General features: G+C 36.5%; 2 protein-coding genes and 1 long non-coding RNA gene across 4 annotated transcripts; all 3 read right to left on the reverse strand.

Annotated features, from left to right (window-relative positions):
* Positions 1–8,546: 8,546 nt before the first annotated feature.
* On the reverse strand, positions 8,547–17,866 carry LOC109123351 (uncharacterized). Its single transcript, XR_002031086.2, has 2 exons — positions 15,148–17,866; positions 8,547–15,021 (listed from the first exon to the last, which is right to left on the reverse strand). It is a non-coding gene; the product is annotated as an uncharacterized LOC109123351 (long non-coding RNA).
* A 263-nt stretch (positions 17,867–18,129) lies between these two features.
* On the reverse strand, positions 18,130–32,295 carry LOC100256936 (uncharacterized). Its single transcript, XM_059740566.1, has 6 exons — positions 32,286–32,295; positions 30,926–31,107; positions 30,236–30,466; positions 29,897–30,109; positions 28,789–28,896; positions 18,130–26,704 (listed from the first exon to the last, which is right to left on the reverse strand). The coding sequence occupies exons 1-6, from the start codon at positions 32,293–32,295 to the stop codon at positions 26,642–26,644; spliced, it is 807 nt and encodes a 268-aa protein (XP_059596549.1). The 3' UTR covers positions 18,130–26,641.
* A 2,193-nt stretch (positions 32,296–34,488) lies between these two features.
* Positions 34,489–121,410, reverse strand: LOC100262033 (cleavage stimulation factor subunit 77). Of its 2 annotated transcripts, XM_002265157.5 has the most exons (22): positions 121,173–121,410; positions 121,031–121,093; positions 117,103–117,212; positions 93,312–93,412; positions 76,047–76,108; positions 75,807–75,947; positions 74,548–74,676; positions 67,982–68,028; positions 56,058–56,121; positions 55,135–55,255; positions 54,922–54,980; positions 54,773–54,841; positions 53,510–53,650; positions 53,048–53,112; positions 52,552–52,648; positions 50,842–50,901; positions 49,134–49,286; positions 47,755–47,821; positions 47,569–47,670; positions 46,073–46,246; positions 35,276–35,485; positions 34,489–34,813 (listed from the first exon to the last, which is right to left on the reverse strand). In XM_002265157.5, the coding sequence occupies exons 1-22, from the start codon at positions 121,281–121,283 to the stop codon at positions 34,650–34,652; spliced, it is 2,310 nt and encodes a 769-aa protein (XP_002265193.1). In that variant the 5' UTR covers positions 121,284–121,410; the 3' UTR covers positions 34,489–34,649. The 2 variants fall into 2 exon arrangements, with proteins under 2 accessions (XP_002265193.1, XP_010656716.1); XM_010658414.3 differs by lacking the exon at positions 117,103–117,212 and having other exon boundaries at positions 121,173–121,388.
* Between the last annotated feature and the right edge of the window lie 486 nt (positions 121,411–121,896).

The following is a 121,896-nucleotide window of genomic DNA, read 5'->3' on the forward strand; positions in this document are numbered from 1 at the left end:
ACCATAGAATAGCATAAAATTCCCTACCTTACACCGACTTCTTTTTTGTGTTTCTTCTACGTAGGCGATCTTTGCCTATTACGAGGAACTGAAATGAAACAACATAATTTAGGTTTCCTAACCATGAAAATTTATATAGTTTATTGCTGCAAATTTTTAATTCTCACATTCTCTAATCTATATCCTACATGTTTTCAGATCAAATTTGAATTGAATTAAACAATATTTACAATGCATATTAATTTCCCTAATTAATTACCAAACACTAATTCTTTTGATTTTCTTAAAGCCTAACCTATTAACAAATCCCAAGTGTCCAAATAACTCAATTCATCACATGTTTACTAATCTATTTTTCAATCAAACCAAATTAAACAAAGATTTATGTTGATCTTACCATTAATAAAATACTTAACTTAAAATACTTTAATCTTTAATTAATTGTGATTTTTAACTAAAACAGGTTTATAGCTAATTATACTCAACTTTTACACAATTTTTACCGTTAATTCTATTCAACATACCATTAGGAACCAAAATAAATGAAAATTACAAAATTAAACAACTTGCTTACCTCAAATCTACACTTTCTCTCTCTAGATTCTCTCTCTAACCCAAGTTGCTGCAGGTGAAATGGTGCAAAACGAGCTGCAGCCCCCTTAGAAAGGGGTCTCCAAGCACCCAAGCACGAGGTGGCAGCCCACATGGCTGCCACCAATCCACCCAAGTAGGAGGTGGCATTCCACTAACTCAAATTTCCCAATTTTGCACTTTAGTCCTTCAAGTTATCAAAAATAAAACCCATAATTGCCCATTAGTCCTTTAGGTTTTCATAACCCTAATTAGTCCCTAAGAACCTAATAAGCATGCTTAGGTCATTAACTAATCCCACTTAACCATAATCAAAGTTTAATTCATAATTAAATATGATTAGCACTAAACTAGTTTTAACATCTAATTAAGCAAGCTTAAAGTTAAGTACTAAAATAATCATTATTGCCTATTTAATTCATTAGTACCAGGTGTTACAAATACATCCTCAATCATTCCCCCGAATCCCACTTTAGCTTGGTCACCTTGGTGCACACCATCCTCTTCTCTTTGCTTTTATTTTTCCTTGTGATCTTACATGTCTTGAATCAGGTTTTTCAAAAAATTCCATTCAAATAATCTCAGTTTATTTATTTATTTATTTAAATTCCACCCTTAGGAGATTTTAGAAAATAAAAGCCTGATTTTTAATAAACACTTCAGCCATTTTCCTTCTAGTATGCATTTTCACTATTTTCCCTATTTTTCAAAACTATTTTCTTGATTTTCTCAATTTTCAACAAGGATGAACAAATTTCATGGTTCCAAATGATGGGACTCATTGAACCAATTCATGCAAAAGTAATTTGGACCTTAGTGGGGGATCCAACATTTTTAATTTCTTTTTTCGATATTGATTCTAATGAGATGTTTGTTTAATATTTGGTTGATTTCGATTCCTCTCTATGATATATATGAGTTTGTTTTATACTTATTATTGAGCTAACCTTGTTTTCCATAGAGGCGCTGATGCTTGCTAACTAGGTACGCTCTCTTTATCCTCCAATTTCGAAATTCCACGAACATATATGTTATTGAGGACTATATCTATGTTTGATTCCATCTTTGCATGCTTTGACGTTTGTTTGATCTACTTTGATAAAAACCATGTTGTGTGTCATATTTCTAAGCTAACTTTGATGTCTTATGATAGCGTTTAAAAAGCAATCCAAGTACACACTCTAACTCTTCTTTATGATTGTGATTGACTTTCTTCCTTGGCATGCTGATTTTGGAATCACCTTAGCCTATTTAGGTATTCATAATTAACTGATTAATTGTCGTATTCCCCTTGACTTAGCCAATAGAGACCTCTTTAAGGCTTATAAGGGTGCTACTTCTTTAAGGTACCTTCCCAATGGTTAACCTGATCCCCGGACCTAGACTCGAGCTTTTCGAAGATATGCTTTTACAACACTTTGGAGTTACTTTTTTAGGGTTTTCTATCTTGTTTTATTTTCCCTTTTTTAAAAATAAAATAAAATAAGCGGCGACTCTGAATTTTCCAAAACTAATTTCTCACCAACAAAAAGCGTATGAGATATTATCATTGAGATTATTAAGCATGGTTTCCCTTCATTTCTTCACCTTATTACCCTAGCCTTGTCTTAAGACCACCCTAAGGCCATGACATCACACATTGTGTTTGATAGATCTCACATGGGTGATACTTGAGAATGGTCGAAGAGCATTATGATTGTGATGGACCAAGAGTTGTGGTATGACCCTACACTGGGGCATAGCCACCTCTGAGAGTTTTTATCGAGGATGTAGCCATTCTGCTTGATACATCGCATTGTGGTACACCTCTCTCAGTCAAGGGTTGATTTTTTAGATGACCATTACATAGGGGCATACCATTTTTAGTTAATGATGGATTTTTGGATTATAGTTGTTCCTTGGAGGTGTTTATTTTGCATTGGTGTGTGAGATGTGGTTGGGTGATTTTGTTTGATGTGTTGACATTGGGGCATACCCCTCATAGTTAACGATGGATTTTTAGGACATGGTCATTCTCTCAGAGTTGATTAGATTTTCCTTTCGCATTAGAGTATGAGATATGGTTGGGCGATTTGAGTTGATGTGTATATATGGGAGCATAGCCCTCTCATCGATGTTGATAAATTTTTAAGATGATTGAATCACGTCATAAACACTTGTGAGAACTATAGTGGCTTTTGAACATTTAAGAGATTATCCTGTACTAGGACATTGCCCTCCCATCAGTGATTGATCTTAGAGACACCAGATTACATTATGACATGACCATGTCAAAGAACCTTTTTGGTTGGGACATACCACTTTGCTTGATTTTCTACCGAGAGTTGCTCATTCCTTGGAGATCAAATACTCTCTTCATGTTACCACAATGATTTTGAGGAATGGAGATTCATTTTGATCACAGTGATGTAGGATGAGTTATACTCTTGCCATTGGTGCTTGATTTGAGATGCTTGCACTAAGCCATAGCCCACTCATCAATGGTTGATTGTGAGATAAGGTTTACACCAAATGCATATTTTCCAAAGGTTAGAGTATGGTCGTTTTGTATTTTCCGTCTTGAGTCATGTTTTTCTCATTAGGGATTGATCCTGGAGATGTTTTTCCTATTCAAGGTTTGCCCATTTTGAGAGAATGTATTCATATTGGGGCATAGCCACTTTGTTGATTTTGACATTGAGACTCGACCTTTTGTTTATGATTGCTACATTGTTTTTTAGGAATTATAGAGATGATGACACCTTGGATTCCAATTCCCCATCCTACTTAGTTTGATTTGGATAGTCATTTGCTTTTGTTGCACACCCAACCATTTCACCTTCGACACCATTACACCTACATCCATCGAGTTAGAGCCTAACCAATATTAAGCCTACTTATTTCGTTATCCTGCACAACCTTATTAAAGACCCTCCATTTAGTCCTCTTAGCACATGTCTTAGGTTTCTTTCAGTACTCTATAGCAATTCTTTGGTGGCCCATTGCTACTCATACAACCTACCTTTTTTAGCCACCTTGGAGACTGGTTGAAGGATTTATTTGGCCCCTCATTGTGACCATTGGCAGCCCCAAATTAGACTTAGGATTTTCCTTCTTTTTTTTTCAAGAATAGCTCTTTTAGGTACACCTTTAGGATAGCATACTTAGGCATGTTTAGGTCACTTAGACACCATTTAAGTTGCCTAGCCCATTAGGCACCACCTAGGCCCATTTAGATTCATTAGGCCTACCTAGGTCACTTAGGCCCACTTAAGCACACTTGGCCCATTAAGCACCACCTTAGGCCCATCTAGGTTCACTTAGGCTCATTTAGGTTACTTAGACCCATTTGGATACCCTTAGGCCCCTTAAAACTCATTAGGCCCATCTAGGTCACTTAGGCCCACTTAAGCCCACTTAGGCACACTTGGCCCATTAAACATTTTTAGCGTGACTTGCATGGTTGCATGGCTCAGTTTTTATTTATTTATTTATTTTTATTTTTATTTGTTATCTTCCTTTTTATATTATTTTTCTTATTTTTTAATTAACTTATTTATTTATTTATTATTGTTTTATCGTTTTCTAATTTATTTACTTATTTATTTATTCATTCAATTATTTAATTTAATAAATGTCATGCTTTTGCAAGGAAACTTACCATTGGATGAGGAAAGTGAGACTCTCCTTGGAAGACATTTTTTGGGAGTTTGAAATTCTAAGGATTTGTTTTGGTGAGGAAGATACGGAGATGGCATTGGAGTTTAAGGAATGTGGGACTCTCCTTGGAAGACGTTTTGAGGGAGTTTGAAATTTTGAGGATTTGTTTTGGTGAGGAAGATATGGAGATGACATTGGAGTTTAAGGAAAGTGGGACTCTCCTTGGAAGACGTTTTGGGAGAGTTTGAAATTTTGAGGATTTTTTTTTGGTGCGGAAGATATGGAGATGGCATGGGAGTCTTAAGGAAAGTGAGACTCTCCTTGAAAGGCGTTTTTGGGGAGTTTGAAATTCTAAGGATTTGTTTTGGTAAGGAAGATATGGATATTGGGAGTTTAAGGAAAATTGGACTCCTTGAGAATAATTAAGAGTCCACAACTACATGTATTTTTTAATATAAAAAGGAGAATTTGAACTGAAATGGGACTTTGGATGGGAAGATTGGAGAAAGAAGGAAAAACGGGAGACTATTATTGGAGAATGGATTCATGGATGAGGGGAATTCTTTTAGAGATCATATCATTAATGGAATTATGTGGGCTGCCATATAGGGGGGAACGACCATTGGAAAGATGGGATCTGCCACTTAAAATACACACGCACCAGAAATTCTTGAGGGTGGAATAGACACACACCAGAAATCTTTTTTTTTTCAAGGATATACACACACCAGTTTTTTGTTTTTTTTTTTTTTTTTTAGGGAGATACAGGAGCCAGAATTTTTTTTTAGAGGAGATGCACCAAATTTTTTTTTCAGAGAAGATACATGCACCAAAATGTTTATTTGAGAGATTCATGGCTTTAAGAAGTAGCCAGCATGCACCAAAATATCTAGAAGAGGTTGCCGCTTTGATACATTAGACACCAAATTTTGAAGTGGAGAAAGAGGCCATTTTGACAAGGGAATCATGCACTCACGGATAGCTAAGTTTTAGATGAAATTTTAATTTTTTTTTAGTTTGATAGATCTTATGTTATTTCGTTACATTTTGAAATTATGAAATATTAGTCTTAATGATTTTTTTTTTTTTTAAATTTATGTGTCTTAGAAATATTAATTTTCAATTTGATAGACTATGTTATTTAGTTTTGTTTTGAAATTGTGAAATATTAGTTTTGATTGATCTTTGATGATATTTACTTCTTTGATTCTTAGGTTCTTAATGTTATTGATCCCAAGTTGATATTCTTTAAAAATCTTAAGTGATAGTTTTGATTGATCTTGAAAGTTGTATGTATTTACTTCTTTGATGATATTTACTTCTTTGATTTTTAGGTTCTTAATGTTATTGATCCCAAGTTAATAATCTTTAAAAAACCCTAGATGATATTTTTGATGGGTTAGTATTCTTTTAAATCTTAGATGATGATTTCAATTGATCTTGATAATTGATATTTAGTTCTTTGATTGTTTAGTTCTTAATGCTATTGATCCCAAGTTGGTACTCTTTAAAAATCTTAGATGATAGTATTGATTGATCTTGAAAGCTGTCATTTATCTCTTTGATTCTTTAGTTCTTAATGCTATAGATCCCAAGTTGATACTCTTTAAAAATCTTGAGTGATAGTTTTGATTGATCTTGAAAATTGTTATGTATCTCTTTGATTCTTTAGTTCTTAATGTTATAGATCCCAAGTTAGTACTCTTTAAAAATCTTAGGTGATAGTTTTGATTGGCCTTGATGATTGTTATTTATTTCTTTGATACTTTTGTTCTTAATGCTATTGATCCCTAGTTAGGATTTTTTTTTTTTTTTTTTTTTGTAAAAAAAAAACCTTAGATGATAATTTGGATTGGTTAGTATTCTTTAAAACCTTAGATGATAATTCTGATTGATTTGATAGTTGATTATTATTTCTTTGATTCTTTAGTTCTTAATGTTATTGATCCCAAATTAATATACTTTAAAAAACCTTTGATAATAACTTTTTGATTTTATCATAGTTCATGTGTTCTTTAGAATTCTAATTATGAGTTCTTGATTGATATCATGTTAGTTTGTTTGATTTAAAAATCATTAATTCGTTGTTTGGGTAGTCTTTTACTAAGTTTAATTTTCAGAGGTCATAGGAAGATAATGAAGATTGGCCACTACTCTCACCATATGAGTTTTCTTGGATGTCGAAAATTTTACTTTGTGATTTTGTTTTCTTTTGTTTTGCTTGGTATTTTGTTTCTTATATTTTTTTATTTTTAAATTAGTTTCTTTCATTTGAAAAGAAAATACTTTTCTCCAAAGATCCCTTTGAAAATCTATTTTAAAAATTCATCTAGAATCCTTAGGATCAAATATTTAAGAGGATGATAAATCTAAACTATCACTCAAAGATAGATGTGTGCTAGGAACACTTGTTGTGCATGCAATAATGCACTCTTTGAAGGGGTTGAGTTAAGATAGACGAGAGCTAGAACCACTTTTTTTAACATTAGGCAACAACATTGTGTTAAAATCTCATATAATAGTATATGCAAGTAAATAGAAAAAAAAAAAAAAACCTAAGAAAAAAGAAAAAAAATGTGAACAAAAAAAAACCATTAGAGATTGTCTTTAAACAAATCAAATCAAAATATTGATTTCAAGCTTAAAGTCATGTGATTAAGGGTTCTTCACAATGCAGAAAAGAGGAGACCAAGTTGAAAACAGATGATCTAACCATAGTTTTCACGCACATGAAAAAATTGGTGGAAACTGAAAAGAAAAATCTAGTTAAAATGGTCAAATCATCATATGCCTTGGCCTTCACATTTACAGTATAAATCAGGGAAGCTACTAGCAGAAATATGTCTTTAGTAAGCATGAAATTTAAAAGTTCAAGGCAAGTACTAGAAGCAATCCCCAAAAGTTCAAGACAATAAACCTAGGATTTAAGATCCCTATCCATAAAAATAAATAAATAAAAAAGATCCAAAAGAAATGTTAAGCAAAAAAACATATAACAAACCTAATAAACTTCAAAATAAAAGAATCAACAAACAAAATAATGATACATCATTAGATTATTTCAAGATAACAGTTTTTTTTTTTTTTTTGTAATAACGACTTGATTCTCTCTTTAGAAATCAATTATTTGGCTAAGAAAAAAACATTCACTCTTAGGCAGTTTTATCTTCTTGAATTCAAAGTAGGAAGATTAATTGTTTGATGTTTTTAAAAAGGAAAATTTCAAGAACGCTTCAAAAAGCTAATAAAAATATAGTACCTACTTAAAAAATTCAAAGAAAATTGGAGTACAAAAAGAAATTTAATGATTTAATATAAGAAAACATATAATACCTCCACATTCTTTTAATAAACAAAACACTTTTGTGCCAACAATTTAGATACTCTGGAAATTGGATTGATCCATATCCCATCCTTCATAGCCCAACCTCCAAAAAAACTTCAGAGTAAAAAAATGTTCAAAAACTAAAAATAAAGTTTAGTAAAAAGAAAATATTTTGTACTGATTAAAAAAAAATAGAACCCAAATTTATAGAAAAAGAACATATAATACCTCCATTCAAGTAAAAAATAACCATTAGAAGAAGATTCTACAAACAAAACAGAGCTTATGTTAGGTTTTTTTTGAAAATAATTTTTTTTTGGTACTAATAACCCAATACCAAGGGCATGGTTTGGCAGGTTGAGATACTCAATGAAGGAGTATGGTTTCAAACAAGCGAAGCTAGATCACACTTTGTTCTATAAGAGAGATGGTGATGATATTGCTTTGTTTATTGTTTATGTTGATGGCATGATTGTTATATGTAGTAACTTCACAAAAATAGAGAAGCTTCAGAACTATCTAGCAAAGAAATTTGAAATGAAGGACTTGAGTACTCTAAAATACTTCTTTGGAATTGTGGTGTCTCGGTCCAAGCAAAGACTCTTCCTCTCACAACGAAAGTATACATTAGATCTATTAGCTAAACATTGAGGGAGAATTGAGAGCCATGATTGTGGGCTCTCTTCTACTGTAATTCAAAACCATTGAATGACTAGGAAGGAAGGTAATTAGGGAGATAACTATGCTTATTATCCCATATAGGAGAAAGCTATACAATATGAGAAATAGATTTAGATGCGTTAAAATGATGGATATGGTGAAACTAAATTAGAGGACGGGTTCCATTGAAACATTTTGCAATTTGGTAGAGTTTCAAAGAATGAAAGCAAATCATTCATAAAGAATAATTAGACGGAGGGAATGGGAGTATAACTTAACGGTAAACGACAATGTGTTTGCATGAGAAACAAGGTTAGCTTAGATCAACAGGTATAAAATAAGATCATATGTATCACAGAATATATCAAAGTTGATCAAAAATCAAAGAATTAGTATTACAATGGGAATCAATAAACAAAGGAGAAAATCATGTATGTCGGGTCCCACCACTGCCCAAATTTATTTAAATGAACTAATTCCATAAATTCCAGCTCTCTAATGATTATAGAGGAATCATAGGAATTTGGAAGGGATTCCCTTATTTTTAGAATTATAGAATTTATTCATTTTTATTAAAATCGAGAAAATTGAGAAAAAATGTTAAAAACCAAAGAAAATAAGAAAATACATATTGGAAGGGAATTTGGCAGCAAAAAGTTTATTAAAATTGAGTTTTTATTTTCTAAGGATGAAATTTAAAGAAAACTGAAATTATTTTAATGAAAATTGAAAACCCGATTCAAAACGTGTAAGATCACAAGGAAATGAAAAGCATTAGAAGGATGATAGTGTGCACCAAGGTGTCCATGCAGAAGGTTTGGCTTTGGCTGTAAATCTAACGCTGGCTTGGGAATGGCTCCATCGGTTTGAATTATTGAAACAGGGGATTGGTCTGAACACCACTGGTAAGCATTTGCAAGCTCCCCTCCATATCAGTTTCAGTGATCTCAGGTAGTCTCACTGAGACGACAATCCTCGCATGGGCTGTGGTAGAATTGGGCATTGTGATTGATGGGGGTTCAGTACAGATGTGATCGCATGTGCTGTTGCACTTTTTGATTAAATGTAGTAACTTGATGGATGCACGGCTCTGATCAAGACCACAATTCCTCTTGAAGAAAAGGCGTCAACTTGATGAGTAGGGAGAGATCCTAATACAGTCTTTGTAGGAAAAAATCCTAGAAACCAGTCTGTGTGTATGATTAATATAGGATAGAATCCTGTCCCCTAAGCCCCTTCCAACAATAGCTTCAGGGGTCACAAAAGGAATGGCAACATCCTAGTCTGCTTCATTTAAGAATTATCTCAACCGCACCAGCTTCTCTGATTAGTGTACTCTTTGCCAGCTTTGGATCTGTTGGACTCTCAGCATGTTGGCATACCAAAATCTTCCCTCCGGCCTTAGTATTTTTCATAGAACTCTTCAAACAATAGCTGGATTGATAGGGAATGAAATATCCTGCATAGCCTTCGGATGCAGAGATGATGCTTGTGGGGGAATCGTTTCAATCAGATTCCAACTTTCACCCATGAAATTAGCACCATCCCTTAATTTGATAACATATGTAAAATCTTTATCTGTTGAACTAACAGCTACAGTGACCATCCATGGAAAAAGGTTTGTTGTTGAACCTGATGCTGAGCGACTTGTGTCTATACTGCTAGCTTCTCCTGGATGAGATGTACTGTCAAATTGGTCACTAGAGGAAGACCCAATGCTCCTGGTGAATGTACTGTCAGATACATATGATTTGTTTTCTAGACCATCAAACTCAGTAGATGAATCTTCCATATATGAATTTTCCAGAGATGCACTCAAGCTGCCTTCTTGAGGAGCTCAACCACAACAGCTTTGTATTTAGTTGGATATTACCCATAATGACCATTCGGCCATCATCCACGTGAACATGTGCTTCGCATGATCCTTCAATAATCAAAAGAACCTTGTGCATGCAAGCTTTTGGACCATCAGAAAAGTTTGAGCAGGTTCAAGACTAAAGCCCTACCTAGAGATCAGGTTTACCCTATACGTGAAACAGGCTCAATCTTGTTTTCTTTCTAATCCATGTATACATAAAACACCATGCATGGACACCAATGAAGTTCCCAGATTCTAATTCTTTTCCAAATAGTTGTTTCATATCTTCATCCTTTCCCCACTCTCGATCTTATCAGTGACTGCATCATCAGATGGACTGTTGGGCTTGCACCATCCTGACTGTGACTGTATGCACCAGTTGCTCTTCCAGGAATTTGATCCAGGGTCGGCCAAAGCTCACTCTATGGCGTCAAGAGATTGAGCATTTCCCGCTGCAGTTGGCCAGAGTGGCAGTGCACCTGAAACTTCAACTGAGCATAGATCAAGCCATTTTCTCCATCAGTTTCATCCCAATCCTTCTGACTGGCCATGCATGCCAAAATTATAGACTGCCAATACTGAAGAACTGATTATAGAGGAAGCTGTAACTTCCCACCATTAATCTGATACCGATCCTGAACTTTGTCGAGCAAGGCAAGCCAAGAATCAAACTCGATTTTTTTATCAGAATGCCAAAACAATAATAGGTTCCAATTGAACGGAGAGAGAGAATTTTGAGTCATTTTCTCGTAATATCAAGATTCTGTTAAGCATGAATTGCAACCCTAAAAGAGCCTTAGAAAAGGGGTGCTTGAAGGAATAACCAGTTGCATTTCTATAACATCCAAGATTTTCTGGAGAGCAGGATGATCTTCCCAGTTTCATTTTTGTCAACAGCTGTGGATGATTTTTGACCCGTTTGAGAGAGAACTGATCCTGTAGAAAATTTTCTTTTTCTGTCTTTTGAACTCTCACTCTCAGGAATTTTTAAGACCAAACCCTGCTGAATGTACATCTCCAAAAGCAGCAACATTTAAGTCAGCATTCTCTGCAAGGTCTTCATTGTTCACTGGTAATTCATAGGTAGGATCTGTAGAAGCAGAGCCACTGAACCTCACAGATGAGAAATCAAGAACTTCACCAGCTGGAGGGCAAGAATTGAGTCATCGTCTATGCATTGAGTTTCAGATGGAAGCAAATGAGCAGAGAGCTTCATATCTAACATCTGGGCATTGGGAATCTGAATCTAACTCATTCTCCACAGGCTCAGTTGAGTATCTTTGGTCATTGATAACTTAACAGATATGTTCAAATTTCTGAACTTAGGAGTCAGTGTGCCCCTCTTGCACTGGGTTGGCCACATCACCGTAACCAGTGGCAGAATTACAATCTTACTACTGATCATATCCTGGAATTGGCTGAGGTTGACCATAGGCAAGTTGAGGAGCAGGTGCATGATACCCATCACCATAGTAGTCCTGAGGAAGACCTTGTCCTTGTTGAAAAAAGAAAGCTGATTTCCTTCAGCCTATTTCTTCAACAGCATTACCAGGAAAAGGTAGCAGAAAATTTGGAGGCCCTGAAGAGGAATTCAAGCTGACATTCAATGATGGTCCGACCAATAATTCATTCCCCCCCTTTTTGGGAATTTTGATCATTTAACTCTTGTGGGGCCAAAAAAGGAGTTTCCAAATTCTTCTTAGATGACTATGTGGAAGGAAGCAAACTGGAAGGAACATTGTGGAATTCAACACCAGATGGATGTCACTAAGTTGGTATATTTGTCCAGATGAGCTGTCCAAATACATAGTCTTTACCTGCAGGAGTACCGTTAGCTTTAGCAGTAGTGTTGGTTTTCATCCTCTATGCAGATTGTTTCACATCTAAGGTGATAGGTTACATCAGACATTAACTCAAGTGGTTTCTGCAACATTAAGGACTCCCAATGTTCAAATTCTTCCTCACCAAGCAATCCTTTCAACAAAACAGGTGGAACCATGCCCTTGCATTTTGTTTCTGGACAAAAAAGCTAACTTACAGCGCCTTCCATCACATGCATCTCAGAATAAGCTTTCATGCATTTCCAGCAGAAGAAGTTTCAGAATTTACATTCATTGTATCGACTGCAGTTTCAATGCCATCTTTTGAAACAGAGTCATTCTCTACCAAAATCACAATCTAGGCAATCATTGAGCATTATGTCAGAATTTCCATCACAAATGAATTTCTTGTTAGCATCATTGGTAATCCCCAGCAATCAAGCTCACTGAACCATCTCCTTCACCTGTGGAGCATTGAGATTTATAGACATTAACTGCAATATCACAGCAAGAGAATTCACTTTTACCTAGTGTTGACATGCAAGGTAAAGAATTGCTTGTTTCACCATGAAAAACAGCAGGCGACACAATATCTCTCTCCCTTGCTTTGAGAAATACTAGCATTTCATTCCCTTTAGCAACTTCATAATACAGTGTCAGACAGAGGATGGTGGCCTTTCCAATAATCAAGCTTCCTTTGAAATAAGATCTACAGGGCTTAACTGAGCTCAGTTTAATTTAATGTGGCACCCATTGACAGCAGACCCATCCCAATTTGCAACTTAGCTTTGATCACTAAGGGTTCTCTTCTTCTACCTTCATTGTTGATCACAATCGATGCATGTTCATTAGAAAGAGCACTTGGAGCAGAGGACAAAGTATTGGATGTTGAGCTCTCCACAAAAACAGCATCAGAGGCAACATTAAATTGCTTGCTTGCCTGTGGTAATAATGTGGGCGTTGGGGATTCAAGATCAGTTTTTTGGTTGTTGTAGAGAGGTTTCTGAATTGATCTAAGTATTCCCTGACAGATGAAATGAGCTAGTTCTTCTTTTAAGTGAGCAGGGACACTCGGAGTTGAATGCTGAACTAAAGGAGACTGTTTTGCGTGATGAAACCATATGCTGCCTGGCATCACGTTTGTGTTTGTACACAACCTGATATGCTGAGGACCTAAAAAATACACATGTGGCATAGTGATCAAGAGGCTCAAAATGCACAGATCTTGCTTTCAGCTGTACAATAGATGGCAGAGGTGTTCTAGGTGGGAATTTCATCAGCCTTCTTTCAGATTGGTATGATTATCACTTGAATTGGGGCAATTTTTGTAGGGAGGCATCAAACCAGCATCATCTCCAGGGGTCATGATGATGTCACCAATAAAACAGATACTGATTGCCCATGACGTCTGCCGAGCGATATGCATACTGCAGGGAGCATTAATCCGATCCAGCCAGTCTATGCAATTGGTCCTGAGCACCCCCTTTTGGAGCATTGATGGCTTTAGAATCCTGATCCTTCTTTGACAATATAATATCAGGTTTCATATTCAAGCGTGACATTTCCTGGTGCCAACATAATGTCATGAACGCCTTGTAGTGGAGGTGAGTTTGACCCCCCATCCAGGGATAGAAAAATCTGACTTGCTTGAAAAATCCAAATACCAATGCAGTTGTCCAAACCGTATTCTGGAGGTGATTTCGTATTCCTCAAGTTAAGAATTCATTCAAGATGAACATAGTTTCATAAAGGACCTGCCTTGCCTGTGTTTAAAATAAAAAAATATAACATCCCAATTCTATGTATAGCAGCAATGGTGAAGCTAGAAGCATCATGATCGCTGGCATCAAAATTACGAGGGATGAACTGCTGCAGCAATGCAATCTTGCTGATCTGCTTCCCTTAATATCTGACCACCCTCTATAACAAACACCTTGGATAAATTAAAATGCTGCTTTGGAAGCCGAGATCACAATTTTCCATTTCTCCTGATTAGTGCGTTTGCACAGCAGAGGAAGGAGATATACTGGTTTGAATTTCAACTGATCCAACATCAGTTAGATGGATTATGAGGAACAGGAATCTGGTAGCTCTAGAACCTTATATGATCACCACCTTTTCACAATTAGATTTCTGCTGCTGCTTTGTGTCTTCATGGATTTTGACAGTTTGGTCCACAAGTTCAACTGAGCTTTCAACCAATTGTGTTGTGTAGTCTGAGCATTCTGGAAAGAGGAACCACCTTCTCTGCAGAAATAGTATTCAACCTCTGTTTTGATCTTGTTTATGTTGGCCTTTTAAGCTCTTCTGTTAAACCATCAAGAAACTTCAGTTTTGCTATTGCTGGGTTTCAAGAACAGCCAAAATATATCCCGTAATTATTAGAAGCAAAGCATCTTGAAAAGAGAGTAGGCCTTCAGAGGGCTCCATCTTTCCATTCATCTGTCCATGTGGTCCCACTAAAACACTCTTATTTGATAAGATCACCAATCGAAGCTGCAAGACTCTAGCTCGTGCCCCCAACACTTATGCCTAATATCTTCTCAGCACTGGTAAATGCATCCCATCTAGAAGAATGTAATTCATCAAGAGTGAAAAGTGTGGTGGCTGCTAACTGAATAATTCCTTTGTTTCAGGGGTCAACCTTGCCACATCAGGAATTTTAAGTGATTTTTCCAATGCACAAACTTTCTGCGTGTTGTTATTGGGTTTTCAGAATAGAATGGGAGATGTCCAACAAGCATCTCATACATAACTGCACCTAATGACCACCAATCACATCCCATGCCATATCCTTTCTTCAGTAATACTTCTGGAGCAATAGAGCTCGACGTGTCTTCCATGTAGAATGCCAACGTCCTGTTTTTCTGCCAATGCCGACATTGTTTAAGGGAATTTTCCAATGTTTCAGATGCTCATAATGACGACAACTAGTCTGAGCTCCATAATTTCCAGAAACCTGTGATGGATCAGATTTCCATGTTACATTCTGAAATGTGCCAGAACCCATGTTGTTGCTTTCATTGGCACCAAACTGATCAACCTCACCATTGGCAAAGCTGCTGCCACCATCAGCATTGACAGTAGAGTTCTTCAAAAGCCCTCCATGAACCTTTGTCAAGCTGGTCCTGTGATTTCACAAGAAAAGCATCACAAACTGAACCTGGCAAGTTGAAGACCCGGTTTCCCCCAAATTCAGAGCACACATTGCCGAGGTCACTATTAATTAAATCAAAAGTAGAGGGAGGTTTTACCTCTAAATCACCAGCTTCAAACAGGTTTCAGGTGAGCAATTCTTTTGGTTAACGCAAATCATCAATCTCAGAGCAGTTCCCAGCATAAGGCAAGTTATCTTCAAGAAGCTTTCTTCCTATTTTTGACCCATCCTCAGCATTAAATTCAATGTCTTTTACATTTCTGCTTTTCTCAGTATACTGCACCTTCCTTTTTAGATCTTGCACAGTTATTTAAAGGTTGATCAATTTCTAGTTGTTTTGCAAGATTATAGTCTTTCTTTGCAACCTATATCACTGAAGCAGCAAAACCAAAGTATACAGAAGCTGGAACCATCGTAGACCAGCTTGGTTTCACATTTGCAGACATGAATAACCAGTAACCAGGAGTTCTAAGCGAGCATTCTTTGACCCCATCATCCTGTTCATGCTCTGAAAGAATTCCCAAGCATCTTCTGGAACTTCTCATAGTCAGATAACTTTTCCCATGCACAAAGACCCAAGGTGGAATTTATTTCAGCATCAGTGCCTTGTCCATCATATTTTCTCTCCCCACTTTCCTTAATGGCAGAAGGCTCACAACAAATGCAACCCATTGTGTCTCAAATCAATCACATCAAAAATACAGGAAACAGAGAGAAAAGCACAAAACAGTTAACAGAAACAAACAATCCAACAAATGAATCCTTCAAACCAAGCACCATTTCATAAGTTATCCATGTGCTTATAAATGGTGGGGAAGGAAACTAAATTAGATTCAGAAAAATGAGAATAAGAATATAATCTCCCAAGGCACCCTATAAAACCAAAACAAATTCAGATTACTTCCTAGCCAAAACCAAAGAAACAAAGGTGAATCAACAACACACCCATGAACAGTTCATAAATCCAATAAATTTAAACGTATAACCTAATATCCATGCTCAATTAAACAATCCAAAAAAAGCCAAGGAAAGAGGAAAAATCATATGGTAATGAGAATAAAGAATTCACAATAGACATACTTGAGAAACTCCTCTCAATTGAAGCTCACCCAGCTTCCCACCTAGCTCCCCTTCTTCTTCCTCCTCTCGATTCTTGCCCTCCAAAATCAGTAAAACCTCCTATGCCCGAATGAGAATCTCCCCCTCCTATCCTCTTTGAAACAGCCAGCAAAAAATCATGTCTCCTAATGGTGCCCCCTAAAAGTATCCTCTCTCTAAAACATATTCTCTACCAAAAATCCCCAAAAAAACGTCCTACTCAGTAGCCCACTCAAATGCCACTTGTTCTCTTCGCTGCCGAAAAAAAAACCCACAGCTGGACAAGAAAATGTCTTCAAAAAAGTGTGAAAAATGAGAGTCCCCCCATAGCCCAAAATGGGGGTCTACAGTACCATGGACTTTCACTGCCTCCCATGCTTTTATGATTTTGTGCACAAACTGGATTAATGCAGAGAGAATTCATCATCGGTTTTCTAGAGAGAATTTATTTGTTGAGAAAACAGAGTAAATTTATAAGAAAAGTGAGTGAAATTAAACAAAACTAGAGGTTTTGAACTTACCTCTGAGGAAGCTTTTAGAGAGAGAGACTGAGAATGAGAGTTGAGAGTTGTGTTCTTGAACTAGTTTTACATTGATGTTGCTAGCTCAACATACTCTCACTTTTTAAGTTGTTTAGCCCACACATGCAATAAGTTTTATTGAATTATTTGAATATATAAAACCCCCTTACAAACAACCTTTTTAGAAGTTAAAAAAAGAAAAAAAGAAAAAAAGAAAAAAAAGGAAGAATGAAAGACTAGTCCATATAGAAGCCTAATATTTAAGAGGATGATAAACTTGAAATATCGCTCAATGATAGATGTGTACCAAGAACACTTGTTGTGCATGCAATAATGCACTCTTTGAAGGGGTTGAGTTAAGATCGACGAGAGCTGGAACCACTTTTTTTAACATTAGGCTATAACATTGTGTTAAAATCTTCCAATCAAAAAAACATTGTGTTAAAATCTCCTATCATAGTATATGCAAGTAAATAGAAAAAAAAAATTAAGAAAAAGAGAAAAAATTGTGAAGAAAAAAAACCGTATCATTGATCTCAAGCCAAATGCAGAGACTCTCTTTAAACAAATCAAATCAAAATATTGATTTCAAACATAAAGTCATTTGATTAAGGGTTCTTCCCAATGCAAAAATGAGGAGACTAAGTTGCAAATGGATGATCCAATCATAGTTTTCATGCCTGTGATAAAATTGGTGGAATCTGAAAAGAAAAATCTAGTTAAAATGATCAAACCATCATATGCCTTAGCCTTCACATTTGTAGCATAAAACAAAGAAGCTACTAGCAGAAATATGTCTCTATTAAGCAAGAAATTTAAAAGTTCAAGGCAGGTAGTAGAAGCAATCCCCAAAAGTTCAAGGCAATAAACCTGAAATTTAAGATCCTTATCCATAAAAAATAAATAAATAAATAAAAAGATCCAAAAGAAATGTTAAACAAAAAAAATATATAATAAGTCTAACAAATTCCAAGATAAAAGAATCAACAAACAAAATAATGATACATCATTAGATTCTTTCAAGATAACAAAAGACTATTTGTATTAACGACTTGATTCTCTCTTAAAAAATCAATTATTTGGCTGAGAAAAGAACATTCACTCTTACCTAGTTTTATCTTCTTTAATTCAAAGTATGAAGATTAATTGTTTGATGTTTTGAAAAAGGAAAATTTCAAGAACTCTTCAAAAAGTTAATAAAAATATTGTACCTACTCAAAAAATTCAAATAAAATTCAAGAACAAAAAGAAATTTAATGATTAATATAAGAAAACATATAATACCTCCACATTCTTTCAATAAACAATTGTGCCAACAATTTAGATGCTTTGGAAATTGGATTGATCTATACCCCATCCTTTATAGCCCAACTTCCAAAAAAACTTCAGAATAAAAAAATGTTCAACAATTGAAAATAAAGTTTGTAAAAAGAAAATATTTTGTACTGATTACAAAAAAAAAAAAAAAAAAAAAAAAAAAAAAAAAAAAAACCAAATTTATAGAAAAAGAACATATAATACCTCCATTCAAGTAAAAAACAACCACAAGAAGAAGATTCTACAAACAAAACAAAGCTTGTATTAGGTTCTTTTAGAAAATAAATATTTTTGGTACTAACAACCCAATTCTCAATAGTTTGAGTAACCCATTAATTATGCCCTATATGGCTCATTGAAATTCACAAGGAAAAACTATATAACAAAAGATATGTTAACAAAAATACAATACCTAAGCTTTAAGAAAAAAAAAATTGAGATCCAAAAAATATTTAAAGAAAAAACATATAATAATTTCAATGAATTCCAAGATAAAAAAAATCAGCAAAAAAAAACAATAATATTTCATTGAGATTCAATTGAGAAAACAAAAGCAAAAGACATAAACAACTTGATTTTATCTTTAGAAATCACTTATTTGGTTGATAAAAAAAAACCCGCTCACTATCAACTACTTCTATCTTCTTGAATCCAAATTAGAAGGTTTAATAGTTTGACGTTTCTAAAAAAAAAATTTTAAGAACTCGTGACAAAGTCATAATAAAAATATAGTACTATGCACCCACATTTTTCACGTGTGTTTCCACTTAATGGAGTGATTCGCTTTTTTATTTGTGAAAAATTGATTTTGGATTCGCTACTTATTTTTGTTTTATTTTTAAAGGAAAAACAAAATAAGAAAAAATTAACCTTAAGTATGACTCCTACAAAGAAAAAGCAGGTTTGTGAAAAACAGAGTCTAGGTCCAAGGGTCACATTACCTATTAGGAAGGTACGGTAATAAATCGTAGCATCCCTCTAAGCCCTAAAATCAGGTCTCTACTAATAAAGCTAAGGCAAGTATAGCAATCGATTAGGGAACCAATAGATACCAAGAAATGAGTCATACAATGAAAGCAAATCACGCATAACAAATAAATAAACAGGGCAGGGATGAGAGCGTACCTTAGTAACAATGATGCTACTCCTAAGCATTTAGAATCTTTTTCCAGCAATTTGGTAACACAAACATGGGTTGTTCATGAGCTAGTTTCCTTTAGAGTCTTGGTAGAACGACCCAATTGCTCAGTTGATTTCAGATTCTGACTAGCTATGACATCAAAGCCATGGATTTTACATGTTTGCACCTAGATGGTAGTTTCTTGCTCTTAACTGTTATTCTCTTGCTCACTTGTCATAGAAACAACTTTAGTCTCCAATAAATACCCAAATTTATCATGCAGCTTCCCAATTATCTAACTTGCAGTAGATATACTTCTCCTTATAAGCCAATACTTCATAATTCACCTCTGCCTTTTCCATTCTAGTTTGGACAGCATCCCCACTCTGTAATGAATTAGAGATTGCACTTTCTGAGTCCCCATTATTGCTTGTCCTACTCATATAACATGTTTGGAATGCAATTCTTTTGCATCCTCCAAGGACTCTATGGGAAGAGCTTTAGAAACATCTGAGTTGAGACATTTTGACTTTGTGAAGTTTCATGAAGGGATTTGTCAAAGTCTACCAGCCTGTCCCATGAATAGGATCTTTTGCATCCGAGATTGTCAGACCACAGTGTTCTAGTGCAAGAACAATAAGCAAGTAAGCATAAGCATCTCCATCTTTCAAACCTCGCGTCCAAGTTCCAACATAGCAACCATCAATTGGTAACTGCTTCTCAAAGGAGCAATAGGCATAGTCAACCTTTTTAGCAACATCTCCACCAATCATCAACGCATAACCTAACCCAGATTTCTAGCCAGCTCTCTAGCAGCCATTGTCTTTCCTGTTACAAGAGGGCATGGAAGAGCACGTTCCGAAATGGAGCTTGATGGGATCATCTTTCTCTGTTTCAGGGATTTATGTATGGAGAGTGTCCAGTTAAATCGTTTCCACTAACAATATGTTCCATTTCGATTTTGATTCAAGTATCAGCCATATCAGCATATCTTTGGCAACTTGCAGACACAAGTGCATGTTGAGTCATAGAAGATACTCTCGTCTCTGAGGTAGTTAATAGTTCTGCAACTCTAGCCTTTGAGCAACGGCAAAACCCCAAAACCCATTATGAAACCCATTCGGGCTAGCCATTACCAGCGTTGAATGCTCCACAGTCATTTCTGTTGCTCATTACTAATGGAAGATTTCTTGTCATGAATCACAAAAGCTGGTCCATGAGAAACCCATGAAGACAATAGTATGAACATAACCCTACTACTGGTCCTACTGAACTATTTCATAATAGCTTGTTGTTGCTTTGCAACTTGCTCCTTAGACCCACTAGCTTGTTTTCTCAAAACACCCATACTTGCTCTAGTATTCTTTAGCTTGTGGAAAAGAGCACTCAAATGGTGTCCAAATCACAAATAAGAACGCAAAAAAAAAAAAAAAATCAATAAATAAATAAAAAAAGGTCTTCAAAATCCCATATCATGCTTTCTCAACGAGCTTAAGGGAAACCGGTGGAGAACCCAAAGAATGGGGTTATAATTGAGGCAAGGAAGCAAACAAATGAACCTAGATGTATGCATATTCACACACAAAACCATATAAACAATAGACAAAACTGAATATCCATACATAAATCAGAAGGCAACATTTAATAAAATGATAATAAAACAAAAATGAAGAACGATATGATAAATGAAGATGAAAAGGGAATTCAAACTATCCATTAATGGAAAGCTCCCCTTTGCTTCTCTTCTCTTGCAGCTATCCTTCTCCCTTGCTCTCCTTCTCCTCTGCCCAAAACCAAAAAGCACCAGAAGAAGGATATCCTCCGTCCTCTCTAATGTCTCCTCTTTATATCCTTTGTTTCTCTCTTCCTCATTTTCTGCTGGTTTTTTTTCATCTCCTCCTTTTTCAACAAACCTCACCAACCGAAAAAAAAAAAAATGCTCTCTCTGCTTGTTTTTCCCTCCCAATAGAGAACCCCGCTGAACTTCCTTTATGACCCTAAAAAAATCAACTAAAAAAAAAATGAGAATCTCCTTTGCTCATGGTTCTCTCAAAACCTCCCACCTCAGAAAACCTCATGCAAGAAAACTACCCCATAGCTTCCTAAAAAAGTCTCTCATCTCCTCTTTTCTCTCTAAAACCCACCAACTATTCTACTACTCTCTCTCAAACCACTCTCTCTTAAAGTGCACCTAAATGGAATGAATTAAATATGCATTTAAATGAATTATCCTAAAGTGCACCTAGGGTCACAATTAAGATCTATAAAAATCCCTCAACAATGAGTCTCTAAAGGTGGCTCAAAAATAGTATTAATTGAGTGATAATGGACCACCATGGGATGACTACAAGACTAAGAGATGAAAGAAAACACAAGGAATAACATGTGCTACTAAGACAAAATGGAGAGTCTACACTCACTTTGTTATGGATTGTATGGAAAGAGAGGAAAGTTAGGATTTTTTAAGATACTTGGAAGACGCCTGAGATGATGAGGGCTTGCTTTATTTCCATGTTTCTTTTTTAGCCTATTGTATTGATGTTTTAAAACCATTTCTATTAAGTGGAATCAACTTAATTATCTTTCAGTATTTACACCCTAGAGGTGGGCTTACATGGTGAGATCCCTAGTTGAGTTTCATGAGTTATTATACTTGTATTTTGGTTCCTTTTGTATAGTTCTCCTTGTAAAGCAAAGGTTTCTTTGGGTTTTTAAATCAAGCAGTAATTATAATATCATCAACATAGACAATGAACAAAGTCATTTCACCTTCCTTAGAGTGCTTTATAAACAGTGTGTGATCTGCTTGACATTGGATGAACCCATGTTTTTTCACAACTCTAGTCAGTCGATCAAACCAGGCCCTAGGTGACTATTTCAGACCGTATAGGGACTTTCTCAGTTTACACACTTTTCCTGAATTTTCTGGAGTTTCCATACTAGGTGGAATCTTCATGTAGACTTCCTCTTCTAGTTCTCCATTGAGAAATGCATTTTTGACATCAAGTTGGTGCAGATTCCAGTCCAAATTTACTGCAACTGACAATAACACTCTGATGGAGTTGAGCTTTGCTACTGGTGCAAATGTCTCTTCATAATCAATGCCATAGGATTGAGTAAATCCTTTAGCTACTAGTCGAGCCTTGAACCTGTTTATACTTCCATCCGGATTGTGCTTCACGGTAAATATCCACTTGCATCCAACAGGCCTCTTACCCTCTGGTAATTCTGAGATTTCCCATGTCCCATTTTTCTCCAATGCTTGTATTTCTTCCTGAACAGCAGTCTTCCATTCAGGTTGTTGAAGTGCTTCTTGGATGTTGGATGGGATACGATCATCTTCAAGAGAAGTGATGAACGCTTGGAAATTCTGTGAGCTTTCCATAGGACACATGATTACTGATTGGATGCTGAGTGCAGGATCTTACACCTTTCCTTAAAGCAATGGGTTGATCAAGATCATCAAGGTCATTACTGGAATTTAGATCATAAATTGTGTTATCTAGTTGTGAGTTTGGGATCGTGCAACCTCCATCAAATGTCTATTTTTCCTTTCTACAACTCCATTTTGCTGTGGAGTATCAATGCACGAGCTTTGATGTACGATGCCATTCTCCAGAAGATATGACCCAAGAATGTTGTGATAGTATTCTCGAGCATTATCTGTCCGAAGGACTTGAATTTTTGCCTGAAACTGCGTTTGAACCATGTTGTTGAAGTTTTCAAATATTTCCCTCACTTCTGATTTCTTCTTCATAAGGAATACCCAAGTCACTCGAGTGTGGTCATCAACAAAGGTGACAAACCATCTAGAACCTGTAATGTTGTTGATGCTAGAGGCCCCCCAAACATCACTGTGAATCAAGGAAAAAGGATGAGATGGTTTGTATGGTTGAATGGAATAGGAGTTGCGAGTATGTTTGGACAATTGACATATTTTGCATTGAAAATTTTTGGAATTTTTATTGAATAATGATGGATATAGTTTTTCAAGATAGGAAAATTTTGGGTGACCTAATCGGTAGTGCCATAACATAACAACACTATCCGTCTTGGTACTAGGGTTGGAAACTACACAAGTAGTCTTCATTGGTAGCCTTTGAATTTCCTCAGCTCTCAGAAGGTAAAGTCCAGCACACACCTCAGCATTGCAATCCTCTTCCCAAAGTTCAAGGCCTGAAATTCACACACGTGAGGAAGGAATTTAGTAACACAATTAAGATCCTGTGTTAGTCCACTTATAGACAATAGGTTGCAATCCAATTTTGGAACATAGAGCACGAAGTGAAGAGTAATATCCTTGGAAATAATAACTGAACCTGTGCTGAATACCCTAGAAAGGGTTCCATCGGCAATTCGAATAGAGGAATTGTTATGGCAAGGAGTATATTCATGAAAAACCATGAGATTCCTAGTCATGTGATCTGAAGCTCTTGAGTCCACTATCCATGTAGTGTGATTTTCCTGTCTAACATTTAGGGCATGGGAAAAAATACCTTTCTGGGCTACAGATGCCGTACCAATAGTTGTTCCAGTTGATTGAAGAGTCTGTTGGAACATTTTCTATAGTGCCTCCAATTGCCTTTTGCTAAACGGTCCAGGATTTGAGTTAGTGCCAGATGTGTCTTCTTCGGCTGTAGCGGTGTAACCTTGGCCTTCTCTGTTTTGCTGTGGTCGAGAAGGTTTCCAATCAGCAGGTTTACCGTGTAGATGCCAGCAAGTCTCTTTCATGTGTCCAGGTTTTCTACAATGGTCGCACCATGGACGATTCTTCTTCGTTTGGTGGTTGTTGTTGTTGGATTGGGTTCCTCGTGCAACTAGGGCTGAGTTCTCAAGATTTTTGGAGGAATTTTGGGTTCCCAACATCACGTTTTGTTTGCTTTCCTCTCTGTGAATTTAAGAAAAAAACTTCCCTAACATTAGGTAATGGCTTAATACTTAGAACTCTACCACGTACCTCATCTAAATTCTTATTAAGGCCAAGTAAAAATTTGTAGATGCGTTCCTTTTCAATGACCTTCTTGTATAGGAGTCCATCTTCGGGACACTTCCAAACCAATTCTTCATAAATATCGAGTTGTTGCCAATACCGTGTAAGGATATTAAAATATTCGGTAACAGTTGAATCTCCTTGTCGAAGATCCTAGAGAATACTCTTGATTTCGAAAATCGCCGAGGTATTATCGATGTTGGAGTAGGTCTCTCTAGCTGCATCCCATATCTCCTTTGCTGTGTCATAATACATGAAGTTTTCTCCTATGTCATTGGTCATAGAGTTAATTAACCAAGACATCACCATACTATTTTCCAACTTCCAGGTTCGGTATCCTGGATCATCTTCCTTCGGCTGAACAATGGCTCCCGTAAGGTATTCTTCCTTACCTTTCCCGCAAATGAAGATCCGAACAGACTGAGCCCATTGAATAAAATTCTGCCCATTAAGTTTATGACCTGTTATGGGAAGAATGATGTTGTCTGTGGTGCTGGCACTACCGGAGTGAACTGCTTCAGGTCTAGATGTCACCTCCGAGTTTGATCCTTCCGTTCTGCTCTCCATGGAAAAAGATGACTTTTTTTATACGTGGTTCAGATTTGAATGCTCTGATACCATGAAGAAAATATTCTTCTTTTTTCTGTGTCAAAACTGAATACAAAGTGACCTATATATATACAAGTGGGATTCCTAATCTAAGCCATATAATATGCACAATCACTATCTCCAAGGAAACAATAACTAATTAGGAGAGATTCTCTCATCCATAAAAATAGAAAGTATCCTAACACAAGGAGAAATTCTCTCATCCATAAAAATAGAAAGTATCCTAACACAATCCCTCTAATCTTGGCACTTAATTACAAATCATAATCCCATATTTCCACAAATAGAAGTACGAATAATGAGTGGAATGAAATAAACTCTACCAACGAATAAGAGAGACCCCTAAAAGTGTCCTAGTGGAATAAATCTCAGTCAAATCAAAACAACAACAAAGGGGCTCTAGATCGGGCAAGAAAAAAAAACTCCTGAGGTGCCTCTAAAGCTACACTATGGATCCAGACTCCCTCTAAAATGTCTCAAAAAATGATTTTAAAATCGATGTTAAAGTTAAGCAGCAATCGCATCATCAAGGAACACAGGAACTAACACGTACAAAGGCAAAAACCATACATGTACTATATGAGAACCCAACAATATGATCGAAACACATGCTATGAGCTCAAAGGACTATATCATGCGCAATAGAGGAGGAGAAACTCCAAAATAATATGATGAAAAAGTGAAAAGCACATGCAACGAAATGAGAAGTAGGATGGAGTGTGAAGCTTTGAGGACAAGGTATGCCATGCTAATGATCATGAATGTCGAGAGTTGTGGCTTTGAATGATAAGATTAGCTCTAAAAGCTAAACTAAAAAAAGAATGGCCTTGGAAGCCAAACCAAAAAGATAGCTCTAAATGTTAAACTGGAAAGCCCATAGATGAATATCTATGGTAGTGAAACTCATCAAAAGCCAATAGATACACAATCAATGGTGGTGATACTCAAAGACCCATAGATAAAAAATTCGTGGTGTTGATATACTCAAGAGCCCACAAATAAAAAATCTATGGTAGTGATGTATTCAAAGGCCCATAGATAAAAATCCATGGTGGTGATATCTCAATCTTAAAAACCCATAGATATCCAATTTATGGTGGTGAAAATCTTAGTCTCAAAAGCCCATAGATGGATATCTATGGTGGTGAAAATCTCAATCTCAATCTCAAAAGCCAATAGACGAAAATCTATGGTGGTGAATAAAGTCAAAGCCTCACAAATAAAAATATGTGGTGGTGAAAATCTCAATCTCAATCTCAATCTCAAAGGTTATAGACGGAAATCTACGGTGGTGAAAAACTTGATTTCAAAAGCCCATAGATGTCCAGTCTATGGTGGTAAATAAATTTAATCCTAAAAGCCCATAAATGGAAATCTATGGTGGTGAAAATCTCAAAGCCCACAAATAAAAATTTGTGATGGTGAAAATATCAATCTCAAAAGCCCATAGATGTTCAATTTATGGTGGTGAAAAACTCAACTTCAAAAGCCCATAGATGTCCAATTTATGATGGCAAATAAACTCAATCTTAGAAGGTCATAGATGTCCAATCTATGGTCGTGAAATAACTGAAGTGTCCATGGATGTCCAATCCATAGTGGTGAGAACAATTGAAAAAATGGAAACACCCTAAACAAATTGACAGAATGGGAATGCCTTAAACAAATTGAAGAAAGAGAGATGTTCTAAATAAACTGAAGAAAACGGGATGCCCTAAACAAAATGACGGAAGGGGGATGCCCTAAACAAACTAAAGAAAGAGGGATGTCCTAAACAAACTGAAGAGAGATGGATGCCTTAAACAAACTGACGGAAGGGGGATGTCCTAATCAATACTGACAGAAAGAGGATGCCCTAAACAATACTGATAGAAGGAGGATGCCCTCATCAAGTGTCTTGTGTGGTGACATTTCGTGTCTCATGTTGGTCACTATCTTACACTAGGGCATACCCCCTCTTTGAGTGAATTTCATGCGTGAAAATTTTGTATCCCATAATCTAAAAACAAGAAACTTAAGCTCAAATGATTATAAAAGGAAAAGGCACTAAAATCAACAAAAAAAAAAAATACATATATTAAGCAAGAAATTAACTCAATGGAGAATAGTAGAGATGTTGTAGGTTCTACTTCACTTCTATTTCTCCTCATGGGCCTCTTATACCATTACCTTTAAAGGTATTCCACTCAATCTTATTCAACTCAATCGACATTCAATTTGTAAATCAACTGGGGATATTGAGGAGATTTTACCTTTGTTTATCCTTAAGTAGACTAAACCTTTGTAGATAACAATGAATATAAATGTATTAAAATAATTTAAGATAAATTCAATAGAAAATTTGATAAATATAGATGATTCATAAATATATATATATATATACATATGAATGATATTATTATAAATATATTGTGTTTTAATTTTCAAATATTAAAATATAATATGTTTTCAATGAAGTAAAATTTTTCTTTCCACATTAATATTCTTTAGGTAAGATCAATGCCACTAATTTTGATATAAATATATCAATTTCTTCAACAAAATAACTTCAATATATATATATATATATATATATATATATATATATATTATTGTTTCTTTTATCATTTTTGGAGTTTTCTTCAACATTTCTATAAGTTTTGATCAATTTCTATTCCACCAATATTTTTTTATCAAAATTTTCTTTCATATTTCCTGATATTTCTATAAAATCCAACTATTGATATTTCCATGAAAACTAATATTTTTATCCTTACACATATTGAAACATGTTAGCATGATGAAGAGTGACCCACCTTTTGAAAGCCATTGAAGAAGGGCTTTTGGGTTTCTTAGTTCCTTATGGTAATCTCAGCTTCATCTCCTTAGAGGTTTCATGTGTATGGTGTGTAGGTTCTTGTGCAAGTGGGGGTGTTTTTAATATGGAAAGTGGTCTGGGAAAAAAAAAAAACCCACATTTGACCAATTAAGGCATAAAAGTAGATTATTGGTAATAGGTACTGTCTAAGCAAAATGAAAGAATCTACAACTCATATTCTTCTTCAATATGAAGTGGAAAGGCAACTTTGGGCTCTAATATTTTCTCTATTCATGGGTTTCTTTGGTTTTGCCTTTATTTTAAGGAGGAAGTTTTGTGGGGAAGAGGATTTGTCCTTTTTTTTGGGGAGGGTGGTTGGCAGGAGGGGGGTTGGTTGGCTTGGGTTTATGGAAGGAGAAGAATAAAAAAATTTTAGAACTAAAAGATGTATTCCATAAATCTAGGTGTCCTTTTTTCTCTGATAGGTAAATTTTTGTGCCTATTGAGACTTAAACCTAGAAACCTTCCCACAAACCCTCCCCAACCCTTTACCACTTGACCCAGGCCTTAAAGGGTTCCTTAAATCTTTGTTTATGTGCTCAATGGATGCCTTTATGGAAGGAAGTATATCTTCGTAACTTCTTGGATAGGGTGTAACTGAAGTGAGTATTCCTAGTGGGTGCAAGTTATTGGTTGGGGTTGAATTATTTTACTTTGTTGGGTCTTTGTCTTTGTATATGCACTTTGTACTAGGGTTTGCCTCCTTTATTAGCTTAATAGACATCCTTTATTATCTATTAAAAATAGACATAAATGAAAATAAAGTTTCACCAGAGATCTATATATTTGAAAATTTTTAGTGAACACAAAATTGGAGAAGTTGAAAAATTATATCCATCAAAGAATCGGCAACAAATATTTACCAAATAATAACCTGCTCAAATTCTGAAGTCTGGTGCATGCTTATAGAGGCCAAAATATGTTCTCAAATTTTGATTTCATCAGAGAAAAACAATTCATTTCATTGAATATATATTTGTATACAAAGGCACAATGTATTTCTGATGCCAGCTTATAAGGCACAAATTTTGTTTTCATCAGAAACAAACAATTCTTTTCACTGAACTGTGCTCTATCTCTACATATATCTATATACATATAGATATCAGAGCATATGGATATCAGAGTGCATATGTGGGAATTTGTGTGCATGTGTTGCCCATGCAAACATAAATCCATTCTCCTGAAATGATCCAAAGTAACTCACAGAAATGAGCAAAACATACATCATCGACAAGCAATCCCTTGATGAAATGATGCTGCCAATGTTGATAGTCAAAATTGTCAGTGAAAATACTGAGGACTTCCGGGGAGCAGATGTCAATATAGCAATTCTGCAAAGAATAGATTAAGGACAACAAATTTTTTTCAATCCATGCATCACAGCAAGAGGAGAGAGAGAGAGAGAGAGCAGAAAAAAAAAATCTGAGATAGATCTATCAATCCACAAAATCACTTGATCAACCATAGGTAAAACTAAAACCACAAATTCAGGTTGGCTCACTTCAACAAAAGTTGTTTAGGCACGATACTCAGTTTTAATTTTCAAATGTCAAATGAAATAAATTTTCAAAACCTTCCCACAGGCAAAACAACCCCATTATGGAGCCAACCAAGGTGATATTGTTGGACTAGCAGCTGGAACCCCAAAAGCCTAAGCTATTAGGAGCAATGCTATTTTACTAAGTTGTTCAGTAGAAGATTGAAGGAAAATAGAAGAGGATAACAAAAGAAAGATGAGAGACTGTTGCCCATCTCTGTGGTGTGTATATATAAATATAGCTTGCCTCCATATTGAGGCATAGGGTATGTATATATAGATAAGCTTAATGCAGCATTGCAACCTTAGCAAATAAAGATCACAATAGGAGAAAAAGAACTTGTCTGTGCAGTTATGAGATAGAAAGAGGCAACCAATGCTGCATTGCTACCTTAGTAAATAAAGATCACAATAGGACGAAAAGAACTTGTCTGTTCAGTTATGAAATAGAAAGAGGCAACCAATTGATAATGAAAAAAGCCAATACTTGAAAACCTAAGCACTTCAAACACTTTATTTCTTCTATTACTTCATAAATATTTTCCTTGTATCATACCCAAGTTGTCAGACTAGTTGGTAATTCTTAGAGCTAAGCACCAGAATTACAAGAACATTGAACTCATTAATAACAAAGTACAATAGTAAATTTAAAAAAGAAGCCAGAAAATGTAAAAGGATTTTAGAGGAATGAACATGCTTGTCATTGTGGAGGGAAATTGAAGGATTGTCAGCTAGTAACATTTTCTCAAGAGATGAAGTCCCTTTCAAATGGTCTGCCTTATCCTCATAATCTAGAAGTTGCTTTGTGTAAGGATCAATTGCCATAGCAGCTCATCAGTACCAAGTTGAGATTGATGAGTAATCGGAGAAGGCTTTGACCGTTTAATAACCATAGTCATTACAGCATTATTATCCTTCTCCCTTCTATCCTTATGCTCTTGAAGTTCCTGTGTAAGTGACATGTTGCTTACTGTATCTCCAGTAATAAGGACGAAGTCTTCATGTATCTTCAGATTCAAAATCAGAAATCAGAGGTCTACGGCACATTGTTTCTCATCAATTTTTTTTTCCAAGAACAACAATTTCAACATACATAAGTAAAGAACAATTTCTTAAAATGGTACTAGACATACCACATGCCGCTCGAAAATCAGACGCAGCGCATCACCGGCACTGACAGAATTGTGTGACTCTATTGTGGTGACATCAAAGTGTGGCAAAGAAAACCAATGGGAATTCTCCAAATAGTTGATAACCTGTTTCGAATGCACACAGCAAAAGACAAAAAACTCCTCAATCCCAGTAGACTCAAGCCACGCTAAAGTGTAGTCTATCATGGGAACATTCACCAATGGCAGCAGTACCTTCCAACATCAAATTGGAAATCCACATAAAAATGTCACTAGAGTCGAATATGAACAATCAACCCCACCTTTCAACATCAAATACAAAACACTGAACATGAATTGCAGAATAACTTAATATAGTCAATGCACAACCTTTCAACATCAAATCCAAAACGTCATATCAGTGATATCACAAGAATTAAGAGTTGCAAACCTGAATTGTAGAATACTTTAATGTAACCGGAAGCACATTCCAACATCACATTCAAAACCCAGAATCACAGATATTAGCACTTCAACATGAATTGTAAAACAATTGAATGCAATGAATACACCTCTAAAGATGAAATTCAAAACCCAAATCAAAAGTAATAAGAGTTTGGGCAATAATGGAATATAAACAGTAATAGTGAAAACGGTTTGTACGAGTGCGTTAGAGAGAGAGAGAGAGAAAGAGAGAGAGGTTTGGAAGTTTACTTTGGGGCGTTCAAGGGTGATGGGGCGGAACTTCTGGGCGAAGCTGTCCGCCAAGAGAATGGCCTGAAGAGGGACGTGGACAAGCTCTTCTGCATCTTCGCCTAGTTGATCCTTTTCTCTGAACCATTTGCTTTGATTACCTCTTTCTTGGTGTCTGAATGATGAATGATTGTATTGTATAGCTCATGGAGAAACACAGTTTATGTGGTTTTGGGACTAGAAGGGACTCGGAGAAGTTCGATATAAGGTCAGGAGGGAGAAGGTTAAAAAGGGAATTTCCTTAAGGAGTGAGACTAGATAGTAGATTCCGTTTGGGTGTCCCTTAGCAAGCATTTTCTCGTAACAAAATTTTCAAAATCTTGTTAAAATATGATAAAAATTAAAAATATCTTTAATGGTGCTGCTTTTAAAGGTCAAAATTTTTTATCCCATAATATATTTTTTAAAAGGTATTATTTAAAACAATCTTTGACTTATGTTCAAATATTGATTAATTTATAATGACATTTCTAATAAAAGATTATCAAAATAATTATAATTATTTAATCGTAATCAATTTTTAATTAGCCCTTAATCCAATTTTAGCAAAATAAAGACATTTTTAAGAAAATGTTAATTAAAGAGCTAAATTTATTTTAATGAACTACAAAACACAAGTCAATTTTCCTACAATATTCAAGACATTTCATTACTCTCATATAAAGCTTGAGTCTCTCTTCTTTTTTTTTGAATGAAAATTTCAATTTAATGATCTTCTCATGTTTAAATTTCATTAGTATTTTTTTTTTCACTGTGATTTTAGTTTATTGCCAATTTACAATTATTTTTTTGGCTTCGAATTCCAACACGAGTAGCTAATTTTCCCAACACCAAAGATTGGTGAAGTTGAGGTTAATATATATATCAATTTAATCCCTTAATGGTTGATTTTCTCGATTTTTATTATACATGAATAAATTCTCTAAATTCCAAAAATAATGGAATTCGTGTAGATTTCTATGATATTCCATCCGCGATCATTAGAAAGACAGAATTTTGTAGAATTAATTCATGTGAATAAATTAGGAATTGGTAGGGGCCCAACATCCATGATATTTTCCTTGACAACAATGCCAATGAATTTTCTATTTGAGATCATCTGACTTTGATCACTTATGTGATGCATGTGAGATATCTTACATTTATTATTGTGTACTAACATTGTTTTTTATAAAATCGCATTATTGTTCACTGCTAAGGTACGCTCCCATTTCCTCCCTATTTATTTGTTATTCCTCAGTATCCATCGATTGATTGGCCAATTGTCATGTTTGTCAAACTTGATTAGTAGACCTAATTTTAGGGTTTAGAGAGGTGTTACAGTTTATCATTTTACCTTTCTAATAGGAAACATGATCCTTGGATCCAGACTTGGTTTTCATAGACCTATCTCTTCTTTTCGGAGTTAGACTTAAGGTTTTATTTACTATTTTGTTTTCCCTTTAAAAATAAAACAAAAATAAGTGTTGACTACAAGTTTTTTTTTTTTTTTCAAAAATAAGTTTTTTTAGAAATAAAAAATGAGTCTCGCCATCGAGTGGGAACACAAGTGAAAAATGTGGGTCCACAGTATAGGAGACACATATTGTCACTATTTGCAAGAGGTTTCATGACCAAATACATGACACTATTAGAATAGAGTCTTTACATTGGAATAGACACGTGATACTTTAATTTCTTACCAAAGAAAGACCCTCGATTTCTCATTAATCTTCTTAACGTAATAATTGGTTTTATGTATTTGTTTTTTGTAGGATATAGGAACCATTGGAAGACCAAAGGAGTAACAAAAATTGATTTATTTTTTGTTTAAAAGAAACATGTCACCCAGTAAATCGTCTCTGATTCTCTTATTTCCTTCTTGAAATTATTTTGTCATAATATAGTTCTTATTTATTTCACTAAGAGCACATAGAGTAGGTAGACTTATCTCATCATCCCTTTGAAGTTTATGAGTGTCTTTCTTGACTATGGGCAACTTGGCACTATGCCTTAGAGAAGTCATACTAGAGTTGGTGTTAGAGATGGAATGAGAGGATTAGGCCCGTTTGATGATGTTACATAAAGTTTGTTTTTAAAAATTGTTTTCAAAATAGAGAACAAAAAAATAGTTTTTTTAAAACAAAAAACAAATAACTTGTTTGGATAAAAAATTTGTATTATTTTTAAAACAATGTCTTACTTTTATTTTACAAAATTTTTATAAATTTAATTTATAATAATATGAAGTCAAAATAGTTTTTAGTGAAACATAAATAGTAATATTATACTAAAATTATAAATTATATTTTTAGTAGAATATCTACTATTTTATTATGTGTTAGAAAATGATATTTTTATTATATTCATAAATTTATGATGTTAATGAGTTTATTATTTAAATATAAAGTTATTTTTAAAAATTAATAGACTTATTAACAAATCCGATACTTCAAGTCTTGTTTAATTTAAAGTTAATTTGTTAGCAAAAACAAATAAAAAAATAATGATTCTATATAAAAGAGAAATAATAATGTGCGTGTGTTTTTATTTATTTATTATTTTTTAAAATTGGTGAAAATGAGTTTTACATGTTCTCTAAAAGTTGTTCTCTATTTCATTTTATTTTTAAAAACAAAAAATAGAGAACAATAACCAGATGTTATGAATTTTTAAAAACAAGACTCCGCGAAATAGGCTCTTAGTTCCTTAATTCCTTCAACACCAATGAGTTTTCTCTTCCTATGGTTGGCAACTTGGTCACTTACCTATGAGAACTCATCCTTGAGTTGTTTAAACGGAATGAAGGTATTTATCCTTGATTCCTTCAATACTGGCACATATCTCGCTACATAGGAAGGGACTTGGTTTTTTGTCCTCAAAGAGATCAATGTGTAGGAGGTGCATAAAAAATTTAATGAATAAACTTGTCCCTTAATTCTTTCCACAATGGTGAATGTTTCTCCACATAAGGGCACATTGCTTCTTTGGTGCTAGGATGCTAAGGCAATGGTTGGTTGGTGTTTGTTGTACATTTCCACCAATTTTACCAAGCAACATTTGTGTATCGAATTGAAGGTGTTCTAGTTGCCTAAAATTTGCTACAAGTTGTAGGGTTTGCATTAGTGATATGCGTTGAAAGAGTAATGGTGATCCATCGCCCTCGTTAACATGTTTGTAGCTTGAATCTTCTTAACTAAAAATCCGTGAAAGAGATAAGAGCAGACCCCGTTGCATTTAGTGTGGCAAAAATTTATACACACAAATTTCAACTACAAAATTAAGTGGTCAAGAGAAGTAGCAAGGTCCCAAGTTGCAAAGATTTTTTTTTTTTTTTTGTTTTTCCCTTTTCCTTCGCCCTTTTTGAATCCAACTTTTAGGATCTATTGTTTATATTTTTCTAGGCCATTGAACAAAAGAACACATATTTATAATAAGTAGAGTTAATGCAAGGTTGATAGGCTTCATATCTAATTATTACAAACTTCTAGATTCTACTATATACCCTTTTTAGGATGTCTATGAATTTCAATAAACTCAACTCATACATCCACGACTTTTATCTTTATTTTATTACTCATAATGAAAATAGATGTTAAATTATAGTACAAACAAATTAAGGATTACATTTTACATAAACAAAAAATAACTAAAGACAATACTTCCTAAACAAATATCTAACCAAGAACAAAAGAAACACGATAAATTAGCCAGTGCTGCCAGAGAGCTCTCCAGAAAATGCGCTCCCATAAGATGCTGATCCTGTTTGTGACGTGGTACCTCCTCGAGCTTTCCGAATTTGTCGGATCTTGAAAACATCTCTAGGGAGCGGCAGACTTTGCGCAGTTGCAGTTTCATCATCCTCTTGCCCTATCAATGACAAGTGAACTTTTAATATTAGTGACATAGTTCTCAAAACTACAATTATACAGCAGTTTTGGCGCCTGCTGTTTATTGTTGCCTCAATCAAATATTGTGAAACATGAAACTCAACCAAGTTTCAGAGTACTGTCATAGCAAAAAATAACTCCTTTTTTACTTTATGTAATGATTATTACTATAACATGGTGTGAATTCAGATGTGGTGCCTAGCATAGTTGTGACACACATTACAACATGTTGGTCTGCTACAAAACACCCTATTGGAACATCACACAAATAAGTTACAGTGCCTTCAAGCATTGAAATTCATAAAATGAATAACAAATATTTCCCACAAATGACATCTATGCCCAAAAAATATGTTCCCAATTTTGTAGGATAGCAAGCATAATGTGTTTCTAATTTTTTAGGCATAACAAGCATATTGAAAATGATACAAGGGGCACATACTGTCTAGATCTTTTCTTTTTCCAGGCTGTCTGTCTCTCATTGGTTTGAAAGATGAACCACTTGGGACGGGATGGGACTTGCTTGAGCCAGAGAGGTCACTTGTGCTGGGAACAGGACCTGCTGCCAACTGTGTTGAGAGCCCAGTTTGGCCTGTTGATACGTTGCTCTGCAAACAAATTGATAATACAACATCCACATCTGGTGATGGACCTAACAGGAACAGACTGACAATGATTAGTTATGAGAGCAAAGCTTCATCCCTTGATGAGACAACAATTAAGGGTCACTTTCTCTCTTCAATTTCCTATGAATGAATTATAATTTGACAACCACGTAAATGGTTGCGAGATAAGCAGAATTAGAAGTAAGAGCTATAAGGAAGAACTGTTCTCTCTTTAAATAGGACCTAATTTAATGCAGGCATGGATTGGGCAGATGAGACTAATATGAGTAAGATAACAGAAAAACTGCAAATATTTAAGCATTATTGCCTGGATAACAATTAAGTGACCTAACTAGTAAGTGTCCCAATGGGATGCATATCAGGTATCAATCATAACATTAGTAATAGCATAAATAATAAGCTGTTCATTCTTTAACGGCAGAAACTCAAATGGGAGGCAGAAATTTTTTGCATTGCTCCCCTCCCTGATAGTTTCTATACTATGTGGATAAGGAACAGAAACAGGTGCACAGCATGCAATTCAATTAGGAATCAGGGATAATGGAGGCAGGCTTATTTAGATTACTTGAAATATTATAAGCTAGCTCAAGCACAAGACATATTTTCCTTTTCGATAGGATGAAAAGATTATTAATAAAGCAATGCTTGGAAAGAATATTAATACGACCCCTTTTCAGAAGGTTTGGAAGGATGGAGAGAGGGTTTATATGCTACATCTACGAAGCAATTGTTCAGTGCGCCTTATTCTTTGTTCCATCTATACCCATGGAGCAAAAAAATTTTCTTTGGTATTCCTAGAAGGCAGGGGTTTTCCAAGAGGTTAGCCAATAAGCTATGGAGCATGGGGATAAGGGTCCCTATCAAGGAGACTGCCATTGCTGCTGCAGCTGTTGAAAGGAAGACTAAGCCTAATATGGGAGAAGCTGTGTGGGTTCAGCTTGATGAAAGGGAGGAGCCTCCAGTGCCGCTTAATAGGGCGATGGGGGGGTTTTATTGACCAGGCTCCAGTGTTGTCTGAGTTGAGAAGTTTGGCTGTCAAAAGTTGGTTCTTGGAAGGGGATTTGCACCTATCTACTTTGGGAAGAATCCTCATCTTATTTGAGTTTGAAGAAGGCTTGGATGTAGATATGGTCTTGAGCAAAGGATTGAGACAATTCAAGGGCAAATTTATGCATTTGGACAGGTGGGCTGCAATGGGGGGTTATTTTTTACCATGCATTCAGGCCAAAGAGGCATGGGTAAGACTGGTGGAAATGCCATTGCACTTATGGGACACACAGCTTTTCAAGAGAGTTGGAGAAGCCTATGGTGGTTTTATGACTCCCTAGTGATAATATTAGGGTTGAAGAGGTGATGCAGGTAAGCAGCCCAACATGAGTGATGCAGGTAAGCAACCCAACATGAGCCCACTTGAAGGTGTGAATGAGCCCAATGTTAATTCTCTTACAAAAGAGATAACCCAATTTGGTTTAATGGTCCAAGAAGTAATTAAAGCCTAAAAGTTCACAATTGACCAGCCTAAAAGTTCACAATTGACCAGCCTACTATTTGGTTTAATCATTCAATCAGCTGGTTGGTTAATTAGTCAATGAATCTGGTCATTAATAGTTTTTACACTTCCTATGCTTGGAGGGTTGTTCAAAGATTAAATAAAGTCTTTACCATGCTAGTCTAAATATAGTCTTTTCCTATTCTGGGAGGGTTGTTCCAAGATTAAATATGCTCAGTTTCAGAATTGAAAGGACTTTGTCAGATTGTTAAGAAAAAACCTGTCTTTGATTTTTGTATCAAAGTTCTTATCTCTATGGTGGATTCCTTTGAGTGGTGAGCTTAATTGTGACTTCTTATCTTCAAGGAGGTGAATTTCTTATCTTTAGAGCGGCGAACTTGTGTTGTTAACTTATCGTTTTATTTCCTTAAAATGGTATCATTTGGTATCAGAGCACTTTGGTGTTATCCCTGGAATTTTGACTGATATTTCTTGCCACATTGATCTAGAAGCGGAGTGCCTAGGGGTGCAACATGCCACACTTGTCCCCTATGCAGGACAATGACAAGCTAACAAGACTAAGTGTAATAGATAAAGAAAACATGGTGATGCAATTGATAATTTGGGGCCAAAGAAAGGAAACTAGAAAAACCACCAAAGATGCAAGTGCAACAGGAAAAAGAATAAGACCAAAATGAAATGAACCTGGTGTTCAATGTAATATGGTTTCAATTATAGCTCTACTTGAACTCAATTTCTTTTTTCATTTTGTTGGGCCAAAGGTTGAATTCTATTTGAATAAGGCCTTGTATGGACACGATTATTTATCTAATGGTTAGATATGTTGGGCTTAGACTCTTGATCTCTTTTGTGGCTTATGATAATAACACTGAATCTATGAAGTGGAATGCTAGATTAGGACACATAGATAAGGAAAAAATGGCTAGACTAGCAAGAGAAGGCCTTCTAGTGTCTCTCGCAATGTTAGCCTGAGGCTTCTTACCCTCTAGAGCTAGTAAAGCTTGTAGAAAGCCTTACACCTAAGGCTTCTTATTTTCTAGAGTTGGTCCATTCAAACATTTGCGGACCTATGAGTTTGAAGGCATACCAAGTTGCCTCTTATTTTCTCAAATTTATTGATGATTGTTTGTGTTTCAGCTTGTTATATCTGATATCTCATCGCTTAGAAGCATTAGGTTGCTTCAAGCACTTTATAGCAAAGGTTGAGAATAAGAAGAAGAAGAATTAGAAGATTCTTTGAAAAATAGAAATTGTGAATACTTGTCACATTAGTTTCAAAAACTATGAGGAGAAAGAGATACACAAATAGTTGACAATTCTTGGTATTACACAACAAATGGTGTAGCGAAAAGAAGAAATTGTACTTTACTAGACATGGTTAGGTTAATGATGGCATAGGCTAACTTTATTTCCTTTTGGGGGATGCTCGTTTAACTATTGCCTATATATCCTTAATCGAGGCCTTCTAAGTCAATCCCTACAACTCAATATGAGTTATGGAGTGACATAAAACCTAATTCAGAGGATTTATGACCTTAGGGTTGTATGGGTTATGTTCATAACACTTCTCATAGATATGGGAAGTTAGACCCTAAAATTAAGATTGTCTTTATAAGATATTGTGATTGCTCCAAGGATTATGTAATGTATAGTGAACATCGCAATGGGGGGGATAGATTGAAAGAGAGTCACGTGATGTTGATTTTATGGAGGGTGATTTTCCCAAAATTGGTGAAGTAAAGAAGAGTTTTGAACCTTATGAGTTATAGGAGAAAGCAACATAATATTTGAACAAGGGTAGGGAATTACAATCCCATCCTAAAATCACTAAAGATTGTGGGAGTGACTTGCCTTGTAGTGGGAGTGTACCACTATAAGACTCTTCACAAGATCTCGAGTTACATAGAAGCAAATGTGGCCACATTCCTCATCATCATTTTGAGATTGAAGGGGAATCCTTCATGTTTTCTTAGCTGGATCTTGATGAACTTGCTTCTTATGAGGTAATATCGACTTTATCTAGATCAAAAGATGGGTTAATTGTTATGAAGGAAGACATGATTTTCATGGCAAGGAACCATGTTTGGGAGTTGGTTGATCTTCCATCTAGGCATAAGACTAGTTGAAATAAATGGGTCTTGAAATGCAAGATAGATGCTTCAATCGAAAAATACAAGGCTTGTCTAGTGGCAAAAGGATATACCTAAAGAGAGGGTATAGACTATGAAGAGACATTCTTCCTAATGGCAAAAGTACAAGGTATATTTTATTTTTGAACCTTCTTCTATAGACATTTTATTTATAGATATCTTATGCATTTCATACTATCAACATACATTATTTGATAGTCACCAGGTTTAGATTAAGCCCTTCACACTAACACTCACCTTGACACTTAGATGATGAGTAGGATGAGATGACACTTGCTTTGGCACTAAGAAAATGAGTAAAATAAACTATATCTTTGGAATGTCACCTTAACTATGCTAAAATGAGACTTATATAGGTAAAGTATGAAATTATTCAACAATTTCATATAGCCTAAACAAGCCAAATGTGAGATCTGAACACTTCATGAACGATTGTACTAAGAAACTTAGGTTAGGAGCTTAGGGAGGTGATTAGACTAAGATTTGTACGAAGTCATAGAGTGACAAACCCACTCTAGTGGGAGCTCCATCGTAGTATACATATCATATTGTATGTACTATTTGTGACTATTGGAGGGAGTGATTGAAGGTATCCTTGCTCTAATATTGTGTGAGCCCTAATACACAATTGTTGAGTCTACTCTATGCCACTAGACCTAGAACTATGTCATGAAGTAAAGGTTAGATGTCACTACTCTAACATGTAACCCAAGGATGATTATTGATTAGTTTGATATAATATGTTAGGAAGCAGTCAAGTCTAAATGGATTGACATTAATGACTAGGGAAGATTGTCAGTAACAAACCACAATTTATAGCTTATAGTCCATACAATTATGTTGACTTTGCGTTTGATATAATTACAAATATAAATATGTATATAAGTTTATGCATTTTTATTTAAGATATGGATTGTTAAAGGGGTTTTAGAAGTGCTTAAACCAATGTGATTGAAAAGTCTAGGGCATAGGCGAGATATTTTTTTAGTGATATGTTATGCTAGTGAGATGGATAGTTAGCATAAACACTCTTACTTTACAACTTCTTTTCATGTCACATGCTCCATTTTTTGCATGAAGAAAAGGATTTGATGCGAGATTGAGAGAAAAAGGACATGGAGATTTTATGACATCTAATGTGGACAAGTGGGAGATGTTGGAAATTTAAATTTTAAACTTAAATTTTCACTGTCCATGTGTGTTGAAAAACAAAATGGATAAGATTTCATTAAATTCAAAATTTGGTTTTTGAATTCAATTATTTAAGCATTGAATGGAGATAATTCTTCATTCAGTTCAAAATGCTTATCCTTCACTAATAAGCTTGCCTAAAAATAGCACAATTATTGGCAACTCAAAGAATCTTTTACTTTTGTGTGTTTGAGCTTCCCTATGTCTCCAATCTTTCTCATGATAAAGACTTTTATGGTGTCCATTTGCATGAAGAATATGAGGGGTGGAGTTATATGAAACTTCGGAGAAGCAACCCCACAATAAGAGATTGTAATTCAAGCCATGAACATCTTCCACAATTTATTATTCAATTTTTATTTTTATGCTAACAGACCTCAAGTGTTGGGGGGGTTGATCATGGAGGCCCTAGGTAGGAATGAAGCAAAAGCTTTGGAGTTCCCATTTTCAGAGGAGGTCTAGGCTGCTTTGAATGCAAAGTCTAGGGATAAAGTGTCGGGTTCAAAAAGTTTCACAATGGTGTTTTGGCAATTCTAGACTTTGTGAAGCATGAGGTTATGGCTTTCTTTAGAGAGTTCTACAAGTGTAGATTGTTTGAAAGGGGCTTAAATGCCACTGAAGGGAAGGGTAGAAGATTTGAAAGATTGTAGACCTATAATTTTTGTAAACGACTTGTACAAATTGTTTGCTAAGGTTTTGGCAAATAGGTTGAAAAAGGCGATGAAAACAATTTTTTTAGATTTGCACAATGCTTTTGTCGAGGGGGAGATAATTCTTGATATCATGTTGATTACTAATGAAGTTATTGATTCAAAATTGTTAGCTATTGTTAAATCATTCTTCAACCAATCCACTAGGCAATCAACTAGTAATGCCCTTGAAATTCCCTTTTTGAATTTTTGTAAGTTTTGAGCTCTAAAAAATTGAGGAATCAACTAGGGTACACTCTTAATGCATTTCAAAAACCGATAAGATGGGTTTTAGATAAAAATGGATCAATTGGGTTAAATGGTGTAATTCTACATCAAGAATCTCAATGTTAGTGAATGGAACCCCCATCACTTCTTTCAAAGCTATAGGAGATTGAGACAAGGGGACCCCTCTTCACCCACCTTGTTTGTTTTAGACATGGAGGTGCTCAATTGCTTGTTGAAGAAGGGAAGGTAAGGAGGATATATTTAAGGTTTGAGTGGAGGAGGTGAAAGGGTAGATGTGTTTCATCTCTTATTCACATATGCCATGTTTATTTTTTGCAAAGCCAATCATGAGTAAATGTTATATCTAAGTTAGATCTTCATGTGGTTTGAAGTCATTTTAGGTTTGAAGACCAATTTGGAGAAGAGTGAGTTAATTCCTATGAGGAGTGTCCCTAATGTGGAGGAATTGGTGATTTGAGTTGGGTTATAGGAAGGGAAATCTCCCCGCTATATATTTAGGTTTCTATAAGCTAAGGTTTAATTGACATTCAGTGGATGAGAGGGTCCACAAGAGGCTAGCTATGTGGAAACAACAATACCTAAGGTTGAGAGACTCACTCTCATAAAGAGCACTTTGTCAAGCTTGCCCATTTACCAGTCTTTTTTTGTCATACCATGAAGGTGAGTGGGAGGATTATGAAGATTCAAATAGATTCTTTTTAGGTTGGAGATTGATAAGAGAAAAAACCCTACTTGGTGAGATGGGAAATTGCTTATAGGGAGAAATGTAATCGAGGCCTTGGGATTAAAAACCCCTCAATTCTCAATATGCTTTTCTTGGCAAATAAAATTAGAGGTTTGTCTTAGAAAATGATTCCCTTTGGAAACGGGTTATTTTGGGAAAGTAAGAGGAGGAAGGGGGTTGGTGTTCCATGGAAAGTAAGGAAGGTTTTGGAGTTGGGTCATGGAAGGCCAATAGGAGTGTTTGGGAGAACTTAAATTGCAAAACCTCATTCAATGTGGGTAATGGTAAAAGGGTGAACCTCATTCACCTTCATGGATGTAACCTTTCTTGAAGACCTTACCTTTCTCAAACTTATCTTCAGGAGGGGTCTTTGAATGAAGATAAGGTGGCACATATTGGTGACACTCGAGATCTAAACCTATATATCTCTAATTCTCAGGTTGAACTTGAATCCATCACCAAACTACCTATCTACTTGAGTCAAACCATCCAAAACCAGAGCCATCTGTTTTACCAAACATTTGAGAAAGAAAAGGATAAAATATTGTCAATGAAGGTCTATTCAAGGAGAACAAAGCCTATCCATGTTTCTCAACATGATGAACATGTTGCACTAGTGCAGGTAATGAAATTACATTTGAAAAAGAAAGACAAAACAATTCAAACTTTGGTAATTTTGATCATCTTCATACACCTATAACACTTAGAAAAGGAATTAGATGATGTATTCAACATCCCATATCCAACTTTGTGTCCCTTGAAAGGCTGCCATCCTCATATAAAAGCTTTTGTTAATCAATTGAACCCATTGAAATAGAAAAAAATGGTCCAAGAGCACTTCAGAGTGAGAACTAAAGGAAAGCCATGAGTGAGGACATGTAGGCAATTGAAAAAAAAAAAAAGGGAAATAGTTGATCTTCCTACAAGAACAAAAACTATTAAGTGTAAATGGGTATTTACATTTAAGTATAGGATATATGAGACCTTAGAAATATAAAAAGCAAGACTAGTGGCTAAAGGTTAGATATATTGAATAGATTATCAGAAGACTTTTACTCTAGTGGCAAAAATAAATACTATCCAAGTTTTATGATCTTTAGCTTAGCCTTTCTAACAAATTGATGTAAAAAATGTCTTTTTACATGGTGACTTGGAAGTAGTGTATATTGAAAATACCACATGGGCGTGATGGGAATTTCAATGGAAATAAGGTGTGTAGACTCAAGAAAGCATTGTGTACCTAAAACAGTCCCCAAAGCATGGTTTAAGAGATTCATCAAATGAATGGTGAAGGTGATATATCTTCAAAGTCAAAGGGATCAGACATTATGCATAAAACATTTTGGTCCTTGGAAGGTAACTACTTTAATTGTCTATGTGGATGATTTAATTGTCACCAAAAATGATTTGGAAGAAATTAAGAGATTTAAAGAGTATCTTTCAAAAGAGTTTTGAGATAAAAGAACTTAAAAGACTCAAGTATTTATTAGGAATTAAAGTACCTCATTCGAGAAATAAAATATTTATCTCACAACATAAATATATTCTTAATCTTCTCAAGAAAATTGAAATTTTAGGATGTAAGCCAATAGATAGCCCAATTGAACCAAATCATAAATTAGGATAAAGAAAGGAGGAAATTATGGCTGATGGCGGTAAGTATCAAAGATGGGTGGGAATATTGATTTATTGATCTTACACTATACCCCTAATATAGCCTATGCAATCAATGTTGTAAGCTAGTTTATGCATGCTCCTTGAAAAACTCGTATGGAAGTTGTCTATAGTTATTCTTTGGTATTTGAAGTCAACATCAGGAAAAGGTATTTTCTTCCAAAAGAATACAAAATTTGTCTTAAAGGCAGATATTAATGTTGAATAGGTTGGATCAATCATCGATTATAGGTCAATTTCAGGATATTGCATGATCTTTGGGAGGAAATCTTGTTACTTAGAGGAGTAAAAAGAAATCAGTAGTGATCAATTCTAGTGCAGGGACAGCATATAGAGCTATGACTCATGGGAATAGTGAATTACTATGGTTAAAAATTATTCTCAAAGATCTAGGAATTAAATGAGAAAGCTTAATGAAGCTATGATAATAGATCAATCATCAATATAATCCACAATACTATATAGCATGATTAGACCAAACATTTGGAGGTGGTTCTAGATTTCATATAAAAAAACATAGATAGTGTTTTTATTTGTATATCATTCATTTCAATCGAGTCTAGGCAAGCTAAGAATGAAGAATATCTACTTACTAGCATGAGGTTGAGTATGATGATTCTAATGAGTTCAAAAGGAAGGTTGACCAAATGGAAGAGATCCTATATATTATTTAGTTTCCCTGTTTTAATATTGACCCATAATTTATTGACCAAGGATTAAGGTTAGCCATTTGTATAATTCCTTTCTAATTAATTTTTTTCTTTATTTGATTATATCTATATCTATCTATCTATCTATCTATCTATCTATCTATCTATATATATATATATATATATATATTATCAAAGATTTGTCAACCCCAATCTAGACTTAAGCATTAAAATTTCAGCCCAGACCCGCTAATTGATATGGAGACGAGAAGAACCAAAATCCTCTTCTATCTAGTAAAACTGGTTTAACTCGATCAAGTTCTTAAGAGGCCAAGGTTGTAACATTTTTGGTTCACCAATATAAATATATTCAAACCAAACCTAGATCTAAGCATTAAAATTTCAGCCCAGACCCGCTAATTGATATGGAGACGAGAAGAACCAAAATCCTCTTCTATCTAGTAAAATTCGTTTAACTCGATCAAGTTCTTAAGAGGCCAAGGTTGTAACGTTTTTGGTTCACCAAAACTACTCTGAGTTAACTCAGATCCATGGCTTCAAACCCACAAAACAATATGATCTTCTTCCTTGTTGTTGGATTGAACTTTGGCAATGAGTGGTAGAGCCCACACTAGTTGAGGCATCACTGCAAAAGATTCCGATGGTGGCCCTCTTCTTCAATCTTTGTTGCTTGCTTACTTGCTGGTTGTGTTGGTGCCAAGATTGAATGGCAATATCATCTTTTTTCATTGTCTACCGACAATGAGTCCAATCACATGGGTGTAGTGACGATGGGTAATGTGGTGCTGCAACAATGCCTCTCCACATGCTCTAGCTTTTGTTTGGAATTTAGGAATTCGGAAAGTGAGCAATTGAGATGGATTTAAGAAATTTTCACAAATTCATAAGGAATTAAAAACATAACAAATTGAAGTATGGTAATTGTTACAAGTATTAAATATGGATATATAATAGTTTTAAGATAGATACATATTGATCATTAATAATAATTATACTCCGACTAATAAATTAAATTATATAAATATAAAAATGAATAAATAATTCAATGCCATAAAACTTAATAATAGCATTTTAAAATATTTTTAGTATATTTATATAGATCTGTAGTTAAATATTTAGTTATTAATATTTAATAGTTTAAAATAATATACTAATGTAACTAAATATTAAATGAAAGAAGTTTGTTTTATTAATTATTGAGTTCATTTGACTGTGTTTATTTTGTTTTACCATTGTTATAATTTTTTTTAATATATATTTTTTTTAGTTTTTTAATTAATATATTTGGCTTATTGCCCAAGGTACCAAGATCGATATGCCTTAAAGACCTCCCAAGTTATGAACTGATATCGTATTTTTGAATCATGCCATATAGCGTGGTATTTTATTTTATTTTCTTTCTTGTAATCTTTCTTTGTTTCTTTTCCTTTCTACTTGTATTGCTTCTATTGTAAAGGACCACTCCTTGCAAATTCTTCTCTTTTTTATATGATAATTGTGGCTTCTAACACCAAAAAAAAAAAAAAAAAAGAGAAAGGGAGAGGAAGAGAGAGAGAGAGAGAAGAAGAAGAAGAAATCATACGAACACCTAAAAGTAAGCATATCTCTCCATGCCATAATGTTGACAAACAACAATTAATGACTACTCCAATTAAATCATTTAAGTTCTGTATTTGACCTAGGAAGGAAAGGAAAAACAGATGGAAATTGTAAAATATGTGAAATATATTTTAAAAGGGATGCATGAGAGATTACCCTCTACAGCAGGCAAATTTGCTATAAATGCTACCAATGCAGGTGGCGTTGATTTCAGAATTTCATCAAGTGGATTGGCTGGTCTGCTACTGACCATTGGTACACTGGGATTTGACAGGGTGCCAGAAATGGAAGGAAGTACAGGTGCTGTTGTGCTTGGAAGAGCCCCAGTGCCTGCAGTCAAATAAAGATGAGGCCCTGAGTAGAAGTCGTGTGCTACAATGATATAAGGTCTATTTGATAATTGTTTTTTAGAACAGTTTTCTGTTTTGTAGATAAAAAGACAAGAAAACACGCTTGATAACCAACAGAAAACAAGATGTTTTTAGATAACATCTTTTTGTTGTTTTCTGTTGTTTTCACTAGTTTTTTGAGACTTATTTTAAAAAATAATTGTATAAACATGTAGAATGATTACAAATAAAACAATAGACATAACAATTATTTTTATAACATATTTAAAAATATTAAATATAGGATAAAAACATTTTACGTTTTCAAACAGATTTTTGTTCTACAAAACATCATAAATGGTTTTCAAAAATTGTTTTTAAAAACTATTTTTCAGAATTATTTTCGAAAACAGTTACCAAAGAGGCCCATAGTTTTACACAATATACTTAAAAAAAAAAACATATGCTACAATTGTATCAAAACATCTTCTATTGAATGGGTATGTTTCCTTTCCATTTGTAAAATAAGACTGTATCTTAACATTAACTAGGGCCTAACAGAGGGAACAACACAGGTACCTTGAAAGTATCCATGGAGCAACCATGAATCAAAATAAAAGAAAAAGAAAAAAATAAAACCATGGTTGATCCCATGGTTCTAAAGTTCAGAATGAATTATCAAGTTTGAATTTTCAAACAAATATTCTAGACCAGTAGACATTTTGTACTTCTATTGAAAATTTTCAGATTTCAAAATGAAGAAATCCTAAGCTATCTGTCTAGGTAATTCAACAATTTTCAGATTCATATTATCTGGAGTCAAATTAGTAACATTTAATTAACTTAGAAATTTTCCAGTTTCCTAATTTTATTTTATTTTTTAATTTCAATTCTATTATTTGGGAGGATGTAGATTCCTAGGGGACCAGCTAAGAATTCTAGTAGGTTAATTAGAGTCTTAATAGGCCTTCAATAAGGCTTTTCACACCAAGAGAATACTGAGGCAAATGATACTATTTTTTTCTTTGCATTTTTGCTTGTGATGACGAGACTGCACCACTAATCCTCTAGGTGAGATTCCTAGAAGGCCATCGTGAAAGACTTTGCTTCAGTCCTTCTCTATTCTGTCTTTTTCCTGTTTTTACATCTTTTTTCCCTGTTTCCACTGCCATTATTAGTGGTTCCCCCTCCTTAAATCCCGAACTAGCCAAGTCTGAGCCTCTACCTTGTTTGGTAATAGGCAACCCCCTTGACCTTGTCTTACACCATGAACTAAAGTTGAGGACAAAACTAAGAAAATAATCATTAACTAAAGTTGCATACCAGGCTTTTGCCTTGGGTCGTAGACCACCATCTGAGAAGTATCTGGATAGAAGACCTTTGTAGCTGGATTGGAGTTGGTTGTAAAACCTGAGGCACTCTTTTCTGCACATAAAGAGGACTTCATAAAGGTAATTAAACAGAAAGTGTAACCAGATATCAGTTCAAACGATGAGCACTTAATTGTACCTGTGGAACCTACTCCTTTGAGAATAGCTGATTTCTCAACCTTCTTATTAATATTTTTTGCAAGCCACTGAAAAATTTGAATCCAGATTAATCAGAAGGTCAAGAGGTTAGGCAATGAGATGGATAAGGAGGAACATGAATGATAATGATATGACAGTGAGGAGATCTAGAAGAGAAAACTCCCTCTCTAGATTTCATGTTAACAGAAAGAGGTTCATGAATAGCACCAATAACTTCTGGGGTGCAACCATGAAGGTGATAATAAGTACAAAAATTGCAGCCTATAAAGTCAGGATTATTGAATATAAGGTATATGTCTAGATCACATTACGATCACATTGTTTATTGTAAACTTAATTTACATATTTAAATAGAATAATGAAATAAAGCAAAACAAGATTAAGTAAACCAGCATTCACACACTTCTGTTTTCATCCTTATCAGCAGAAAGTCAAAAGCAGAAAACTATAAAGAAAGTAATAGTCAATCAGTTGCAAAGAAAGATATACATTGTGACCCTAAATCCTACAAGCTTAAGTTTCTAGGAAAATTGGCATTTCAATGTGGTATCAAAGCCTCATTTGGTGGGAGGTCATGTGTTTGAATCTCACCACTGCACGTTTATTTTCCCAATTTATTAAGCCCAATTGTAAGACCAAAAAAGAGAGGCTACACAAGAGGAAGAGTGTTGAAAATGCCCCAATTAATTAAGCCCAAAAAGTGGGGCTACACATAAGGGAGGGTGTTGGAGAGAATGATATACATTGTGAACCCAAATCCTACCAAGCTTAACCTTTTAGGAAAATTAATAGTTCAACACCATCCATTTCAAAAATCACCATACATAGACCATGAATGATGTGAATGCTGTTCTTTACAAAACAAAAAGTATATAGTATGAGTTATATATGGTTGCATCATGCTGCACATGGATAGTAACTAGAACCAAATGAGCAAAACAAGCAGAGAAATCCCATGGGAAAAAAAAATAGAGGGATGAGGAGTGTAATTATAAGAAACATAAACCATGATACTTAACTGCATGCAAGTGCAAGAGATTGTGTGTGCATGTGTGTGTGTTTGTGCATCAGATGTCTACAAGTACGTTCCAGCACATACTTTATACGGGTAGCTTTCAGCTTTCACTAAAACGCATGGTGATAGAAGAATGAAGTGGCTCTCAGTACGATAATTTCGATAATTTAGTCATCCAAATGGCAAAACATCAAAGAATGGCAGATAATGAACAATATGAGAGTCATCTCTCAAAATTTGTTTTAGAGATGTTAAAAACTTCAGTAATGCATGCCTAGAAATGAAAAATAATCACCATGACAGGCATATGAATAACAAAACAATTTAAACAAATATGAAGGTACCTCTTGTCGGGCCAAGTGATCCAAATCCCTTGAGGAGCATGGCCAAAGATCCATAAAACTATACCGTGATACAACATCTTGCAATGAACTTTCTAATGCTGTTGTGCCATCTTCACCTGTTCTAGAAAGAGCTTCTTTACGTCTTTGCTCAACCTATCTCAACATTACAATAGTCAGAGCACAAATCTTATGGAGTGAATAAGAAAATATTATAAGATAAACAACTAAGAGTTAATCATTTTAATAATTAGGCAATTACTTGGGCTAAGACAGCTATTAATTCAATCCCGAGAATCCTATAATTAACCGAATGCATTTTGTATTCATAGATGTTTAAAATTCCAACTTGCTTAATATCCAACAACAATGAAGTCATTGACAAGTTCACATGTTGCCACCTAGACATTTAGTCACTTAATTAACCTACATTCATGTAGGACAACCTACATTCAAGGGTAGATAAATTTTATGGTAGAGAAAATTATAAGATAAGAAATAGAGAGAAAGAAGAAACAATGAAGAAAAGATGGAAAACCTTATAGTCTCACTAAGGCCTTCTAGGAGTCTCACCTAGAAGAAAATCAATGGAGTCTCACTATTGAGGGTTGCAACCTTGCAATGAAAGAAAATATAATAATATTCATATCAATTCATCCCTTTGATTTACATTGATTAGCCTATTTATAGGCTTCTCTAAGAAATCCAAAGTCTACTAGGACTCTAATAACCTATTATGATTCAAGAAGGCAAGGTCCTAATGAATTCAATCCTCCAAAGAGAAAAGCTTGTGATAAATAAAATCACTAGAAGAAATGGAATTATTTGTTTTCTAATTAATAAGTAGTAAATACATTTTCCCGTTAGGGTGCTAGTTGGTTAGGGCAAATGTCGGATATGTGGTAGAAGTGCACGGTCCAGGTTTCGATTCCTAACGTTGGTTGAATGCCTTGGATTACCTGTTGCTGGTTTTGGCAAGCACAGTCAACACCCCAAGGTTTGGGTCCCCATGGAGAGTCTGAAGAGCTCAACCATGGAAGGTTCCTCACTTATCAAATAATAATAATAATAATAATTAGCCAATACTCTTCTATATACTTTCCACATAAAAGCTATCTCAAGTTTGTGGGAAGGGATTAAGGTGTAGACAAAGGAGGTTCCTAGTTAAATTCAAAACATAGATTAAAAAAATAAAAGAAGAATATTTTATGGCATTAAGTCAGCCAGCTCCATGCGTATTGAAAGCTGATTTTAAGACATTTTGTAAAATTATCAAGAGCTGATTCGTATCTCTGTCTCTTGGGTTCTATGATTAGAAAATCCTGTTACAAATTGTTTAGCAAAGCAAAAGGCTAGGTAATTGGTATCTTGTAGGGCATTAATTGATCAGATAAATATTTCAATAGCCTTTTTAATTTATATCAATGGATTTGTTTTTTCTAATCCAAATAATAGCAGTAAGAAGAGGCAAGCATAAGATGGTAACTACATGTCATTGTTGATGACAATACAAAAAGTTGATTGGAAGGAAAATAAATGCAGAGAAACAAGAATCAAACCAACCCACCTACCACCAGCTAAAAAAAAAAAAAAAAACAAAGGATGAAGGATAAGAAGAAACAAAGAAAGAAAGAAAGAAAAAGAGAGAGAGAGAGAGAGAGAGAATAAAGATCCAAATAAAAAACATGATAAAGACAAATGTCATTATTACCTTCAACATGCTAGCAAGATCTCCATAGGTTTGTTCAAATTGAGTAAATCGTTTCCAAACCTGCAAAAAGAAATAACATCAAAACCATTTTCTAAAATGTCAATAAGCAAAAACTTAAATTATATATAAAAACCTTGAATTTTAAAATCTTCGGGAGAGTGAAACAAGCTAGAAGCACAAAACTATTACTGAGAACTGCCATAAAGGAAATTCTAACCAAACTTGAAGATTTATTTTCAAATTCATATATGAACAACACCATTGATCTATTGAAAATCCACCCTCCACTAGAGGGAAGCTTCAAGCTTAACTTTGTATTCCTTGAGTACAACATCATAAAGGGGTGATTATTAAGTCTTTGAAAGCCAAATAGGTTTGGTCTAGCCATTGAGACTAAGAGAGTGTTTGGTAAATTCACTTAATGACCGAATAGGTCTTCATAGCTCAATTTTAAGTAGACTAAGCATATATTTGGTAAAATAACTTAATAGCATGACTTAAAGCAAAAACAATTTTAAGAATTAAGTCAAAATAATTAACTTCTTCTGAATTTCAAATCTCTTTTCCCCAATTTGCCCACATACCTCTTTTACATCCATGACTCATTTTTTTTATAGTAACTATTTTGTAACTATATTATATAATTTTAAGCTTCTATGATACTTTTAACATGGATGCTTAAAAAACAAATTTATCACATAAAATTAATGAGAATAAATATTAGTTGAAATTAATTAGGGAAAATATGTCAGCTTGATAATTTAAAAAAAAAAAAAATTAACTTTACTAAATAACCTTAGTATTTAAAGTAAAAATTTAGGTAGAAATTTTATGTTAACAACTTACGAATAGTTTAAGTCAACTTAAGTCATTAAAAAATAAGCATTAAGTTGTACCAAATGGCCTCTAAGATTCTAGCTCTATTGGAGGACCTCAAAGAGGTAAAAGTTTTGACATCTTCCAACATTTTGATCAGGGGAAGATTCTTCAACCGTTCCACCTTAGGTGTCTTAGGGTAAAAGAAACCAAAGGAGAAGTGACTGTTGGATGAGGATTATTCTGGATCTCTCTAGAGACAGATTATTCTTTTGCTTGGAGGTTTAGGTTCACAAATCAAGATACCAATACGTTGACTGATAGAGGAGTTCCTCCATTGAGTTTAGAGCCAATTTTTCCCCTCCTCAACAGCTCTTGGTCCTTTTCCCTATAGTCTTTTCTTGTAAAGTCGTCTTTTATGAAAGATATCTCATCCTTTAGTTTTTCAATAAGAAACAAAAACTTTATTAGTGAAGAGAAGTACAAGAAAGAATAAGTGACCTTGAACTGAACAATATAATGTTACAAAAGAAATGGATAACACAAAAAGGCCCTAACAAGGAAACCTAAGAAAAATCCAGCTCATGGGCATAGCAAGGCCCCAATAAACTCCCGTATGCCAAAGCTCCAGATTGAGCCAATTTATCTGCTACCTAGTAGACTGTTGTAGGAATCCAATTGAAAGAGTATCCCAAACCTTTATAGGGAAAAAAAAAATTGAAATCCACTAACCCTCCAATCCCATTCATGCCTAGTCAATCCACCCATCTCATCCATGTATTTGATTTCTCTTATATTATAATAATAAAGTTTATGATAAGAAAGATTTTGATTATAATTCTAACTAATACTATTAAGTCCAAAGCAAGGCAAAATAAAAGATAAAGACTGTACCTCCACAGATTCATCCGGTGGGAGAGAGCTTAAAGCCCGTTCAAATAAAGCACGGATATTTCTATCATCATTCAAACGAGATAAAAAATCCGCATATCTGCAACAGTTGATCAGGACATAATAAATGATATTTGGAGAAGTCATATTGTCTATAAAATTACATCCACATAAACAGAGCCCTTATAAGTGTTTGCTGGCTCCATTGCTCTTATGTATTTGGAATGCATGCGGACTAGACATATATTGATCTGGCCAGTAACATTACATTCTGAATGTTCTGACTTCAGAATGTTGGACGCTACAGGTCTAGTCAGAGACTGAGATCCATACAAGCATTGCATTACATGTATACAAGCATATTACAAGAATCAATAGAGTTTCCCATGAACATGATACTTTAAAAATTCCATGTTAAATGCTAGAAGAGTCAAGAACACAGCCATCACTAGGAACTCTGATATGCATAATTTCTAATTAAGGGAAGATCTTAACATACTCAAGAATATATCCAGGTTCATGCATAAATCTTTTCAACCCAGCTTCAAAAACGTTGTGTGCAACCTGTGAAAATATAAAATAATGATAATGAAAACTTCCAAAGAATTTAAAACTAAATATAACTCAGTAGACTGTTTAAAAGTGGCTAATCAAAGTCAACTTATTTAGAGTAGTTTCAAATCTTAGGATTAGAGTGCAAATACAGGCATCAAAATTTTGGGACACCCATTAAGATGGAAAATAGAAAAATGGAAACAATCAAACATAAATACCTTCTAATTATGACTTACCTGCCTCTATCAGTGCCAATAGAAATCCAATTAAGCAGATTCAACCACTTTTTGTTCAATAAAAGATACCAGTAAAGCATGAAGACCTGGCCTTTCATTTTTCCATTCATTTTATATAATATATAATACCATCTCCAACTGATCATGAAACAAAACTGTGACATAGTTACCTTTGGATCCTTGTCAAGACAAAAAGCCATCATGGCATATGCAACAAACACATGGTACGTGCAGTTTGGGGATTTACGAGCATCTAAAAAATACTTGCGAGCTGCTTCAACTCCCTCAGTTCTTCTTAGAAAACGAATGAACTGCCACATTAAACACAGTAAACGAGTTACAAAAAGTTTAAAGTTGCAAGCAAACATGAGGCCACATGAGGCCTTTTCTGTAAAAGCCAAAAATTGGGAAAATATACAGATCAAATGGTTATCAGATTTCTGTGTCCACCAAATAACATTCAAAAGTGCTATGTAAAAGATGAATAAATATGGGCCATAACATATGCTGAGGAAAAAGGGGAATGTTTTGTAACTTCAGAAACAGGCACATTCTTGTTCCTTCAGTGGGTATGGTGGGGCTCCACTCTCTGTGAGTGTGTGCACACCAAGGAAAGAGGGGAATACTTAGTAACTTCAGAAAGAGGTACATTCTTGTTCCTTCAGTGGGTATGGGGCTCCACTCTCTGTGAGTGTGTGCATGAACCAAGGAAAGAGGGGAACACTTAGTAACTTCAGAAAGAGGTACATCCTTGTTCTTTCAGTGGGTATGGGGCTTCTCTCTCCTTCTCTCTCTCTTTCTCCCTCTCTTATTTTTTACTTCAAGGTAGGGACAAGGAGGCAACTGGAACCAACTGAAAAAATAAATAAATAAAAATAAAATAAAAGATCAAAATCCTGACACTATTGCCTAATCATTTGTCAAGCAACTAGAAGAAGGGGAAAGAAGGATAACTGATTGGCAAGAGGAGACACATGCATACCAGAAGGTGGGAGAGGAGAGCAACCTCCCATCAATTGTTTACCATTACATATTTCCATTTTTATTTTATTTTTTACTAGCAAAGAATATCTTTTAATAATGAAAAAGATTACATCCTAAAGCATGACATATTCTTTTCTAAAATTATAGCGAGCATAGCTCTATACAAACAAACTACAATGTAAGACAAGAACAAAACAACTCCCCAGATCTACAGAGGTTAGTAATGACACAAATAGTGATGCATTCCATAGAATCTCCTTTATAGATCTTCCTTTCTCTTCTTTTAGACCTTTGTATTTTACTAAATATTTGATACTTTCTATGCTAAATGACAGGAATGGCCTGTGAACATAAACAACTGATCTGTTCCAGAAAATTTTCTGACATTGCTACATCAATTGTATCAGGCAGATTGACCATAACATGTCCACTAAGAAAGCATGCCTTACTTGTATATGTACCAGGGCTGTTGCATTGACACCATCCCCCAAAAGACTCTCATATATTTTCTTTGCTGGCTGCATGGAAGTTAAACCATATCAAGAAGACAATTACCAAGAAATTTGACCTGAGGAAAAGAGAGAGCAAATTTTAGTACCTGAATGGCTCCACGTGATTCCTCCAGCTCAGCATAAGCATACCTTAGCATGTCTGAATCTACTCATGAACAAAAAATGGCCTTTTAACTGACATCAAATTATCAAAACTAGACATGCAAAATATAGCTAAGAACAGCAACAAGCATAACTGGCTCACAATTAAATAATTGAAGATTTTGAGTGTGAGACAAAATTAGGGAACGATTAAATACCAGGAAGAGCCTTTGATGCTCGCTGAAATACTTTGATTGCAGCATCAATTGAACCATTTCTTGCATGCCACGTAGCATAGTCATACCATATGTCAGGATAATGGTATAAGTACATCAGACACTGGATAAAAGCACAATTCAGAGAGCAATCTGAGAGCCACAAATTAAATGAATAGGTAGAGCGTACAACCTTTTCCTTAAAGAAAAAAGGTTCATATGCCAGTAAAACAGGGACAAGCTTAATGTCATTTCATGAGCAGGAGTCCTACTAACACACCTGAACATTTTCCTCAATTTTAAGTAACAATTTTAAAATTTTTGGAATTCCACTTTATTTGTAAGAAAAACACCTAAAAAATAAGCAACACCACTGATAAATGATCTATTTATCACAATATTTGACACATTTCACCACCAAACATCTGATGTTGATTTTTTGCAAAAAAATAAGCAATTTATCCTGATTAATTTCCTTTCTTTTTTTTTTTTTTTTTCAAAAACTTCATTACTCTGCATTTTCATTTCCAGCTCCACTGAAACCTGAAACTCACTGAAAAAATCAGCAGAAATGTCCTAAATTCTTGAACAGAACAACACTGATAAAATAAGATGGGTACACAAATCCACGAGTGTCAATAAATAGATCCCAAACAATATGGTTATATGCAAGCAAGGAAACATAGGTTCAGATGATTCAACAAAGCATCAAGTAACATATCTGAGAAGATAGTAGTAAAGCATGCTAGCCTACAAGGCTACAGCAGAAAACTTTTCAGTGAAGAATAACTTCAGGAAAATCCAGGCATGCAATTAAAAACATATCCAATATAAGAACAGTGCTGTTTGCCATACACTGCAGTGAAACAGTCTCACTTCAGATATAACTGTGCTGGAATAAAAAACACAACTATAGCTTCTACTACCTGCTCATACGTGTACAAAATTCGTTTGTTGGACGAATTACTGTCTATCCTTTGAGGGTTTCCTCTGAAAATAAAGATAATGAAATTATACTAAAGTAAAAAATCTCAAGAAAACTTCATTAAAACGATTAACTTGCAGTAAAGGAACATAAGATGCACATCATCACAAATAAAAGGCATTTGAATTCATATTTTTTAAGGTAAAAAAATGCTACAAAGGAAATAATAAATAACAAATAAAAGAAATTTTCCTAAATAAGAAAACTCAGATGAATTGGGTGGCAAAACTAGAAAGGAGAATCAGAAAACTAACTTATTCATGTTCATTCTCAATCAACAAACAATAGTCCTATCCAGATATGACCCTTGTTTAACTCTATGATGAAAATAATTCAACATAAAAAAATAAAATAAAAAAAGAAAGAAAAAAGAAACTCTTATGATGAAATTAGTTCAAAATAAACTCATAAGTTGGCTGGTGTGCAGGGTGTTTATGTCCATTCAGATTGACATAAGAGTCCAACTACATTCTGCTGTCAAAATCTATGTTCACAACAAAGTCTGTATGGCCCAAACAAGTTATGACTTATCATTGGAATGCATATTCATCAATCTTATGCAGTGTGTCAACACTTGCTCAAGGGCCAACGTAAAGATGGGCATTGAGGGGCCTATTAAAACACCGATAGTACTTTTTGGATTTTTTCCCACCCCAGCTGAGATTGTGATGGCTATTCAAACCGAGAATCAACCTTATTGTAAGGCTTAAATCTCATAGTGGAAGAGGATTGGCTGGTCTCTCTAGAATTAGCCTAGAAATTAGACGGGCATAGCATTGTGCCACAGGTTGAGGGGAATCCTCCAGATCTCTAAGGACATTGAAGCCTCTTTCTCTTGGACTAAAATTCAACTTGGCCCATTAGAGTGCCAAGTTGGTTAAGGCAGATGCAAGGATGTGTGGCAAAGGTGCACACCATTGAAAATTTTTCCGACAATTTGAATATTTCAAAAGAAACTCAAGTAAAGCTTGTGGTGAATAAGTTGAAAGGTAAAGTTTCTGCATGGTGGGAACAACTTCAATATAATCCTGAAGAACAAGGAAATAGTACTTGGCCCAAGACGAAACCGTTGTTACAAAGACAATTTCTCCCTTCGAATTATGAACAATTTTTATACCAACAATATCAAAATTGTCGGCAAGCCAACCTCATCGTGAACGAATGCACAGAGGTATTTGATCAATTACATGCCCGAGTCAATTTGTTTGCGACGGAGGATCAATTAATTGCTCATTATATTTTAGGCTTAAAACTAGTTATTCAAGATCGACTGGCTTTTCAAGGGGTTTGGACCATGACAGATGTTGTAAATTTGGCGATGAAAGTGGAAAATCAGATCAATAGGTCCATGGTGTGCAGAATAACTTGCGGCAATCAACCCAAGAACCTTCTTCTGCTCCAAAAGGATTCAACAACTTTAGGCATCAACGATGATAGCAATAAAGATGTCACTTCAACTGAAAATTCGGTGCAAAATTGAAGTGGAACTTTAGCCCCTGTTCAATCTAATAGTTAAGGCCAAAACCAATAGCAACAACAAGTCAGTAATGACCCTTGTATGCGTCCAAACCTTGGAAAATGTTTCTAGTGCAACTAACCAGGTCATCTTTCAAACAATTCCTCAATAGACGATTTGTTAACTTTGTAAAAGAAGGTAGCAGTGAAGAGGAATAGGTTCTTGAAGAAGATATCTATAACGGTGTTGAGTTTGCAGAAGGAGATGTAGGAGAAGAAGTGGTGTGCATTGTCCAACAACTTTCGCTTGCCTTAAAGAAGCCGAACAACTCTCAACGATAGAAAATATTTCGAACTCGATGTGCTATTCGTAATAAAGTGTGCAACATGATCATTGACAATGGTAGTAGCGAGAATGTTGTTTCCAAGGCTTTGGTGAAAATATTAAATTTGAAGACTGAGAAGCATCCTTCTCCATACAAGATTGCATGGATTAAGAAGGGTCCAAAAATGCTAGAAGTTTGTAAGGTTCCTTTGTCGATCGGGAAGTATTACAAAGATGAATTCGTATGTGACATGGTAGATATGGACGCTTGTCATAGTTTATTAGGGAGGCCGTGGTACTATGATGTTGATGCCACTTATAAGAGTCGATATAATACTTTCATCTTCTGATGGTTTGACAAGAAGATCGTCTTGATGCTATAGTCTTGATTGTCAAAAAACAATTTGGTTACTAAGAAAGATAAACCGCAATTCACCAACATAACGGACCCGAATTTCATTATGTCAAGAAGCCGCACACATGTCCCCCGGATTAGTTTTCTTCTAGTGGAGGGGATTGATGCAGCACACAATCATCATTAGTTTCTATTTTAAGTTCATCATTAGTTTCCTATTTCTTTCCTAGTTTCCAATTACCTTGGTTTCCTATTTCAATTATTTCCTTTATTTTTGCATTACAAACATTATTTAAAGGCTTATGGTAATTATTAGGAGTTCAATATATTTTTTCAGAACTATTCCCTAATTTTCATATCCTATTGTGATCTTCGTGTTTGTTGGAGTGTTTTTTTGTTTCGGTTTGAAACAAACCTTCTACTGCACCAATTTCTCTCCACACAATCCACAACAGAGAGAGACACACGATCCTCCAAAGAGGCTTGCCACTAATAGAATTCCCACAAAACACTTGAAGAAAATCACCATCATATTGCAAAAATTGTTTGGCTAAACCCATGCCATCCCAGCCTGTGAAAAAATCCTATGCGACAATCCCAAAGTAATCGAACAATGCAAGAAGAGATGATCAATCATCTCTCTACTCCTACAAAGGATGCACCAATCAGGGCTACGAGCTTTGAAAGATCTTCTCAGCTATAGCATGTCATTGGTATTTACCTTCTCAAGTCTTGGCTCTTTTTGTCTATAAGTCTTCACAAACTTACCCAGCCACTTTTGCGACTCTCAAGATAATCCTCGAGACTCATTATCTAAAAAGCCTAACAAGGAACTACACCCTACTTCATTATCAAGGTTATGAATTGTGTTGAATTGAAGTGCATATAAGTTTATCCCATTTTAAGTTCTTAGTTCCAAATGAAAAGAATTGTGTGGTTGTTGCATTTCTCCACTCCCAACTAAATCTAGAGAGATGTGTCAACTAGTGGATTAATAAAACAACATATTAAGACCTAACTAACAACCTATTATGCTATGTGTTTTGTGTGTAAAGTTGACCAAAGTGGGTTAGTCCCATCTAACCATTATATTAAATAAAAGGGAAGATTAAACCCAAATCCATAGGACTTTATCCAAGAAAAGTTACTATTTCAAAGTATTTGCACTATATGGTATTCCCTTTACAACAATATGGTTTAGTTTTGAACATAAGCCATGTTTAGTACATAGGAATGGACATCTCATTTTATCCCCAACAAATGGGATTTCAATTGATTCTCAACAAAAAATATTTGATTCTCTTGATGCAAGAAATGATATAGTATATATTAAAATTAATATGTTATCCCTTTTCATTTCTATTATGTTTGTATGACTTTTTTAATCAAAAACTAGAGATGTGTATCATTATATTAATGAAAACATGAGAAGGATAAGGAGTCCTCCCCACGATTACAAAAAAACCTGATCATATTATGATTGACCTCCTCTACTGTACAAAGAGTCTATATAAAAGGTTTAAACAACAAACACAACTCCTTTGAAGGATGTTCAAACATTTTTTATTTACACATCAAAAGCCAATTTAGTTGGATAACACTAAGAGGGTGTCATTTAAAGCCGTGATGCACAAGGCCCAAAAAGAGGAATAGAAGTCAAATCCCACAACCCCTCTCGTCTTTTACTCATCTTAAAAAATTCTAACATTTTTCTCTCATCACACAATCCAAAACAATATGTGACAAGCTATTTGCCAAAGGATCTTACCTTTATTGGAGCTTCCCAAGCCCCTATATTATCACATATGCTCCTAAGTGGGATCCAATCAATCCTAACTTGTCTGAATAAATAGTGTTAAAGCCTCAAAGTTATCAAACAGTGCAGAAAGAAATGATCAATAGATTTTCCATTCCTCTTACATTAAACATATCAATCATGCCAGGGATTTGAAAGGCCTTCTCAAGTGTAACATGTCGTTGGTATTTACTGTCTCATGTGTCACCAACCAAGCAAAGGCCTTAACCTTAAATGGAACTTTAGATTTCCAAATAAATTTCGTCAAGGAGAAAAGAACAAAATCTTATGTATTAGACAAAGCCATGAAGAATGATTGGACTGTGAACAATCCTGAAGGGTCAATGACCATGCTCTCACATCTGGGATGGATGAAAACAAATGCACACAAGTAAGGGATGACGTGAGTCTTTCAAGGTCCTCAATCTTCAAATTGATAAGGTTGAGATGAAAATTAAGATTCCAAGAAAAAGAAGAGTGACCAAGGATGATTGAAATGGTAAGATTTTTTAATCTGACAACTCTATAAAGACATGAAAATTGTGAATATGAAGGTTGATCCTTCTACCACTAATCCTCTCAAAAGTGAATTCCCATCCCATCATGCACCACAAAACAAGTATAACTTGAAAAAAAAAAAATGGAACACCTATGTAATGGCCTTCCAAGGATGCCTATGTGACCATCTAACTATAATGTTCTAGTCTCATCCATCAAGATATGTCCCATAAATGTCTAGAATAACTCGATACCAAACGCCAAAACTTTCCCTATAGAACCTTTGCAGTCATTTCCCTAAGAGAGCACAATTCCTCAGATAGATCAACCCAAGTCCTAGACCTCCATACTCACTTAGCCTTACACACAATGTCCTACCTAATGAGATAATCTTTTTTACCCTTCTTAATTCCTAACCAAAGAAAATGTCTTTGCAATTTCTCAATCTTAAATGCTAGTAACACTGGAATCTGGAAAGGAGCTAAGAAATAGTTAAGGATATGGGATAAACATATCTGAATTAGAGTAATTCTACCCGCTAGAGATAAAAATGTCTTTCTTCCATCCATCTAGTCTCCTCTAGACCCTATCAATCATTGGATCTCAAAACGCAACTACCTTTGGATTCCCCCTTAATGGAAGACCCAAGTGAGTTAAAGGTCAATCTGTGGCTTTGCATTTAAGCATTGATGCCAACTTGGTAATCAAACCTTGATTTATGTTAATTCTAGATAGAGTGCACTTGTCTAAATAGATCATTTTTTTTATTATTAGAAACGAAGAAATATGTATTAATAGTAGTAAATATACAAAAGAAGCCTCTATAGTAGTAAGAGAAGGATGAGGAGTCCTTCTCTCAAAAACAGAAACTGAACAAAGAAGAAAGCACCCCACTATAGAAAACAATATACAAAGAAATCCTCAACTATCTCAAACTTTTGAATCACAAACTGCAGTCCAATTGAGTTGTAAAACACTCAGAGGAACTCACAGTACAAGAGGCCCAAAAAGAGGAATAGAAGAGAAGTAAATCCCATAACATTCCTTCTAATCTTCCTTTATCTTCAAAAGTCCTAACGTTTCTTTCTTGCCACACAATCCACAACAAAGTGAGGCAAGTGATTTGCCAAAGTGTCTTGCCTCTAAGTGAATTCCCCAAACCTCTAAATGCAATAATCATCATGTCCTCAATACTCCGTGGTGGAACCCAATCCAACCCTACTAAAAAGAAGGGTTTGTGCCAAAGCCCAATAGTTAAAGTACAATGAAGAGAAAAGGGTCAACCGATTCTCCATTTCCTTTGCATAGAATGCACCATTGAGGACAAAGGGATTTGTAAGGTCTTCTCAATTGCAGCTTGTCATTGGTGTTTACCTTCCCATGTACTACTAACCAAGCAAGGGTCTTAACCTTTGAAGGGGCTTTAAATTTCCACAAAAACTTGGCCAGAAGGAACAAGATAGGATTTAAGAAATTTGATAAGGCTAAGAAAAAAGATTTAACAGTAAACAAGCCTAATGAGGACAAAGACCAAGTTCTTGAATCCACCATAGAAGGAGAAAAATACACTGAACTAAGGGAGGACATGAGTCTCTAATGAGTTCAATTTTTGTATCAGTGAGATTACGATAAAAATTAAAATTCCAAGAAAGTGGATAGGAATTACCAAGGACAACTGAGGCGATAAGGTTTTTCATAGAAATAACTCTATAAAGACCAGGGAATTGAGAACATAAAGGTTGAGTACCCTACCATAGATCTTCCCAAAAATGGATTCTCTCCCCATTTCCCACCACTAGATGGATATATGGGGAGAAATCTTGGAAAACTTGAGCAATAGCCTTCCAAGGACATCTATGTGACCATCTAACCACCATGTTGGCTTCCCATCCATTAGGATGTTTCCCATAAATACTCGCAATAACCTTATGCCAAATACCACTCCTTTCCCTAGGAAACCTCCAAAGTCATTTCCCTAAGAGAGCAATATTTCTCAAAGAAGTCTTCTCGAAACCCAAACCTCCCAACTCCTTTGGCCTACAAATAACATCCCACCTAATAAGATGATCTTTTTTCCTTTCACCCACCCCAGACCAAAGGAAATCCCTTTGCAACTTCTCTATCTTTGAGGTTATTGATATTGGAATTTTGAAAAAGGAGAGGAAGTAGCTTGGGATGTGAGACAAACTTGACTGAATTAAAGTAATCCTCCCCTACCCCCCCCACCCAAAAGACAAAAAAGCCTTTTTCCACCCATCCAACTTTCTCGATATTCTCTCAACCACTGGATCTGAAAAGCCAACTGACTTTGGGTTCCCTCCTTATGGAAGACCCAGATAAGACAGAGGCCACTCTGACACTCTGCAATCAAGAATCAAAGTCAAACTAGACAACAACTCCTGGCTTGTATTAATACTTGAAAGGGTGCTTTTTTCTAAATTGATTTTCAATCCTGATACTTGCCCAAAAACCAAAAGGATTAGCTTAAGGTTTTGAAGACGTTCAAGAGAGGCTTTAGAGAAAAAAATGGTGTCATCTACAAAGTGTAGTAAAGACACTTTAGTCCTATCCTTGCCCACAATGAAACCCTCAATTAACCCAGTTTCCTCTGCTCTGATCATCATCTTGCTTAGAACATCTGATACTAAGGTAAAAAGAAAGGGAGAAAGAGGGTTTCTTTGTCTCAAACCTCTAATAGTCTTAACCCAGCCCTTTGCATTTCCATTAACTAGAATTGCAAAACTAATTGAAGGCAAACATCCCCTCATCTAAGATCTCCATTTTGGGCTAAACCCCTTCCTTTGTAGCACATGGTTCAAAAAGCCCCAATCCACATGATCATAGGCCTTCTCAAAGTCAATTTTGAAAACCACCCCTTCCTCCTCGACCTACTTTTCTCATCCACCACTTCATTGGCTATCAACACAGCATCTAAAATTTTTCTTCCTTTAACAAAGGCTCCTTTCTAATAACAACTCATGATTCAAATTCCCTTCTTGTTCAAAAAGATCAATTCTACCTAAGTCCGAAAGAATGGAATTTTTCCTCTCTCTTAAATCTCCAAAGGCCACTTTATTCCAATCTTTTAACATTGATTTAACAAACTTTAATTTCTTCATGAACTTATGACCTTCCCAACCTTCAACCAAACACTCTTGTCACCAAGCACTAAAATTTTCCTTAAACTCAGGATGGAGCAACCACATATTCTCAAACCTGAAAGGAGACGGGCCCCACTTTAAAGGATTAGTTTCCAAACAAATTGGGTTATGATCTGAGGTCCATCTAGGAAGCGCCTCTTGAAGAGTTTGAGAGAAAAAATGGTCCCACTCACATGAGAACAAGAATCTATCCAGCTTCTTGCAAATAGGAACATCTTGCATGTTTGACCAAGTAAAAGCCACATTTCTAAGAGGGGGATCAAACAAACCACTCTCCCTTATAAACTCGTCAAAACACCTCATATTCGAAGTTAACCTAGAAGCACCCAATTTCTCATAGATCCTCCTTATTACATTGAAGTCCCCCCCTACACACCATATTGGAAAAGTTAGACCATATAGGTCTTGTAGCTCCATCCAGAAATCCCTCCTCCACAAAGGCTTATTTGAACCATACTTAGTTAACCAAAAGGAACCTTCTTCACCAAAATTCAACTTCACAGTTACAAAGAAAGACCCTAACACCTTCTATGTACACTTGAACTTATTTGAATACCACAGGATCAATACCCCCCGAAGCCCCGCAAGCAGGAAGAAAAACCCACTCTCTATTTCTTCCTTTCCAAACACTACCCACAAACGTCCTCTCCCAAATTTATCTCTTTGTTTTCAAAAGCATCACAATATCTAGATTTTGAGAGCTTAAAAAGCTTTTGACAATTCTCCTTTCCTTTTTGGAGCCTATCCCTCTTGTATTCCAACTAATGATCTTCATGCAAACAGAAAAGCGCCCAGCAAAAACCACAACTAACTTAGGCCTCCCCTTGGATTCCACAAACAATTTTGATCTTTCATCTGAAATAGACCTTGTCCGTAGAAAGAGTAGTCTTACTCTCCACCACCACACTTTCTTCACTTTCTTTCACAATTTTGATCCTCAAACTCTCCAACACCAAATGAACCTTTACCATCTTTCGAGGCGTGAGGCCCTCAATCTAAAAGCCTTCCAACGGGATAGTGGGAGGTTCTGAAGCTGGAGACAAACTTGGACCTGAGACTCAATGCTCCTCTGGGCTACTAAGTGGTTTCATATGGAAAAAACAACCTTTAAGTTTTTTGTTAAAGGCTTCTCTAGGGGACGCCACACCTTCCAAAATAGGCACACCAACAAGAAGGCTAGACTTGTCACCAGGAACATCCTGAGAAGCAAGGCTTGACTCCAACGGATTCAATGAAAGGGGTTGGCACCGAACAAAATGAACTGTAGAAACAAAAGAGATGGGAAGAGAGCTTGGAACAAAAGCCCCGACCAAAGGTTGGTCTTTCTCTAAGGATTCTGAGTTAGGAAGACACACATTGTTTGACAAATTGTAGTGTGAGAGCCCTTCGTCCTCTTCTGTCTCCATGGTAAAAGCTTGGGAAATTTTTGGAGCAGGAAGATTAATGCCCTGGTTGAAGACTAAACGATGACACCTTAAGGTGCGGAGGCCAACTTTTTCCTCTATGCCTCGCTACGACTACAAGACCTTTCCTCTTTGACAATTCTTGAGAGAGCACAATAGAAAGAACGTCCTTTACAAAAAAAGTCTGAAACCTGAAAATTTTACGACGAAGGCGCTGCAATATCACCATTGGAAGACCTAGCTTTACCTTCTTCTGTCGCTTGATTAACAACTGGAACAGGGAGCCCAAAACCTTCTTCTTCACATGGGCTTGCTCTAGATTGGCCCTAAATGAAGACTAGGCCTTTAAAATGGCACTAGCCTTAGTGGGCCTAGAAAAGCTTCCCACCCTTAGGCCTATTTGACTCCCATTCCTAGACCCTTCTTCCTTTTTGAATCTCCAGCCAAATTTGAATTTGAAAACGGAGAACGGGAGCGAGAAAGGGGCATACAGCTATATCCCTCACTCTCTTGAGGCACCATGTGTCCCCTCAACCTTTCTGGGCCTGAGGGAGAAGCTTCCTCCTGCTAAAACCAACCCGCCCCTGCTACGAGTTGACTGAATCATCAAAAGGCGAATTCCTTCTTCTTCTCTAATGACTGAAACTGCAATCGTGAAAGGCCAGTCCTCATCTTCCACCTCTAGCAACGCAAGCAGCACGACATTTGGATGCATCTCCACCCACAACTTTACCTTCGACAAATCTACAAACTTCAAAGAGTCCTGCACCACTTCCATTACCTTCCCCCAATCCTTCAAAATGTAGCTCAATTGATTGTCGTCCCACAAATGAAAAGAGAGACCCCTTAGTTTCCAACCCCTTCTGAATTTTCCAAGTACTACAATATATTCTCTAGGCGACCACCTCCTTAGAAAACAGACTCTCCTGTCACTGTCATCCTCCCCTGTTCTTGGAGCCATTCGGCTCTCCCTATAGAATCCATAAAGAAACACCCCTTGTAAGTGGAGATAGGGGTTACAGATACCATTCCTTTCAAACCCATCATCCTCGCAATCGCCTTTCCAACATAAACCTAATCATGAACTCTTCCTTGACTTTCACAAATTACAACTTTGGCCCATTTTCCAACTAGCAATAAAGCTCTATTCCTTGGTCCCCCCTTTGCAACAACATCTGCATAGGATCGACATCCCCTGTAAATGCCCTCACCTGCCTGAAGATCTTAGTACACCTCCTTTGAAACACTTACAGCATGAGCAGTAAAATCCTACACTGAAGAAATCACCTTCCTAAGGGCTTCCCACCCACTACCTTTTAACACCCTTGGGAACAACCACAGTTGAGGGTTTTCTTTTAGTAACTAATTCTGTCATTTTCATGAATCTCCCTCTTCTATTGAAGCAAATCTCCAACAAATGAGTCCTAGTCTTGCCCCTAAACTTTCGAATAAAACACATGGAAACATCCATCTCCACAGCCGCCTTCAACTGCTCCGACAACCATTCCAACTCCTCCTTTCCAAAACCCACTGAGAAGAAGTAACCTCGACTCCTCTCTGTTATTAAAATCGAAGTTCCCCCATGGGAACCTTCAAACTTAACCTCAAAGCCCTTCTTCTCCACTTCAAAACGCTTCGCCATAGAAAACAACGTATTTCCCTTTGTTTAAATATATCATTAGCCCTGACAAGTTCCCAAAAACCAATAGGATTACTTTAAGTTTTTACAGATCTTCCACAGAAGCTCTAAAGAAAAAGATGGTATCATTTGCAAATTGTAAATGAGATGTTATAATCTTATCCCTACCCCACTAGTAATCTCTCTAAAAGACTGCTCTCCTCAGCTCTTAGCATCATCCTACTTAATACATCAACAGTTAAAGTAAAAAGGAATGGGGAAAGAGGATCTCCTTGTCTTAAACCTTTGGTCGCCTTAACCCATCATTTGACATTTCCATTCATCAAGACTACAAAACTTATTGAGAACAAGAAATCCCTCATCCAAGACCTCCATCTTGTGCTAAACCCTTTTCCCTCTACTATGTGATCCAGAAAAAGCCCCAATCCATATGATCATATGCCTTCTCAAAATCTATTTTGAAGACTACCCCATCCTTCCCTGAAGGTCTTTTCTCAATTACATGATCATGTAACTTTTTATGATCAATTTTTATTTATTAAGTAAATATTATTTTTCTTAGCCTTATTATTTAGCAAAAAAAACAACACTCAAAAGATGTTCTTCTAAAATATTTTTTTTTTTTTAAAAAAAAAACTACTTGTAAGGGTATTATTATCATTTTTTTATTTTGTATTTTTATTATCATTCTCATTATTACCAAATATTGAAATAAAAACAAATGATCGTTCCAACTTTACATTCATAGGTGCGTTCAAATACAAAAATTGGAATTACCAAATTCATTTCTATTCAAAGAGAAATAGGATCGGAAACAAAATATTCATTCTCATTCCCCATTCCCAAGTACCAAACATGGCCATAAGGTTATCTAATTTCTTTGGAAACTACAGTTACAAGTGGATAGATGAATTATTAGAAAGCACTCGTGGAATTCCATATCTCTTATAAAAGTAATAGGGCATTTCAACGGTTTGGGAATAATCATAATCCTTGAAATTTTGAAAAGAACATTGTAAAAGAATGAATTTGAGGAATTTCTCATCAAGGGAAAAAAAATCAAGGCATGTCATCTCTAAATGACAAAAACTCCTAGTAATAAAGCCTGAATGGAACACTGAATTAATCAAGATTACATACCTCTTAAATATATTCAGCACCTGCTTAAAACATTCAAGGCTATATAAATGCATCACTTGTAAATTTAAAAGGATATTGTGGCATTAATTCTTACTTTTCAAATGCTAAAAACTTTTTCCATGCCATCCATTGCATTTCTTCCTGTGGGAGCATGACAAGAAATTAAATTTGCTCATTATAGAAATTGGAACTTATTATCAAACAAAGAACAAACACAAAATGATGTACAAGTAGGACAAAAGACACTTCAAAAAGAATAACAAAAATAAACAAAACAAGGCCCAAATTACATTTATTAAAAGCAAATCCATTAAAGGGAAATAGGAGTAGAATCCCAACATGAAAGAGACAAGGGATCAAACTAATCTCTTTGCCAAAAAATCAACCACCTTGTTTTTCAACCTAAGTATTTATAAGAAAAAGTTCCCAACCTCAAGTTACATGAAAGATCCCACTTCAATGAATCTTTTTTAATCAAGATTAATTGTTGACAACTTCGACAGCATGAATCCTCCATCAATGACAGATTTGTTCAAAGCAATGAACGAGGACACTATTTGGTGTACCTACTGCAAGAAGTCAAAACACATAAGGGACCGGTGCTGGAAACTCTATGGAAAGCCTCAAACTTTGAGCAAAGATCGGGGTTTCAAGGGTGGACAACAAGGTTTCACAGGTGGACAGCAAAGAAATCAGGCACACGTCACCAGCTCTCAAACCAATGAAAAACCTTTACAAGAGAGGGTGAATTATGGTGGCAATGAACATACTAAGCTTAACAAGGAAGAGATTGAGAAATTGAAGAATCTCCTAGGAACCCTTGAGAGTCCTAATAGTGCTTGCTTTCTCTCTCAATCAGACTAGTATTCCCCTTCTCTTACTTTTAGTGTCTTGGATATGTATTTCCTAGGCTTTGGGTCATCAACTCAAGAGCTAGAGATCATTCACTCATTCCTCACAAAAGTTTAGTACATATAGTCCATGACCTAGTATTAAGAAAATAGCTACTACTGATTGCTCTCTAGCCACGATGGCTGGTCAAGGGAAATTCACTTGAACAATTCCATAGTTTTGAAAAATGTGCCACATGTACCTAAGCTTTGAACCAATCTTGTTTCCATTCATTGACTTCCATTCATTGACTTAACAAAGAACTGAATTGTCATGTGATTTTTTATCCCTCTCATTATGTATTTTAGGAATAGGATACGGAGAAGATGATTGGATATGTTAGGGAAAAAGATGGACTTTACCATCTTGAGTTGTCATTTAGTCAAAATAGGATTGAGAACCAGGTACACTTATCATTCTTTTATGAGATCCCATCCATAACAAAAGATGAAATTTGACTTCATCATCGTCGTCTTAGACATCCATTGTTTAACGTTCATAAGTTTTGTTTCCTTTATTGTTCAAAGGAATTGATGTAGAAAAATTAAATTTTTATGTTTGTGAACTTGCAAAACACCATCGTGCTTCTTTTCCAATAAGTAACAAAAGAATTTCAATTTCTTTTGTGTTAGTTCACAACAATATTTGGGGTCCTACCACAATTCCTAATATTTCAAACTCTAGATGGTTTGTCTCATTTATAGATAATTGCACTCAAGTAACTAGAATCTTTATGCTCAAACAAAAATCGAATGTAAGTACTATATTTTCCAATTTTCACAAAATGGTCAAAACTCAATTTGGAGTGGGAATCAAGAAGTTTAGGTCTAATAATGCAAAGGATTACTTCAACCAAGTCCTCGCCCCTTATTTTCAAAAAGAAGGTATTATTCATGAATCCTTTTGCATTAGTACTCCCCAATAAAATGGGGTTGCTAAAAGAAAAAATGTTCATCTTATTATTGTAGCAAAAGCTTTTTTGTTGTAGAAAAATGTTCCTAAATCATATTGAGGGAAAGCAATACTTATTGTTGTTCATCTTATAAATTGGTTTCCATATAGAGTTTTGTGGTTCAAAAGTCTAATGGAAATTTTTCAAAATACTTCCAAACTATACAACATATGTTGGTCTTGTTCCAAAGGTTTTTCTGATTGTGTTTCTTTTATCTATGTCCACCCTCATAATAGAGGAAAACTAGATCCAAAAGCAATTAAGTGCATTTTTTGTGGGGTATTCATCCACTCAAAAAGGTTAAAAATGTTATCATCCACCCACTCGACAATTTTATGTCTCTTCTGATGTATCTTTTGTTGAACATGAAAGCTACGTCAATCATCCTTATCTTCAAGGGGAGACATCATTCATGGAAGATACAGATATAGAAGATTTGTTCTTAATTGACTTGCCCCCATCTATGTCTAAACCCTCACAATCACAATCATTTGTATCTAAGTCTGAGCACTCACAAAGTTCTAAACCTACAAGTACTAACCCTAGAAGTCCACCTTCAGGGAAACAGGTTCCTAGTTCTACAAGGCCAACTTTGGTTTACTCAAGGAAGAAAGCAACCATCATTGAACTTGTGCAAGTCCAAGAGTTAGAACTTACAACTTCCTGTAAGGTAAATGATTCATCTTCTCCTAAGATTTCTAATGATTCGGTTGATATTAATGATCTAAATTTGCCTATTGCAGTTACAAAAGGCACAAGAACATGTACTCAACATCCTTTATATCCACTTTCTCATTTTATGTCCTATGAAAATTGTCATCATCTCATAAAAATTTTCTCACCGACCTAAACACCATAGTAATACTTGAGATCTTATCTGAGGCACTAAATAGTAAGGAGTGGAAACAAGCCATGAGAACTGAGATGGAAGTACTTGAAAAGAATGGGAATTGGAATGTAGTTGCGTTACCAAGAGAGAAGAGTCCAGTAGGGTGCAAGTGGGTGTTCACAGTAAAGTACAAAGCGGATGGTTCTCTTGAGAGATACAAAGCTAGGTTCATTGCCAAAGGCTATACTTAGACATATGAAATAGATTACCAAGAGACTTTCGCACCAGTAGCCAAGATGAACACTATGAGAGTTTTACTTTCTTAGGGTACCCAATTTGAATTACACCAGTTTGATGTGAAAAATGTGTTCTTGCATGGAGAGCTCAAAGAAGAAATTTATATGGATCTTCCACCTGATTTTTATATGCACTTGAAAGGAAAAAAAAAGGTATTTAAATTGAAGAAATCTTTGTATGGGCTAAAAAATTCTCCATGGGCTTGGTTTGGAAGATTTACCAAAGTTATGATAATTGTTGGCTACGAACAAATCCATGCTAATCACACCTTATTTGTTAAACACTCAACCTCAAGGGAAATGACTACCCTATTGGTTTATGTAGTTGAGATAATAGTGACTGGAAATGACCTTGAAGAAAGAGAAACATTGAAGCAGTGCTTAGCAAAAGAATTTAAAATAAAGGAGCTTGGAAGACTAAACTATTTCTTGGGAATTGAAATGGTTCACTCAAAGAAAGAAATTTTTGTCTCCTAACAAAAGTATGTTCTTGACTTATTGCAGGAGACAAGAAAACCAGGATGTAAACCAACTTACATGCCTATTGACCCGAATCACAAGCTTAGAGAAGAAAGTGAGGATGCAATCATAGACAAAGGTATGTACCAGAGATTGGTTGGCAAGCTGATCTACCTCTCACATAAGCGACCAAACATAACCTATATAGTTAATCTAGGAAATCAATTTATGCATAACCTAAAGGAAGTTCATCTCTAAGTTGTATACAAAATCCTACACTACCTGAAAGCAACTCCAGGAAAAGGAATTTTGTTTAAGAAAAGCATTAAGCCATCATTGGAGGCCTATACTGATGCAAATTATGCAGGATCAGTTGTTGATCGAAGATCTACTATAGCATATTACACTTTTGATGGAGGGAACTTGATAACTTGGAGGAGTAAGAAACAGAACATTGTTGCAAAATCTTGTACAAAAGCGAAGTTTCGTGCAATGGCCCAAGGAATTTGTGCCTTGCTTTGGCATAAGATTATCTTGGAGGACTTAAAGATTATGTGGGAGACACCGATGAGACTTTATTGTGGCAATAAGTTGGCCATCAACATTCAACATAACTCGGTACAATATGATAGAACTAAGCATGTGTAAGTAGACACATTTTATTAAAGAGAAGTTGGACAGTGGCCTAATCTGCACACCATATGTGTCCATTGGAGGTCAATTAGCCGATGTTTTAACAAAAGGATTAGCCAGTGTCCAATTTCAAGAAATCATTATCAAGTTGGGAATAGATAATATCTATTCACCAACTTGACGGGGAGTGTTAAAGCTTATTACAGTTGTATGCATAGTTGTATATCCTCCATGGTTGTATATTATAGCTAGAATACCTAAGTTTGTATGTGTGTGTATAGTTGTGTGTGTGTATTTGTGTATATAATCCCTGATTTGTAGGGATCTTTCATAGGGTAATTTCCAATTATTTCCTTATTCTTTCTTTTTTGTTGTTGTATGTAACTCTAAAGTCGTATACTTTTCAAATATGAATGAGAAATGCAATTTTTCTCCACAATACCCAATCCAGTGGCTTGCATAAAAAGGATTGATGGAGAAATTGTGTCTCCTAGTGACGCTCAAATTGGATCTAGAACTTCCTATTTGAAAACTACTACTAATTCCCCTTCCACCATCAAGGTTTGAATCCTTATGGAAGAGGCCTTTTAAGGCCTTCACATCGGGCTATGATTTAGGCTTTAATAAGGCGCTTTAAGATGTTCAAAGAAGGCTCAAAGAACACTTTCACTGTGATCTATGGTAATCCCTCCAATATCTATTTAGGCAGAGCCATTAGAGCACAAATCATCTCAATTAAGGTTCCACCTCTGACCATAGGATCTCATCTAAAACTAAAAAATAAACCACATTCTGATCCATGCATATGAAACTCAAAGGTATAAATGTACACCCCTTAGTCATTCAGACCCAAAGAAACTTAAGAAAACAAAATCGAACCCCCATAGTCTCATATTAGTCCCAAAAGTTCTAGTGTTTCTTTCCATCCAAATTGTCCATTCTATGCTTGGAAAAAAGAACTTCCATAGAACTCCACCCCTTTTTCTTGCCAAATCCCCCAAGCATATGTTTCGTTCTACAATAAACAAGAAAGTAGTATACATAAAAAGAGAAAAAAAAATATATATATATCTATATATAAGAAATAAAGATCCATCTAGAAAAGAAAATAGTACAAGAATAAAAAAGAAGGCAAGGTTAACCCCTTTCTCACTAGATAAACCATAACATAGTAAGGATAACCCTTTCCACATGGCTAATCATCATATCAACCTCTCCCAAAACACCTACACAATGTTTGCCTAATAGAACAACCTTACCATATCACTGATGCAGAGGGGTAATGGAGGAAGTAATTGTCCATTGTGTCTCACCTCCTCATGCAAAGAATGCAACAACCAGGATTATTTATAAGGCATCATGCTCTAAAGAAAATTATTAGAATTAACCTTCCCATTAACCACCAGCATGCAAAAGCCTTGACTTCCGAATAACCTTGGCTTGAGGGAGAAAAACTGAGGATCAAATTTTGAAAGAAGAAAGAAGGGAGACTTGGATGAGAAGAGGTCATTATTATTCAAGTCCAACACCTCTTATGACGGTTGATGAAATGAAGGAGAAAGAGAAGGAGGCATCAATTTTAGGATCCAACAAATGACAACAAAAATCCATTTCCAAGTAAGGGGGATTGGAAGAGACTCAACATGGGGAATCTCTCAAACTAAATAGGAGATGAAGTTGCAGGAATTAATGGCACAGTGGCTGATCCCTAGCATAAATCTTCTCAAAAGCATATCAGAACGAGAAAGCAACCAAAAAGATCCCTACTAAAGACAACCCTTAACAAACCTCAAGCAATGGAGGAATAGTTGGTCCACTTATTCACTAGCTATGCATTCTGAGCATTTGTCATGACAAATGGCTTTCTAAAATCTTCTAACTATAGCCTGTTATTGTTATTTTTTTCTTTTTCATGGTTTATAAATTTATAACCCATGTAAGAACTCTTTAACTTTTTAGGGACTTTGATTTTCTAAATTAACTTGGCAAGACAAAATTTGGGCTCATTCCAGCTCCTAAACAAGAACTTATAGGACTTAGAGCATCTGCTGCATAAAATTAATATTAATAAATAAAAGGATTTTCAAACTGACCAAGAAGGAAAGGAAGTGCATTGGTTAAGCATTCATTAAGGTTTATACAAAAAGCAAAATTTCAAGAAAGGATAGCATTAATGTTATTTAAAGGTGGGCAACATGGGAGCTTCTTTCCATCATGGAAGACAAAAGGCAAACCTGTACCACCTATCCCCTACCTTCCACACTTTCGGAAACACCTCTCCTTCTTGCACTAGGACCACTACTCCACTCCCTTCAACAATAGGAAAAGGTTCCTCTCCAATTTTTTTTTTTTATTTATTTATTTTTTGATAGGTGTTTCTCTCTCAAAATTTGATCCAACTGGAGAAGCCACAACCCCTTTCCAGAACTATACCTTCCACCTTTCCTTTAAGAACCTCCACTGAGATTTTGAAAGATTTGGATTCAACTTCAAACCAACCCTTACCATCTTTCATCAGCCTCTCTATAAAGATATTATTTATATCTGTATGCAAATGATCAAGACAAAAGAAAAAAATACACAAAGAAATGAGAAATTACCTTGGAAGTTCCAGTTGGTGGCACAGCGAGCATATTCCAATCAATTTCATCAACATATTTCTTCTGTTCCCTATACACAGCCTTTGCACTGTTATATTTAGATTGGTATTCCGATAACAGTCCTTTTGCCTGCAAAATATTATATCATGTATAAATACCAGTCAATGAATTCTGAAAACAAACAAATATCCTATCTGCATGCCCCAAAAAAAAAAAAAAAAAAAAAAAATACATGTACATGCCACCCATAATTACACACCTGTGGGACCTAGAAAGCTAAAACTTAAGAGATATGCAGAAACACAACAAATACGCTTTTTCTTTTAGTGGATAAGACAAACTACTACTTGTATTAAGATCATAGAAAGATGTACAAATGAAGATTGGGAAGTGACAATAAAAAAAGTATTCTTACGGAAGAGAGATTAACCTCTAACCACATTGAAATCATTCTTATCATTACTCATTAATGCGATACTAATAAGGATAACCAGCGCACACATAGTTCTGCTTAGTAATTTACATTCAAACGTATTTCATATTCACTAACACATCAACTACATGGTGTAGACAAGGGCAACCCTGTCAGATAAGGTGTTAGCATCCAAGAGAACTCTAGTCCTTAAGCTCCCACAAGAAAATATAGCCTAAGATAACATCCACAAATCACCATTCACATGATATTCAGTAATTTTATGTATCTAGTTTGTTAAAATTTTGCAATTACAACACAATTGACAATGCTATGCTACAGAAGGAAACATTTCAACACCATTTACAACCAAGTACACCAAGAAATGATTGATTCTCTAATCCTACTGATGATAGTACATTTATAGTCTAACAGACTCTAAAGAGTAACAATGTGCTAAACCACAACAAAAAATGTTATTCCCAAATGAGTAAAGCAACATAAGGCTTTCTTTTTCCATGCATATATTACTTCTTATAAGGTTTCTTTTTTTTCTTTTTTTTCCTTTTCTTTTTTTACCTGATCAGAAATAAACTGATTCATTTCTAGTGAATAAGAAGGTCAAGAAGGATTAGAAATCCTTTCATGGCAGTAAAATATGATCAAAAACAAGGTGAGAAGCCCCATAAAGAGAAGCAGTATGAGCTGCAAAATTTAAGAGGGAAAAAAACAATTCAAGAACAAACCAAAAATTTACTAATTACAATTCTTACAAGATAACTGAGAAATAACAATTTGAAAATCTTTGAAGTTAAAGTCAACACAGAAATTCAAATCCAAAAAATACCAGGGCACGGCTAACAGAATTTTCAAAATTTTCGTAATCCTTCCATAATTGTTCAACATGATGAGTAGGAGTAACAATAGCTTTTTGGTATGCTTTCCGCACAGCTGTCATTCGCTGTGACTCTTCCTGTGTGGTTTGAGCCTGCAACATCACCTTGTAAGAACACTAAAAAAATAGCAAAAGAATTTATAGCAGTAAAAATCTTATGCCATCTGTATATTGGGGGAGAATTTAACAAACCGGATATGACTTTAAAAAGGCAATGTATTCCATCCATACAGGCCCGGATGCTATGTCTGCTCCTGTTAATACATACAGCAGAAATAAGCATCTTTTTTTTTTTTTGATAGGAAATGACAATGAAATATATTGATAGAATTAAGAAGTACAAAAGAAGGATGAGGAATCCTCCCATAAAAGCAAACTAAACAACAAGAATACAAAAACAAGAAGCTAAAAGGTAACAACAACAAACAAACTCTCTTAGCTACACACTGCTAGCCAATCTAGTTGCAACACATTAACGGGAATACCCTTAAAAACCGTGGAGCAAAAAGCCCAAAAAGAAGGAAGGAAGTAAATGGAATCCCATAGATTCTCTGAATTCCTAGCTTTATCCTCAAAAATCTTAGCATTTCTTTCCTGCCACACAACCCAAATTAAAGCAATACACGCAGTTTGCCACAAAACTATGCATCTCTTGGATTTTCCAAAACCTTTATAATTGATGGTCATCATGTCATAAATGCTCTTCGGGAGGACCTAATCCATCTTAGCTATTCGAAATAATTTGTGCCACAACCTCATCGTCAAAGAACAGTGTAAGAAAAGATGATTTACTGATTCTCCATGCTTCATACACAGCTTACAGATGTCAGGACTAAGAGCTTTATAGGGCCTTCTCAATTGTAGCAAGTCATTAGTATTTACCTTCTTGTGTGCCACTAACTAGACAAAGGACTTGACCTTAAAAGAGACTTGAGAATTCCAAACAAAATTAGTAGGGAAAACTGGAGATAAATAAAAAAGGTGGGACAACGCTAAAAAAAAAAAAAATTGATTGCAAATAACCCTGAAGAAGATAAAGACTAGGATATCGCATCTGAAATCGATGGGGATAAGTGCAAACAATCAAATGAACGCATGAGGCTTTCTAAATCTTCTATCTCAGAACCGGAAAGGTTACGATGGAAATTAAAGTTCCAAGAGAAGGGACGAGCAGAACCGAGAATTGAAGATATGAGAATATTTTTAACTGTGACTACTCTAAATAGTCTTGGATATTGGAATCCCAAAGGTGGTCCCCTCACCACAAGTCTTCTCAAAAGCGAATTCTTTCTCCATCTCCTACCACAAACCGAGTATACTTGGAAAAATCCTGAAAGACTTCTGCGATAGCCTTCCAAGGGCAACGATGTGACCATCTGACTATAGTGTTGGCATCCCAACCATTAGAATGTGTCCCATAAATGCTTAGAATGACCTGATGCCATAGAGTTGAACTCTCCCTAGGATACCTCCACAACCATTTCCCTAAAAGAGCAAGATTCCTTAGAGAAATCCTTCCAACCCCCAATTCCCCTTTTGCCTTCGGTTTACACACTACATCCCAACTAATAAGATGATCTCTTTTACATTCCCCAACCCCTAACCAAAGGAAATCCCTTTGCAATCTCTCAATTTTTGTAGCCACTGAAGCGGGAATCTTGAATAAGGATAGAAAGTAGCTAGGAATGTGGGATAGGCATGAATGGATAAGAGTTATCCTACCTCCAAAAGATAAATAAGCCTTTTTCCACTCATCTAATCTCCGCGAGATTCTCTTAATCACTGGATCCCAAAAGCCACAAGCCTTTGGATTCTCTCCCAAAGGAAGACCCAAGTAGAGTATAGGCCAATCAGAAACCTTGCAATCAAGCAACAGGGCTAACCTAAAGAGATGATCATGATCAAGGATGATGCCATAAAGGTTACTCTTGCCCAAACACTAACAAAATAAACTTAAGAGTTTGCAGTTCTTCCACACAAGTGCTAGAAAATAAGATGATATCTTCTACAAATTGCAGATGGGACACCCTTGTTCTATTCCTACCTACACTGAAGCCCTCCAACATACTTCTTTCCTCTGCTCTCAACAACATCCTACTCAACACATCAGCGACGATAGTAAACAGAAAAGGAGATAGAGGATCACCTTCTCTTAATCCTCTAGTTGCCTTGACCCACCCTTTAGCATTTCCATTCACTAAAATTGCATAAGAGACCGATGACAAACAACCTCTCATCCAAGACCTCCATCTAGGACTAAACCCCTTCCTATCCAACACATGATCCAAAAAATCTCAATCCACATGGTCATAACCCTTTTCAAAGTCAATTTTGAAGACAACTCCTTCCTCCTCTGATCGTCTTTTCTCATCCACATCTCATTGGCTATTAGAACTGCATCCAAAATTTGCCTCCCTTGAACAAAAGCACCTTGAGTAGAATTGATAGTTTCATGTAGTACACCTCTTAATCGCCTTGATAAGACTTTGGCTATTATCTTGTAGAGACAAGTGATCAAGGAAATAGGTCTAAAGTATGAAATTTTTTTTGTCTAGCTATTTTTAGCAAAAGTACTACGAAGGTGGCATTGGTGCTTTGATTAATTATCCCGCTTCTGTGAAACTCTGCGAACACCCTCACTAAGTCCTCCTTGATCACATCCCAACAATCTTGAAACACTGCAATGGTAAATCCATCAAGCCTCGGCGCCTTATCCCTATCTAACTAAAAAATGGCTTTAGAAATCTCTTCTTCAGTAAAAGGGGAATCCAACCTAGAAGCACTCTCTTCTGAGATAGGGGACCAATTTAAGCCTTCTACTCTCCAAGACTCTCCAGGGGGACTTGAGTAGAGCTTTTCATAAAAGAGTAAGATCTCGTCTATGATGCTATCAATATTATTCAACACTAAACCTCTTTCATTCTCCAGAAACTTGATGAATTTCCTATTTCATCTGCCATTAGCCACTTAGTGAAAAAACTTTGAATTGCAATCCCCTTCTTTTACCCATTTCACCCTAACTTTTTGTCTCCAATGAACCTCTTCCTTGAAAATTAATTCCTCCAACTCCCCTTTTCTCAAAGCTCTTTGTGCTGAAAGTTCAAAAGAAAGAACCCCTCCTTGCTCAACAGCATCAATGTTAGCAATATCACTATGGATGCATTTTTTCCTTTCCTTTAGCACTCCAAAAGATTCCTTATTCCACTCTTTCAATTTGGCCTTAAAAAATTGTAACTTCCTTATAAACTTATGACCTTCCCAACCAACTCCCTGAAAGCCTCTCCACCAACTTCTAAAGCAATCTCTGAAACTAGGATGTTGCAACCACATATTCTCAAACCTAAAAGGAGTTATCCTCCACTTGAATGGATTTGTGTCCAAAACAATCGGTCAATGATCCAATGTCCATCTAGGAAGAACTTCTTGAAGGCTTTGAGGAAAGAATTGCTCCCACTCATTTGTGTAAAGAAACCGATCCAATCTCTTACACACAGGTGAATCTTGCATGTTTAACCAAGTGAATGGAGTGTTCCTTAAAAGGGGGTCGATTAATTCACAACCTCTTATAAATCCATCAAAGTCCCTCATGCTAGAAATTAAATTAGAGCCTCCCAATTTTTCTGAAATTCTCCTTATAACATTAAAATCACCGCCCACACACCAGAAAGTAAAGGAAAGACCATAAATGTCTAAGAGCTCCACCCAAAAATCCTTCCTAAGTAAGGAAATGTTTGGGCTATAAACTGAGGACAGGCACAGGGGTCCACATAAATATAAATAATAAGCATCTTTAAATCACCATGATTCAGTATTGAATCTAGCTCCACTAATCAGATAAATTCATCTTTAGTATCAAATAGGATCATTCCATCAATCAAGTCTCATAAACACAATTTTTTATAGGAGAAAGAAAGGGATAGTTACAAAAAATGAATACCTATCCTCCAAAAGGAATAACAAAACCAATAGACAAGAACAAACACAGAGGAAACCAACAAAATAGACAACAAAAATAGACCACAGAGAGCAAGCATATCCTCCAAAAGGAATAATTAAAAAACCAATAGACAAGAACAAAGCAGAGGAGACAAACAAAATTGACAGCAAAAATAGACCACAAGGAACAAGCACCTCCCCAACAAAAGCCAAGCCATTTTATAAGGATATCTTCTCCCCTGAGAGACCAAAGAGAGAACAATTGGCGAGTCTCCTTCCATATGATGGTTTCCAAGGCCCAAATAAGGTGCCTTTAACAAACACTTAGGACCTCTCCTTCAATAGCCAAATCAAATATGATATGAAGAAGGGCCTCTCCATGACACATGAAATACATCATCAATCCTCATCTGCCTAGATTTCTTAACAAATAACTATAGAAATTGAGTTTAATACACCCTAAAGAGGGACATATCAACAACGCCCTAGCTTAGGTTGTATTCTTGTTGCTAATAGCCTAATACAAACAACTGCTTGCTCAGATTTTTATGTAATTATATATATGAAAAACTATCTTTTCGTTGTATTAAATAAAGGTAAGAAAATATACAAAAGAAAGAAGGATAAAAAATTCACAACTCAAGGACTCCTCCGCATCACCTAAGGAGGAGAAGTTCCTAGAGGTTATAAGGGGTGACACCTTTGAACTGTGTGAATCTGTTTTAAAGCCATGAGGGAGGTCATGATGGCTATGAGCCCAAAGCAAACAATATTCACACAATGTTGGTAGGTCACGATAACAACAATGAACGAATAATGATGAAGGAAATGACTCCTCCAATGAGATGACAACAAGATTCTCTTATCCTTCATCTAACTAAGATAGTTTAGGAACCTTGGTGTAATTGCCAAAGGTCTATTTTTTCTTTTCTTTGCCTTTGTCTTTTTTGATTGCTCTTCTCATTATACAACCAAAAAAAATAAACCCTTCTATATTGGTGGAACTTCTATGATCCTACATCATTGGGCCTCTTCAATCTCTTTGTAAAAACAGACTTTGCTATATATCATTGAAATATGACAAGGTGGTTGTACAAAATTATTGATATTTTTTTAGAATTGGGATGTTCCTAATATCAGGTACCTCTTAAGCAATCATGTGGTGGATGTGTTTGAACCACATCCACCATACAAAATATTTCGACCATGAACTATAGTGAGCATTATGTGAACCATTTTGGCCTGTACAAATAAATTTGCCTTTTGGACTACCATACAACTATTTTCCTTTTTTATGAGGCTCTATACTTGTCAGAAGGATTTCTCATCCTCCCTTATATTTACTATTTCAATACAATAAAATGGTTAGTTCTAATCATAAAAAAAAAATTAAAAAATTAAAAAACACCGAAAGCACAAATCCCAATCAACATATACACCATAGTACAAAATCACATATAATCCCATAACCCCGAATGAGTTCACTCCCAATCTTCATCTTCTAACCTCTCTCTTTTGTCACACTTAGTTAAAAATAAGAAATATCTTCCCTTACAAGCCGTGGTCTTTTTCATCCATATCTTTACCTGGCTTTCTTCATGATGAAAATAGCACCCATTCTTCCATTTCAGAAAACTCGGTGTATAAGAAGAAAGAAACTTAACTTCCTTGCAAGTCAAGGCCTTCACTTCATTAGTAGCTCATAAAAGGTTGATACAACTTATAACCTCTTACATGACCATCCAAAGCCCTCTCTCTTTTAATTGGTACGTGATGTAGAAATAGAGAAGAAACCAAGGACCTTGCACCACCTAATTATTGAATTTTGGTTGAAAATTTTCTCCTAGGGGAAACAACTTTTTAAGAATCTTCATTCTAAACTAGGGTGACGCAAGAAAATTCTTCCTTTTAGCTTCTCCCTAGGCATTGATTTCAAAGCAATTAGAAGGTATTTGCTTTGAGTTACATTATACAGCTACTTAGTAGTTTCCTCCTCATGTATGAAGCATGCTAAGATGGCTTTAACTTGAATTCAATCCCCAACTACATCTCTATCAAAGTAGACTTCCATCGATGCTCTTTAGGTATCTTGGAACAGTTATGTATGGTCACGTTGGAAGGATAGCGAATGAAATTTTTGTTTACCATTTTTAAACCTTTGAGTTATAGTTTCACTACTAAGGCTTAGATTAAAGATCTTTATACCCATTAGAAGATTTGAAAAATTATGTCCAAATTTGAATGGCTATAATTTGTTTGTAAATATTGTAATTGATTTGTATGGTTGTATATTTTTTTCTTTCCTAATTACTTCTTAGAAATCTGCCTGTAATTAGTTTTCCTGGTTTAGTCCTAAATAGCTATAGGCTAGTCAACCTTGTATCTATATAAGTTTTACTCATCCTTTTTGAGAATTAAGAGTGAGAAATTATTCATTCCTTCATGGTATCAAGGCAAGTAAAAATTCTACAGTTTGTTTCATCTTCTTCTAAGCCTTCATTGCATTTTTTCTTTGGCCTTTTTTGCTGACTGTTGTGCTTAGCCTTCATTGTTGAACCTTATACCCATCAGCCTTCTATCAGTCCCATTTTCATCCAGTTTAAATTTGCCAACTGGAAAATCAAGAGTGCTTAGACTTCATTGCTGAATCAGCTTGAAAATCACAATCCAAGTTCTACACCAACTTTCAGGTTTTAAGTAATATCCATGCAATGAATGTCTCTAATGACTGTTTTTCCAGCACATGGATTCAGGTGCATCAGATCATATGACCAACATTCCAAAATTATTTTCCACCTAGTCCACATGTTCTGGAAAGCAAAAAACAAAGATTGCTGATGGATCTTTTTCTTTTATAGCTGGTCATGGCATAGACAAAATCAACCCCACTTTGTCTCTAAAATCTGTGTCGCATGTTCCCAATCTTTCCTATAACCTTTCGTCCATAGGAAAAATCACTAAAGATTTTAATTGCTTGGTTATATTCACTTCTTCTAGTTGCACTTTTCAGGATTCTGTAACAGGGAGGGCGATTGCACATGCTAAGGAAAAAGATGGACTATACTACATAGATACTAATTGGAAGATAGGTGTTTTAAGGTGTCAAGGCTTAGTCTTGACCTCTTATTCAAAAGTTGATCAGATTTGGCTTTGACATAGACATCTAGGACATCCTCCATTTCCATTGTTGAAAAAGGTGATTCCATCTTTGTTTGAAAACTTTGACCATCTCAATTTTCATTGTGAAGTGTCTTCTTGCTAAGCACCATCGAGTTCCATTTCCAATAAAAAATCCTAAATGTCTTTCTCCATTTAGTTTGATACATTCAGATGTTTGGGGTCCTTCTCGTGTTCCAATTATTTAGGTTCTCAATGGTTTGTTACATATATCGATGATTGCACTCGAACCACTTGGGTTTATCACTTAAAATCAAAATCTCTACTCTCTTTCATAAACTCATTAGTACACAATTTGGAACCAAGATATAGACACTCGGATCTGACAATGGGAAAGAATACTTTAATAATGACTTGATTACATATCTTCAAAAAAAAGCCCTTGTTCATCAATCGTCATGTATTGATGCTCCCCAACAAAATGGGGTTGCCAAGAGAAAAAAATAGGCATTTACTAGAGGTTGCCAGGTCCCTTCTATTCCAAATGAAAGTTCCTAAAATCTATTGGGTTGAAGTCATTCTAACAGCCATCTACTTGATCAATCATATGTCATCCTAGGTTCTTGCATTCAAATCTCCTATAGATACTCCTTTAAGAGTTCCTTCAAAATTTTCAAGCATTGATTCTCTTCCTCCAAAAATCTTTGGGCAGGTTTCTTTTGTTCTTGTTCATAACCACTTGAGAAGCAAGCTTGATCCAAAGCCTCCCAAATGCATTTTCTTAGGGCATTCTCACACAGAAAACAGATGTAAATGTTAGCATCCTCCCACCAAAAGGAAATATACATCACCATGGATGTTACCTTTATTGAAGACAAACCTTATTTCACTAAAACCTATCTTCCGGGCGAGAGTAAGAAGATTATGGAAGATGGATGGTGGGATTCTGGTCAGGTGTTAGTGCAAGATTTTGATTCTGGACAGGTTGTAGAGCACGATTCTGATCACTTTTTAAATTACGTTTTACCAAGTGCTATATATAAACAGTCATCTAATCTTTATGATCATTCTACTCCTTTTGAGAGTGAACCAGTCTAAAAAAATCAACCTGAAAGTCTGTCCATTGAAACTGAACAGAGTCTAAGTTCCTCAAGTCTTGACCAGAACCTAAATCCCTCAAAACCTATATTGCAGATTCAGTCTCTTGAAACTAAGCATAAGAGACATGAAGCACCTGATTTCAATGTGTACTCCAAGAGAAAAAGATCCACAGTACTTGCACATGCCCCAATCTCTGAAATCGTGACAGGTAATGAAAATGTTAATTCCAGTCTTGATACTAATACCCAACATCTTATCTCAAATTTTTTTCCCTTACAGAGATTGCCATCAAAATACCATGCCTTTATTATTCATTTGTTCTCTAATGAAACTAGTCCAAGAGGCCTTAAATAGTAAACCAAGGAAAGATGCCATGAATGAAGAACTACAAGCCTTTAAAAAAAATAAAACTTGGGAGGTTGTGGACCTGCCTCAAGGCAAGAAAACAGTGGGATGTAGGTGGATTTATATCATCAAATACAAGGTTGATAGAACCATAGAAAGGTACAAAGTGAGGCTAGTTGCTAAAAGGTACACTCAGACATATGGTATAGATTACCAAGAAACCTTTGCACTGAAGGAGATCATGTCAATTGGAGTTTTTTGGATCATGTTCTAGAAAGGAAAGGCTTTAGCACAAGATGAAGATCATGGATAAGGGGTTGACTTTCTTTAACAAATTTTGCAGTCCTAGTTACTAGAAATGTCAGGTTGGGTTAAGGCCACTAGAGGTTTGAGACAAGGAGACCCTCTTTCTTCTTTTCTTTTTACCATTGTAGTGGATGTCCTAAGTAGGATGTTGACCAAAATGGAGGAAAGTGGTTTAACTAAGGGTTTCCTTGTCGGTAGGGATAGGACTACAGTGTCTCTGTTACAATTTGAAGGTGACACCGCTTTCTTCTCAAAGGCCTCTATGGATTTTCAACAAAACCTTAAGCTAATCCTTTTGGTTTTTTGCCAGCTATTTGGTTTGAAAATAAATTTAGAGAAAAGCATTCTTTCTGGTATTAATGTTAGCTAAGAGTTGTTATCCAGGCTGGCCATGTTGCTTGATTGTAGAGTTTCAAAGTGACCTCTCTCCCAATAGGATTTTTTATTAGAAGGGAATTCAAAGACAATAGGATTTTGGGATCCAATGATTGATGGAACCTCGAGGTTGGATGGGTGGAAAAAGGCTTTTTTCTCTTGGGGGGAAGGATAAACTTAATTTAGTCATGTTTGACTCTCATTCCTAGCTATTTTCTCTCTCTATCTAAGATCTCATTAGCAATAGCTTCAAAGATTGAGAAAATACAAAGGGACTTCCTTTGGTCTGGGATTGAGGATGGCAAGAGATATCATCTTATTAGTTAGGTAGTGAAGGTTCAAGGATAGGAAAGACTTCTTTAAGAAATAATGCTCCATTAGGGAAGTAGCTTTGGAGGTTCCCAAAGGAAAGTTGTCGTCTTTGGTATTAAGTTATTGCGAGCATTTATGGGACACATCCTCATGGATGGGATGTTAGCATTATGGTTAGATGGTCACATAAATGTCCTTGGAAGGCTATTGCACAAGTCTTTCAAGGTTTTGCCCCACCCACCCGCTTTGTGGTGGAGAATGGGGAGAGAATCCGGTTCTAGGAATATTTATGGTAGGGAAGTCAACTTCTATGTTCCCAATTTTCTTAACTCTATAAAGTTATCTTAGTGAAAAACCTCACCATTTCAACCATCCTTGGTAATTCCTATTTACCTTCTTGAAATTTTAACTTCCATCACAATCTCATTGATATTGAAATTGATTCTCTTAAAAGACTCATGTCATCACTCACCTTGGTGCGCTTGTTTCCCACCACCACAGATTCAAGGGCATGGACTTTATCCTCCTTTGGCATATTCTTAGTAAAATCTTTCTTTTTGGTCTTATCCAAGTCCTCGAATCCAATCCCATTCTTTCAGGCCAATTTGGTTTGGACATTAAAAGATCCTTCAAAGGTCAAGACTTTTGTCTAGTTAGTAGTACACAAGGAGGTAAATACGAATGACTTGCTATAGGTGAGAAGACTCTACAAATCCCTTAGTCTGCATTGGTGCATTTTATGCAAAGGAAGTGGAGAATCGATCAACCATCTTTTTCTACATTGTTCATTAGCTTTGTGGCTTTGGTGGCATAAAGTCTTCAGTTTAGCCAATATGATTTGGGTGCCACCTAGGAGTATTAGAGATATGATGATTATTTCTTCTAGAGAATTAGGGAATTCATTAAGAAGCAAGACTCTTTAGCAAATCATTTGCCTCACTATTCTTTGGATTGTGTGGCAAGAGAGAAATGTTAGGATTTTTTAGGCAAGATGATGTTATACCCCTCCCTTTGGGCCTCTTGTTTCATCACTTTAAGGGAGTTCCACGTAATGTTATTCAACTAGGTTGGCTTTTAGTTTGTAATTCATAGGATGTGTATAACATTGAGAGGAGTTCTTTTCAATTTCTATGTTATTTTGTTAATGCCTATGTTTTAGTTTCTCTTTGTATAGTGGAGAAGTATACTCTATGATGAGATTTTGTATTTTTTGGGAAGGACCCCTCATCCTTCTCCGTTTCTTTTATCCATAAAATTTATCTTTGTTTTTGACAAAAAAAAAAATATTTGCACCGATAGCAAAGCAAAGATAAACCCTATAAGAATTTTATTATTTTTCTCTGCTAACCCTTTTTTTTTTTTTCTTTTTTGATAATTGAGCAACCTTTCATGGCCAAACCCTTAGGAACCTTTCATGGCCAAACCTTTAGGACTCTCCATAGGGACCCGAATCTCAGAGTGCTGACCGCCCTGCAACAACCAGTACCGAGTAAATTCAGGATATCATCAATAGCAGGATTTAAATCCAGGACCATGTGCCACTTACTGGGACCACACTTCCCAGTGTTTTCCTTGACCAACTAGGCTACTCTGGCAGGTATCTTTCTCTACTAACTTTGAATGACCTTTGCAACCATTTCATGTAAAGAATGCTTTCCTTCATGGAGATCTAGAAAATGAGGTATACATGGATGTTGCTCCTAATTTCATACACAAATCTTAGACAAATAGAGTGTGGAGACTTAGAAAATCACTTTATGGGCTCAAGCAATCCCCAAGAACCTGGTCTGGAAGATGCACTAAGTCAATGATGATGAGGGGTTATCATCAAACCTAAGGTGATTACACACTATTCTTCAAACATTCCCCTCTTGGTTCAGTAACTATTTTGATTATCTATGTAGATGATATCATTGTTACTAGCAATAACTTGGAAGAAATTAGAGAATTAAAGTCATACCTAGCAAAGGAATTCGAGAACAAAGACTTGGGTAATCTAAGGTACTTTTAGGGATAAAAGTTGCAAGATTAAAACAGGGAATTTTTATTTCTCAACGAAAAAATGCACAAGATCTACTCAAAGAAACTAGCATGCTAAGGTGCAAAATTGTTAATGCCCCTATAAAGTCAAACCATAAGCTAGGGAACAAGAATAAAGAACCTATGGCTGACTGGGGCATCCACAAAAGAATAGTGGGGAAACTAATTTACTTATCAAACACTAGACTTGACATAGCGTATGCTATAAGTGTGGTAAGTCAATTTATACATTCTCCACTTAAATCTCATATGGAGGTTGTGCATAGAATTATCATATATCTAAAGACAACCCTAGGCAAGGGAATAACGTTTCAAAAGAATGACGATTTCAAGTTGGGAGCCTATACCAATGCAAATTGGCCAAGTTCAATGGTGGATAAAAGATCAACCACTAGGTACTACATATTTCTAAGAGGAAATTTAGTCACTTGGAGAAGTAAAAAACTTGTTGTGGTCAAATCTAATGCAGAAGCTGAGTTTAGAGCTATGGCTCACAATATTTGTGAGATATCATGACTGAAAATTAGACTCATAGATCTTAAGACTAAGATAAAGGAGCCAATGATGTTGTATTGTGACAATGAGGTGGCTATAACTATAGCTCATAACCTAGTCCATCATTATTGCACCGAACATGTGGGAGTGGATCAACACTTCATCAAAGAGAAAGTAGATTCTGAACAAATTTGTACACCGTATGTCTCCTCAACTAGGCAGTTGGCAAACATCCTCACTAAAGGTTTGCCAAATCTGGTTTTTCATCAAATCTTAGACAAGCTAGGAATACAAGACATCTTTGCACCTGCTTAAGGGGGAGTGTTGAAAGATTTGACAAAATATGTCTAAATTTGAATGCCTATAATTTGTTTGTAAATATTATGGTTGTATATTTTAGTTTTTTCCTTATTTCTTTCCTAGAAATTTGAATGTAATTAGGTTCCTTGATTTAGTCCTAAATTAGCTTTAGTCTAGTCAACCTTGTATCTATATAAGTTGTAATCATTCTTTTTTGAGAATCAAGAGTGAGAAATTATTCATTCCTTCAACAGTTTTTAGAGAAACAACGTCTAGAGGCTATTATAAAAATATTTCTTAGGATTGCATACCTTCCTGACTCTTTTCATAGGTCTTCTAGGATAATTTGGTGAGCCATAAGTTTTGTTGTTATTGTTAAGTTTCGTGTCTCATTATTTTTACTTTAGATTAGTCTAAAGGATACTCACCCTCTTTGATGCTCTCCTCCCTTTTTAATTAAACAATTATTTCCTATCAAAGAAAGAGCTCATAATTAGAACTACTAAGAGTCTTCGTAAACTAATTCTCTTCTAGTAATATAATTCCTAGTTCCTTTTTTCATATATTCACACAAATACATAAACATGTTAGCCCAAGGTTTCCCCTAATCAAGTTTTGATGATAACAAAACGAGATTAACAACACTAATTGTTCATCAAGCTTATCATTTAAGGATTTTAAGGAATTAAGCCAAGTCAAGAATCAAGCAAGGACAATATTGATTTTGTGAAGACTTGGACACCTTAAAGACATTAGGAACCTTGAGTAAGATTGGTTAATGGTGTACTAGGATTAATTTAAATATTCCATGCACTTAAGGTTGAAACCATCCATTTTATGCTTTGAATTGATTTCATTTTCTCAAAAATAGATGACGTTTTATTTTACTCTAAACCTAAGCCTAAATCTCTAAAAAAATCATGTTTTAAAGGGTTTCTGGGGGTGTTTTGGAAGCTTACTCGATGCTCCCTATTGTTGGTTTGCCCTCAAAATTGCAAATTTCCAAAATAGCTTAAAAAACAAGAGAACCGGTCGACCACTTGGGCCTAACCGATCAAGGTGGCCTAAATGTGCAAAGTTTGGTAGAATGGGTATTTAACTCATTGAAGCATAAGCCTTGACCAGATGCTCAACCAATCAAGCTCTTATACCCCAATGATCACCTACTATGGCATTTAATGTCCAACGGTAAGTGAACCGGTTTAACCAATTGTTCGAACAATCAAACCTAAATTGTGTCAAATAAGTGTTTTAAGTTTTCCACCTATAAATATGAGCTTTAAAGTGCATTTATGGACAAGAGAACTTGAGTTTTCAATTTCCTACCAATTAAAGAATTCTCATAAAGTGTTTTTGAGTGAATTCAATTCAAACAACTTGCAAATTCATTAATTCACCTTTGATCCAATCCTAGCTTTTCATTTGTATCTTAAGATCTTATCTTGCACACTAGGATTGTCTTTGCTCTTTCATTCCTTAAGAAACTTTGAGAGAAAGATTCGAGTGAGGGTAATCACTTGAGGAAGAATTGCAATGATTGATTGGAACCATAATCTAATTGCATTGAAGTAAAGACTTCGATTGAAGATTTGGTTTTAGTGGAACCCTTAACGTGATTGAAGTTTGAGGAGAGTGGATGTAGGTTGGGATTGGGTAGAACAACTATAAAATTGTGTTTTATTTGAGTCATGATGTCTGCTATGGTAGAAGAAATGAAGGTTCACCAGAAGAACTCTAATTGGGAGAGAGCTCCCTTAAGGAAAGAAGATAGTGGGATGTAAGTGGGTGTTTTCAGTCAAGTACAAGTCAGATGGAATAATTGACAAGTACAAAGTTAGATTGGTTGCCAGGGAATACACCTAGACTTACGAAATTGACTACCAAGAGACCTTTGCCCCTATGACCAAGATGAACACCGTTAGTCATACTCTCTCTTGCGGTTAATATTTTTTTTTTTTTTTTTCTTTTTGATAGGAAACGACAAAGAGATATATTGATAGAAAAAAGAAGTACAAGAGAAGGATGAGGAATCCTCCCACCAAAGAAAAACTAAACAACAAGAATACAAAAACAAGAAGCTACAATGTAAAAACAAACAAACTCTCTAGGTTAGACTATCCCGTTGGAGCTACACACTGCTAGCCAATCTAGTTGTAACACATTAAGGGGAATGCCCTTAAAAACCATGGAACAAAAAGCCCAAAGAGAAGCAAGGAAGTGGATGGAATCCCAAAGATTCTCTGAATTCCTTGCTTTATCCTCAAATATCCTCGCATTTCTTTCCCGCCACACAACCCAAATTAAAGCAATGCACTCAGTTTGCCACAAAACTATCCCTCTCTTGGATAATCCAAAACCTTTATAATTGATGGACATCATGTTGAAGATGCTCCTCAAGCGAACCCAATCCATCTTGGCTAACTGAAATAATCTATGTCACAACCCCATCGTCAAAGAACAATGTAAGAAAAGATGATTTGTTGATTCTCCATGCTTCATACACAACTTACAAATGTCAGGACTAAGAGCTTTGTAAGGTCTTCTCAATTATAGCAAGTCATTAGTATATACCTTCTTGTGTGCCACTAACTAGACAAAGGCCTTGACTTTAAAAGGGACTTAAGAATTCCATACAAACTTAGTGAGGAAAACTGGAGAAGAATCGGAAAAGTGGGACAAGGCTAGAAAAAAAGACTTAACTATAAGAAGCCCTGAAGAAGATAAAGACGAGGATCTCGCATCTGAAACCAATGGGGATAAATGCAAACAATCAAGTGACCGCATGAGGTTTTCTAAATCTTCTACCTCGGAATTGGAAAGGTTACGACGGAAATTAAAGTTTCAAGAGAAGGGGTGAGCAGAACCGAGAATTGAAGATATAGGAATATTTTTATCCGTGACTACTTTAAATAGTCTTGGATATTGGGAACCCAAAGGTTGGTCCCCCCACCACAAGTATTCCTAAAACTAAATTCTTTCCCCATCTCCTACCACAAGCCGAGTATACTTGGAAAAATCCTGAAAGACTTGTGCAATATCCTTCCAAGAACAACGATGTGACAATCTGACTATAGTGTTGGCATCCCAACCATTGGAATGTGTCCCATAAATGCTTAAAATGACCTGATGCGGTTAATATGGACCAACAATTAAGACAGTTTGATGTAAAGAATGTCTTTCTCCATGGTAATCTGTTAGAGAAGGTGTACATGGACCCCCCTCCTGGGTTCACATCAAAAGGAGCCAAAGTATGCAAACTAAAAAAGGCTTTATATGGATTGAAACAATTGCCAAGGCCATGGTTTGGCAAGTTGAGCTACTCGATGAAGGAATATGGTTTCAAACAAGTGATGGCAAATCACACTCTATTCTACAAAAGAGATGATGATGATATTAATTTGCCTATTGTTTATGTTGATGACATGATTGTTAAAGGTAGTAACTCTACAAAAATAAAGAAGCTTCGAAGCTATCTTGTCAAGGAATTTGAAATGAAGGACTTGAGTGCTCTAAAATACTTCTTGGGTATTGAGGTGTCTCGGTCCAAGCAAGGACTCTTCGTCTCATAACAAAATTATACATTGAATCTCTTGGTTGAAATCAGTAACTCCGCTTGCGAACTTGTAGGTACTTCCCATTGAGATAAATCATGGCTTGTCCATCTTCCCTAATCAAATTCCAACGGACAAAAAAAAGATGTTAGAGACTAGTAGCAAAATTAATCTACTAGACCCACACTAGGCCTGACTTGCCATATGTAGTTAGTGTTGTAAATCAATTCATGCATAATACAAGTGATAGACACATGAATGTAGTAAATCGTATCCTGGCCTATCTGAAGTCCTCTCCAGGCAAAGGTATTATGTTCTCCAAACACGGACATCTAGATATTGAGGGTTACACAAACTCCGACTTCGTCAAATCTAGATTGGATAGAAAGTCTACTTCAAGGTGTGTTTCATTTGTAGGAGGAAATTTGGTGACTTGGAGGAGTAAGAAACAAAATGTGGTTTCATTGTCTAGTGCAAAAGCTGAATACCGTGCGCTCCATCATGCAACTACTCTTAGCTAAGAATTCTCTTAAGCAAGCTTGGGTTTGGTCTCAAGAAACTTATGATGCTCTTTTGTGATAACATAGCAGCTATTGAGAATGCAAATAATCTGGTACAACATGATTGAACTAAGCATATTGAACTTGACAGGAATTACATCAAGGATAACCTAGATTCTAGCATGATAAAGGTTTCTTACATCAAGAGTACAGATCAGTTGGCGGATATGCTGACTCATGTTGTTACTAGTGGTCCATTTTATGCATCATTATCCAAATTGGACATGTGTGATATCTATGCACCAACGTGAGAGGGAAAGCCAACTGTTGGTGCAGCTGTGTCCAGCTGTTGGTACAACTATGTCCAGCTACCGGTATAGTTGTGTACAGTTGTGATGTACAACTATGCATACAGCTGTGTACAACTGTTTGTATAGTTGTCGACTATTTTGTATAGTTGGCTATCCTAAAATAGCCTTGTATACCCTTTATAAATACCCTTGAGATATATAAGAAAATTCATTCAGCAATTTATCATATATTGTTCTTGCTTGCATTTATTGGGTTTAAAAAATTTCGAAAATAGACCATCAACTAATTCAATCCCCTCCTCTTTGGTAATTTCCATATGTTCAATTAGCTAAATTCACAACACATATCCCAAAAGTCTTAAGGCTTTTTGGCTTAAATAGTTCTTTGCCCTTTTTTTCTTTTTTTTCACAAAGTCGAAAGAGATTGTATTAGATGAAAGGAAGGATGAGGGATCCTTCAACCACCAAAAGCATAGATAGCAAATAAGAGAATGAATAAAGAACAACTATAATAAAACAACAAAAAAAATCAAGTAAACAAAACACAACCACACAAAGTACAATCAAAAGCAAACCTAAAATCAATACTACAAACACCATGTCTATATGTTAAATTATGAAACTTTGACACTATTAACCTTTTTTATCAGATATATTATAACTTAAGAGTAACAAAAGAATAAACAACCATAATTTTATTAAAAAAATAAGGTCCTAGAATGAAATTAAAAAAAAATGCACTTGGATGTTGTAAGGAATAAAAAATACCAACAAAATTGAGCATAAAATCAAATGCTTTCCTAGTCTCTTCTTGACCCTCAACCCCTTTCTTCTCATTGACCTTCCTGATGAAACGGATGTAGCATCGCCTACAAAATCATATTGCCAACAAAATGAAAATGGTTCATTAGTAACAATTAATTGATTAAGTAAAAGGAAATATTAACCTATAAAAGTTGGTGTAAGAAACAAAAGGCATTAATCATGAAGAGGTTTGAAGATTTTTTTTTTTTTAATAATCAGAAACAAACTAACTCTTTAATCTTAATTTGTAATATAACAAAGGTAGAGAAACCATTCAAGAAGTACAAAGATTGATTTAAAAAAAAAAATCTTGAAAAGAAAAGACAAACATAGATACATTTCAATGATCTAACAAGAACATGTATAGTAAGATAAGCAAGTCAAAAGGATAAAAAATCCCCTACAAAAGAAACCCACTCCTTGACTCCTTGTTTCACTAATCAATCTATAAGATGATTACCTGAACATAGAACTCGGGAGACAAATCAATTCAAGTTTCTAATAACATTTAAATTTTGGTCAAACCAGTCACATACTTCTAAGGACCTCCTAATTCAAACACCCAAGAAATCATAATTGCAAAATCCCCCTCCACTCATATATTTTTTCAAATTTTGATTAAGAAAAAAAATGAAAGAAAAAGCAAGCACATCAAAACATACTCTTAAAGCTAAGAGATTTCTTTTAATTTCAGATTTTCTTTTTCCTATTAGATGTGGAATACTTATTTTTATTTCAACTAATAACTTGCTTCAATTAGAGGTGTGATTAGAGATCATTCTGGTACAGTATTGAGAGCCTTCTCTATGTAAAAATGGGGTTAGCCATCAAGGCAAAGATATTGGCATTATTGGAGGGTTTAATGCAAGCAAAAGCTTTATCCCTATCCAATCTAATTGTAAAGGGAGATTTTGTCATTGTAATATCTTGGGTAACTAATAAGGAAAGAGGTTCATGGAAGGTTGACAATTAGATACGCAAAATCATAGTTACTACAAATCAAATGGCGTGTTCCTTCTCTTAGATTCCTCATTTAGCTAACCAAGTCCCAAATTAGTTCACCAAACAAGGAGCAAAACATATAGCCTCCTTTGTTGGAGATTTCCTTTCCCCTTAAGTGTTCAATGTTCTTTTCCTCCTATATATATGTCGGGTTTTATGAGGAAGGGCAAGTTTTTTGAGATTCCAGCTCTTGGTAACTTTCCACCAACTTTTGTACATTTTGAAGGATTGCTTATCCTTCTTATATTTTTCAATTGATTGATGAATGAAAGTGTTTGTTTCTAATGAAGGATTGCTTATCTCTGTGTCGTTTCCAATCAAAAAAAAAAAAAGGATTGCTTATCCTTCTTATATTTTTCAATTGATTGATGAATGAAAGTGTTTGTTTCTAATCAAAAAATATTTAGGGCCCTTCATATGTCACTAACATTTCAGCAACTAGATATCATTACTTTTATGGATGATCAAACATGTCTTTATTAGGTTGATTTGCTTAAAGAAAAATTTAAGATCGGAAGAAACTTCAAAAATTTCCATGCCATGGTAAAAAAACCAATTTGGAATATACATTCAGGTTCTAAGAACCAATAATAGGAAGAGTATTTTTCAAATATCCTAAGGACCTTTTTTATCAAAAAATGGGATTGTTCACTGATCATTATGTGTCAATAAATCCCAACCAAATGGTATTGCCGAGAGAAAAAACTGACATTTGTTGGAAGTTGCACACTCATTATTGTTCAACATTGGGTTAAAAAAACACTTTTGGTGGTAAGCAGTTCTCAATGCTTGCTATTTGATAAACCACATGCCTACACTCATTCTAAACTTTCAAACTCCTTTTTAGTGCATTCACACAAATTTATCCTTTAACTAAACTCTTCACCTCTCTCCTGTTTAAAGTCTGTGGTTGAGTGGCTTTTGTTCATGCACACAATCACCTTAGAAGCAAATTAGACCCATAAGCTGTAAAAATGCATTTTCCTAGGATATTCATTGACTTAAAAGGGTACAAGTGTTATGATCCTGCACCTAGAAAGTTGTTTATCACCTTTGATTTCAAATTCTTTGAAAACGAGTCTTTGTTTCCCCAAACTTCTCTTCAAGGGGAGAATTCTATAAGCAAGATAAGTTTGGGAAACTCTTCTTGTTCCTCTTGTTCAAACCTTGTGTGTGCAACATGAGCTGCCACCTTCATTTCATGTCCCAATTCTTCAATTTTACTAATTGTGATTGAAAGACAGGTTGTAGATGAATTCCAACACCTAGAGCTTCATGTCTATTCTAGGTGTCTTAATCAAAACAGGAAAGAACACGCTGACCCTCCATGAGTGCGAACTCATGACTTAAATCCAAATGCTACAAAAATGAAAGTTATTCCAAATGGTGCATCCATTCCTACAAAAATAAATGACCTTGGCATGCCTATTGCTCTTAGAAAAAGAACTAGGTCATATACTCTTCATCCCATTTCAAAGTTTGTACCTTACCACAGGTTGTCATTTTCTTATCAAGCCTTTACTTCTAACCTTTCTAGTGAAAAAAATCCTAAATTTGTATTGGAAGCTCTAATGATTCCAGTATGGAGAAAGGCAATCTTAGAGGAGGTGTAGGCACTTGAAAAAAAGTGGCATTTGGCAATTAATGGAACTTCCAAAAGCGAAGTGGGTATTTATGCAAGTGGGTATTAATGGAGTCCGTAGTATGCAAGTGGGTATTTACCAAAATATGCAAGATAATGGGATAGTATATATATGCAAAGCAAGACTTGTTGCAAATGGTTATACTTAGACTCAAGGAATTGACTACCAAAAAACTTCTACTCTGGTGGCCAAGATGAACACAATTAGAGGACTACTTTCACTCTTAGCTAACGTAAGATGGTCACTCCATCAACTAGACATCAAGAATGCATTCCTTAATGGGGAACTCAAAGAGCATGTATACAAGCAACTACCACTAGGCTTTGACAACCTTTATGGAAGAGAAAAAGTGTGCAAGCTTAAGAGATCTTTATATGGCCTAAAACCTATGTTGCATGGGTTTGTGTAGAATGTCAAATGCGGGTATATGTCTAGGTGTCTAATCTTTCACAACTTAAATTTTAGGATACAAGTATTCGGCTAAGAAGGATCCAAAAAATGGGCATGGGTACTACGATAATAAAAGAAAAATCAATTAAAAATAAATTGGAAGTAAGATATCCCTTTTAAAAGCTCCCATCTTATCCCTATAATCTTTTTCCCCCCTCATATTCCTATAAATTATTACAAAAATTCACTTTTTAGCTAACTCCTCTTTATCTCTAATATAATTATTATTATGTTAAAAGAATAAAAGGATATCAATGAAAAAATTAAGCACACCCAAAGTAAAATAGGAGTGTTTGACAAGGGTCTCATACCCACACCCATATCATATCATGTCAAGATGGGTATGTCAGGTGAAATTGAAGGATTCAGGTATCATAACCTAAAACAATCACCTAGGGCCTGGTTCAATAATTTTCAAAGTCCATCAGAGCTTTAGGATATTCACAAAACCAAGTTGACCACATTTTGTCATTCAACTACTCGATTGATAGTAAGATCGCTATCCTTATAGTACATGTGAATGACATTATCTTAACTGGAAATAATTAAGTGGAAATCAGAGAACTCAAGAAAGAAGTCCGGAAGAGTAGAAGGGCTGGTCGGAACGAGAAGGGTGGTCGTAGGCTAAGGATTTTGAAATAAAGGATCTTAGTCTTCGAGATATTTTCTAGGCATAGAGGTAGCTTGGTTTAACAAGGAAGTCTCACAAAAGAAGTACACACTTGATTTTCTCAAAGAAGTGGGCATGATAGAATGTAAATCTGGTGATGTTCTCATTGATGCCAATCACAAATTTGGGTTGTCCAAGAAAGGGAAAGTAATTGATAGAGTACGTTACCAAAGTTTAGTTGGTAAATTAATCTATTTGTCACACACTAGGCTAGATATAGCATTTTCAATTAGTGTTATGATTCAACATATGCACTCACCGAGTGAGAACATAGAGACAGCATACAAGATCCTAAAGTACTTAAAGAGGACACCAAGCAGAGGATTGGTATTCAAAAGATGTGAACGATTAATGATAGAAGCCTTCACGAATGCTGACTAAGCAAGTTTCATCCTCAGGTTTGTTGGGAGGAACGTTGTGACTTGGAAAAGTAAGATCGTTTTCTGTTAGTGTTATGACCCAATATATGCACTCACCGAGTGAAGAAAACATAGATGCAGTATACAAGATCCTAAAGCACTTAAAAAGGACACCAAGAAAAGGATTGCTATTCAAAAGAAGCGAACAATTAATAGTAGAAGCCTTCACGAACGCGGATTAGGCAGGTTCCATCCTCAAGTTTTTGCACATTTGTTGGGGAAAACCTTGTGACTTGGAAAAATAAGATGCAAAAGATTGTTGCTAAAAGTAGTGCAAAAGCTGAGTTCAAAGTTGTAGCACACGGGATATGTAAGCTTCTTAAGCTTAAAAACTTCTAAAAGAGTTAAAGATAGGGACAGAGGCTCCTATGAGACTGCACTATGACAATAAGGCAGCAATAAACATAGTTCATAATTTATCACAAAACAACAAGACAAAACATGTAGAGATTGATTGACACTTTACAAAGAAAAAGTTGGAAAATGGACTAATTTTCATGTCTTTCATTCCAACAAAAGAGCAGTTGACAGACATATTCACCAAAGGACTTCCTAAACTAGCATTAGAGTCTTTAACTAACAATTTAGGTTTGATTGATATCTTCCAATCAGCCTGAGGCTGTTTTAGGAGCTATTTCTAGGAGAATTAGTTGTGATGAGACTAGTTGGTAGGCCTATAAATCATGGATTGTTATCTTCTATTTTTATTTTTTATTTTTTTGATAGATAAAAGGATGTATATTAAACGAGAAGAGGAAACACCAAAAACAGTGCCCTCAAAGTATACAAGGAGTATACAAAAACAGCCCAAAGTCACACTCCAAGGGGGAAAGGATAGAAACACACCACCTTCCCTTACTTAGAGCCTAACCAATCTAAAAAACTTACAAGAGAAGAAAGGCTCAAAACTATAGACACCCTAACCCAATACCAAAGATTACATACAAAAGAATATTTTAGTCTTTGAAGCGAAAGCTCCTCATTCCCAAAAGTTAACAAATTCTTTTCCTTCCAGACTGACCAAAAAATACATAAGGGGGCCATTTGCCAAACCTTTTTCCGAGCTTTCCCCACAAACGCTCCATGCCACCTAAGAAGAGTTTCCTTCACTATACATGAGAGAGTCCAAGCCACACCACAAAGGGAGAAAAGAAGATTCCACAGAACCCGCGTCTTTACACAATGAAGTAAAAGGTGATCCACCGTCTTTACTTCAGAGAGGCATAGAAAACACTTGTTTTCCAATGAGTACCCCCTCCTTTGAAGTTGCTCCAAAGTTAAGACTTTACCCCAAGAAGCCTCCCAAGCAAAGAAGGCCACCTTAGGAGGGACACTCACCCTCCAAATACTACCACTAGGGAACAAAAGAGAAACTCCAGGCTCCAAAATAGAATAAAGAGACTTCATTGAGAAAGCGCCACACTATGATGTTGTCCAAATCACTTTATCTTCCCCCTCCCTTTGCACCCGAAAGGCTTGGATCTTATGCAAAAAACGCTCCACCAACTCAATCTCTCAATCATTAAGCGCCCTTGAGAAAAAAGGGGTCCAACCATCCTCATCACCATCGGGGTTCCAAACATCCAACACCCAAGCATCCTTAGACAAAGAGATGGAAAATAAAGAAAGGAAAGACTCACAAAGTGGCTCATCTCCACACCACTTGTTCGTCCAGAATCTCACTCTTTGCCCACTACCCACTTGGTAGGCTAACCTACCATTTAAAAACAACCACTTCTTCCTAATTGCTTTCCAAAGCCCAACACCATATCTCCCACTTACCGCCCGAGTGCCCCACCCCCCTCCTCTTCACCATACTTGTGACTGATGACTTGCTTCTAAAAAGCCTCTCTTTCATTGGCAAAACGCTAATTCCACTTAAGAGAGCTATATTCAACAGAGCTAAATTTCTCACACCCAAACCACCTTTCCTTTTTTCCAAGCAAACCAAGTTCGACCTAACAAGATGCAGTTTCTGTACAAGAGCTCCCCCCACCCCACAGAAAATCCCTCTGAATCTTCTCCAATCTCAGCCTCACTTTTCTTGGCAAGTAAAAAAGAGACATGAAGTATATAGGCATGCTAGCTAGAGTAATTCGGATTAGAGTGAGTCTCCCTCCTTTTGAAATATACTGTCTCTTCCACATTGCAAGTCTTTTGCGAAATCGCTCTTCAACACCATCCCACACAACCACTAATTTGAAGGAAGTCCCCAAAGGCAAACCTAAATAGCAGGAAGAGAGACCACCCACTTTACAACCCAACTCCAAGGCCAAGTCCTCTATATCAAGCACCCAACCCACCGGGATTAACTCGCTCTTCTCCAAATTGATTTTCAACCTTGAGCAAGCCTCAAACCACATGAGAAGCTAGCTTAGATAAGTCATCTGGTCTAGAGACTCCTCACAAAACACCAATGTATCATCCGCAAATAACAAGTGCGAGATTAGAATCCCCTTTCCACTCCTACCTCTCACCCTTCACCCAAATAAGAAGCCCCCACTAATAGTCCTTCTCAATAAACAACTAAACACCTCCATGGTTATCACAAACAAATAAGGGGAGAGGGGATCTTCTTGTTTCAATCCCTTCGAGCTTTGGAAAAAACCGAAAGGAGACCATTTATTAAAACAGAAAATTTCACAGTAGAGATGCACCATTCTATCCACTTTATCCATCTCTCCCCAAAGCCCATCTTTTTAAGCACTGCCATCAAGAAACTCCAGTTGACATGATCATAAGCCTTCTCTATATCCAATTTACATAGCACACCCCTTACATTGCTTTTCAACCTTGAGTCCACAGCCTCATGCAATTAAAACTGCGTCTAAAATCTGTCTACCCTCTACAAAGGCATTTTGGGACTCCAAAATCACTTTCCCCATAACCTTTTTAATTCTATTAACCAACACCTTGGCCACTTATAGAGGCTGGCCACAAGGCTAATCGGCCTAAAATCTTTCAGATTTTCTCACACCCAAAAAGTCGCATTCAATGACTTTACAAATATGCTCCTCTCATGAAATTCTCTAAAAAAACCCATAATCTCAACTTTCACCACATCCCAACAAAATAGCCAAAGAGTCATGGTAAAGCCATCCGGACCGGGGACTTTGTCATTGCCTAGATCTGAGAGTGTTGCAAACACCTCTTCTTCCGAACAAGGAATCTTCAATCCCTCAGCCTCACTGCTAGCTAACAGCATAAAAGAGAGCCCGTCAATACAAGGACGCCACCCCTCTTCTTCTGAATATAGCCTCTGAAACGCCCCCACCACACTATTTTTTAAATCATTCTCCTCCGTATGTCAACAGCCATTCACTTTCAACTTGGACAGTCAGTTTCTTCTACTGTGAACGTTCGTCATCCTGTGAAAGAATCTGGTGTTATTGTCTTCCCCCCCCCCCCCCCCCCCCCAACCACAATTCCCTAGACTTTTGTCTCCAAAAGATTTCTTCCCTCAACACCCAAGACTTATATGACTTCCTAGCCTCCTTTCTAGCTTCACAATCTTCCAGATTTAGAGCTGAACATTTCTCCATTTCATCCCAATACACCACCTGTCTGAGAGCTTCTCCCTTTTTGGTCTCAATGAGACCAAACACTTCTTTATTCCAAATATTCAAAATTTCTTTTAAGGCTCTCAATTTTGCATCTAAAACAAAGTTGAAGGTCTCAGTAAAATTTAAACTCCCCCACCACGTCTTCATTCGGTCTTTGAACCCCTCCTTCTCCCACACACCAAGGGTCACTTCATAAACCTTTTATTGACCCAAGTTCCTCCCAGAAGCCCTCTCCATCCCTACTGCACACTAGCCCATACACACCAATGAATACCCACACCAACCCATCCACACAATTCTTAAACCGGCACGAAATTAAGAATTCCCTTTCTTTCAAATCAACCATTCTATTATCCCAAAACACCATAATACCTCCAGCTGCACCCCTAGAATTGACTGTTCTCCAGTCTAGATGTCTTCCCACCCCAAGACTACGAACAAGCCCGGTATTCATTTCCTTAATTTTAGTTTCCTGCAGACAAATCACGTCCACTCTTTGGGATTTTATGACTGACTTAATGACCTTTCTTTTATCTCTTTCATTTTCCCCTCTAACATTCCATGATAAAATCCTTATCTTCATTTGCACCCCAACCCAAAAGCCTCTCCAGAAATACCTACATTGGTAACCACCCTAGCTTTTTTATAATTTATTGTCCACTCCAACTTCTTTAGTTCCCTCCGGGATTTTAAAGCTGACAATTTCATCTTTTTAGACACCCCATCCTAGCTCTTATGATCAATTCTCCCCTTCATTCTCCTTAATAAGTACAAAATTTCCTCTTCAAACCCTTTCGTCGGCATACCAAGGCATCGACTGAACTTCGCAAGACAGCTAGAGCTCCACCCTTCATCTTCCCCCCCCCCCCCCCCCCCCCCCCCTTCTCTTCCAATTGAAAGGCCACCCTTTCCGCTATTGGACTCGCATAACCTGATCCAACCGGGACAAGTGCTAGCTCAGTTGCTCTATCACTGCCATTCGAACCCCAAGGAGGCTCTTTCCGACCATCGAGGGCCAAAAAATCTTCAATTAGCACTACTCACAGAGGATCCCGGCCCATCGCCTCTTTCGTTGACCCTTCCGATCCACTGGAAGCCCCCTCCGGCACCAATAAAGCTTCATCGGGTCTCAAGAAAGGAGTAGAAGAAGAAAAACCCCAAGCCCCAAAGAAAAAAGAGAGAGGTTGTGTAAAACGGGATACTTGGATGCTTCATCCATTAGTGCCTCATCGGTGAGCTTCAATCGACCAAGAATCGAACCCCCGGCGTCGACATCTTCAACGGCTAGGAGCTCCTGCTCCAGCCCTACAGCACCCCCAATGAGCTCAGTGGAAGCCCTAGAGGAGAAAGGCCTCCCAAAAAGGCTCAGGGGGCCTCACTTAAAATGGGCCCAAAAGGCCCCTTAGTGCTCTCTCCCAAGCCTGCGCCCGCAGGACTAAAGGGTTTTGGGCCCTTGGCCTAGCCTGCTCCACCACTTAAGTCCATCCAGCCTCTACCTTTAAAAACCTCCCAACCTGTTGTCCTAGGCCCAGGCCCACTCGTAGTTGAGTCCACATCAGGAGCTTTAGCCAGCCTACCCCCTGCACTCGCTGCAACCCTAAGCCTTCTGCCACACTCAACCTGCTCATCCGACCCCTATTTTTTATTTTCAATTTGAAACTCCGGCACACTAACGCTAACGCCAACGCGTGCACCACCCCCACCTTCATCCCTAACCTTCCACCCAACTCTTTTATGCAGAACAGACCTCAGCACTACTTGAGACACCCAAGGAGGAGCTTCCCACCACAGACTAACCGCCCCGCAAGTATGTCCAGCCACCACCTACAAAGACCCTGGCATATTCTTCCCAAAGGCTCTTACCAATATCCGAGCCCACTGCAACTGAGAAAAGAAAGTTGTTTCCTCATCAACAGCTATAAACCCCCCACAGCTCTCTCCAATTCTCTTGAACACCTCTCTACTCCAAAGATGAAAAGGAAGTCCCACAACCCTCACCTAAACTTCCTTAGCATGGCTCTCATACCAAGAACACCCCACTTCAGGTCCCCATCTTTGCAAGAGAAACTCTCTCTCCTTAAAACATCTACTGCCCCTTAAAAGCACCAGATAAGCTTCACATTTATTTTCAAACTCAAACAACACAAGGGCCCCACCTAACTTGGAGATTTTTAAACCTCCCTTTAGAAACCAACTTTCAAACGCCCACCCCTTCAAGGATGACAGCAGAGGAACGGATTCAAAACTATCACCAAAACGGCCAACCAAGCATCGGCTTAGCTGCTCTTCCCTGCAAAGAAGTTCTCGATCCCTTAAATGCACCCATAAGGACTCCCTTGGTTCCCTCGTCTTCCCTCTTGTGACTTCTGCAAACGTTCCTAACCCTTTCTCTATCCCTTTGACACTACACCCCTCCTTTTCAGAGATGGGAACACCCAGAAAAACTTTGCTCAAGGCTGGAGTGGAGACTCCTAAGGCCCTTAACTTCTTAGCCAACAAAAACCAACCCCCTACTAAGCCTTTTCCTTCTGGAAAAACAAGACAATACTTCTTAGCTTCCACATCTCTCACCGAACAGAGTAATAATGTATCAGCCTCATTTGAACGACACTCCAGCCTGAACTTTCTTCCTCCTTCCCAAACTTTCAGACGCCTCGAACTTGACTCTCCTCTACACCAAACTTCCACACCTTCCAACAGATAGCTTAAGCTCTTTTCTCCAAATCTTATCCAAGAGGAAAAGCGATTGCTCATTTCCAAAATAATCCCTCTCGGTTTACCTCGGACCACTTCAATGGAGATTTTGAACGTCTTAGATTCTACTAAAAACCAACACTTACCACCTTTCGAAACTCCTCTCCCTAAAGCACTTTCCATCCTTAAAGACAAAAATAGATATTGTTATCTTCTATTTTAAATTAGTTTCCTATTCAAATTAGGATAACTACTGTAACAAATCCTAGTCTTATATGTTTGTACTATATATATTTTCCATTAGTTGTATTCATTTTCTTCGTATCAATAAAAATTTAAGTTTTTTCACAACCTGTTCTCAGCTTTTGCATTGCCAAGAAAAACTTCTTGTCTGGTCTTCATTGCAAGAAATCACTATTTCTACTGTCAATAATCACTTTTAAAAAAAAAAAAACATTCATATTCTTTCCAACCTTAATTTTTATTATCTAGGCTTGTCCCATCCTTTTTCTTGCCATTTTTTTATTCAGTACCTCGCCTGACTACCTAAAATGCCAGAAACATCTGAAGCCATTACTTCTGTCAATCCCATACCAAACCAAGGTTTAATGAAAATCCTACACTAGAAATCACTACCTTGAAATTAAATAGTTCAAACTTCATGGAGTAGTCTCAATCTACCAAGCTATTCCTACAAAGCAAGGGGAAATGAAATATGCATTAGGCATACAACATCATTGAGTATAGAGGATCCCAAGTTTGAGGCATGAGAGGCAGAAAATTCAATGCTGATGTCCTAGTTCCTTCATTCAAAACAACCAAAAAACAGTAAAGCCTATCTCTTACTAACCACTAACAAGGATATTTGGGAGGCAGTCACTCAAAGAAAGAGGTAGCAACCGAGGTATATGAACTAAAGCAGAAGATTGTCTCCACCAAGCAAGGTTTCAAGACTACCACTAAGTATTACAATACCCTTAAAAGGGCTTTGGCTAGAATTAGACCTTCACCAAGATGTTGAGATGGAGAATCAGCACCTGATACAAAGAAACTAAAAGATATGATTGAGAAAGAACAAAAATTTTATTTTCTGGTTGGCCTTAGTCCAAAGTACAATCACATTTATGGTCAGATTCAGACAAGGAACCTCTTCCAATTAGAAGAGAGGTATTTTCTTATGTTTAAGGAGAAGAAAGTTGAAAGACTGTGATGCTGGGAAAAATCAGAATACCCAACACTTGAGAATTCTGCTTAGGCAACCACTAAATTTGATTTTCAAGGGGGAAATTATAGAGGAGAAGGAAAGAGACCTATGGATAAAAACTAGTTGTGGTATGACTATTGTCATAAACAAAGACATACCCAGCACGTGTTGGAAACTTCATGGAAACTATTTCCCAACAAGGATTTGACAGAGAGGGAGGAAACCAAATGAACAAACCCAGACAAGCCCACTAAACAACAAGGGTGGAAGACTCCCAAGAAACCTTTCTTGGCAAGACTGGTCTGGAGAGGTTAAAGAAGCAGCTCAACTAATTTGAGAATCAAGCTCCAAACTCCACACCAATTTCAAGTGATTATTATGTGGCTCAATCAAGTAATATCTATGCTCTGAATGCCTCTAAAGATTATTATTCCAACACCTAGATTATTATTCAAGAGCATCAGACCATATGACTAGCTTTCCCACATTGTTTTCCACATACAACTTGTTCGGGAAATAAAAAATTAAGATTGTTGATGCGTCATTGTCATCCATAGCTGGTCAAGGAACAATTCAGATAACCCCTACTTTGGTCCTAAAATCTGTTTTGCATGTTCCAAAACCGTCATATAATCTTCTATCTATAGGAAAACTCACTAAAGACCTACATTATTTAGTTGTATTCACATTTTCTAGTTGAATTTTTTAGGATTTTGTGACAAGGAAGACGATTGAGTTTGCAAAATTGAAAGATGGGTTATACTCTAGAACATTGGTTGGAACACTGGTAGTATAAGACGTCAAAGCTTGATTTCTACCTCTACTCCAAAAGTGGACAAAATTTGGCATTGGCATAGACATTTACCTTTCTTTTGTTGAAAAAAATGTTCCTTTCTTTATTTGAAACCACTTAATGTCACTAATATTTATTGTGAAACATGTGAACTTGCAAAACATCAATTTCCAATAAATACTCATCAAAAAATTTTCTCCACTTAGTTTAATACACTTTGATGTTTGGGGTCCTTCTCATATTACAAATATTTTTGGTACTTGAGGGTTTATTACTTTTATAAATGATTACACTCGTTCCAATTGGCTTACCTCATGAAATTCAAATCTGAAGTCTCATCAATTTTTCCTATCTTTCACAATTGTATATGCACTCAATTTAGGGCCAAAATACACACATTTAGATCTAACAATGGAAAAGAATATTTCAATCAAGATCCCATCACTTTTCTTCAAAATGAGGGTCTTGCTTATCAAACAAATTGTGTAAATACTCCTCAACAAAACAGGACTGCCAAAAGAAAAAAATAGACACATTAGAGGTTGCTCAATCACTTCTTTTCCAAATTAGAGTTCCAAAAACATATTAGAAGGATGTTATTCTAATAGCTACCTATCTAATAAATTGGATACTCAAGCCCTTGAGTTCAAATCTCCCATGACCATGCCACCATTTTCCTACATTTTCAATGGACTGGAAATCTACCTCCAAGGATATTTGGGTGTCTCTTGTGTTCATGTATACAACAATTTGAGGGCAAAACTTGATCTTACAACACCCAAATGTGTCTTCTTGGGGGACTCCATCACATAAAAGGGAAATAAATGTTATCAATTATTTTTTTTTGATAGGTAAAAGGTATTCTATTAAAAAAGAGACACCAAGAAGGCGACTCAAGAAATACAAACCTATACACCCTCCATCAAGAAAAAGCTAAGAGAACATAAAGTCCCAACATACAATCCTAATTAGCGCCCATCCAATCAATAAAATTAGCTATAGTTAAGGGGCAATCAATTATAAACAATTTTGTTTCAGCCCAAAGAGAAAAAATAAAGGAGTATTTCAGTCTTTGAATTGACACCATATCATCCTTGAAAGCCAAACAATTCCTCGCCTTCCAAACCGTCCAAAAAATATGCAGAGGAGCCGCTCTCCACACCTTCTTACGCTTTTTGCCCACAAAAGAACCATGCCAGCTTAGAAGGGTTTCCTTAACAGAACAAGGCAACACCCAAGATACCCCCAAAATAGTAAAAAGAAGATCCCATAAGACCCTTGTTCTTGAACAATGAAGAAGGAGATGGTCTATGGTCTCCTCATTCTCAAGACACAAAAAACATCTATTTGCCAAAGCCCATCCTCTTTTCTGAATCTTGTCCAAGGTTAGTGCTTTGCCCCATGTAGCCTCCCATGCAAAAAAACTAATCTTAGGCTGCACATTCGCACTCCAAATAAGGCTTGAAGGAAACCGAGCCGAACTCCCCGCCTCAATAGCCAAGTATAAAGATTTAACCGAGAATTTCCCACTCTTAGTTTCAGTCCAGGATACCCTGTCCTCCACATCCTCAATAACTCTGCTATGATGTAACCGCTCCATAAAACTTGACGCTTCCTCTACCTCCCAATCATTGAAAGCTCTTACAAAGCTAGGATTCCATCCCCCCCAACCCCCCTCCGCCAAAGAATCCCAAACATTTGCCACGCTTTCTTCCTTATCATTAGTCAAAGCAAATAGAGACGGGAAGGACGAACACAAAGGAGAATCCCCACACCATTTATCCCTCCAAAACCTCACCCTCCTTCCATTACCAACAATGAAGACCATCCTATTGCTCACTAATTCCCAGTTCATCCGTATCCCTTTCCACAACCCCAAGCCATGAGCCTCTCTCACTTCCCGAGTGGACCAACCCCCTCTCTCTTCTCCATATTTCCCTCTAATCACTTGATTCCATAAAGCTTCTCTTTCATTAGCGAACCACCAATTCCATTTAGCAAGAAGAGCCTTGTTGAGAATTGATAGGTTTTTTACCCCTAAGCCCCCTTTCTTCTTGCTTAAGCACACCACTTCCCATCTTACAAGATGAGGCTTTCGCTCCAAATTCCCCCCACCCCAAAGGAAATCCCTTTGAATCTTTTCTAGTCTCCGTCTGACTACACTCGGTAAACACAACAAAGACATAAGATAGATTGGTAAGTTCGATAACGTGCTTCGAATTAAAGTTGCCCTCCCTCCCTTGGATAAGTATTGTCTCTTCCACATTCCTAGCCTTTACGAAATCGATCCTCCACTCCATCCCAAACTGATGTTGATTTGAATGAAGCCCCCAAGGGCATCCCCAAATATGTGGACGGCAAGCTACCCACTTTGCAACCAAACTCCCAAGCGAGGTCATCCATATTCTCTACCCTTCCGACTGGAATGATTTCACTTTTGTCCAAATTAATCCTCAACCCCGAAGCGGCCTCAAACCACATAAGCAACCAACTAAGATGAGTCAAGTGGTCTTGAGACGGCTTACAAAATACCAAAGTATCATCGGCGAACAATAAATGGGATATAAGAGCCCCTTCTTCACTCCTCCCCTTGACCCTACACCCCGATAAATAGCCTCCCTCTACAGCCCTTTGGAGAAAAGCACTAAAGACCTCCATTGCTATGACAAATAAATAAGGGGAAAGGGGATCACCCTGCCTCAATCCCTTTGAGCTCTGGAAAAATCCTGTAGGGGTTCCATTGACCAACACAGAAAAACTTGCAGTGGAGATGCACCATTTTATCCACCTGATCCATTTCTCCCCAAAACCCATTTTCTGCATAACTGTAAGAATAAATGTCCAATCCACATTATCATAGGCCTTCTCTATGTCCAACTTGCACAAGATGGCACTCTCATTGTTTTTCAAAGTCGAATCAATGGCTTCATTGGCTATCAACACTGCATCTAGGATTTGTCTTCCTTCCACAAACGCCCCTTGGGCCTTGGAAATCACCTTTCCCACCACCTTTTTTAGCCTATTGGCTAAGACCTTGGCCAACCACTTATACAAGCTTCCCACCAAGCTTATAGGCCTAAAATCCCCCAAATCTTTAGCTCCCACTTTTTTTGGAATTAAGACCAAAAAAGTTGCATTTAGGCTCTTAACAAACTTTCCATTTTCATAGAATTCCTTGAAAAAACACAACACATCCGCCTTCACGAACTCCCAAGCAAATTGCCAGAAAGCCATAGAAAGTCCATCTGGCCCCGGAGCTTTATCCCCATTACAACTCAACAATGCATTGAACACCTCCTCTTCCGTGAACGGGCCCTCCAAAGTGTTAGCATCCAACTGATCCAAAGTCTCTAACTGCAGCCCGGATATAGAAGGACGCCAATCCCCCGAACTGGACAGCATTACCTTAAAAGCATTGCCAATCCCTTCCCTAATCTCATTCTCCTCTATGCACCAGGCTCCATTAATCTTGATTCTGTCCACGTTATTCCTCCTCCTGTGGGCATTAGCCATTTTGTGGAAGTAACCCGTATTTCTATCCCCCTCTCTCAGCCACACTTCCCTAGATTTTTGCCTCCAACTGATTTCTTCAAGTAAAACCCTTTTTTTATAGTCTTCCCTCGCTTCTTTCCTAGCTTCCAGCTCTTCCAAGTTCAGTCTGCTAACTTTCTCCCTTGCATCCCAGATCTGTACCTGTTCCAAAGCAGCATTTTTTCTGAGCTCAATCCTGCCAAATGAGTCTCTATTCCACTCCTTCAGCTTAACCTTCAGAACTTTTATTTTTTCAGCCATCATAAAGCTTGCTGATCCATTGAAACTAACCCCCTCCCACCAAGACTTCATCAGCTCCTTAATACCTTCCACTTTCAACCACATGTTTTCAAATCTAAAAGGGGAAGGGCCTCTTCTCCCACCCCCTACATCCAGCAGAATGGGGAAGTGATCAGAGACTGGCCTTGGAAGGACACACTGCCTCACGTCACCAAAGTGGTTGTCCCAACCCTCATTGAACAAGAACCTATCCAGCCTTGAAAATGTCTGATTATTCACCCCTCCGTTCCACGTAAAAGGGCCCCCGACTAACGGCACATCCTTTAACTCTAAGTCTTCAATGATTTCTAAGAACCTTCTCATGTTCGAATTCATTCTCCCCCCTCTGTTGCGCTCTTCAGGACTTAGGATGGCGTTAAAATCCCCTGCAGCACACCATGGCCCATCCCAGATCCCCTTAATGGCCCCCAACTCCTCCCAAAAACTCTCCCTTTCTCTCCTCAATGTTGGGCCATATACCCCTGTGAACATCCACATGAATCCGTCCTCATTGTTCTTGAAGATACAGGAAATGGAAAACACCCCTCTTTGAATATCAACCAAATCCAATACCCTGTTGTCCCAAAACACCACTATACCACCAGCTGCCCCTCTTGAGTCCATTGCCCCCCATTCAAGATATCTTCCCACCCCCAGGCTCCTGATAATCCCCTTTGACATGTCTTGAATCTTAGTTTCCTGAAGGCAAACCAGGTCCACCTTCTGCTTCTTTATCAATGCTTTTATAACCTTCCTCTTGTCACAATTATTGGCCCCTCTTACATTCCAAGTGAGCATCCGGAACCTCATTTAGACCTGCACGTGTTTTCCCCTTCTTCTCTTCCTCCTTCTCCAATATAGTTCACTGTCCATTCCAATTTCCTCAATTCACTTTCAAATTTTGAAGACTTCAGCTTTTTCCTTTTTCTACCATCCACTTGTCCTTTCTGAATCCTCCTTTCTTTCATTCTTTTTAGTAATAACAGGATTTCCCCTTCAAATCCCTCCGTCGGCATTCCAATATAGCGGCTAAACTTAGCCAAACTGCTGGATTGCCAACAAGGTTCCTCTTCTTTTTCCCTCTCCTCCATATCCTCATGAATGGTCCTATCCGTAACCCCCTCTGATTTCTCTCCGAAGACCCCGGCTTCCATTGCCGTAATTTCCAATACCTCGGCCTCCCTCCCATCCGCCCATATCATTCTTAAAGGGCCCATAACTTCTCCCCCAACTTCATCCGAGCTACTACTGTGATTTATTACCCCAGCCATGGCTACGCTTTCCCCGCGTCGAACAGAAGGAGTAGAAGAAAGAGTTTTTTCCCGCTTCCCCAACAAAGACAAAGAACGATAAAATTGATCTGAGTACCTGGACGCCTCCTCCCGCAAGGCTTCGTTGGTGAACTCTGTGATATTGATGGCCGGTGATCGCGACCCCATCTGAGAGGCTATCATTTCCCCCTCAAGCTCTCCATTGCCGCCCATTTCCCTGTCGGGAGCCCTAGCCTCTCTGGATCGGGCCAACTCCGTCTCAGTTTCTTTATAGAGTGAAGACATGGGCCGGCCCATTCCCATTAAGTCATCTTGGCCTTCAGTCACTTGGCCCTTCCCTGCGGGCCTTTGCCCCAAGTCCACCTCCATTTGCCGGCCCAGCGAAAAGCTATTCCCAGGCCCGCGAACAGTTTTCTTCCCCCACGCTATTTGCTGGCCATCTGAGGACCCGACACCATCTGCTGCTTTGTCCGACATCGCTGCAGAGATCGCGGCTGCCTTGCTGCATCCCCCTTCACCACTTTCACACGGCACGTCCACTTTTGCAGGTTCTCCATGCGTCCGTACCTTCATCATTTTGAAGCCAGCGCGTGAGTCTCCTTCTCCTTCATCCCTAACCTCTCGCTCGTTGCCCTTCTCGTTTTTGGTCGCCGGAATCACTGCCGTCAACCCTGGTTTCACCTCCCACCATAGCTGTATTGAATAACAGATGGACCCGACAGCCACTTGCAGTGAGCTCGGCCACTCTAAGCCTTCCGATCTCACTAGTAGTCTGGCCCATTTCAATTCCTTAAATTTTGCAGTGTCTTCGTCCACTGCGATGAACCCCCCACAAGCGTCGCCGATTTTTCTGAGAATCTCCTGACTCCAAAAATGCAATGGCATTCCCACAACTCTTACCCAAATACTCTTATCCCTCTCGCCATTATGAGAACACCCTACCTTTGGGTCCCACCTTTCCAAGTTCAAGAATGATTCCTTGAACCACCGGTGTCCTCTTAACAACACCTTTTCTGCCTCTTCTTTAGTCTCAAATTCTATTAGCAACAGAGAGTCTCCCAACCTCGAAAACTTCACCACTCCTTTAGTATTCCACACCGATCTCCCCCAGCTTTCGAAAGCTTGCACATCTGGTTCCAACATTGAGGGTTGTCCCCATCTTCCCACCAGACACCGTCCCAGAAAATTCCTTTCATTTGACACTTCATCCTCCCCTAGTTGAATCCACACTGCCTCTCCTAGCTTTTTCCCTCTTACATTCACCGCTTCAGCATAGGATTTTTTGTCTTTCCTCACAGATTCCCCATTTGTACACCCTTTCCCATAAAATGCAGCAGTTCCTTTGGACTTCTCCCAATACGCAACTCCAAGAAAGCGAAGTTTTTCGGCCAACAAGACCCACCCTCCCAATACACCTTTTCCTTCTGGAAACACTAAACAAAATCTCTTTAACTCCGAGTCAACCACAGAGCATAAAATATACCTACCAGCCTCGTTTGCTCGGATCTCCAACTTATACCTTCTTCCTCCATCTTCCCAACTTTTAACATGACCTTGCATAAACACACCCCTGCAACAAGCCTCCACTCCTTCCAATAAGCAACACAAGCTGAGGCTTCCAAATCTAATCCATGAGGTAAAACCTCTGCTTCTTTCAACAATAACACCCTTAATTCTCTCCCCAGCCACCTCCGCCGTGATTTCATAAGACTTTGATTCTACAGCAAACCAACAGCTGCCTCCTCTCTTAGCAGGCATTTTTTTCAAGATCCCTCAGTTTCTTGGTGGGGAGAATCAGTTGAAAGAAGCATCTCTCTTGGTATCCATTTGTGAAGCTCCTCTTCTAACAAGGAACCTCTAGAATTATGGGTGCAACTTGTACACCACAAGTCTATAAATGTTATCAATTATCACCCTCTTATAAGAAAAAAATACAACATAATGGAGTTACAATTATGGAAAGCCAACCTTATTTTAAGGCTACCTATCTTTAAAGGGAGAATAACAATATGGAAGATGTTCGATCGACAATAACTTCCAAATTCAAGTGTCACACCTAAATACAAGTGTCACATTCAATTGTTCTTCTCGATCTACTAAATACAATTGTCACACCTAAATTTCCTTTACCAAGTTCATCCAATCAAAAAGAACCTTCATTGGACCTCTTTCCTTTTGAAAATCCACCTATAGAATTGAAAGAAATTCCAAACTCTCTAATTTTTGCAAAGATTGAAAACAAAGGAGCCTAAGACTCCTATTTTCAATATGAATTCTAAGAAGAAACAACCCTTCATCACATTGCATACTTCACTTGAGGACCCTGTGGTAGGTAATGAGAATGTTAATAAGTTTTCTAAAGCTAACAATGATCTCAATTTGCCTATTGCTTATAAGAAAGGAAATTGATCATGTACCCATCATCCTCTTTCACATTTTTTATCCTCATAGAGGTTTTCCTAATACGGTGCCTTTATCACTCAATTATCTGGCCTTGAAATTCCTTCAATAGTTCAAGAGGCCATGAGCATAAAACCATGGAAGGAGACCATGAAAAAGGAAATGAGAGCTCTAGAGAAAATAAGACTTGGGAGATTGTGAATTTACCAAAGGGAAAGAAAACAGTTTGGTGTAAATTGATATACGCTATCATCTTTTATTTGTCGATGACACCCCAATTCTTTACAATTCCAACAAGAGGCATATGGAATACTTAATTTGAGCATTCATGTGGCTTGAGGTGATCTCAAGTTTAAAATTAATTGGAGAAAAGTGAGTTGATCCCACTAGGGGGGTTGTTAATTCAAAGGATCCGACTAGAATTCTAGGTTGTAAAGTGGATTCTCTCCCCAGTAGCTATCTAGGCCTCCTAATGAGAACTCCATTCAAATCAATGCAAGTTTGGGAAGTAGTGGACAAAAGATTTCATAAACAACTTGCTATGTAGAAGAGATAGGTTGATTTTGGTAAATTGATTTTGGTAAAAATCACCCTATCTAGCATATCGATTTACTCCATGTCATTATTTGTCATTCTAAAAGGTCAGTTTAAGACTAGAAAATATTTAGAGGACTTCCTTTAAGGGAAGAGGAGAGCTCCAAAGAAGGTTTCATTTGGTGAAATGATCGATAGCCTACATGGAGAAAAAGGTTAGAGGTTTGGGTATCAGAAATTTGTCGGTCCTAAACAAGGCCCTTGTTGGAAAATAATGTTGGAGGAGAATGAATCCCAATGGAAGCATGTGATTATAGGGAATTATTGGGAAAAAGAGGGGGAATGGTGTCCAAGAACATTAAGGAAAGGATATGGAGCGGGGTTGTGGAAGGGTATTAGGAGCGAGTGGGAGGAGTTTCGTAATAACACTAGATTTAAGGTGGGAGACAGTGAAATTTTAGAAGGATACTTGGTGTGGTGATGATTCCCTAGAAGAGGCATTTTTTGAGTTAGTTTTGTATAGCCTCTTCTTTTGATGCCTAGGTAATTGATTTGTGGGAGCAAAATGGGGAGGGAGGTCATTGGAATCCCTTCTTCACAAGACAAAACAATGACTACGAGTTGGGAGTAAGAGGTTTTTTAGGAGATTGCAAGGGCATCTATTAGAAGGGATGTACAGGATATTATTATTTGATCGATATCAAGGAGTGGCAAATTTACAATTAAATATCTTCATTCCTCCTTAACAAATATTAAAATGGAGGCGTTTCCATCCGACATTGTATGAACCATGGGTTCCAATGAAGGTTGGTTCTTTTGCTTGGGAAGCTTTGTGGGGAAGAATTCTGACTTTTGATTAGCTCAAAAGGAGGAGTTGAAGGTTGTCGAGTAGGTGTTATTTGTGAAAAGAAGAGGAAAAAATGGTGGGCCACATCCTCCTTTATTATTTCAAAGCAATCATGCTTTGGCAATTAATTTAAGTTCTATTATGCTCTCCTCAATTAAAGATGTCCTAAGTTGGCATGGAGAGTAACTCCTTTGTGTTTATTTTGGACCATATGGAAGAAAGGAAATGAAAAGATCTTTCAACAACAATGAAAATGCAAATCAAGCAATTAAACAATCATTTATGTACAATACTTTGGAATTGGTTAGGGTGTACATAGGAGATAGCTCCTTATTAATTATTGACCTTATTAATTGATTGAACTCTAAGTAAGGCAAAGGTATTGTTTTTTGTGTTTTCCTTTATTGTGGTTGGCCTTTGCCACCTTGTATACACCATTGCTCTTAACACAATTGATCTTTACCTATCAATAAATAAATAATTTTAAAAAAAATTGGTGAATTATTCCACTAAATTATTAATATCTACAGTTGAATGGTGGGTTGCATACAGAGCCTCAACTCTAAATTTGCAAAAAGGTTTAAATTTGTAAAAGTTTGCTATAAAAGTCCTGAGCCTAACATGTAGTGCATCGGGTTGTGAATGGAATTGCAATGTTCCCAAAATGTAAGTGACTAAAATAATTAAAAATAAACAATTTACTAACAGGATTTTGCAAAGGAAACAAAAGACTTAGAATTTTATTATTTATTTCTATGTGCTAATGAATTTTTGTAGATTTATAGGAAGAGGAGAAATAGGTCAGCCCATAAATGCTTAAATGATTTGGTGTAAATTAATCATAATTGAACGTTGAAGAGAAGATTCAATGAACAGGACACCGGTGACCCAATCTTTTAGAAAGATATAGCCAAGAGCAATAAATGGTTGACATGAAGAAAGGGAATTTTTCCACCTAAGCCTTTTGTATTTGTGGTGTTCTTTCAACTGCTATGTTAAGATCGTGTTATCTATAAACTTTATACCATATTCTTCATCATTGTTTTCATGCTTTCAAGTTTAAAGGACAGCTCATCCTTCTTCACATAATCCCTCTCTAATCATTTTGTAAATTGTTGTGTCCGATTAATGCCAACAATATATACCAGATAATGTTTTGTCTCTCATTTTTAGCTTCTTTCTTTAAAGCGGCGAGAATTTTACAATCCCCTATCCCATCTATTTCAACCTTATGTGTAATTATTAATTTCCTTCCCAAGTGGGAGGGTTTTGGTCCTTACCTTCCTCATATATGTTCTCTTTGAACACTTTCCTTTTAGTTTTCTTTGATTTTAAGAAGTAGGTCCCTATAATTCTAGCTAACTTCATTTGGAAATCTAAAGTCCACCTAAAGTAAAGGCCTTGAATAGCTTGTGGTAATTAAGAAGGTCAACAATGACAAGCAAAAGATGAGGATGTCAACAAAACTCTCTATCCAAATCACACTGTTATGTGTTTGAGAAGTGGTGATCAATTGATCAACTCTTCTTTCATTTGCCCAGTAAATTTTCAGCTTTTGCATGGGTAGTTCAAATTTGTTTGGATGGATTCCCTTTTTAGGCATGTGGCTACTTTTTGGATCATTTCCTAAAGAAGGAATGCTAGAACTTTTTAAGATAAATGGAGGTCTATTAAGCATGTGTAAGACTTGGTCTATTTCCTCCCCTCGTCCAAGCCTTTGCTAGAAATCCTTTGAGCTCTTTATTGCTAGACTGGACCTCGTTTGAAGGCATACTAGAATTATTGAGGAGTTGCTTTCAAAGTGAAATCATCCTCTAGTAGATTCTATAAAGTTAAAATTTGAGGGGTTTTCTTTGGATAACCTAGGACAATTAAATATAGAAGTGTTCTTAACATTGGAGTAGTTTCGTTTCATTTTCTCACCTTTGATCACATCTGGTAACTTTGGAAGGATTCCTATTCTTCTTTTTTTCGTTTCAATAAATTTGTAATTCTGATGAAAAATAGAAGGGTCAACAATTAACTTCAAAAATCCTTCAGGTAGGATAAAGCTGTGGAGTTAAAGAAGTCAGAGCATAAATAGCAAGAATGATATAACAAGATTTTAAATTTTCCTAACATAAAGAATTTTTTTTTTTTAATAGGTAAAAGCTATACAAGAATATTTTCCTAACATAAAGAATCCTTCATTACAAGTTATCCATACTTCATAGAATCCTTAGTAACAGTCAAAACCAAAAAATAAATAAATAAATTTTTACTTATTCTTCAAATCCATGCATTTGAAGTATGACAAAGAGGAAGGGGATTACAACTAAAAATTGTTCCAAAGGTCAATAGCATTTATAGGAGCCTATCAAAAAGCGAGTGCATTCCAAGTATACAGGATATATACAAAAAGTGATGAGGTTCATCACTCAAAGGTATATCAATTAAAGCAAAAGCAAAAACATACCAAAGAGGAATTTGAAAGCAATTCAACAAACACCGGCTAAATATTTGTTTTGTAGCTTCATCATTATTTACAGCCATTTGGGCCTCCAAATATTGCCTCCAATACTTTGCCTGATTTAAAAAGTAGATAGATTCAGCCATGTATGCTACATAAATAGCCAAAAAAATTAGCAGAAATTTGAAGAACTTCTTCCCCCAGGTCGGGATAAGGAACCAGACGTCAACAGGTGTGATTACTCTGAATCTTCATTTACATATAGAGGAGACAGATTCTGGCAATGTGTTTTCCGTTCTAGCACAATGTTTTCATATTACAAAAGGTCACATTTAATTTAGTACATGGTAGAATAACATGAAATTACAAACATTAGAAATGTTAACCATCATAAGAGTTGAAGGTCTGAAACATAATTGGATAGTAATGCAAAGCTGCCCATTTTATAATGGTGTAAACTGGAAATTAACATAGACATACTAGTAATGTGACACTTCCAGTAACATGTTGTATTGAGTTTTCTGAATGCATGAAATGCCAGGTCCAGATACATGCTTAATTTCAACACAAAATAGATTTTTAGAGCCTTAAAAATTTGGGAATTTCAGAGAAAGCTGATGGCTGTGGTGGTAGCTGTAGTGTTAGTAGTGGGAAAAGCTAGGAGAGTGACCTTCTACTGGTGGTGCTGGAAAAAACAGATGGCATAAACACAATGTGTTGGCAATGGCAGTGTTAATGCAATTATTGTAGCCATTGTACTTGTGAAGGGGCTGGCAGAAACAGATGGCACTAGAGGCAACTACAAAGCATAGCAATGGCAACAGTAGTGATGGTGGTGGTGGTGATGGCATCTTTGCCAAGAGCATAACACTTAAACTAACTTTAAGCATCAAAAATTCTCCCTCAAGAAATTAAGGATTTTTTTTTTTTTGATAAATATCGCAAATATATTAAAGGGGCAAAGGCCACCAAGTATACAGGACGTATACAAATCTGCCTCAAAAAGAGAGCACAAAAACAAAGACCCTTACCCTCCCTTAAGTGGTCGCTAGCCACTCAAAAAAACCTACGAGTGAAGAGGACTCCTCTCCAATATACACCCTAGCCCAACTCCACAAGGTACAAACAAAAGAATTTTTGAGTTTCTGTATATTTAACACCCCTCCCTTGAATGCTAACCTATTTCTTTCCTTCCATACCGTCCAAAAAATACACAACGGGATAGAATTCCAAACTTTTTTCCTCTTTTTCCCCACAAAGGGGCCCCTCCAACTGAATAAAGCCTCCTTCACCATCTCTGGGAACACCCAATGAACCCCCACAAGGGCAAAAACGATATCCCATAAGGCCCTTACCACTGTACAGTGAAGAAGAATGTGATTTACCCTCTCCTCCTCACAACCACACAAAAAACAGCGATTAGGGAACTGCCAGCCCCTTTTTTGCAGCCTATCCAAGGTGAGAATTTTCCCCCACGCGGCTTCCCAAGCAAAAAAAGCCACTTTGGTAGGGACCTTGTTCACCCAAACGCCTCTATGCGGAAAGTCGCAAGCATTGATAACAACCAGCCCGTTATAGGCCTCCTTCACCCCATACTTCCCATGGCCCCCCACTTTCCAAAGCACCCCGTCCTCCTCTGAAGAGAGCTTGACGTCCCTGAGCCTAATAAGCAATCCTCTAATCATGTCCATCTCCCAGTCATTGAAGTCTCTATGAAATCTGAGATTCCAGCCACCTGGACCATTGCTATGGTCCCACATCTCATTTACCGTTGCATTCTTGTTGACCGCCATCTCATAAAGCTGTGGAAAATCATGGGACAGCCTCTCATTCCCACACCACTAATCCAACCAAAATTTTATTCTAGTCCCTTTCCCTACCTTGAACTTAATATTCTCCCAACACCATTTAGCTTCCTTCATGATCTCCTTCCATACCCCTACTCCGTAGGTTCCCCGGCCTTCTTTAGTTTTCCACCCAAACTCTTCCTAACCATACTTCACCCCGATCATTAACCTCCAAAGATTATCCTTTTCCACAGCAAATCTCCAAACCCATTTACCCAACAGTGCTTTGTTCAAGGAGTCAATCCTCCTCATGCCAAGTCCACCCTTTTCCTTGCTAGTACACACCACCTCCCAATTAATTAAGTGGACCTTCCTCTCCAAGCTGCCCCCTCCCCAAAGAAAGTCTCTTTGTATTTTTTCGAGTCTTTTTACAACACTCTTCGGCATTCGAAAAAGGGACATAGTGTATATGGGATGGCTGGCCATCGTACACTTGATTAAGGTGGTACGCCCTCCCTTTGAAATATACTGTCTTTTCCATTGGGTTAATCTCTTCCTCATTCTCTCCTCCACCCCATCCCAAATGGAAACCGCTTTGTGATGAGCTCCAAGGGGCAGCCCTAAGTACACAGTGGGCAGCATTCCTATTTTACAGCCAAGTTCCACAGCCAGCTCCTCAATATCCTCCACCTCACCCACCGGAATTAAGACACTTTTATCAAGGTTGATTCTAAGGCCGGAAGCCGCCTCCGACCAAGCCAACACCCAGCTTAGAGCGGACACTTGCTCTTTATTAGCTTCACAAAAGATAATTGTGTCATCCGCAAAGAGCAGGTGAGACACTATCATCTCCTCTTCCCCTCTCCCCTTAATGTTGCAGCCTGATAAGAAACCCCCATCAACCGCCCTTCTAATTAGAATACTAAGAACTTCCATCCCTAGCACAAAGAGATACGGAGAGATAGGATCTCCTTGTCTTAACCCCTTAGAGTTCGAGAAAAAACTAGCTGGCACCCCATTGATCATGACTGAAAATTTGGCAGTAGAGATGCACCACCAAATCCACTCCAACCACCGCGACCCAAAACCCATTTTGACCATAACTTTCATGAGAAATCTCCAATTAATGCTGTCATAGGCTTTCACCCAAATGATGCACAGACAAAAGGCTAATATCTACTCTATCCAATCGCAGTAATGCATGCAAATATAAATCTTTGGTAAAATAAAGAAAGTAACAAAAGATTATTATAAAGTGGAACCAGAACTCAATAAAGCAGATTTTTAGGATTTAATAGGCTCAGATCAGATGGAACTGGATCACTGCAATAGACTTTCAACAGAGTATTATCCAGGGCTAGCAGCTAAGGGATGAAAAAATTCAAGCCCTTGACTCTTCTAAATGTATATGACCTCAGACCTGGATATTACTTAAAGTCTCATGACTCCTTGAAAGTCCAAAATGCTAGGATCTTCACAGCAGTATATATATACATACATACATACATATATATATATATATATATATATATATATGTATGTATGTATGTATATAACCAAAGAAAAGAAAACATTGGCAATAAGATTGCAAACTAAGGCTAATCAGCCACCCAGAAACAAAGTAAGAGTCCCACTTGGCTTGGATTGCAGCACAAGTCATGGCACCTTAATGTAAAGAAATTAAGAAAACCCATCAGAAAATTAATAAAATTAACCCAAAAAATGCATCATTGGCACTCTTAGCCAAAGTGCCAATGGCAATTTTTTCAATGGTAACGCATTATTGAACATAATGCACCCTCATAATGCCAGACAAACACACCCATATTTGATCATTAAAACTAGGTTGCGCCTCCTTTCCGCCTTCTAATATACGATCCATTTTACTGATCAAGTGATGTGATCTTTACAAGTATAGTTTGGGAGTAATTCAAAACCAAGAGGATCATTCAATTTTAAATTCGATATCCCTAAAAAAAATCCCAAATGCTGCACTGAATATCGGGCGCTGAAAATTAATTCTCCTAAGAGCATATAGACAAAATGAAGAAACATAAACGTAGTGATTGATATGCCAAACAGATATGCTTCAAAATCTCAAGCAAATCAAACCTCCATCAGTAATTCAATGGGTATAGCAAACTCACAGCGGTGGGAAATACAGTGAGAAGTTGCTCGTATATGGGCACCGCCTCCGAGATTGGCAAATGCTAAATCCGTTCGAAAAAAATCAATCACTGAGTAACGAAATGAAAATTTCAAGTGGAGTTTGGAATTTTGAGAGTGGACCTGAGCCTCGTTCGCGAGAATCTCCGCAGTTTCGACATTGTATTTATCAACCACTGCAGTCTGGTTGTTGTTGTTAGTAGCAGAGGTGGGATTGCTTGTTGTTTCGCTCATCTCCTTCCGCTTCTTCCTGCTTTGCTAGGGTTGTCTCTGGGGGCTTTGTTATTTGTAGGTTGTGGCTGCGTGATAATCGGCTGCGTTGAGCAGTATTCGAAGACACTGAGGCTATGAATGAGATGCCGACACGCAAGCCAAGGAGCCTTTCACACTCACATATTGAAAGCCAAGGCCTGGTCAACAGTTTTCTAAAAAAAAGGAAAAAAAATTCAACACAAGAGTGCACTCCAAATTAGTGTACACATCTTTTAGAATTGGTTTTTTGATAAATTTATGGTAAATTAACAAAATATATTTATAAAAAAGAGTAGTTGCAAAATTATTGATAAAATTATAACACTTTATGCCACCTAAGTTTTATTAAAAACTTCATATCACAATTTATTTTAAAATCATATGTTGAAGACAAAATTTCACAGCATCATTGTGAAATTATGTTTTGAAGACATGATTTCACTGTATTATTCTTTAAGTCGTGTTTTGAAGATACAATTTCATTGTATTATTATAAAATTGTGCATTCAAGACATGAATTTAGTTCATTTTTTTTCTAATTTATTTCCACTCGCAATGAGATTATAGAAATTTTCAACACTTATAAAAGATGACA

The sequence above is a fragment of the Vitis vinifera genome, chromosome 11, assembly GCF_030704535.1.
Source record: "Vitis vinifera cultivar Pinot Noir 40024 chromosome 11, ASM3070453v1".
In the NCBI taxonomy this organism is placed as follows: Eukaryota; Viridiplantae; Streptophyta; class Magnoliopsida; order Vitales; family Vitaceae; genus Vitis; species Vitis vinifera.

Excerpts from the sequence above, each read along its gene's own strand:
- LOC100256936 (XM_059740566.1), bottom strand. Across the intron at positions 28,897-29,896 it reads TCCTTACACAAAGCAACTTC|AATTGCTATATTGACATCTG; the intron begins TAGATTATGAGG and ends TATTCTTTGCAG. Across the intron at positions 26,705-28,788 it reads AGGGATTGCTTGTCGATGAT|ATTATGGGATACAAAATTTT; the intron begins GTATGTTTTGCT and ends TCTTGTTTTTAG.
- LOC100262033 (XM_002265157.5), bottom strand. The coding sequence starts at position 121,283 with ATGAGCGAAACAACAAGCAATCCCACCTCTGCTACTAACAACAACAAC. Across the intron at positions 75,948-76,046 it reads CCTTTTTAAAGTCATATCCG|GCTCAAACCACACAGGAAGA; the intron begins GTTTGTTAAATT and ends GTGATGTTGCAG. Across the intron at positions 55,256-56,057 it reads TTTTGTACACGTATGAGCAG|TGTCTGATGTACTTATACCA; the intron begins GTAGTAGAAGCT and ends GCTTTTATCCAG.